At 34.3% G+C, this 144179-nt stretch overlaps 13 protein-coding genes and 1 long non-coding RNA gene across 36 annotated transcripts; 6 read left to right on the plus strand and 8 right to left on the minus strand.

The window, feature by feature from the left end:
- Positions 1–12152: 12152 nt before the first annotated feature.
- LOC133698389 (uncharacterized) lies at positions 12153–13784 on the minus strand. Its single transcript, XM_062121293.1, has 2 exons — positions 13647–13784; positions 12153–13337 (listed from the first exon to the last, which is right to left on the minus strand). The coding sequence occupies exon 2, from the start codon at positions 13303–13305 to the stop codon at positions 12367–12369; it is 939 nt and encodes a 312-aa protein (XP_061977277.1). The 5' UTR covers positions 13306–13337; positions 13647–13784; the 3' UTR covers positions 12153–12366.
- A 2142-nt stretch (positions 13785–15926) lies between these two features.
- LOC133681179 (uncharacterized) lies at positions 15927–20947 on the minus strand. Of its 4 annotated transcripts, none has more exons than XM_062104342.1 (3): positions 20735–20947; positions 19455–20206; positions 15927–17187 (listed from the first exon to the last, which is right to left on the minus strand). In XM_062104342.1, exons 2-3 carry the CDS (start codon positions 19497–19499, stop codon positions 16156–16158), a joined length of 1077 nt encoding a protein of 358 aa, XP_061960326.1. In that variant the 5' UTR covers positions 19500–20206; positions 20735–20947; the 3' UTR covers positions 15927–16155. The 4 variants fall into 4 exon arrangements, with proteins under 4 accessions (XP_061960326.1, XP_061960325.1, XP_061960327.1 ...); XM_062104341.1 differs by having other exon boundaries at positions 19455–20220; XM_062104343.1 differs by lacking the exon at positions 19455–20206.
- Positions 20948–25514: 4567 nt separating this feature from the next.
- Positions 25515–29289, minus strand: LOC133701068 (glycine-rich protein 5-like). The gene is made up of 2 exons (XM_062124852.1): positions 28733–29289; positions 25515–25764 (listed from the first exon to the last, which is right to left on the minus strand). The coding sequence occupies exons 1-2, from the start codon at positions 29179–29181 to the stop codon at positions 25530–25532; spliced, it is 684 nt and encodes a 227-aa protein (XP_061980836.1). The 5' UTR covers positions 29182–29289; the 3' UTR covers positions 25515–25529.
- A 1699-nt stretch (positions 29290–30988) lies between these two features.
- Positions 30989–31896, minus strand: LOC133701059 (glycine-rich protein 23-like). Its single transcript, XM_062124840.1, has one exon. The coding sequence runs from the start codon at positions 31592–31594 to the stop codon at positions 31142–31144; it is 453 nt and encodes a 150-aa protein (XP_061980824.1). The 5' UTR covers positions 31595–31896; the 3' UTR covers positions 30989–31141.
- A 23008-nt stretch (positions 31897–54904) lies between these two features.
- On the minus strand, positions 54905–58694 carry LOC133690736 (uncharacterized). 3 transcript variants are annotated; one of them, XR_009841498.1, is made up of 3 exons: positions 58292–58694; positions 55266–56467; positions 54905–55189 (listed from the first exon to the last, which is right to left on the minus strand). XR_009841498.1 is itself a non-coding variant. In XM_062111014.1 (3 exons), exon 3 carries the CDS (start codon positions 56370–56372, stop codon positions 55377–55379), a length of 996 nt encoding a protein of 331 aa, XP_061966998.1. In that variant the 5' UTR covers positions 56373–56467; positions 56652–56819; positions 58292–58694; the 3' UTR covers positions 54905–55376. The 3 variants fall into 3 exon arrangements, 2 of the variants coding, with proteins under 2 accessions (XP_061966998.1, XP_061966988.1); XM_062111014.1 differs by adding an exon at positions 56652–56819 and having other exon boundaries at positions 54905–56467; XM_062111004.1 differs by having other exon boundaries at positions 54905–56467.
- Positions 58695–61739: 3045 nt separating this feature from the next.
- Positions 61740–64795, plus strand: LOC133688806 (protein IQ-DOMAIN 11). The gene is made up of 7 exons (XM_062108423.1): positions 61740–61902; positions 62051–62520; positions 62651–62769; positions 62851–63207; positions 63330–63548; positions 63747–63878; positions 63981–64795. The coding sequence occupies exons 3-7, from the start codon at positions 62695–62697 to the stop codon at positions 64590–64592; spliced, it is 1395 nt and encodes a 464-aa protein (XP_061964407.1). The 5' UTR covers positions 61740–61902; positions 62051–62520; positions 62651–62694; the 3' UTR covers positions 64593–64795.
- An 11032-nt stretch (positions 64796–75827) lies between these two features.
- Positions 75828–84096, minus strand: LOC133681183 (uncharacterized). 15 transcript variants are annotated; one of them, XR_009836439.1, is made up of 6 exons: positions 84000–84088; positions 83298–83456; positions 81426–81574; positions 80603–80677; positions 79424–79623; positions 75828–77799 (listed from the first exon to the last, which is right to left on the minus strand). It is a non-coding gene; the product is annotated as an uncharacterized LOC133681183 (long non-coding RNA). The 15 variants fall into 15 exon arrangements; XR_009836442.1 differs by lacking the exon at positions 80603–80677; XR_009836437.1 differs by having other exon boundaries at positions 79424–80677.
- LOC133681182 (cytokinin dehydrogenase 6-like) lies at positions 76708–79249 on the plus strand. The gene is made up of 5 exons (XM_062104348.1): positions 76708–77326; positions 77680–77807; positions 77925–78185; positions 78300–78562; positions 78649–79249. Exons 1-5 carry the CDS (start codon positions 76708–76710, stop codon positions 78968–78970), a joined length of 1593 nt encoding a protein of 530 aa, XP_061960332.1. The 3' UTR covers positions 78971–79249.
- A 3913-nt stretch (positions 84097–88009) lies between the features above and the next one.
- On the plus strand, positions 88010–91960 carry LOC133668744 (glycerol-3-phosphate dehydrogenase [NAD(+)] At3g07690, cytosolic-like). 2 transcript variants are annotated; one of them, XM_062088766.1, is made up of 5 exons: positions 88012–89575; positions 89679–89900; positions 90361–90608; positions 91313–91452; positions 91596–91960. In XM_062088766.1, the coding sequence occupies exons 1-5, from the start codon at positions 88936–88938 to the stop codon at positions 91720–91722; spliced, it is 1377 nt and encodes a 458-aa protein (XP_061944750.1). In that variant the 5' UTR covers positions 88012–88935; the 3' UTR covers positions 91723–91960. The 2 variants fall into 2 exon arrangements, with proteins under 2 accessions (XP_061944827.1, XP_061944750.1); XM_062088843.1 differs by lacking the exon at positions 91596–91960 and having other exon boundaries at positions 88010–89575; positions 91279–91451.
- A 1978-nt stretch (positions 91961–93938) lies between these two features.
- On the plus strand, positions 93939–96039 carry LOC133699079 (uncharacterized). The gene is made up of 3 exons (XM_062122218.1): positions 93939–94261; positions 94353–94649; positions 95717–96039. Exons 1-3 carry the CDS (start codon positions 94038–94040, stop codon positions 95784–95786), a joined length of 591 nt encoding a protein of 196 aa, XP_061978202.1. The 5' UTR covers positions 93939–94037; the 3' UTR covers positions 95787–96039.
- Positions 96040–101976: 5937 nt separating this feature from the next.
- Positions 101977–109220, plus strand: LOC133702092 (calcium-transporting ATPase 4, plasma membrane-type-like). Its single transcript, XM_062126298.1, has 7 exons — positions 101977–102546; positions 105226–105280; positions 105364–107306; positions 107388–107546; positions 107647–107818; positions 108133–108431; positions 108514–109220. Exons 1-7 carry the CDS (start codon positions 102373–102375, stop codon positions 108826–108828), a joined length of 3117 nt encoding a protein of 1038 aa, XP_061982282.1. The 5' UTR covers positions 101977–102372; the 3' UTR covers positions 108829–109220.
- Positions 109221–109373: 153 nt separating this feature from the next.
- Positions 109374–110432, minus strand: LOC133682658 (pentatricopeptide repeat-containing protein At1g07740, mitochondrial-like). Its single transcript, XM_062106106.1, is given in 2 exon segments — positions 109374–109424; positions 109427–110432. Coding segments are annotated over 2 exon segments (843 nt in total). The 5' UTR covers positions 110219–110432.
- Positions 110433–114049: 3617 nt separating this feature from the next.
- On the plus strand, positions 114050–115375 carry LOC133682660 (aspartic proteinase CDR1-like). The gene has a single exon (XM_062106121.1). The coding sequence runs from the start codon at positions 114050–114052 to the stop codon at positions 115373–115375; it is 1326 nt and encodes a 441-aa protein (XP_061962105.1).
- Positions 115376–126291: 10916 nt separating this feature from the next.
- Positions 126292–130760, minus strand: LOC133681186 (zinc finger CCCH domain-containing protein 22-like). Of its 3 annotated transcripts, none has more exons than XM_062104353.1 (10): positions 130440–130760; positions 128850–130068; positions 128603–128761; positions 128314–128499; positions 128128–128222; positions 127792–128040; positions 127557–127710; positions 127155–127379; positions 126965–127054; positions 126292–126835 (listed from the first exon to the last, which is right to left on the minus strand). In XM_062104353.1, the coding sequence occupies exons 2-9, from the start codon at positions 129839–129841 to the stop codon at positions 126982–126984; spliced, it is 2133 nt and encodes a 710-aa protein (XP_061960337.1). In that variant the 5' UTR covers positions 129842–130068; positions 130440–130760; the 3' UTR covers positions 126292–126835; positions 126965–126981. The 3 variants fall into 3 exon arrangements, with proteins under 3 accessions (XP_061960337.1, XP_061960338.1, XP_061960339.1); XM_062104354.1 differs by having other exon boundaries at positions 128850–130151; XM_062104355.1 differs by having other exon boundaries at positions 128320–128499; positions 130440–130759.
- Between the last annotated feature and the right edge of the window lie 13419 nt (positions 130761–144179).

The raw sequence follows: 144179 nt of genomic DNA on the forward strand, positions 1-144179 counted from the left end.
GAAAAGCTAATATTGAAAAGTTGTGTTTGGCTAGAGAATTGTGGCAGCATCAACAAGAGGAGAAATATTAGTTAGGAGCAGCCATGTTTAGACAGACTATTCTTAAGGAAAGGAAAATTGAAGAAATAGCAATGAGATGTCATTACCAAGTCATGACAAAATGATTTTCAGTCGAAATTTAAATTTCAAGAATTGTGAGACTTTCAAAGTTAAAGGGGAGTGTTTGAATTAATTTTAAAGTCTCTTGAATTATCCTAAATTAGTATAAATATGTGTTCAAAGTATTGTAAATCTAAGTCCAAGTTTAAAGAGAAAGTAATATTTATACGAATGAGATTATCTTCCGCAATACTTCCCCTTTTCTATTTCAAATATTTCTAACCACTTCTTAGTTAGGGCTAGAAATCGTGAACCACTACACGGGATTGTTTGGTGTTCTTCAATAGCTAAGCTTGACAAAAACAAGAACAGGCTCCCTTATGGAAACAGCAGTTGCATTTACTAATCTCAATCTCTTTAATTTTCAGAACTTGAGAAAATCCAATAATATATATGTAATAAGTACCTAATGATTTAGCATTTAATATTAACTTCAAACAGTAAGGAAAATGCAGAACTTACAACAAGAATTATTACGGTCGGTACTCATCAGATCAGTGTTTTCTAATATGATCACCACCACCATCATAATCTAATCCATCCAACAGCTCTGTATAATCTGTCTCCTTCACCATCATTTCTTTCATATCAAGTTCTCTGTTAGTTACAAAATATTGCCATTCATAAAGAAGCCACACCTGTTCTTGCAGAAAATGCTCCTTGTCCGAGTGATTCTTCTGCCAGTGAACCACATTCTGTGGATCTTCAAGCCAGCTCTCGTTCACTCTTAAATTCGAAACTGAATCACGCAAATTCGGGAGCTGTTCGTATCTCATAAAAACCTTCCCTCCTGATCTAAACCCTTCCATCTTTGAACTCATAATCACCATTCTTCTCAGTGTTTTTGGCCGGTGATCTAACATTCTCCAATAAAAGTAGGTGACTGGGAAACCTTGGATGGCAGCAAAAGTGCTTTTGCTGAAATCATGAAACAGCATAGCTCCTTTGATAGTTGATAACAATCCAACCTCATACGCCGTGCACGTATAAGTATGATAATCATCACCCTCCCAATCAACCTTCATCTTGGTGAAGTTTTGACAACAAGGTTGTGCAGTTGGAGAAGGGAAACGACAGAGCTTAATTTTGAGAGATTCCAGATTTGCAAACACCTTCATTATAGCAGGGATTGCAGGTAATGGAATATGATGGTGCCGTTTTGAGCATGGAAGTGAATGACCCTTCTCACCAGTACTCGAGAATCTCAGGGTGAGATTAACAGTTTTGGAGACAAAGGAAGACCAAGTCTTGCTGACAGCTGAGCATCGAATGAGGGTTTTGGGGTCATCTTCCATTTTTGAAAAGATTTTGATGGTCAATTCATCAGGTAACTTCTGAAATTTGTCTGCTAATCTTGCTGATCTCCTCAACGGGAAAAGTTGATTTTGGCTTTGTTGGGTTGATTTGGATCTCTTCATTTTTATTTTTTCCTTGAAGATGCAGATGCAGAAATTGTAGTTGGTAGGGCTTAAGTTTGACAACATTTAGATTCCTGTGAGAGGAAATTTATGGAAATGTTGACCTGTAGGAAGTTTAGTTGCCATCTGGGGAGAACGAGGATTTTATAACCACTAGTCGTTATCCTGCGCATTTGCTCTCAGTATAATTTTCTCTCCTTTTCAATTCTTTATTTCTATAAAGATTTTGGACTACAAACGCAAAATTAAATTTGTAATATGCTATTGTGGAGTGAACACATGTTCTAAATCAATAAATAATGTTATTTTTTAAAAACAAATCTAATTTAATTTGAAATTTGAGTCAAATTAAGTTTTGACTCGTTCATTTATATAATAAATATATAGGGTAAACTGATCAAGTTTAACCAAGTCATGATAAGTTTAATAACTACTATGGATGATAACTTTAATAAAAATCTTAGATAATATGTAAAACAAACCTAAAAGAGCAAGAAAAAGAACACATGCATCATGAAGTAATTTAAAAATCATTTACCATTGTAATCAAATTAATAATAATTTTAAAGATGTAGTAATTGAAAGATCTCACAATTTAATATTTGATGTTTTCAATTATTATTATTTTTTTAAAAGGACAGGAAAATATTTCATGTGACACAAATTGAGCAATTAATGGGAAATAACTAAATCAAGTGAAAACACACACGCAAAAAAAAAAAATCCCTTGAATTAATAGAATGAAAAAGAAAAGGAGAACACACCCATAATTTGGGACTATGGCTCTTACCTTTGCCAATTCTCCATAAAACTAAAATCGGTCTCTTGGTTTAATTAGCAATCATATACCCACCTCGCAAAGAAAGAGAGAACATACCTATAATTTGGAGATAGTTTTATTTTCTTAATTGAATAATTGGTATGTAAAAACAGTTTATATAAGCGACTTTTTGTTTCCCATCTTCATTCTTCAGTGAAGGATTATATCCCTTTATGGGTTGTGGCTACTGATATTTGTTTGGGAGGAAAAAACACACTGGATTTAGGGTTATGCCTCTTGATAGAATTATGACTCCTGACATGTGTTTGCGTTTAGGGTTATGACTCTTGACATGTGGTTGCGTTTAGGGCTATGACTCTTTTACTTTTTATGTACTTCTCTTTTAACTAAGTTATAAAAGCCCTATAATTACTCAAACTTCCAAGGGATTCTTAATTAATATATTTTATAGATAGCAAGCGCACCGTGCCTGCTTGTCCCTGAGGCTCACATTCTCATGGTAGTCTTGGATATGAAAAATTCAGGGCTCCCAATTCTCTTGATTTGATCAGATTCGACAAAGAAATTTGTTTAATTCTAAAACATATAGAATTCCAATTTTTTACCGAGTTATTGCAGACAAAGAAAAATGAATTAACTTAAATGCATTTCATTTTCTTTTAATTCTAAAACATATAGAAAGGGTATCGTTGAGCTTGCTTACGAGTTATCCAAGATTTGATCCCTCCCGAACAATCTTAAAAACACATCTCTCATATCGGTATTCAAGATTAGATCCCTCCTCGGACCATCTTAAACATGCATCTCTCATATTGGTTTAGTGTATTTATAAAAATTTAATAAATTCTTTTTATATGTTTTTTTTTATAATCATTGAAATTACATTAAAAAAGCTATAAAATCAATAACCAAAGCAATATACAGGGACAGGACCAAACAAAGAAAAAAGGGAATAGACTTAGAGAAACATAGGAAGAGAATATGGAAAAAAAAGGAGAGAAATTAGTGCTGGTTTGCTAAAATAGAAACATATAGACTAGAAAAGAAGAAGCAAAACTGAAAATGACTAACTAAGATTTCTTATTATACCATAATTTAATGTCAATAGCAAATCTTAAAAGGTTATCTTCTATATAAGTAAAATTTGAATTCAAAACATGCAATCAAATAGCAGCTCGATAAACGATAATGAAGAAACAATCAAACAAACTTATAGTTTTTTCCTCAAAAATAATATTATTCCTCAACAATTAAATATCTCAAGTGGTACCGCCAGAGATTAGTCTCCAGGATATAACTCTAAGACTTGAATTCAAAACGTCAAGGAATGGAACAAGCATCTCCTTAACAGCCTTCGAACTCATGAATATATAAGTAGTAACTTAAATTTTGCCCTTATTTTTTGGCACTCTAAAACTTACTTTCTTTATTATTGAATTAAAGTTTTATCAAGGATGTTATACGTTGAAGGAGGAAACAACAGCGACAGTCAACTAATGCATAGTTGCATCTTCAAAATCCATTGCCATCGATGTAGCCCTAATCGCATGATCATTTGATAGAGAACTAGAATGTGTCAGATGGTGAGAGTAAAAAACTCCAAACTCTAGTAATCAAAGAACATGATGTTATGAGAGGTTTGCACTCGTGAAATCCCTTCACAATTCTACACTAAGGAGACATGTCATACTCGAACATGACATCATCTCTAAGATATGGGAGTGACAAACGAGATAAACCTTATGTTAGATAGATGATGCATTGCACGCTTCTCTAAATTGAAGTTCAAACCATGGAGTAACTCATGGCCAATTATTACAAATCTCAAATTTCAGCAGTTCTGAATAATGATTAAGGGTTCACGACTAATCTTCAAATCAATAAGGAAAACATAGCAACCATGTATGAGTACTAAAATACAACAGTAAAAGAAAACTGCTGAATATGTCTGCAGAGCTTTTCTGAACTTCGAGGCGGTGCACCATCTAATGCCTAATCAAAACTCACCAGACTTATTGGTACATGGAGCTCTTCATCTGCCATTTCCACTCTGCAGAGAATTAAAACATATGTTACAATGTTTGCCATAACCGTAGTTCTTAAATAGACAAGGATAATTATACCATCACCGTCCACAACTCAATAACCATAATTGTACTGTAAAATAATTACAATTTTTACCATCTCATCATCATCATTTTCTCTAACTTGATAGCAGAAGACCAAAACCGCATATGCAACGTATGGAGTTTTTTTATAAAAAAAAACTATAGCATAGGGTCCAAATTTTTTGGGAAAAATAGAACAATAAAAAATTTATTTTAAACAATAAAACAGTTCATTGAGCTGCAATATTGTCATTGATTTCAAACTAAATTTTATTGGTTACGGCACTATTAGTTTAATTTGGTCATGTCAATGATATTACCGTAATTCAATGAATTGTGCTATTTTTATAAATAAGTTTTTTACAATACAATGTCCCTTAGAAAATGTGGGCACCGTGCTAGTTTCTAATAAAAAAAGTCCAACATATGCATCTTGTAACAAGAACGATGACACTATACCCTACTAGTCTAGCATTGCGAGGTAGAAAAACGTACAGGAAATCCAAATTTCAATATAATATGATGTAAACATAATTTAATATTGTGAGTGTCAAGTTAAAGAAAGGAAGGTATATTCTGAACTAAACCGAATCGAATCTCAATCGATTGAAAAGTAACTAAATTAAAAATAAACATTTATAACTTGGTTTTAATGCAAACAAGTTGACATCAATATCAATAAATTAAGACCAGATAAAATGCCAAAAACATGAGAAATTAAAAAACTTGATATGCAAGAGGCCAACTAATAATCAAAAGAAAGAGTTACTATGCTAGCATCATTAACCACCTAACAAGTCTTTTCACATCCCTCCCCATCACAATAGTATCTACATGTTCGATTTCTAACTTTATCGGCACATCCCGCCTATAATATTCAGTCCATGATGCTATCAAAATACAAACAAGCAATAAGCTCTCTTGGACCGAGCGCTTAGGACAATGTTTGTTACGACAAGGGCTATGAAGAAAAGAAACCAAATTGTCGGGGTTCTCAAGCTAGCTTATTTTCATACGAGAACTCGAAAATTAACATAAGAATTTAATTATATTCTCCTCAAAGGAAACAACAATTCTCAGGCTAGCCTGTTTCTATGTGTTGAAGGTTGATTTCTAGAGAGGTCATGGCTGGTTATTAGCTAGAACTGGGTGTCGTTGATGATGATTTTATTATTTCATGGCTTGTTTCGAGGAATTGAAGGTTGATTTCTAGAGAGGCCATGGCTGGTTCCAGCAAGTGGTAAGGAGCGGTCTGGTTCTACACCATATCATTCATCCTCTTCCATTTTATTTTTGGTAAATCAGATTAGGACTAAGGAGGGGATGATGTTTCAAGATGTTAGTAGCATGGACTGAAGATCTCATTTGGTATGGAAAAGAAGATGAAATTAAGATGGAAAGAAATAGTAATAATATAAATCAGAAACGAGATAGGAGTTTGGTTTTATGGAAGTATCCCTTGGAAATATAGCTTGGTAGTTTGGTTTTGTGGAGACAAAGCTGCATCCTTTGGTTGTTGTTACTGTTTTGTGGTTTCTTGGTCTTGTTTTCCTTCTTATTTTGATAAATTTGCTAAACTTGAGTTTATGCAGATTTGTATTTTGACCTTTCGGCCATCTTTTGGCGATTTAATGCAATACTTTAGTTATCAAAAAAAAAAAAAAACAGCAATTGCATTTTTTAATTTCAATCTCTTTCATTTTCCTAACTTGAAACAAATCCAAGCATAAGATGTAATAACTACCTAAAATTCATTATCCGAACTAAAACATGTAAGAGTAACTTCAAACAGTAAAGAGAATCCAGAACTTACAGAAGAATTATTACTGTTGATACTGAAATCTGAGCTTTCCAGTGCCATTGTCACCACCAGAAGCAGCAGCATCCAATCCATCCAACACCTCCATCAAATCTTCCTTCTTTAAATTCAGGTCTTTCAATGTAAATTTTCTGTTGGCTAGTATAAATTGCCAGTGATAAACAAGCCACACCTGTTCCTGAAGCAAATGCTCCTTGTCAGTGTGCTTCTTGTGCCAATAAACCACGTTCTGTGGATCTTCGAGCCAGCTCTCGTTCACTCTTGAATTCGAAACCGAATCACGCAATTTTGAGAGTTGTTCGTATGTTATAAAAACCTTCCCTCCGGACCTAAACCCTTCCATCTTAGCACTCATAATCACAACCCTTCTCAATGATTTTGGGCGGTGATCTAACATTGTCCAATAGAAGTCCATTACCGAAGAACTTAGGAGGGTAGCGAATTTTTTTTCTTCGCTCAAACGATGAGACAGCTTAGCCCCTTCTATAGTTGATAACAGTCCAACATCAAATGCCATGCATGTATCAGCTTGAGAATCATCACCTGTCCACACAACGTTCATCTTGGTGATGTTTTGACAACAAGGTGGTTGTGGAGTCCGAGAAGGGCAACGACAGAGCTTAATTTCGATAGATTCCAGATTTGAAAACGCATTCATGATAGCAGGGATTGCAGATGATGAAATATGGTTGTGTAGTTTTGAGCTTGGAAAAAAACGACTCCTTTCAGGTGTACAGGAAAATATGAAGGAGAGATGGACGGTCTTGAAGACAAAGGATGCCCACTTCTTGCTAACAGCTGAGCAGCGAATGAGGGTTTTGGGGTCATCTTCCAATTTTGAAAAGATTTTGGTGGTCAGTTCATCAGGTAATTTCTGAAATTTGTCTGTCAATCTTGTTGATCTCCTCAACGTCAACTCTTGATTGTGGCTTTGTTGGGCTGTTATGAATCTCTTCATTTTCTTTTCTCTTGTTTAAGATGCAGTTGAGAGAGATTGTAGTAGGTAGGGTTTAAGTTTGACAAGAATTGGGCTCCTATGGGAGGGAAATTATATGGGAATGGTGAACAGCACGAGGTTTCAGTTGCCATTTATGGTGGACGAGGATTTAATAGCCACAGCAATTTTATTGGTTCACTTCTTTAAAAAGATTTTTTCCTTTATCACTGAATAAAACTTCTATTAAAAGATTTGTTTTCATTTGAATGAATCCAAGTTATCCAAACAGATTTCATAACCTACATAAAGACTGATTAAAGAAAAATTATTGCGTGAACAAGACACACCATGACTTTTATACCTATCACTCTCATTACCAGAAAATTAGGAAATAAAAAAAATATTGATGGAAAATATTCAATCAGTAATTGTTGATGGAAAAAAGCAACAATATATTTTCATGATAATTTCCAATAAAAACAACAAAAAAATCAATAAAAAAATGTCAACAATTTCATTAATAAATTGACACATCAATAATGCTGACTAAAATTCCATTGAAAAATCTAAATGATTTAACCTTCTCTTTCAAAACAACAGCCGCTCTCTTCCAATTAATTAGCAAATCTAACCACATCATTCACAAATCCAGCCACTCAACTTGGCGGCATCAATCTATAAATGTCAGTAGTGTTAGCTTTCCTCTCTTGGTTCTATTTTTTGTGAGCCTTCACTACACCAAGTAAACAAACCTATCATATTTTTAACTCATTTATATTTTAGGTTATTTTGTTAAGATTTTTTTGTGGTATTTGTAATTGACTTGTATATTCAAGTGTTTTATAGCTTTTTTCTAGATAATTTTATTGATTTATATGTTAGGTTTTGTTTGGGATTTGGGGCGAAATGGTTTTGTTTGGGATTTGGGGCGAAATTGAATTTGATTTTGTAACTTAGTTGTGTTATAATTGAAGAGATTATGAGTATTTAATTAATGGATATCAATTATATTTTGTCAATTTTATTATTAAGTTGAGAATTTAGAGAAAACTAATTTTTATAGAATTGATACTAATGAGAAATAAATAACTCGTAGTTGCCTTTAGTCAATTCTAACTCATATATTATTATAGTATATTACATAATATAGGCTTGTACATATTTAGGAAAGGTTTATTATTTTTTTATTGTAATCCCTACATTAACTATTGTACGTCGTCCACCATGTATAAATAGAAAAGGTTGGTTAACTAATAGGTTAAGTTTCCTATTATTCTTAACTTGGTATCAAATCCCTTACACTTTAAAACTCTCTTTCCTTCTCTCAATGGACTCTTCTTTTTAGCCACCAATGCATACTTCTTCTTCTCCCTCTGCTTTGGTTCCCTTGTTGCTGCCATGAATCTTCAGACTATTTCTTCTCCTTCTTTCTGCACTTTCTCCTGCTGATGTTGTGCATTCTTCCCCTGCTGCTACCATGAATCTTGCCACTATAGATGCATCAATTGTTTCCCTATCCAATACTCATCAAGTTATTTCTTTGAAACTTACAAACATAAATTATCTTTATTGGTAAATGCAGATGAAACCATATATCCTTGGACAAGGTGTTTTCCACTTTGTTGATGGCTCTTTATCATGTCCTCCTCCTCGTGTGGTTGTTGTTGATAGTGTTTCTTTTCAGATTAATAACTCTTTTTGGAAACAACAAGACCAACTTATTCTGAGTGCACTACTTTCTTCTTTTTTAATGGATGTACTACATTGTTGTCGATTGCCAAACCTTGCATTGTGTTTGGCGTACTCTTAAGCAGGCCCTCTTTTCTACGTTTAATTCTCATAATATGCAACTTCATGGTTCTTTTCAAGATCTTTAATAGGTGATGATTCGATCACTATATTTATGCGAAAAGCAAAGGCATTATTTGATGAATTAATTGTTGTTGGCCAACCAATTTCACTAAAGGACTTCAATTTGTATGTGTTTCATGATTTTCGGGGTGAGTTCAAAGACTTGATAACAAGCTTCGTGACTAAGGCAGAACCTTTTTCAATGTAGATCTTCATGGTCATCTCTTAACTCATGAGTTTCTTCACAAGACCTCCCTTTAATCCATGGGTTTTGTCGTCGTTACTCCTTTACTGTCCACACCAATTCCCCCCCCCCTCCCCCTCAACTCATGTTAACCAACGTTATACTTCTAGTTTGTATAACAACAATTACAATTTCAATCGTGGTAAAAGATGCTTTCGTAGAGGTTGGTGTAACAATTTTAACAACAGTAATAGCCCTTATAACAGATCTGATTTTTGAAGTTTTAATAGGTCTTCAAACAATGATTGGAGACAGGAAAATTAGCAACAAAACCAAAGGAATCATAGCTCTTCATAGTGGTCTAATGTCAGGTACCAATTGTGCCAAACCTTAGGTCACTCAGTCCCTCAATGTGCTCAGCTTCAAAGCCATGGACAATAGCCTAGTGTCAATCTTGCATTCAACAATATTTCCTACACTGATGAATATTTTTCTTGAATGCTGATGGAATATTTCGTCTGTGTTTTTTAATTTTCTAGTGGTATCCTAGTTATAATATCCAACCCGACCTATTGGGTCAACCTAGTGATCTACTGATTCAGAGCGATGATAATGGAAAAGTTCAATTTTTTTAACTAAAATGACTTTGTTTTTTGGCTTTTTTAAGAAAAAATTAATCGAAGTTTAGTTGGATCCATTGACTCACGAGCTGGCCCTCGAGTCAGGTATTGTAATTATGCTACCACTTTGTGAATGTGAGCTCATCCTTAATAATTTCTCCATTTCTTTCTTTGCTTTTTGTAGAATAATAATTTCTCTATTTCAAGTGTGTAAAATTGGTTCAAATCTGAAATGTGTATGCTTTACCGTTCCTAAAATATCATATATATATATATATATATGTGTGTGTGTGTGTGTGTGTGTGTGTGTGTGTGTGTGGAGAAATTATTGATATATTTGGAGACAAAAAAAATATTATAATATAACTCTTTAATTATTATTATTATTTTCTTATTGGACAAGGATAAATAGAAGAGATTAATCTTACTAATCTTAACAAAGTTACCTATTAAACCAACCTCTACACATCTTATTCCAATGTTAAATCAAATATTAAATTCAAAGTTCTAAGACGAGTCAGAGCAAAACTTGTTCTGTTGTTCATGAACCTGAGCATATCCTGGTACTTCTATATTGGCTTGACCAGATGCTGAAGGTTGGCTGCTTCCAGTAGTTTTCTTGCTTGGCAACTTCTCAGTGACAACAAAATTTTGCGCCAATCCCATTAACTGTAATTTCTGAATGTTTCCTGTTGAAGTTTTTGGCAACTCAGCCATGAATTCCACCCTCATGGGAACCATAAAATGGAGAAGAGTTTTCCTTCAGTGAGCGATAATCTCAGATTCGTTAACATCATTTGTTTCGCCATTGAAATTCTTTTTCACTGAGTTGAATGCACAAGGACTTTCACCCCGTATAGGACTTCAAAATTAATTCCATCTTAGATTTACCTTAGCGCTCATAATCACCAAACTTGTCAATGTCTCAGGCATATTTTCTAACATTAGCGTATAAACCTCCAACAAAGAACGACTACGAGCACTTCTTTTACCAGGTTTTCCTCGGTTCGTTTCAAGAGACAATGAAGCACCGTTTGTTAACAATCCAATCTCCAATGTCATCAACAAAGAACCTGCATAACTGTTAACATCAGAATACACCATCATTGTCTTCAATCTGTAGGTATGATCATTAGAAGTTAGCTGAGGCAGACCTTAACTCCAAGAGATTTAAGGTTTGTAAAACCTTCATAAGATATTGGAATGAAGAATCTGGAGGGGAGAGTATCAAGTTTGGAGACAAGAGACGCCCACTTGTTGCAAACATAGGAACAGTGAATCAGGGTTTCGGTAGCATCTTGAAACTTTGAAAAAGATTGCGAGGACTAATTCATCTGGGAGTTTCTGGAATTTGGCAGTAAGTCTTGAAGTCCTTCTTAACGTGATTATGGGGTTCTGGGGACTATACGCGTCTTCCCATTTCTTGAAGATGCAAATTGCAGAGAAGCAGAGATCTTTTCTTGTGTGACGGAATGTGTCACAAAGGATTGGAGTTTAACAGCAATGGCAATTTTATAAGACACGTTAAGCATTACAGCCCAAATCCCTGATTTTATAAAGATGAGACAAGACTGCTCCCTGCGGACCTGCGGTTAGTTCAAAGTCAAGCTATCCTATTAGCTGACAGCCCTGGCTAACAAGTATAAATCCCACATCTCGTTCCGTTCTTAGAGATCATCTAGCGACTTGCACCAGCATGGAATTTTAGGGAACAGCTAATATTTGATAAAGGAAGCTCAAACATAATCTTATAGGCAAAAAAGTGCCATCTTCCCCTGCTTTTGCTGCAATAGTGAGGCAGTAAAACACGGTGTTGCCGAAGCAGTGGCAAGTGATAATTTATCATGTTTTAGCCTTTGGCAACCAAGATGGTTTATAAGCAGTAAGCAGATTGCTCTAGCATCAGACTAAACTCATCGACTCTTCCTTTATCTGCACCTAGACGGATTATTGCTAATCTTTTAGCCCTCACACAGAATTTTGAGCTTGCTCTCGGTCAGTTTTCCCCTACCGAGACCAGTAAGTTTGCATATCAGTTACACTGTATAGGTATTCAGATTCCGATGCAAATCGACTTGGAAGCAGATTGTGAATCCAATGCTCCACAGGATTAGTATTTCTTCTTCCAATCTGTAAAATTCGTTCGTATATGTATACATATATCGGTGGTTTAGTTCAATGAGATGCTGAATTCTCTATCAAAGTTGAATACCATTCACATCGGAAGTTACAATCTTCCACACCCTTACAATTTATTACACTTCAATCAATGAACTAAATAAAAAAACATGCTTGTAATGTTATTAAGGAAACAACTATTTCATAACACGGTCCATTACACTTTCATCATCAGACTAAATTCAAACACAGTTGTAACAATTAAAGATACACCATTTAACTAAAGCAGTATTTTCTAACTTTAGGCAGTAAAGCAAACCCTATAACTTACCATTATACTCTCGAACTACTGTCAGAAGAAATCTGCATTTTCATGGTTTTTCATCAACATCCTCATCAAAAGCACGCAGCAACTCATCCACATCTGTCTTCTTTACAATTGATTGCTTCATGTTGCATCTCTCTCCTTCCCATTTATGAATAAGCCACAACTTCTCTCCAAGCCGATAATTATTCTCCTCATGCTTCTTAAGCCAACATATAAGATTCTGCGGATTCTTCAGCCAGCTCTCGTTCAGTCTCTCATTCAGTCTCGTACTTGAATTCAAAGTACGAAACTTGGCCAACTGTCCAGATTCCATAAACACATTCCCACCTGATCTATACAACTCCTTATGTTTTGGTATATATCGTTCTAATCCATAACCCAGTAACCCAGCACTCAAAATCACCACACTTTTCAACGATTTAGGCCGATAACATAATATTACAAGAAAAAAGGACAACATCAGAGGATTCTTGACATTTAGAATATCCAATGCTTCTGATTCAGGTAATAACATCCCCTCATCATCACTTGACAACAACCCAACCTCAAATGCCATGCACACTTGAGTGTGCATTTCATCGTTCATATCCATTGCCTTCAGCTGGAACTTGAAGCCATGGGTGCGAGCTATTCCAGAATACCAAGGGACTAGTGAAGGGCAAAGGCAGAGCTCGATTTTGAGAGAGATCGTATTAGCAAACACTTTCATGAGGGCAGGAATTGCTGATTGTGGAATGTGATAATGTGATTTCCAGCATGGGAGATAATCGCCTGCTGTGCCCGGATACGAGAATCTAAGGGAGACTGAGTCAACTTTGGAGACAAGGAATTGCAAATGCTTGCAAACTGCCGAGCAACAAATAAGGGTTTTAGGGTCTCCTGTTTTTTTCAGGATGGATACAATCAATTCATCAGGTAATTGAATGAATCTGCATGATACATCCGAAATACAGCCTTTCTTGGTCAATTTGGACACCGACATTTTCTTCGAAAGATGGGATTCAAAGGTTTCAACTGAAATTAAACAGGATTAAGTTTTAGTCAAAAACTAAATACGGTTAGTATGGCTTCAATAGCCTCAAAAAAAAAAAGTAAAGAGTTTTTCCAAACATAAACAAATTAATTGAACAATAATGACTAACTATTACATTGATTATCTAAGATTTATACTTATCAACAATCTATAAGTTTCTGAGTTACTTTTAAAATTAAGAGCAAGAATAGATACACTTGACCCCACCAACCAACAAAAAAAAAAGAAAGATTCAGATGTAGTAAACAATATTGAAACCCTAACTTGAGATAGAAAATGCAAACCCTAACCTGTGATTAGTAATCTGTGAGCTCTGAGATTAGGGTTTGGATGGGAGAGATCAGAGCATCGGTAAGTTTCGAGCAGGGTGACGACAGAACCAAACAGACAGAACACAATCTCGTTTGCTTTGCTTACATGGAATGGAAGTCAATCCACACCTACTCACTGCCTTAAAAACATGTTAGAAAACACGTGGCAAGCACCCGTTTCACTTGGTTATAGAGTTAAATACAATTTAGTCCCTCTAATTTAACAAAACTAATTAACTATTCTTTATAACCCTGGATTTTTCGATTTATTTTAATTTAGTTCTTCCACCAAATGTATGTTTTATGACCGCATTTGAGTTATAATTCCAGAGCTATTTTTTACAAATAACCACCTTTTAGGCCACTCATCAACTCGAGATTTAATCTAAATTAAATTTTAAATTAAACTAAGTAGAAGTTAGCATGGTATAACCCAATTAAAATCTAGTTTAATTTTTTAAAAAAAATTCCCCAAATAACATTTTGATTTCTTAATAAAATATTAAAACATCAGTGTTTTGAATTGGTTTTCAAATCACTTTAAATTGGGTTAACTTGTCCAACCTGCTAGGCTGGATTTACTAACATTATAAATATTTTCTTAACAAAAATATGCATATTTAGTAGAAAAATATTGAAAACATGTTTTTTAAAAAAAAAAAAGAAGGGAGAAACAGTACAAGTTAAAAGTTGAGAAGAAGTGTGAAGTAGAAAATTTGAACTTGTGATCAAAACAAAAATTTGACCCGATTTTGTATCAACTTTTTTATTTTAAGTTTAAAAGGTAATTATAATCAAACATATTTATGACTTTTCTTAAATTAAAAAGTTCAAATAAAAACAATAGTATCTTTAATTTGTAAAAATCGTTCATGTAAATTTTGCACATAAACCTGTGTACAGATAGTCTTGGTTTAGTTAAATGAGAAACTGGGTCCTTTATTCATGTTGGAAGTCCCTATCTTTCACCCCTTTCCAATTCAATGACAGCTTTGTCATTTTCTGTAAGAGACTCAAAGATGCGACAAGGCCCCTCTCCATTCCATTGTTATAACACCCAACTTGGTCTCTTATCCTATCCAAAGCCGGGGTCATGAGTTTTAATAGGTTGTTCAAATAATAGTATTTTGATAAAAAAAAAAAAAAAATAGTTGGACATAAAACCCGACCATGGCTAGGTTTTGGGTCACCGAGTTCACTTGCTAGGCCGAACTGGGTTTTATAATTATACTCCATTTTATTCAAATTATGCATCTACCCATGCCTAATGACGATGTAGGAAAAGGCTTTTCAAATCTGCTATTCTTGCGAGTTTGGGATTTCAAGCATTTCCCGACTATCAACAGAGATAGTTGATAGACAAAACATTCTTAGAAAAAACAAATGAATGCCACACATGCAAAAAACGTCACAGAAGGGTGCTTGGTTGACTTCTCTTCAGAATCCTAATCAATTGATTAACCATCTGCAACCCGCTTGAGCTTGATAACGCATATCATGGGGGGGGGGGGGTGGTGGGGTGGTGGGTAAACAAAGCATAGCTAACTGAAGTAGTAAAAAAAACACTATCAGAAACATCAGCCATAACATCACAATAAACTAAAGATCAGAATAGTCACCATTGCTTATCCAACCACCATAGATCATTGCTGAATTTGAGCTTGTTCTTGGCAATTTTATCTTTGCCGAGATCAGCATGTATGATTATCAACTATGCATATTCCGCCGCAAATCAGGATGGAAGCAGATTATGAATGCAATGCTAAATAGGAATAGTTTTTTCACTCTTAATCAGTAAAAACCGTTCATATAATTGTGGCACACAATACCTGTGTATATTGTTGGTTTAGTTCAATGAGAAACTGAGTTCTCAATCAAAGTTGCATGCTATTCACGTCGAAAGTTACCACTTTTGCGTCTTTTCAAGTTATTACACTTCCATCCTTGAACTAAATAAAAAAAAAATGCTTGTATTGCAATTAAGGAAACAATAATTTCATAAAACATTCCATAGTTCAATGAGAGACTGAGTTCTCAATCAAAGTTGCATGCTATTCACGTCAAAAGTTACTACTTTCACGCCTTTTCAAGTTATTACACTTCCATCCTTAAACTAAATAAAAAAACATGCTTGTATTGCAATTAAGGAAACAATTATTTCATAACACATTCCATTGTTCAATGAGAAACTGAGTTCTCAATCAAAGTCTCATGTCTACTTTCACGCCTTTTCAAGTTATAACATTTCCATCCTTGAACTAAATAAAAAAACATGTTTGTATTGCAATTAAGGAAACAACAATTTCATAACACATTATATAGTTCAATGAGAAACTGAGTTCTCAATCAAAGTCTCACGTCGAAAGTTACTACTTCCGCGCCTTTTCAAGTTATTAAATTTCCATCCTTGAACTAAATAAAATAAAATAAAAAACACGCTTGTAACAGTTAAAAGATTACCATTTAACTCAAGCATTATTTTCTAACTTTAGGGAGTAAAGCAAGCCCTCGAACTTACCATAGTACTCATGTTACTACATCGGAAGAAATCTTCATTTTCATTGTTTTCATCAATGTCCTCATCGAAAGCACGCAGCAACTCCTCCACGTCGCTCTTCTTTACAATTGACTCATTCATGTTGCATCTCTCCCCTTCCCATTTATGAATAAGCCACAACTTCTCTGCAAGCTGATGCTTATTTTCCTCATGATTCTCAAGCCAACAAACCAAATTCTGTGGATCCTTGAGCCAGCTCTCATCCACTCTTGTCGTCGAACTCAAAGCACGAAACCTGGCGACCTGTTCAGATTCCATAAACACATTCCCTTCAGATCTACACCCCTCCTTATCTTCTGATCTATACTGTGCCTTACCTTCTGACCCATAACTCTCAGAACTCAAAATCACCATGCTTCTCAGCGTTTTAGGCCGATGGCATAATATTACAAGAAAAAAGGACAACATCAGAGAGCTCTTGCCGTTTCCAATATACATCATGTTTGATTCAGGGAAAGAAATCTCCCCATCAGCACTTAACAACGACCCAATGTCAAAGGCTGTACACATACGAGTGTGCATTTTATCATTCATGTCCACAGACTTCAGCAGGAACTTGAAGCTACGCCTGCGAGATACTCCATAATAACAAGGGAGTAGTGAAGGGCAAAGGCAGAGCTTAATTTCAAGAGCTTTCAGATTAACAAACACTTTCATGAGGGCAGGGATTGTTGATTGCAGAATGTGGTAATGTGATTTCCAGCATGGGAGATACTGACCAGCCTCGCCCGGATACGAGAATCTAAGGAAGATTGTGTCAACTTTGGTGACAAGGCATTGCAAGCGCTTGCAAACTGACAAGCAACAAATAAGGGTTTTGGCATCTTTAGTTCTTGTCAGGATGGTTACAATCAATTCATCCGGTAATTGAAAGAATCTGTCTGAGACATCTGAAACACAGTCTTTCTTGGTCAATTTGGATAGAGACATTTCTTTCCAAAATATGGGATTCAAAGGTTTCTCCTGAAATTAAAGAGGATGCAGTTTTAGTAAAAGTTAAATATGGTTGGCAAGGCATCAATAATCTCACCTGCAAAACAAATAATAATCTTACAAGGATTTTCCGAAAAACAATGAATTAAGCAATGATGACCGACTACAACATTAATTGTTTCAAGATTTTTTCTCATAAAGATTATAAGTTTCTGAATTACTTTTCACACAAAGATCAAGACTAGATACACTTGACTTCACCAATCAACAAAAAAAAATGAAAGATTCAGCTGTAGGAAAAAAAGATTGAAACCCTAGTTTGAATTGAAAATGCAAAACCTAACCAGAGATTGAGAATGACAGAATTAAAAAGGTGCTGCCTTCACCTCCAAGTATAATACCTAGATCTCACTCTTCTCGGGTTCCTCAAGTATCAATTTAGAGTTGAACTCAAACTCAAACGATTGAGTGATCAATCTTTGTGCTCTGAAATTAGGGTTTTTGAGGGAAGAGATCAAAGCATTGGTAAGTTCAAAGCAGAATGAGGACAGAACCAAATAGAAAAAAGAAATGAAATTGCTCATATGGAAGTTAATCTACACCTACTACCTGCCATAAAAACATGCAAGAACACACATGTGACAAGCACACGTATCATTTGGTTATACAGTTAAATATAATTAGTCTCTAATTTAGCAAAACTATTAATTATTCTTTATTGTCCCTAGATTTTTCAAATTATTATAATCTAGTTCTTCCATCAATTTCATGTTTTATTACTCAAAGTTTGTTTTCAACTAATTTTTGACTTTGAGTCTTGATTCAAAAGTTATTTTTCACAAATAACTTATGACAGTAATGAGTTTATGTTACAAACAGGTTTGTTAAAAAAAATACTTGAAACAACTTTTTTGAAGAGGAAAGATAGTACAAGTTAGAATCAATAAGTTACAAGTTGAAAATTTGATTAATACAAAATCTTTATTCAATTTTGTAACAACCTTTTGATTCAAATCAAAAGTTATTATTAACCAAACATATTTATAGCTTTTCTTTGAGTCAAAAAGTTAAAAGAAAAAAAAACAATCAATTTGCAAAAATCATGCATTTTCTCCTAAAAAGACTAACACGCTCGCTTATCAGTTATGCTATTCAGCTGTGCAGATTTAGAAGCAAGTAGATATGGAACAGAACGTAATGCCCAACAGGATTGAGATCTTCTACTCTTTACTTTGTAAAAATCATTCCTGTAAATCTAGCACATAATCCTGTGTGAATACACTGGTTTAGATCACTGAGAAACCAGGTGCTTTATTCATGTTGGAAGTCACTATCTTTCACCCCTTTTCAATTTAATGACAAACATCACAGTTTTGTAATTCACTGTCAGAGACTCAAAGATGTGACAAGGCTCCTCTCCATTTAATTAAAAGATGTTCTAAATGAGAGTTAAGGCTTTCAAGTCTGTTGTTTGAGCCAATTTGGAATTTTATGAAGTAGCGAATGATGATCAAGAAAGAAAATTGATAGAAAAAGAAAGAAGGAAGGAAAGCAACATGTCTGCAAAAGAGTCACAAAAGGGAGCTTGATTGACTTCTCTTGAGAATTCTACAATCAATTAATCAACTATCTGCACCCTGTTTCAGCTTGAGCATGATAACATGTATCAAGAGGGCAGGCAGAGCAATAAACAAAGCATAGCATAACTAATAGTATACAAGACACAATCAAAACCATCAGCCGTAACATCACAATACATTAAGAGGCCAGAATAATCAACAACGCTTATCTAACCACCATAAATTATTCCTGATTTTGAGCTTCCGCTTGTCAATTTTCCCCTACAGAGATCTGTAGGTTTGATAATCAGTTATGCTGTTCAGCTATGCATATTCTGAGGCAATCGATATGGAAGCAGATTGTGAATGTAATGCTCAATAGAATTAGTATTTTCTCCTTTAAATCTGTGAAAATCGTTCATATAATTGTGGCGCATGATACCTGTGTGTATATTGTTAGTTTAGTTCAATGAGATACTGAGTTCTCTGTCAAGGTTGCATGCTACTCACATCAGATGTTACTATCTTTCCCACCTTTTCAATTTATTACACCTGCATCCTTGAACTAAAAAAATCATGCTTATATGTTCAATTAAGGAAACAACAATTTCACAGCGCAGTCCATTACATTTCCATCCTCAAATTAAAATCATGCACATCTGTAACAATTCAAGATATACTATTTAACTAAAGAATTATTTTCTAACTTTAGACAGCAAAGCAAACCCTAGAACTTACCATTGTACCCAAATTACTACTGTCAGAAGAAATCTGCATTTTCATTGTTTCTCATCTTTGTCGTCCTCGTCAAAAGCCCCAGCAACTCCTCCACATCTCTCTCCTTTACAATCAATTTATTCACATTGCATCTCTCTCCTTTCCATTTATGAACAAGCCACAACTTCTCTCCAAGCTGATGCTTATTTTCCTCATGCTTCTTAAGCCAATAAGCCAGATTCTGCAGATTCTTAGGCCAGCTCTTGTTCACTCTTGTATTAAAAATCAAAAATAAAAGGCATGGCCAGCTGTTTAGAATCCACAAACACCTTCCCTTCTTCTGATCAATACCCCACCTTACCTTCTGAACTATGTCCCTGTATCCCAGCACTCAAAATCACTGCTCTACTCAGAGTTTTAGGCTGGTGACATAATATTACAACAAAAAAGGATAACATCAGAGAATTCTAAATCTTTTCCAGATAGAACCTGTTCCATTCATGGGATAACATCCCTTCATCATCACGTGACAAAGATCCAGCCTCAAAATCCATACACAAATGAGAGGATTTTATTGTCCATGCCCTCTTCCATCAGCTTGACTGTGAAAGCATGTCCATGATGCACTCCATAACAAGAAATTAGTGAAGGGAAAGGGCAAAGCTTAATTTTAAGAGATTTCATATTAGCAAACACTTTCATGAGGGCAGTGAATGCCGATTGTGGAACGTGGTAATGTGATTCACAGCATGGGAGATACTCACTGGCCTCACCTGAATACAAGAACCTAAGTAAGATAGTGTCAGCTTTGGAGACAAGTCATTGCAAGTGCTTGCAAACTGTGGGGCAACAAAGACAGGTTTTAAGGTCTCTTGTTTTTTCAGGACGATTACAATCATTTCATCAGGTAATTCAATGAATCTGCATGAGACATCTGAAATATAATCTTCCAGGTAAATTTGGATACCGAATTCTCTTTTGCGAAAGATAGAATTCAAAAGTTCCTCCTAAAATTAAAGAAAATACTATTTTAGTCAAAACTAAATACATGGCTACCATGTCTTCAATAACCTCTCCTTTAAAAAATATCACAAACTTAATGGCATTTTCCAAGCTCAAACAATAATGCCTGGCAACAACATTAATTGTCCAAGCTTTCTTCTCATCAAGAGTATACAAGTTTCTGAACTACTTACGAGCAGGACTAGACACACTTGACCTCTCCAATAAAAAAAATGAAACATTCAGTTCTAGTAAACAAGATTGAAACCCTAACAAGAGTTCAAAATGCGAACCCTAACCTGTGAGAATAACAGAATTGAAAATAAGCAGCCTCCACTTCCAAGTATGATACATCTCCTCTCCTATCCTCTCCGTTTCCTAGAGAAACAAGTATGAATTGGACTCAAACTCGAGAGATTGAGTATCCATCTGTAAGCTCTGAAATTAGGGTTGAGGGGAGAGATCAGAGCATCGGTAGGTTTGGAGCAGAGTGGAGAGGGAACCAAGCACACGTCACGTATTATTTGGTTTTAGTGTGCTATATATGTTAGTCCCTAAAGTTTAACAAATCTAATTTTAGTTAGTCCCTAACGTTTAACAAAACTAATTCGTTAGTCCCTAACTTTTAACAAAACGGATTAGTTAGTCCCTAACTTTTAACAAAACGGATTAGTTAGTCCTTATACCCCCACTGAAGTCTGAACTCTTACTATATTGTACTTATTATTTTAATACTTTTGCAGCTTAGTCCTTCTATTATTTTTGTTTTTTTTTTCAGTTATTAAAGACAGGACAATGGATTGTTATTAAACTTAACTCGTAAATCAACTTGTAATCTAATCTAAGTCGAATTTTGAAAAAATAAAATAAAAATTGATTTAATATAACATAATTAATTTGACAGATCAACTACAAATTAATGATATGTTATCTGTAAATTACATGCTAAATTTTGTTAATAAAAGAAGGATCTAATGAAAATACAATAGATTAATTATATTTTAAGTTTTAATTGATGATAAGAATTATTTCATATATTTATTGACTTTAAAAGTAAATAGATTTTCTAATAGAATCACAATTTATATAAAACACGTAACTTAAAATATCCAGCTAGTATTAATAATTCTATCATTAACATTTAATCACAATTACTGTTAAATTCTCTTGCTAGGATAAGAAAGTTTCGGCTAATTGCTTTTCAATTCCGATTCACATACATAGATGCAAATCGAGTTTTACTTTTGTTTTCTTTTTCTTTTTCTTTTTCTTTTTCCCTACATCTATGGCTAACTTTCAATTATTTTCACTTGATATAGTTAACATAAATTTATTTTTCAACTTTTTTGTAAAGTAACATTTTTAACATTATATAGTTAAATAAAATTATTTTTAACAAATCGATACATTGTGGTAAAAGCTGACTCGATAGTTAATTTAGATTATAATTCATGTCACAGATTAGAAAGGTTGACCTTCATATTTTTATTTAAAAAAAATATATTAAAATAATATTATTTTGGCTAATTTTTTTAAAAGATTAAAACAACATTGTTTTGATCAATTTTTTTTACAAAAAAAAATCAATGAATTAAAGGTCAGGTCACTATATCAGATTTAGATTAATCGGATCAATAAATCAATCTAAATTTTTAATCAACCAAACATTTTTTTTTCAAGTCTAGATCCCTATAAATGATTTGATGACTCGATAGAGCCCGATATCATCCACTAAAGGTGATCATTTTCAGTTCGATTTGGTTTTTATTAAAAAAAAAAAGTAACCAAATCGAATTTTTTTAAAAAAACCGAAACCGGTTCAAACCAACCGGTTTCGGCTCTGTTTTTTAGAACAAAAACCGGTTCAAACTAGTTTGGCTCGGTTTTTTTTTGTTTTTTCTGTTTGGCTCGGTTTTTTTCTGGTTTGGCTTAGTTTTTTCTAGTTTTTTTTTGTTTGGGTTTCGTTTTTTTGGTTTCAGACTTATAAAACTGAAACCGAACCGAACTGGTCGGGTTTTTTAAAATTCTAATCAATTTAATCGGTTATTTTTTATGGTTCGGCTTTTCAGTTTTTTTTTCTAGTTTTCTCAGTTTAATCGATTTTTCAGTTTTTTTGCTCATCCCTATCATCCACAATTGAGTTCCTATGCATGCTAGATTGTTACTAGCCATTTGACATTTTCGTAGTACATAAATACAATTGCTATAAAAATGTCAATTTTGTTTTCAATGTTAATCTAATTTAATTAAAGCTTAATTTTAACCTTTCAATTTTACTGACATTAATCGTATAAAGTCTCTAAAGAAGATTGGAAGACTAGAAGGGAACGAATTTCACTGAATCTCCTTTTTATGGTAAATATAAACCTTTTGTTTTTAATTTCATTCACTTACTTATTAATTATAATTATAATTAATAAATATCCAAACAAGGTACTAGGCTTCATTTTAAAATAGAAAAAAAGATATTATTTGATAAAAATATACCACAGATAATGTTCCAAAATTATTAAATCTAATAATGGTAGGATTTAAACCCTTTTTCTTATTTAGATGTACAAGAAATTAAGGATAAGGTTGAAGGGTTGGTCATGAAAATGAGATAACCATTACATTATATAAAGATAATGAGAAATGGAATTATTATATAGTCTAGAAAATTAGGATTAGTGGTTCAATTATAACTCCTTAATTATGTAATTGGATGAGCACCCATACATGTTCCTTTATATATCTCCAATTATGCAAATTAATTAAAACCTCAAATTAAGAATTAGTCTCCAAATTTCAATCATATATATCTCTGTCAAAAATCGACTTATTGAAACCGGTTGATTTGTCTGGTCGAGATGTTAAAAGAAAAATTAACTTAGAGTTGATTTAGTTTAATCTAGTAAAAATCCAATTAAGATTTGATTTAATCATTTTTAATTTTATTTTTTATACAAAACAACATTGTTTAATTTCGCTAGACCTATATTAGTTTGCGTAATCAAAATTTAGTATTTATTTAATTTAATTTAATTAGAATAAGACAGAAGTACATTTTGAGTACTTAATTGTCTTAACATTAACAAAAAAGAAAAACTAAAAGGCCTTAGGGTTTTACTGTAGCATGTGAGGAGATTCATTATCGATTTAATCAAATTACTCTTTTACCCTTCATTTCTATTAACAATTGCCTTGGCACTAAGGGCAAAACCGTATTTTTCATGGGATCCAATTGTCATTTGAAAAATACTCGGGTTAAGATTGTTGTTTTGTGTATTTTATATACAGTAAAAGTACTATATTGTCCCTGAAGACTCAAAAAAATTGGTCTTCGATCCAAGGTATTTTGCGTCTTGACATGTTTATTTTGCACATTTTATGTATACTAAAATTTCTCTTTTGCCCTTTGACTTCGATAAATTAAAGGCTGCTTTGAGAGAGTATTTTCGTATTTGCATCATGGTTTTTTTCTTAATATTTGTATGCCTTTAGGGCCTTTTTGCATTATTATATATTAATAAATCGATAAAGTAGGCCTAGGCGTGCCACACAAGCATAGACGCGTAGTCGCCCCTCGTGTCATTCTAGTGGAGCGTAGGGGCACGTACTATGGTACTAACCTGACACGGAAGGTGGCAACACATATTTTAGGGTGGCGCGTGTTGTCATCTGAGCGACGGCTCGGTGACGATTAGTCTATTTCCTCCTCCCCTTCTTTTCTCTCTCTCATGCCTTGACATACGTGCAAAGCTTTGAAAAATTCAATTGTGTCCTCCAATTTGTATTTGTTTTGGGTTTGATACTCATTCTTTTGATTTCTATTTTTGTTAGATTTGATGCTTCTTTAAGTTTGTTTTGTTTTTAATTTCGCCCCTAATCATTTAATCTAATTAGATTTTTTTTATCCAATCTGGTCCTCATTCTTTTTATTGTTATTTTTTTATTATGTCCTTGGGAGTTTGATTTAATTTTGTTTGGTTCCCAATTTTGGTCCTCATTTTTTATTGCTTTTTTTTTTATCATTTTCTTCATTTATTTTGTTTTTTTAATTTATTCCCTAATTAGTTTCTTTTAATTATTTGTGTGCATTGTTTAGTCCTCATTGTTTTAATTTTAGTTATTTTTTATTTTTTATGGTTTGAAATTTTTCTTTGTTTTTTCATGTTTTCCTTTTACAGAGTAATTTCAGTTTCATAACCTAGTTCACCATGTTCAACGATGAACCCGGTTTAAATTCAATCTTTTTTAGTCTTTTTTTAATTATTTTTTTTTGTTTTTATAATTTGACATTGAATTGTTGGACGACCTTGAGCTTCTTGATTTGTTTTTCTTTTTTTTTTTGTTGGGTTATCCATGCCTTATATCTCAGATCGAAAATTAGTTGAGTTAACTTGAGATGACTTGGTTTTTTTAAAAATTATATTTTTTTAATTTTATCATTTGTCAATGAATTATTGATCCTTGAATGTGTTTTATTAAATATTGTTTAAAAACAAATACATGCATGATGGGTTATCCAGAGTATAAGGTGGTAAAGTTAACCTGAGTTAACTTGTATTTTCTTACTAATTGTTTTTTATTTAACTTTGGTATTTTTTGCTAAATGCTTTTTTTGGAGGTCTGATTTTTTTTCCTTGATTTTTTATGGGTTTTTTTTTAATTTTATCGTTTTGCATGGAATAATTTGCCCTTGAGCTTTGTTATTTTTTCTTTTTTTTTTGTTTTGTTATTACGATAACGAATTGGTAAAGTTAATCTGGGCTAACTCGGATTTTTTTTGAAGTTTTATTTGTTGAACTTTGTTTTGTTTGCTAGCTAGGTGTTTCTTTTGATTTTTTTTTATCTCAATCTTATATTGCGGATTGTGAGTTTATCAAGACTAAGTTGACTCAGGTTTATTTTTTCGATATTATACTTTTAGATTTTTGATATTAAATTATTAAATCTTGAATTTTATGATCTTTTTCATTTTTTTTCTACGAGTTGTTTTAGTTTTATATCATGAATTATATTTTAATAAATTTAAGTTGAGTTGTCTTGAATCATCGTCGGTAGAATATTATTTTTTGCTTTAAGAAAATTTAAAGAGAGGAGTATCACGAGTCACTTTCTAATATGGTCTATTACAGCTATAACAAGCAGTGGTAATTTAATTTGGAATAAAAACATCTTCGTTTTCAAGGAAATCCACCTCCAAGGCCACCACCAGCGCCGCCAGAAAAACCCACCAGCCCCACCAGCACCTCCTCCCAATCCACCTCCAGCCCCACCACCAGCACCCCCACCAAATCCACCTCCACCACCAAGCCCGCCACCTCCTCCAGCCCCACCACCAAACCTAGGGCGACAAAACAAAGTTTTCTCGTCCTCAAAAGAACCCTTTCCAGTACTTACAAGTTTCCTAGCACTGGTGGAGCAAACTATAGCGCTGAAAAGCAAAAACAGAAGCAATTTAGGAGCCATCTTGCCAAGTTCTGACAGCAAGCTACTCCAAGATGACACTTTGGTGATCAAAAGTGGAGGGTTGAAGGAAGGTTCAGAGAGATGTAAGTGCAAGTGACGGTGGAGTGTCTTAAATTTTGCTCATCTTCTCATCTACCAACCGTGTTGAGACAGTTAAGACATACAACTGCCCCATTTGAATAAAAAGCTAAACCCTACCCTACTCATATGGGTTCCTGACCAATCCAAGTGGGTGTTCACTTTTCCTTTTTCTTTTTATTCTTATTCTTTCATATGCAAATTATTTGCAATAAAAAAAATATAATTTGAACTCCTTAAAAAGATATCGACTTGGTTTGATTTTTAAATAATTTGGTTCACTCCTTGTATCAGATCAATATTAAAAATAATTAACTTGGATTAATACTATAATTTAATATTTATTTATACACTTTCACGAAGATTAGGTTTGGAAGCTATGACCTGCAGGTCTACTTTATGCATGGATGTCGAAAGTATATTTGATATTCATAATGAAAGCAGAAAATTCTCCTTAATTAAGACCTTTCTCCATGAGCTCATCTCAATCCAAGAGATCTCATGTCCTGATCAGTAGTTGTCTCTCTCTACATGATAAAGTTCCAATCTGATATACTATGCAGCAGGGCAAGGCAAGCTTGTGAAGAAACGATCAGACAGAAACAACCTCGGGAGGCCAAAAATACTCTGTCACGCTCAGAATCTTAATCTGTGCTCAAAACAAAATCATACTCTCTCCCTGAAGATACTATGCAGTGTTTTGATTATGTTTTAAAGTGAAGTGTTTTTCTTTTCTTTTTTGAACTTTAATATATATATATTAAGGCATCCTTGTTCCGTTTACTGTCATAAATCTAGGGGTGTTCATAGAATTTCAACTGAACCGGTTCGGTCAAAATCGGTTTACTTTTATTAAAACCAGAAAACCTAATACCTGTATCGGGGAAACAAAAACCATAAATAAACATATATTTCAAGTTTTCTAACATTCAAAACCAAGCATAAAAACGAAAATTAAACCCACATTTCAACTAGCTGAAACAAGTATATATTTGCAATATGAACAAGGATTCTTTCGGAAACATGACAGAAAGGAAGAAAAAATAATTATTAAGTTATTCTTATTTAAAACAGTAATAATATAGAGTGAGAATAACTTCATTTTTATTTCCATCACTATACAAAAGAAGAGTAAAAGAGACAATTGAAAGTGAAAGAGTAAAAACAGTACAGATAATATATATATTTGCTCCAAGTAAACTAAAGTCATGTTCAGTGGCAGGGATGACTTAGAGAATCTCAGTACTTTTGAAATAAAAAGAAGCACAATAACTTCTTGTGGTTGCAATTTTGCAGCAAAAGTACAAGGAACACCCTTGTAAATAACAAAAGAGACGGGAAAAAAGGCCCTGAATTCATGTGTAGCATAGACAAAAGTGAGGAAGAAAACACCCTGTTATGATTGTTAGGTGCAGTTGCTATGGCATTCACGTCACCCTTGTGAGGAAGAGGGAGAGGGGTGTGAGAGAGTTTAAGAGAGAGGATAGTGGTTAGAGACAGGGAGGGGAGGGCAGCTGCGGAAGGAAAGAAATTAGTGTAAAATAGGGTTCTAGAGAAAAATTAGCTTTCTATACGGCCGGGGTTTTGGTTTAGGGTTCAGTTTGGTTCGGTTTAATTGATTTTAAAATTTTAAAACTAAAATTAAATTGGGCTGACTTTTTTTTTTTGTTTTCTAATTAGTTAATTCAGTTTCTTTTCTCGATTTGATTTTTTTGATTATTTTTTTATTTTTTTAGTTTAATTGGTTTTTTAAGTTTTTTTTTAACAGCCCTACCTTAATCAAGACCAATTTGTAGCATTATCATATCATTTAGATAGTGTTTAAAAACATTTGTAGCATTATCATATCATTTAGATAGTGTTTAAAAACACGGCTTAAACGTTGTTAGGCAAAATTTTAAATTTTTTTGTTTAAAATTTTTTTTTTATTTTTGAATCATTTTGATATATTAATTTCAAAAATAAAAAATATTATTTTAATATATTTTTAAATAAAAAAACACTTTAAAAAATAACACTTATTATTTTACCATTCCAAATCAAAGACCAATCCATAGCTTCACCAGCTCGTACCAAAACATACATTCACAGGAAATTATTTTCATGCATCATTTCCTAAATTATTGTGACACCTGGTTTAATAATTGATTCAAAAAAGAGTTTGATTAACTAGGTTAGTGCATCAAATTCTTACAGATTATCAGGTCAATTATTTAGTATAGTTGTCACACTTGGTTTAATAATTGATTTTAAATAACTATATCACCAGATCAACTGGCGAATGATTATGTCAATTATTATTTTTTAAATAATAATATTTTATTTTATTTTTTTAAAAAAATCTTGTACATGATCCATTCAGAAATGATAAGGTAAAGGATTAACATGATAAAATTAATTGGTTTTTATTATGTCAATATTATCTTTCATTTAATTTAAAATTCGGCATGAATCATATACGAGATCACAGATTTTCCAAGTCAATCCTGCTAATTGTATCGGATTTAACATCTATATTCATTAATATGCAGTTTATCTTTGCGTTTAGATTTTGAAAAAAAAAAAGAAAAAAGAAAAAAGAAAAAAGATCAAGGATTAAAGCTGAAGGTAGAAATACTTCATATATAAGCGACAGAACATAACAGAGATACATCTTGAGTGGTTGTCTTGACATATGGTACCGCCTCCAAACCCACATAAGTAACAATAGTAAATTATTTGGAACAGCAACATCTTAATTCTTTTAAGGAAATCCGCCACCAAACCCGCCACCAGCGCCGCCGCCAAACCCGCCACCAGCTCCACCACCAAGTCCACCACCACCACCTCCTCCGAATCCTCCTCCACCTCCAGCTCCACCTCCAAGGCCACCACCAGCACCAGCACCAGCACCACCTCCAAACCCACCACCAGCACCGCCACCCACTCCTCCCCCTCCACCACCTCCAAATCCACCACCCCCACCAGCACCTCCTCCCAATCCACCTCCAGCCCCCCCACCAGCACCCCCACCAAATCCAGCTCCACCACCTAGCCCACCTCCAGCTCCACCACCAAACCCACCGCCTCCTCCAGCTCCACCACCAAACCCAGGGCGGTGAAACAAATTTTTCTCGTCCTCAAATGAACCCTTTTCAGTACCTACAAGTTTCCTAGCACTGGTGGAGCAAACCAGAGCACTAAAAAGCAAAACAAGAAGCAATTTAGAAGCCATCTTGCCAAGTTCTGATAGCAAGCTACTCCAAGATGATACTCTGATGATCAAAAGTGGAGGGTTTTATAGAGATGTACGTGAAGAGTACAGTTGAGAGTCTTAAATTTTGCTCATCTTCTCATCTAATAACCGCGTCGAGAGAGTTAATACACACAGCTGTCCCTTTTGAAAAAGAAAACCTGAACCATGACCATTCCCACTGGATGTTTGCTTGTCCTATTGACTTCTCGTCCAGAATTATTTGCATGCACTTAATTTGTTCTACTTTCTGCATGGATTCAACTGTCTCTTTAATTTAGGGTTCTAGACTTCTAGTAGCCTCCATTACTAACATCTTTTTGTCAACTGATCTATGCCCACCACTAAATTTAAGATAATCTTCATTTATTGAAGAACTTGTGAGACTATAATGGTGAATTTGTATAGGCAAATTCAAGTTATATATGTATTTATTAAGTACACAATCAGAATATAATCAGGACCAGCAGTGGTAGTGTAGCACTCACGCCATTACTTCTTTAAATACAAGGATGATATTGCATTGTAATTTATTCCATCCACATATCAAATTCAAGGCAAGATTATTTATCTTATTATTCCCTTGGCTCTAACTTGCCATCCAAAAAAGTAAATGCTACGGTGTTGGATATTGCATGGCACTATCAGTTATCTTTTCAAGCCAAAGCTAATTAATTGTTCAAGTACTATCTAAACCAACAAGAAGCCATGGTCTGCAGGATCTCAATCCAGCCATCGTTTCATTGAGCTTTCGCTTGATCGATTTGCTTGCCGTCTTAAATAGATTATTGTCATAATGGATTTACATTCTGTCATTTTTATTTTCCCTCTTGGAAGATACAATCACAGAATTGATTATATTCTTATCATGACGGTTCAGGGGAGTGTTGAAAAGGGTTCCCCCCCCCCCCCCCCCTAATGGTTAGGGTATCTTGAACCATATTCGCACACCGAAACTAAATTCATCTCTGGCTAAGCCTTAAGCAGGCCATCCAAATTCAAACCGATATTGCATTTAGAAAAGAAAATTGGGATTCTTTTTTTTATAGCATGGAATAGCTGGCCAGCTAAAACCATGAGCCTGTTTTCGGCTAGATGGCAGTAGGAATTCATAGTTAATTTCCAAATATTGGAATGGGAGACAGCGACCGAATATTCTCTTGCCATGGTATATATATGGAAACATCCCGATAGGGGCCTGTTAAAGATGAATCCTAATAATGTAGCTTTCCTTTTCTTGCAATTAATTGAATCACGAGTGATTTTTCTTATTTTTTATGGATGAGAATTTTTATTAATTGAAAAATGAATTGGGTACCATAATTATCTTACTAGGGACAAGATTTGACTTGACCTAACTTAAAGCTCGAGTCAGTGATTTGCCAAATCAACATGTAAGTTACCAGATTAACTTAGATCTATCTCAAAACGATGTAATTATTCTGGATAAAAAAAAAAACTAAAACAATATCTTAAGATTTAGCCAGGTCAGCTTAATCAATCCAAACCTAGTCAGATCATTTGGGTTCATTTGGTTCAATTATTAGTTTGGTTCACTGATAAACTTAACCAGGTCTCGAGTTGATGAGTTTTAATTAAATTGACCCTCTAGACCGGATTAAATTTGATAACAATGCGCTGTTTGCAGAAGTGGATGGTCCTACTGATGGTACACCTAAAAAAATAGTCCGTTTAGACCACAACCTAAACGGAATGAAAGAAGAAAAAAATGGCACAATGAGATCACACCAACAATAAAGCAGTAGAAGCTAAAAAAATACAGCACAAATACTGAAACCAGATATAAATAATCGACAGTTGTGCTTTACACAAGCAGCAGAAGAGAAGTACAGCTTAAGATATTGTCTTAACATATGCTCCATTAAAGCTATGATTAAGTAGTAGCAATAGATAATACATTTGGAATAAATATGATCGTTTTTTAAGGCCATCCACCTCCAAGTCCTCCACCAGCACCACCACCGAACCCACCACCAGCTCCACCACCTCCTCCTCCTCCAAATCCTCCTCCACCTCCACCTCCAAGGCCACCACCAGCTCCAAACCCGCCACCAAAACCGCTACCGGCACCCCCACCAATTCCTCCTCCTCCACCACCTCCAAATCCGCCGCCGCCTCCTAATCCACCTCCTCCTAATCCACCTCCAGCCCCACCACCAGCACCCCCACCAAATCCAGTTCCATCACCTAATCCTCCTCCACCTCCTAACCCACCTCCACCTCCACCACCGCCGCCTAGGCCTCCACCAAACTTGGGGCCGTGAAAAAAAGTTTTCTCGTCCTCAAAAGAACCCTTTCCATCTACAAGTTTCCTAGCACTGGTGGAGCAAACTAGAGCACTAAAAAGCAAAAACAGAAGCAATTTAGAAGCCATCTTGCCAAGTTCTGACAGCAAGCTACTCCAAGATGACACTTTGGTGATCAAAAGTGGAGGGTTGAAGGAAGGTTTATAGAGGTGTAATTAAGTGCAAGTGACGGTGGAGTGTCTTAAATTTTGCTCATCTTCTCATCTACCAACCGTGTCAAGACAGTTAAGACATACAAGATGGCACTAATTTGGTGATCAAAAGTGGAGGGTTGAAGGAGAGTTTTATAGAGATGAACTTGCAGAGTATATATGGTTGAGAGTCTTAAATTTTGATCATCTTCTTACCAAAATCCCGTGTTGAGACAGTTGTTAAGGCATACGCTGTCGCGTTTGAAAAAGAAACCCTTAACCCTGCCCTCCTCGTCCTGACCAATCCAAGTGGGTGTTTAATTACTTTGCCTTTTCTATTGACTTTAAACATCCAGAATTATTTGCATGCATTTTTGTTCTACTTTCAACTGCATCTTTAATTTAGGGTTCTAGTGCCTAGTTACCTCCATAGATTCGCCTCTACATATAGCGACCTGAACCTAATGATCCGGATAGAATTTCATGTTGGACGGAAAAGATATTCACCTCGTGAATCCAATTGATCCAATCAGGTTTTTATATAGTGATGTGATTAACTGATACAAGTGATATTGCTATGGAGCCTACTGGAATAGAATCCAGTGTTTAGGCAAGGTTGTTACGTAAGGAGAATAAGGAATGTGATCATAGTAAAAACAGTGTGGGCAATATTGGCAATAGCCACTCATCATGCATTCATCATGTTTTTCAATAAATTCCCTCTCTGTTACAGCTGTGCCATATAAATATACAGCATTCCTTCCAGCGCGTTTCCCTTAACTAATTAATCCTTTATTCTAGCATGAGAACACACACAGGTCATGTGCTTACCGTTAGTTATTTGCAACGGTGCAATTATAACATCTACCCGCCTCTCTTTGGCTCAATTTGTGCATGTAACAGGTATTCCCCCTTCGAAAACAACCTTGTCCTCAACGGAGAATTCAGGGAACCTATATTGAATTTCATTAGCATACTTCTAGGTGGCGTCAGACGGGGCAAGACCCTTCCAGTGGATCAGGATTTGGGTGGTGGCCTGGTTACACCTCTTCACCATTCGTCTGACGTCCAAGATCGCCTGTGGGGTTATCATGTGAGCTGAAGGAGTAGTAGGCAATGTTGACTGCACTACCCTATTCCCGATGTGCTTCTTTAACTGGGACACATGGAAAACCAGGTGGATGGAAATAGTAGGTGGTAACAACTTGTAGGCCACAGAACCAACCTTTTTCAAAATCGAATAGGGTCCATAGAATTTTGAAGCTAGTTTATGAGAAACTCTGTGTGCCATGGATTTCTGACGATAGGGTTGTAGTTTGAGGTAAACTAATTTCCCTGGATTAAACTGCTTGTCACTGCATTTGCGTTTGCGGTTGGCTAGTTGTACCATTCTATACTGAGCCTGGAGCAAGTTGTCTTTGATTTTTGCGAGCGTTTCTTCCCTCTGTGTGAGCAACTGATCTCAGCCTCCATTGTGGAATGTTTAGGAAAATAAGGAATGTGTAGAGGAGGAGAAAACCATATAATATCTCGTAAGGAGTAGATTTAATGGCTGTGTGATAATTGGTGTTGTACCACCATTCAGCAAGAGGCACTCATTTAGACCATTGGTTAGGATTGCCACCAGTCATGCAGCCTAAGTAATTTTCTAAGCACCTGTTCACCACTTTAGTTTAGTTGTCTGATTGGGGGTGGTAGGCTATCGAATGATGTAGGTTTACTCCTTGATGTTGGAATCAAGATCGTCAAAAACGCTTTTTTGACACGACACGAAATATACAATATAAACTCGGATCGTAAAATCGTAAAATCACAAGAAAAATATTTTAACTAATTATATATTGACAATTTCAGTCAAGTAATAAATAATAATATAACACAGTTAAAATAAAAGTGAAATAAACAATACAAATGTCTAAACACCTTAAAATACATAATTCAAATAAAAATTCATATATGGTTTAAATAACTTAAAAATACGAAAAGAAAAAAAATAAAATTGAACAACTATGTTTTATTTATAGAGTTTCAGAATATTTTCTAGAGGACAGGTCTTGAAACACACTGCAGACAACTAGTGAGATGATACAACATTCTAAGGTATATCACCAACTTTAAAAAAAAAAATTAATAGAGACCAATACAATGAACCCGTGACAACAAGAACAAAAATATACAAAATGACATCAATTTAATCTCATGCCACCTCACCTTCCACCTTTTTTATGCTAGTAACAAGTCCTAGAAATAATGTCCAAATATCCCACCAAGTAAGACATGTATTTCGAGTTCTCTCTGAGTCTTTGTCGTTTCTCTTTGTAGTTAACAAATGGTTAGTTTAAAACACAATATTTCTCTCTATATAAGTATTCATATCTCTTATTTTACTCCTTTGATTCCTCACCATCTACCTCTGTCTTCTCATGGTTTCGATCCTCTGATCATGCCTTCCCAGCCTAAAATACAGTATAAGGCTTTCCCATACCCAAGATCCTCTAATGCTCGTGTTAGTCTGCTAAGATTGAAAATTTGAGATTTAGGCAACGGGGAAAGGGGAGACTGGGGAGTGGGGACTATGTAGTGGAGTGTCAGGGGACTCGAACAGGGAGGCAGTAAATTTTTTAACTTTTGCTGGTTAAAACTCGAAATTAGTCAAACGCGGTTAAAATCGGTAAAATCAGAACTCGAAATCGGCTAAACTCGTAAAATCGATCCGATTTTACCGAGTTTAACCGATTTCAAGTTTTAACCTGATTTGACACGTTATATACATGTTGACTTGTAAAATCATAAGATTTTAAGAGTCAACTCGCGATTTTAACAACCTTGGTTGGAATAATTGTTGCCAAAAATGACTTAAGAAAACTGGGTCTCTGTCACTGATAATAGTAGCGGGAAGGCCATGCAGTTTATAGACGTTGTCCATAAAAACTCTAGCCATAGAAGAAGCTGAATACGGATGAATAAGAGCCATAAAATGTGCATACTTGCTAAACCTATCTACAACCACCAAGATGACTTCCTTACCTTCTGATTTAGGAAGGCCCTCAATGAAATCCATGCTGATATCAATAAACGGGGTTAGAAGAATAGGTAGAGGCTGCAGTAGCCCTAGGGTCAGCACATTTTTATTTTTGTTTTGCTGACACATACTACATTCCTGAACAAATTGCTTAATGTGTTTCTGCTGCTTCTTCCAGTAGAAAAGACTGCCTACCTTTTGAGCTGTTACCACCACCCCTGAATGATCCCTTATGGATGTGTCGTGGTATAAGGCTATCAACTTGTTATGCAGTTCAGGATTCTATCCTACCACAATTTTGCCCTTTCTGTTCAAATGATTGTTGACCCACGTATAGTGAGGGTGAGAGCTAGGGTCTTTCAACAAGTCATATATAATGGTCTTGATACTAGCATCAGTCTTCCAGGTCATCCTGATTTCATCCATGATAGGAGTGGAAATTGAAGTCATAACCATGGTGCTTAATTGGCCATTAGGAATCCTTGACAGAGCGTCCGCGGTTATATTATCTTTCCCTTTCCTATACTTAATTTCATAGTCAAACCCAAGTAATTTAGTAAGCCAGAGGTGTTGAGAAGGACAGGTTATCTTTTGATCCAGCAAATGCTTGAGGCTAACGTGATCAGTTCTTATGCGAAAGTGTCTTCCCCAAAGGTAATGTTTCCACTTAGCCACTGCCTGTAGAATTGCAAACATCTCCCTCTCATAAGTAGATAGAACTTGTTGCCTAGGGCCTAGAGCCTTGCTGAGGAAGGCTATAGGGTGTCCTTCCTGCATCAACACAACCCCCACTCCAGTTCCTGAAGCGTCGGTTTCAATGACAAACAACTTGGTCATGTCAGGTAAGGCCAAAACTGGAGAATTTATCATGGCTTGTTTTAGATTTTCAAAAGCAACCGTAGCCTGTTCATTCCACCTGTAAGAATCCTTCCTAAGGAGCTGAGTTAAAGGTTTGCAGATGGCCTTATAACCCTTGGAGAACTGCCTGTAATAACTCGTGAGCCCCAAGAAACCCCTCAGTTGTTTGATGTTTCTAGGCAATGGCCAATTTACTATGGCCTGAATCTTGAGTGGATTGGTGGCTACCCCAGACTTTGTGATCACGTGGCTCAGATACTCCACTTGAGAGCTACCAAAAACACACTTACTTCTCTTAGCAAGGAGACTCTGACTTCTGAGAATATCAAACACTATCTGCAATTGTTCCACATGTGTTTCCAGTGTAGGGCTGTATACCAAGATGTCGTCAATGAAGACGAGAATGAATTTTCATAAATGTCTTCTGAAAATGTCGTTCATTAAGCTTTGGAAGGTAGCTAGTGCATTGGTTAAGCCAAATGGCATGACCAAAAACTCATAATGGCCATTATGGGTTCTGAAGGTTGTCTTGCGTATATCTTCAGCAAGCATCCTTATTTGATGATAACCAACTTGTAGACCAACCTTTAAAAATATAGTCGCCCTTCCCAATTCTTCCAGCAGTTCTTCTACGATAGGGATAGGGAACTTGTCTTTGATCGTCATCTTGTTAAAAGCCTTGTAATCCACACACAACTGCCAAGTATCATCTTTCTTTTTCACTAAAACCACTGGTGAAGTAAATGGACTAGTGTTGTGTTGTATAATGCCAGAATCCAGCATTTCTATTACTATTTTCTCCACTACATCTGTTTGTAAGCCAGTGTGGCGATAAGGCTGGAGATTGATTGGTTGTGATCCTTTATTTAAAGGAATAACATGGTCGTGTGTTCTAAGAGGAGGGAGCTCCGTCAGTTCCTTAAAATGTCCTGGTAGGAATTCAATAATTTATCTATAGGTGAATTAGTCCCAACACTAGGTTACAGGGTAATGGTCATTGAGCTGATGAGATGATCACTGTCTTCTACTACTCTGAGGCTGCGGAGATTGACCTCCATGAGCTGAGTTGGATTGTTAAGCAAACTATTGAATTGTTCGAAGCTAATAGTCTAAAGCTTAACTGGAGTATTTCCTTGCAGCAATATATCTTGCCCTTGCCATACAAAAGACATCCATAAGTCATTGTAATTGGATAGGATGTTACCCAACGTAGCCAACCATTGTACTCTCAACACCATGTCACAGTTGTTTAGTTCCACTACAAACACATCTGTAAAGAACTTGACTCCTTGTATTTTTCAGAGAAAATTCTTGCACACATGGGTACAAGTCATCTGATCACCATTTACTGCTTCTACTACTAATGGCCTAATTAGAGTGAGAGTGCAGCTCAGTTTCTTGGCCACCTGAGTGTTGATAAAATCGTGTGTGCTTCCTGAGTCAATCATGATAAAGAGTGGAGACTTGTCAACCTTACCATTCACTCATAGGGTCTGAAAACCTGAAGTACCCTCCAAGGCACTGATGGATATTTGAGGTGTGAAGGTTTGAGGGTCAATCTCACTGGCTTCCTGGACCTCTTCTTCTGCAACATCCTCATCGTCCAAAATATATAAGGAATACACCCTTTTATTTCTGCATCGATGTCCTGGTATGAATTTTTCATCACACCAAAAACAAAGTCATTTCGCCCTCCTCTCATCTAGCTCCTTATTCCTAATGGTCCTTATAGGTCTGTAAGGTGTTTTAACAGGATAGTTATTAGGGGTTGGAGTCTTCTAGTGGTAGGGAATCGGTTTTGCAGTGTTGTTATTGTGGAAGAGAGTGGTTTTAGTGGTGTTTTGGGCAAGGAAAGGCTTCTGAAGGTTGATACTAGTAGTTTGGTAGGTGTTCTTTGAGTAGGAATGATGGGGTTACCTGTGACTGATGGTATTTTCCTGTAGTCTAGCTAGGTTGTAAGCTTGGTATTAGGTTTTTGGTTCAAACATTTTGACCATGTTCTTAACCTCAACTTTTAACCCCACAAGGAAAAATACCAGAGCCTGTCTCTCTGTCATCTTTACCCTGTTCCACAATATATCGAATTCTTGTATATAAGTTTCTAAGTCAGCCCTTTGTTTAAGATCCTTCAGTTCCTCTTGAGGGTCATTCTTACCTCCAAAACGACAGCACAACGCCTCAATATATTCACTCCATAAGACCTCAGGACGGTGCCTAACAAAATTCTGATGCTAATATAAAGCTCTACCATCCATGTAATATGATACTTGTTTGAGTTTTTCATAATCATTCATTTCTATGATTTCAAAGTACTGATTACATCTGAATAGCCATTGATAGACATCATCTCCATTGAAACTAGAAAAGTCACATCTAGGCTTGTATACCTGTTAAGGATGTTGATCTGCTTCCCTGGTCCAACAATTCCTGGTAACTCCATTGGAGCAACCTGGCTGCTCATGGTTAGAAATTGGTTCACCCCTTCCCAAGCTCAGCTTCTGCAGAAAAGAGCTTTGCTGGAACGTTAAGCCACTGATCAAGTCTTTGATCTCCCCAAACTTAACCTCATGACCATCCATTTTCTAACCATACACTTCCAATAACTTGGTTACTTGCTCATATTTTAATGCATGCTCCTTGTTGGCAGACTCAAGAGACTCCTCCAAGCGCCTTAATTAGATCCTGTGCTCTGGTGTCTGGAGCCATGGCTGGTGTTCAAGGTTCGCAAGCTCTGATACTAGTTGATACAATTGATATTGCTATGGAGCCTACTGGAATAGAATCTAGTGTTTAGGCAAGGTTGTTACGTAAGGAGAATAAGGAATGTAATAGTGAAAACAGTGTGGGCAATGGCAATAGCCATTCATCATGTTTTTCAATAAATTCCCTCTTTGTTACAGCTGTGCCATATATATACAACATTCCTTCCAGAGTGTTTCCCTTAACTAATTAATCCTTTATTCTAGCATGAGAGCACACACAAGTCGTGTGCTTGTAGTTAGTTATTTGCAACAGTGTGAATAATTGAAACGAAGCGTTTTAACAACGATTATAACAATTTAAATCTACCTGCCTCTCTTTGGCTCAATTTGTGCATGTAACAGTAACCTGATCATACATGATTTTGACCGCCTATTCAAGTCAATTTCAAGAATTTTTTTATAAAAAAAATTATATTAAATTAACTCGATAATTTAGGCTTAATGATTTAGGTTTTTTTTCAAGTCAATACTTGGCGCAAGTTTGACAACTATACTTTACATATATAGAAGAAGGATATATCCAATCCCTTCCTCTTAAACCTTCTCCTCTCATCCATCCTTCTCTTAATCCCTCCTAACAAACAAGGTGTCAAGAGATCAGCTGATGCTCATAAAAATATACAGCCTAGCAACCAGCTGATATTACCACATATATAGGTTTCCCATGTAGGATGTCTTTGATCCTTCAATTGATATAGAATCTTAGATGGTACAACTTAATAACATTACACTTCAGGATATAAGCATTAATTCCCATCTACAAGGTGGAATTAGGAGTGATCATCCGCAACAATATTATAAGAGAAGTCATCTTATATGCTACCAAATGGTTAAATAGCAAAGGTGAAAGAGGATCACTGTCACAGGGTTAAAATCCATCAGGGTATAGACTGACAAAAAGCATTGCTGGACAGTAGCTACAGGGTGGCAGCCTGCATGACAGTACCGAAAATCAGCAGCATGCGTGTGCAGCAGCACGCAACAGCTAGCACAACAGTAAGCTGACGAGAGTTGGGGCTTGGGCGAGGATTGTCCAAGGCTTGACGAAACAGTGCTGGGATGACACAATGAGATAGTGGGGAATTCGGCAACACTGGCAAATTCGACAGCGTCGAGGAATTCGGCAGCAGGGGCTGACGATAACTTGGACAGCGGACGGTCCAAGGCATGCGAGGCAGTTACGCTGGCAGCAGCATGTGTGCTGGCAGTGGGCAGTTGGCTTGTGGGAGAACATGCCAATGCAGTTGTGGCAGTTTTGGGAGCAGTTATCAGTAGTTTGCGGCAGTTTCTTATGTGGGGAAGAAGTTGGCAGAACATGGGATAATGGGTGCTCCAGCTGTGCAGGGAGTTAGAGGCAGTTTATACTTGTAACTTCCATTATCTTGTAAATAGATAGGCTGTAAATGTGTAGCATGCAGAACGGATTGGGCATAGCACACAAGGACTTTGTGTAATCCTTTAATTGAGTTAATGAAAAGGTTGGGACTTATTCCTGTAATTTGCTGTGTTTTGTATTTTGTTCATATTCCTTTGTGTTATTCCGCTTGCTTGTGACATTGAAAGAATGTGGGGATCTTTTGGGTTTGTGTGACAAACTAGTCGTAGGCAAAACACGAGAGAATCAGTGAGGGAAAGGCTGAGTCTAGCGGGACTAGACTGCCGCGCGAGGTCTGTTGCGAGAGCGAAAAATTGACCCCATGACAAGTGGTATCAGAGTGCGACTACGTTCTTGGAAGGACAATGAGACAGTTCTGTGGCAGATCGAAGGATTGGTTTGTCGAAGCCATTGTTGGGATAATTTGTGAAATTGGTGGCTTGAAGTCTTATGCCGGCAGGTATGGAGACTATTCGGGAAAGGTTACTCCGTCTAGAGGGCTTGATGGGGGATATTCCTGAGCATGAGGATCGTTCAGTTTAGGAGCGACTTGAATTGGCTATGGATATCGCTGAAAAGGCTACTGCACAGTATGTTGAACTCGCGGCAGAATCAGGTCGCAAATGGCAGGTTGTCGAGGAAGAGATTTATGTCTTGAAGAAGGCAGTCGCAAACGCTGCTGTAGGCGTTGGCTCTTCTAAGCCGAAAGTTCCAGAACCAAAAACCTTTGCTGGAGCGAGGAGTTCGAAGGATCTTGAGAACTTTTTGTGGGATATGGAGCACTACTTTATTGTGGCCAAGATCGGTGTGGACGGTCAAGTGGACATCGCGGTGATGTATCTATCGGGTGATGCGAAGTTGTGGTGGCGAACAAGGACCAAGGAGGACTTGAATGCTGGTAAGCCGAAGGTAGAGACATGAGAGAGTCTGAACGAGAGTTGAAGGAGCAGTTTCTGCCCAACAATACCTCCTGGATTGCGAGAGACGACTTGAAAAAGTTGTGGCAAGACAGGTCGGTAAGGGATTATGTTAAGAAATTCAGCTTTTTAATTCTTGATGTTAATAACATGTCCGAGGAGGATAAAATGTTCAACTTTCTATCGGGACTTCAGCCGTGGGCACAATTGGAGTTGAGGAGGTGGAAGATTTCGGACTTGTCATCCGCCATTGCTGCTACTGATGGATTGGCAGACTTTAGAGCAGAGTCCAGCAAAGGGGTTACTGGAGTTTCTGGGGTTTCGTCGAGGCCTAGAGATATGGGTGAGATGAAAAGGAAGAAGAGATTCGGTGGGGAAGAACCTCGACAGGCTGCTGGTGTGGGAAGATAAGATGTGAATGCCAAGGGAAAAGGTATGAATCCGAATCTATGCTGTTTTATATGTGAGGGTAATCACTTTACTAGGGAATGCCCGAGGAGGGAGACACTCAACGCTATTGTTGTGGAAGATGGCGATGAGGACACGACATACGCGAATCTCATGCGTGTGCTTAATGGCTGAGATGAGTTTCAATCATGTTGGGACCAGCCTGGAGGAGGTAGGCAAGGGCTGGGCGAGTTTGCCTGTGATGGGGCAGATTCGAAGTCTGTTTTGTGCACTTCGGCAGTGGACAACGGGGTGATGGAAGCAAGACAGTATGCTGGGTGTCTTGGCTAATGGATAAGCTAGGAAATAGTGTGTGGTTTGGGAGTCTGGATGTCTTGACGATGGGCTGATCAGGATGACAGATTCGACAGCTGATATAGTGAGTTCAGTTGAGGAGCCAGAATCGTCGATGAGGATGGTTTGGTGCACTGCTTTGGTGGGGAGGGGGCATTTCTGTGCATCTTGACGATGGATGAATTAGGGTGACGAAGACAGATTGCCTAGCTGTTGTTGGAAAACATTGTTTTGATTTTTGGTGGACGAAACATGTGACAGGGGCTGAAACAGTGTGGTGTTGTTGCGTCAACAAAATTTTGTGGGGCTGATGAAGTGTCTTGGGTATGACAGTAGCCTATGGAAAGCAGGTCAGATGGATTTTGATGTTGGGTACTATGTGTTGTATGCTTGAGCAGGTTTGGTTGGGAACTTGACGAAAGAACTTCGACGCAAAAATTGGTTGATCACCGAATGTGTTGTCTCATTGAATTCTTACAGGTTTTGCATAATGGACAGTTAAGGTATTGTGTGTCCGTATGGGAGTTCACATGATGCTTGAAGTGGTTTCGTATGGTGGTGTTGGTCATGAGGAAAGGAATGGAAGCCTTGGGTGCTGGAGGAAACATCTAAACTTCATGAAAACAGGCTTGCGATGGACGAATTAGCATGTGGGATTGCTAACGAATGAGGATAGCTAGTGTGTGACTTGGGGAAGTTGCATACAAATTCTGGAGGAGCATGGCAGAATGTGATATGGGGGTGTTACAGCATTGTTGGTGTCCAGACAAGATTGAGGACATTGATCTCGTAAGCTTTGGGCAGGACTCGAAGTTTGGTTTAACCTATGGGATACAAACTGGAACCGAGAGAAGACTTGAGCACAGCTTGGGTGTTGGTAGGAGCTAACGAAGGGGATGTTAGCTTGGCATCACAGAATCGGTGGACGACATTCTGGATGAGAATATGGGTGAAGCCGAGAGGTTGTGTGTGGACAATCTTGAACTGTGAACAGTGGTGCAAACTTGGGGCAGAGGTGCTTCAGACTTGGTTCAACGAGGACGTCGACTTCTTTTGGTGGGGGAGGTTTGTCACAGGGTTAAAATCCATCAGGGTATAGGCTGATGAAAAGCATTGTTGGACAATAGCTATGGGGTGGCAGCCTGCATGACAGTAGGGAAAATCGACAGCATGCGTGTGCGGCAGCACGCAACAGCTAGCACAACAGTGAGCTGACGAGAGTTGGGGCTTAGGCGAGGATTGTCCAAGGCTTGACGAAACAGTGCTGGGATGACACAATGAGATAGTGGGGAATTCGGCAACACTAGCGAATTCGGCAGCATCGAGGAATTCGGCAGCAGAGGCTGACGATAACTTGGACAGCGGACGGTCCAAGGCATGCGAGGTAGTTACGCTGGCAGCATGTGTGCTGGCAGTGGGCAGTTGGCTTGTGGGAGAACTTGCCAATGCAGTTGCTGCAATTTTGGGAGCAGTTATCGGCAGTTTCTTATGTGGGGAAGAAGTTGGCAGAACATGGGATAATGGGTGCTCCAGCTGTGCAGGGAGTTAGAGGCAGTTTATACTTATAACTTCCATTATCTTGTAAATAGATAGGCTGTAAATGTGTAGCATGCAGAACGGATTGGGCATAGCACACAAGAAGGACTTTGTGTAATCTTTTAATTGAGTTAATGAAAAGGTTGGGACTTATTCCTGTAATCTGTTGTGTTTTTTATTCTATTCATATTCCTTTGTGTTATTCTGCTTGCTTATGACGTTGAAAGAGTGTTGGGATCTCTTGGGTTGTGCGACAAACTAGTCGTAGGCAAAACACGAGAGAATCGGTGAGGGAAAGGCTGAGTCTAGCGGGACTAGACTGCCGCGCAAGGTCTGTTGCGAGAGCAAAAAATTGACCCTGTGACAATCACCATGTTTTAAGGTCTGTCAAGGTCTTTGCTTTGTTGTCCTTCTTTCTGTTGACTTTCAGGGCTTGCTTCTGTTCCTCTTGTAAAACATCTTCTTCTTCTTTGGACTCTGGTTCATCATAACCATAGTGTACAGTCTCCAAACACTCTTGTGAACTAAGGAATGCCTTTAATCTAATGCACCAACTATCATAGTTGTCTTTGGTCAGCTTCGGGATGAGTGTTTGTGTACTTTCTGTAGTCATTTTGCTCTTTAAATGCCTATATCACCTTCTGGAAATTGAATTTGGCAAAACGGACACTGTAGATCGATCCGGAATGGTCGAAATAGTAGGGAACCGGTCTGACTTTGTATAAATCGGGTCAGAAAATGGGTGAACCGGTTAAAAAACCAATTATGTACGACGGGCGGTTCGCTGGGTTGAACCGGGAATATTCTGTGGAATATTCTATCGGCTCGGCTTGCGGCTCGGCTTGAAAATGGAATATTCTATGGAATATTCTTCGGCGCGGCTGGAGGCGCGGCTTACGGCTCGGCTGGGCTCGGCGTAAACGGCTCCAATATTGCGCGCGTGGACGGAACTCGTCTTCAACCTCTAGCGCGCGTGACTGCGCGTGGGCAAACAGGTCAGAATCTTCAGGTGGCGCGTGTAGGTTACCTCCGTCTCCGATCAAGCTGATTCTTGCGCCAGTGAGTTCATATGGATGAGATCTACACGGTGGAATGATCAAAACTTGTTTTGGAAAACTTTGAAAATTCGGCTATCTCCCAAAACACTTATGTTTTCTGACGAACGGGGCTCTGATACCAATTGTTGGTGGGAGGAACAACTGGTGGTGGCTTTGAAACACTCAGAGGGGATAAAACACAAGGTTTTATTACAAGAACAAGAAGCTTACAATTAATTAACACAAAAGCTTAACAATACACACCCTCTCTATTCTCTCCACACAAAATAACATAAGCTTAGCTAGCTATTTATACACGAATTCAAAACAAGATAATTCAACCTTCAAGTGTGAAGGCGGTTGTGGATGGTGGTGTGAAGGCGGCTGGCGGCATGCAGCTGGTGGCTGGCGGGTGGTCGGTGGAGGCTGGTGGTTGCCTTCCTTGACCATCTAGATTGAGTTTAATATTCAACAAATCTCCCCTTTAAACTCAATCGAGGGATGTCATGCCAAGTATGAACTTCATTCTGATAAATGTTTCCCTCTTCAATGGCTTTGTATTTTTGCACTTCTTCTTTTGCATTCTTCTTTGTCTTATAGACCCATTTGACACCTATTGCTTTCTTGCTTTCTGGTGGATAAGTCAGCTTCCAGGTATCATTCTTCTCAATGGCATGTATTTCTTCATCCATTGCTTTAATCCATTTCTCTTCTGTGACAGCTTCATTGAAGCTTAATGGGTCACTATCTGCAAAGAAACAAAACAAATTTGTATTTTCCATTACTTGAGTGGCATCGTACAGCTCTTCAAGATTTCTCATCCTTCTTGGTTCTTCTGATGAGGATGCTGATGGTGGTGTTGATGATGATGCTCCTGGTGTGTTCCTCCTGTTGAATACAGGGAATCTGTGTACCGGACTTTGTGGTTCAGCTGCTGGCACAATCGATTCTTCGACAAGTACTGTTGGTACTTCTTCATCTTCAAGGATCAAATCAATGTTGATCCATTTGACTGCTTCTTTATCATCATTCCATTCCTAAGATTTATCTTCTTCAAAGATAACATCTCTACTCATAATCACCTTTTTCGTGATGGGATTATACAGCTTGTATCCCATCCTTCTTTCACCATATCCGACAAAGATGCATTTCTCGCTTTTATCATCGAGCTTTCTCCTTCTTGCATCTGGGATCTTTGCATATGCCACACAACCAAAAACTCGTAGATGAGTAACACTTGGTTTGTGACAACTCCATGCTTCTTCTGGAATGACTCCTTGCAAACTTCTGGTTGGGCAGCGATTCAGTAGATACACTGCACATGATACAGCTTCAGCCCAGTATTGCTTGGGCAACTTCTTTGCTTTGAGCAGACTTCTTGCCATGTCAAGAATCGTGTGATTCTTCCTTTCAGCTACACCATTCAGCTGTGGTGTATAAGCTAGTATTGTCTGATGTCTGATGCCTTGTTATGTACAATAGGCTTCAAAGTCATTTGCTGTATATTCTCCACCTTGATCAGATCTCACTGTTCTGATCATGTAGCCACTTTGCTTCTCCACAATTGCTTTAAAATCTTTAAAACAATTGAATACTTATGACTTCCTCTTCAAAAAGTATATCCACGTCTTTCTACTAAAATCATCAATAAAAGGGAGGAAGTACCTATTTTGTCCAGTCGACATAGGCGTTATTGGGCCACACACATCTGTGTGTACTAACTCCAGTGGCCTCTTTGCTTTCCAGTTGACTTCTTTGGCAAAACTGGATCTGTGATGTTTGCTGAGGACACAACTTTCACAGACTTCATCTGGATGATCAATGTGGGGCAAACCTTTGACCATCTTCTTACTTGCTAGCATCTTCAGACTTGTGAAATTCAGATGTCCAAGCCTCAGGTGCCAGAGCCATTCTTCACTGTTGGTGATGGCACTCAAACACCTTGCTGCATCATACTGGATGTTCAAAGGAAACATCCTATTCTTGGACATTTTCACATAGGCCATTAATCTCCAATTGTTGTCTCTAATTGTCAGATGACAATTCTTCGAGTAAAAAGTATAACCTCTCTCCATAAGTTGACCTAAGCTGATCAGGTTCTGTTTTATGGCTGGGACATAATAAACATTGGTGATGTAGCTGGAATCGTCGTTCTTCAACTTGATTGGGATGCTGCCTTTACCTTTGAATGGAACCTTTGAGGTATCTCCAAAAGTAACTAGACCTTACTTGGTCTCATCTAGATCCCAAATAACTCTCGATAGCCACACATGTGATTGCTGGCTCCAGTATCTAGATACCACATATTTTCCTGTTTCTCGCCAAGTTCTTGTTGGACAAGAAATGCAGCTTCTTCTCTGTCATCCTTCTCTGCATAGTTGGCTTGCTCGCGTATCTCCAACGGAGCTTTCCTTCTGCATTCAGTGCTATAGTGCCCAAATTGATTGCAACTATAACATTGGATATTCCTCTTGTCACGGTTATTGTAACCGCCTCCTCTTCCTCTAAGAGTGAATGCTTGTTGTCCTCTACCTCCTCTGGTGGTGTTTCTACCACCTCTTCCTCTAAAGCTTGTATTCCAAGAACCTCTTCCTTGGAATCTCTGGAATCCTCCTCTGGATTGTTGACTTCCTGCTTGAGTGGTATATCCACTTGTTGAAGTCTCCCCTTGCTCATATCTATCCTTGAGAGACAGCTTTGCTTGTAAGGCATGCTCGATGGCCTTATCTCCATTTTGCTTTACAATCTTCTGCTCATGAGCTTGCAAAGAACTCATAAGTTCATCCACTGTCAACTTGTCCACTTCTTTGGACTCTTCAATGGCGACAACAACAAAATCAAATTTTGGATCTAGGGATCTCAAAATTTTCTCAGTAATTCGAGAATCTATAATGGCTTCTCCATTTCTCCTCATCTGATTGACTATCACCATAATCCTTGTGTGATAATCAGAAATAGATTCTGAGGACTTCATCTGCAATAATTCAAATTCACCTCGCAAAGATTGAAGACGAATCTTCTTGATTCTGTCAGCACCTTTGTATTTTTGTTGGAGAGCCTCCCATATATCATGTGATGTTTCAGCGGAAGCTATGATCTCAAATGTATCTTCATCAAGACCTTGGTAGATGATGGTCTTTGCTTTGTTGTCCTTCTTTCTGTTGACTTTCAGAGCTTGCTTTTGTGCCTCTTGTAAAGCATCTTCTTCTTCTTTGGACTCTGGTTCATCATAACCATAGTGTACAATCTCCAAACACTCTTGTGAACTAAGGAATGCCTTTAATCTAATGCACCAACTATCATAGTTGTCTTTGGTCAGCTTCGGGATGAGTGTTTGTGTACTTTCTGTAGTCATTTTGCTCTTTAAATGCCTATATCACCTTCTGGAAATTGAATTTGCCAAAACGGACACTGTAGATCGATCCAGAATGGTAGAAATAGTAGGGAATCGGTCTGACTTTGTATAAATCGGGTCAGAAAATGGGTGAACCGGTCAAAAAACCAATTCTGTACGGCGAGCGGTTCGCTGGGTTGAACCGGGAATATTCTGTGGAATATTCTATCGGCTCGGCTGCGGCTAGAAAGCGGCTCGGCTTGAAAAGGGAATATTCTATGGAATATTCTTCGGCGCGGCTGGAGGCGCGGCTTACGGCTCGGCTGGGCTCGGCGTAAACGGCTCCAATATGGCGCGCGTGGACGGAACTCGTCTTCAACCTCTAGCGCGCGTGACTGCGCGTGGGCAAACATGTCAGAATCTTCAGGTGGCGCGTGTAGGCTACCTCCGTCTCCGATCAAGCTGATTCTTGCGCCAGTGAGTTCGTATGGATGAGATCTACATGGTGGAATGATCAAAACTTGTTTTGGACAACTTTGAAAATTCGGCTATCTCCCAAAACACTTCTGTTTTCTGACGAACGGGGCTCTGATACCAATTGTTGGTGGGAGAAACCACTAGTGGTGGCTTTGAAACACTCAGAGGAGATAAAACACAAGGTTTTATTACAAGAACAAGAAGCTTACAATTAATTAACACAAAAGCTTAACAATACACACCCTCTCTTTCTCTCTAGTGTTTCTCTCTATTCTCTCCACACAAAATAACATAAGCTTAGCTAGCTATTTATACACGAATTCAAAACAAGATAATTCAACCTTCAAGTGTGAAGGCGGCTATGGACGGTGGTGTGAAGGCGGCTGGCGGCATGCAGCTGGTGGCTGGCGGCTGGTCGGTGGCGGCTGGTGGTTGCCTTCCTTAACTATCTAGATTGAGTTTAATATTCAACAGAATTGGCAGTGATCCGATAGACCTCTCGGATATCTTATTAACGACAAAGTTTGGAACTGGATATGGCAAGGTGATGTTGCGAAAGCTGTAATTTCACATTGCTTTTCTCCAATTGAGGTTTCTGTTGAGACTTCATCTTTATCCTGTACGATGTAGGTTGAGAGACTGGCCATGGAATATGATATAGATTCAGGGAGTGGATAATGAGTAGAGTCTATTTCACCAATTTTGATTTTGAAATCAGCTCCATTGAGATGCATCTTGATTACTGTATTTAAAATTTCCACGTTCTTGGTGCCAACTAACCTGCCAAAGCCATGTAGCATTTTGCCAATGCATTCCATTTTCCACCCAACAATTGATATCCAAGCCAATCTGTCAATGGCATAATCAACTGTATTCCAAGGTCTAATTTCATCAACGAAGTTAATCAACCATGCCGATTCACTCTCCAGTGCTTGTTTCATCTCGCCATATATATTCTTCAAATATGATCAGTACTTGAGATGCACCAAGGAACCAGACTAGTTTTCAGCCAAGTTTATTCCCACCAAAGAGCTTTTGTAAAAGTTTATTTTCAAACCCGAGATAAGCTCATTATTTTCAAACCCGAGATAAGCTCAAACCATCTTAGAATTCTCTTTGCATGAATTAAAGAATTGAAATCATTTGGAATGAATATCAAAGTATCATCCGCGTACTGCAAATGGGTTATAAAATCTCCAGGATTAAACTGATCAATACCCCTGGAGTAATCTAAAGCTGAAGCTCTGTGGAAAAGCACAAATAATCAATCCCTCTGTTGCAATATCAAATAGCAAAGGTGAAAGAGGGTCGCCCTGTTTTAAGCCTCTTTGAACCCCGAATTCTCTACTGGGAGAACCATCCCTTCCGGTATCTAACCAGTTTTAAAAAAACTCTAAAAAATTGTTGGATCTTAAGGGGAAAATTGTTGTCTGTGATCACGGAAGTAGTGCAAGAGTGGAAAAAGGGTTGGTTGTTAAGAAAGCTGGAGGTGTTGATTCTTGCTAATGGAATTTCTAACGGTGAAGGTTTAGTTTACGATGCTCATTTAATTCCTGCTTGGACTGATGGTATTTGTCTAACTAAATTGATTCAGGTACACTGAATTCAACCTTCTTTCTAGCACTTTAATGGAACGCCTTCATGTAAGTGGTGTCGCAACCTTGCTTAAATCTGCACACCCATATTGGAGTCCGGCAGCCATTAGATCTGCAATGATGATCACTGCCAATACAGTCGGGTTATGAATACCTAGTGGATACTCGAAATCTAATCAAGTTTGGTTCAGGTATCTAAGATTCGTACGTGATCGAGTTCGGATCTGTCATGGATAGTAATTTTGAGTAGATATTTGAATATGGATAGTACTGACCAGGTGATAATAAATTTGTACACATTTATCTAAAATTACAATATCTAAAGTTCTTGTAATTTGAACACACCACTAGCTCCATCACCTGGTCCATCATCATCACCTAGCTCCTTCCATTCTTCATGCACCTCTAGCTCCACCATTAAGCCTGCCACCAGAACCACCTCCGAACCCACCATTAAGCCGACCACCAGAACCACAACATATTCCTCCACCTCTACCACCTCCAAATCAACACCCACCAGCCCCTCCACTCAATCTATCTCAAGCCTCGCCAACAGCACCCTCACCAGCTCCAACACCAACAATTTCTCCAGAACTAGCTCTAGCCCCACCACAAAAACCTTTACTAGCTCCAACACTAAACCCACAACCTCTTCCAGCACCATCTAAGTTAAAGGGGCCAAATAAGTTATTCTAAAACCTCAAAAGAACCCTTTTAAGTTGCAAGAAGTTTCCTAGAAATGGTGAAGCAAACTACAATATAACATTTGGGTGATTAAAACTTGATGGTCGCAAGAGGGTTTTATGAGGGGAATATGTTTGAGTATCTTACATATTGCTTCTCGTCTTTTCATCTAAAAACCCTATTGAGAAAGTGATTACACTTAGCTACCCCTAATGAAAAGAAACCTTTGGTATTTACTTTTCGACGTTCCTACTGACTTCTTCCATATTACTTTACCTTTTTATTTATTTTATTAATTTCTTGAAGTATAATTTACAACTAGGTCTGAGACTATAATGTAGTGTTTATCATGGCAATTTTTATTATTTACATTAAAATATAATTTTGATCATTATTTGAAAGAAATTTCAGCAGAGAAAGACTAGACTACTATAGTTACTGAAATATCAAACAAATTGCTAAATATTACTTCTAATTACACTAAAACTTCATAAATAAGATCATAAAAATATATTCATAGATGTTGATATTAGCTGACAAAGATAACTAAGCCATGTTATATACTATCGAGTATCGAATAACAAGCCTTCTATCTATTTTTATTTAATTATAGAGAATTTGTGAAATTGGGAGTCAAGATTTCACCATGACTATAATTTTAGAGAGACTCGAAAGCCTTTAAAATCACTTGTGTAGTTGAATAACAAGCAATGAAAACTGCCTTCACATTGTATGGTTTGGTGTATTGATGATTCTTAATTTATTGACCACAACTTTTGTATTTATCATCGCTTTCGTTGTTCCCCTAGTAGACATGGAAAATATTCATGAACTTGTTTCAGGATCTCTTACTAAAGGCGATATAGATAAGTAATGGCCACTGGCTAGCCCATATGCAGAGAAGATTGAGATTCTTTTTCCTATAGCAAGGACCAGCTGTTGGTATGGAGTATGACAGATAGTCATAGAAATACTCCCTTTCCTGGCTCGGTATGGAAAAACCCTGGAAAAGATCATTCTGATGTCGATAAAGGTGTTGTCCTGAGAATGAGAGAGAAGTATTATATTGAAGAGTGAGTCTGAGAAAGATGGTGTGCATCTTCCGGAAGCCTAGTATTTGGAGGCATAATAGCAGCGTGTGAGGGTTCTGAGGACTTGTTGGATTTTTCAGTATCAAAGATACCTTCAGATACTTTCATTTTTTCTCTCCAAGATTTTCTTCGTGAGAAGGATGGCGGGTAGGATCTTAAATAATTTGCCATCAGGTATCTTAGTCTTGCATTGAAAGAGGTTGAACTGAACACACTATAAGAGTTTTGTGTTTTCCTTTTACGATGAAATAAAACTACAGTGGCCTCAAACACTTCGTAGCATAGTGATTTTGAGTGCTAAGAAGGAGTCCAGTTCATGTGGGAAGCTATTGTTGGAAGAAAGATATGTGTTGTATTTGATCAAAAACAGTAATGCAAAGTTAAAAATCTAAAAACAAGAAAAAAATTAAGAAGAATATATATTTTTATTAAATGTTTTTCTTTTAGCTTTATTAGTTCTTTTTTTTATGCTTCTTAATAATGTTAAATCATAATTTTTTTATAAATATAAAATTCTAAACAATTAAAAAATTAAACTAATATAAAAAAAAAATTAATTTGAATAGGAATTATATGTTAGGATACTGGCATGCAAACCCGACAAGATAAAAGGCAAAGAATAGGATAAAATAAGAAATCAGACACACAAGAATTTACGTGGTTCACCCAATTTGGCTACGCCCACGGGCAAGTATAGAAGGATTTCTTCGTGAGAAGGATGGCGGGTAGGATCTTAAATAATTTGCCATCAGGTATCTTAGTCTTGCATTGAAAGAGGTTGAACTGAACACACTATAAGAGTTTTGTGTTTTCCTTTTACGATGAAATAAAACTACAGTGGCCTCAAACACTTCGTAGCATAGTGATTTTGAGTGCTAAGAAGGAGTCCAGTTCATGTGGGAAGCTATTGTTGGAAGAAAGATATGTGTTGTATTTGATCAAAAACAGTAATGCAAAGTTAAAAATCTAAAAACAAGAAAAAAATTAAGAAGAATATATATTTTTATTAAATGTTTTTCTTTTAGCTTTATTAGTTCTTTTTTTTATGCTTCTTAATAATGTTAAATCATAATTTTTTTATAAATATAAAATTCTAAACAATTAAAAAATTAAACTAATATAAAAAAAAAAATTAATTTGAATAGGAATTATATGTTAGGATACTGGCATGCAAACCCGACAAGATAAAAGGCAAAGAATAGGATAAAATAAGAAATCAGACACACAAGAATTTACGTGGTTCACCCAATTTGGCTACGCCCACGGGCAAGTATAGAAGGATTTTACTAAGTAATGTGGGAATTACAACCTTTCTCTACTAATAGGAGAACAACTGAAATCTCTCTATTACTAAGAGAAAACACCTCACTTACTATCTCACAAATACCTCACAATTTTGTGGGATTACTCTCCTTTATTTTCTTTTCTTGCTCTCTTGTTTCTCTTTTTTTTTGGTGTGATTTATATGGCAAGGAGGACTGTCTATTTATAGGCAAGCATCCTTGCCTTTGTCTTGTAAAAGACAAGAGCAAGGCAAGTGGCATAAATTTGATGCCTATAATTTTAACTAAAGTGTAAAGGATGGCTTCACTTTCTCCTATCATTGTTAACTTGGTTCGCTTAATATTATATTATGTCAAATCATCCAATTAACTGTTTTTGAACTAATCAATCGATTCATATAATTTAACTAATCAATTAATTCTTTTATTTTTAAAAAAAATTAGAAATTAAGTTTAATTTTTAACCGTTATTAGTAGGAAATGAACAATTGAACAAGCTTATAAGTTTGATTTTTTATTACGAGAAACCATGAACAAGATTTTTCTAAAACCCCGTATTCGCCATTCCTCTGTTGCAAGAACTTGCATTCCCTCGTCTCCAAAATCGACATTGTCGCCCTTAGATCCTTATGTCAAAACGAGGGTGGTGGTGATGACGATGAAGATAGTCTCTTGTGCTTGCAGTCTCATCACCACGTTACACCACCAGCATTCCCTGCCCTCATGAAGGTGTTCGCAAATCTCAAGTTTCTTGAAATCAAGCTCTGCTCTTTCCCTTCTTCCTCGAGTTTGCATGTGTCCAGGCTGAACTGCATGATTGGTGATGGTGATAGTATCCAATGTGAATTAATCTTCGCTGTTAAAACTGCGGTATTGTCAAGCACAAGGAGAAGTAGAGATATACCTCTGAAATCCGACATGAAGTTCGATCCATCCTTTGTTGAAACAACGATGTTCTTGTTAAAGAAAATGGTGCCGCATTGGCCTAAAACGTTAAAGAAAGTGGTGTTTTTAAGTGCAAATATGCAGGGGTCTGGATCAAGAGGTAGTGTTTTTATAGGAAACAAAGAGCTGGGTAATTTTATTGATTTGATTTCGACTTCGATGGTTTACGAGAGTTGGCTTAACTGGCTTAATTAATAATCCTAGGAATGTAACTTATTGGATTAAGGACCTAAGGAATGATGAGCATTCCATGCTTAGAGAAAATATTTGGATTCTTTATGGCTTAGCATTCCCATGGGAGAAGGGCAGATTGACGACTACCGATATAGTTGTGAGGGAAAGTGTTGTGAAGGAATTATTGGGTGCTTTTGAATGAGGATGATAGTGGTGCATGGGTAATTTTATTTTTTCTATTTAGTTTAAAAATTCCTAGCTTGTATTTCTGCTGACTAATTGAAGAGAAATATTTCCTAATAAGATTTTGAATTATGATTTTTATGTGGTGATGTAGAATTCTGTGTTGGTAGAATTTTGTGTGGCCTTCTTGTATTGTTTCCTTCCGCACCAATTAAGGGATTATATCTTGACATTTTTCAGTTAGAAAGTCATTTATAGATTTTGTAGTGTTCATGCTTTGCACCGAGGGTTTTGAATCTGTTGTTTCAGCTGGTTCCGGAGCAATTTCAAACAAGTAGATTACAAAAACTTCCTCTACATTGAGTATTTTCTTTTACTTGGTAAAAAGCACCTTGATCAGCTCCAGAATCCTGATACTGTTGGAATGTCATCTTTGAATGTCAGTTTGTCTGAAACTGAAAACCCTGAACACTGAATCTGTCATCTTTAACTGAGTATTCAAGCTGTCATTGCCGTCCTAACTCGGAACTGAAAGAGACCCCAATCTGTATTGTTAATCTAAGGCCAACCAGAAGACTCTAAATTGAAAACTTGAAGAACGACAGAGACTTTGTGTAGAACAAGAAGAGCTGCAGAGTTTGCGAAGAAAAAAAAAAGGCCAGAAATTCTTCAGAAGGACTTCAGAGCGCATTTTGTGTCAAAATTGAGAGCTACTGAGTGTAATTTTTACTTTAGATGGCTGCTGGGTGTTCTTGAGCAAATCTAGGGGTGTTAGTTTTAGCTTAGAGAAGCTATAATTGCCATTCCTTAAACCAGCCAGACATGAAAGTACTTTTCCAGATCACATTTTGCAGTAAAAGAAGGGGAAGATTATATTCAGATGATTATACTCCATGTTATAGGTGGATAGCACTCCTATGTGATCATTATGTGCCAGTTTACCTCCCTTTCTGCTTGCTTCTTTCCTGACCTTCGACCAGCTGTTTGCTGTAAACTTCTCTATGAAATTGTCTGCAAAGTTCTATGTTCATACGTTTTAGTTCTCCCACAGTTTTTCAGGGTTATCTACAGGTTCCTTGGAGCAACCAAGACAAGTACTTGACCATTTGCTCAAGTTGAAGCTAAAAATGTGATGATACATTTGGTTTCGGTTACAACACATTACCAAAATACACAAGTTATGTCATGTCCTGAGAGTCCAGCATTACCTCATCTGGCTTCACAATTCTGAAATGTACCAAAAGTACTTTCAACAGTAGAGATAATCGAATCACCTGACTTGAACAATCAGATGTCAGTACAGAATTAACCACCCAAAAGGGGAATTGTTTGGGCAGGTTCACATTCAATTTATGATACTGCACAAGATACAATCCAGAGGCCTAAATACACCATTGATGACGAATTCCTAAAAAATAAATAAATCTGTATGTAGATTTTCTGAAGAAATTGCATGTATGAACTTTTGAACACCCAGTAGGATTGTTTCTTTCTTTATTTGTCAGGGTGTAGTGTGAACTGCACAAAAGAAGCATATCTTTGTGAGTCAAAGAAATAAACAGAAATCTAAAAGCTTGATGGCATCTGCAAAAACCTGCTCGCTTTGATGCTGTGAATTTCTGTCATCTTCAGAAATATGAGTTGGCAGCACAGGCATCTGTTTCCCAGGCAAAAGGAAAAAGAAAGAATATTCTACAAACATTGGCTATTCAAAAGCAAAACTAACCCTCCTCTTAGTTCTTCCTCCACTCCAGGAATGACCTGTTTTTAAACCATCCCCTTGAAACCTTGTGCTTTCGTAGCCAGTTATATGTTGGTGAGCACCTTCCCTCTGCCAGGAACCCTCATTCCGGGTTTCCCAACCACCACCATGTTTTCTGAAATCCAAACCTTTTGTATTTTTACCATAATTATCCCACTGTTTCCAACCCTGTGAATTGCTGCCGTTGTCTTCCCATTTTCTATCTTTAGAAGCTCCACTACCCTGAAAAAATCCGTTTCCCGAAGATTTGCAGTCAGTATTCCATTTCCTTGATTCATGCTGGTTATAGCCCCGAGAACTATCCCTCAAATTGCCCCACCCTTTGTCATTTGCAGGGTCAACTCCTTGACGGCTATGCTGCCAAGGGTTACTGTTGTTATTCCAATCATTTGACTGATCAACATGGTTTCCACTATGATTCCATCCCCATGATTTATTACCACAGACACCCCATGTCTTGCCCATCACAGCTTCAGATTCCTGAGACAAGCCACGCTCCCAGGGGTTATCAACTTTATTTAAATTACTGGATTTGTTGATATCAGAATCCCATTGGTTCCAGCTCTTCGCTTTATCAATCAAAGACAAGCTGCTTTGCATATTGTTATTACTTTCCCAAGGATTTTTAACATCATCTGTATTCTCATAACACCCATTTGAAGGAATGGAGACAAAGTTCCTTCTTTTTTTGTTTTTACGCCCTACCTTGCCACCTGTATCTCCCTCATCAGGGACAAAGAGATCTTGTTCCAAGTCCTTGATGACTTCAGGATCAATGTAGGCATTCCACTTTATTTCATCAATAAATAAATTTGGATCAGGTGGAGAGATGCCACAAGAGACACCATTAATCTCTGCCCAGAAGCGTTTTTTAGCATTATGAAATGCCTCTTCACCTGCTGAGTCATCCCAATTGAGTATGTTACCATGGCAATACATATACTTCTTAGCATCTACAACCTTCCGCCACGGTACTGATCCAATCAAAGAGCAGAACTTCTTTTCCCATGAAGGAATACCATCATCAACTAAACCTTCAAAAGGTTAAAAGATAAATTAATTAACATACCTTAAAAGAGTATATAACATAAAGGGGAAAGGAATTTATTACCAAAACAGAAAAAACCATCCAAGCATTATCTCATACACAGCCTATAATTTAAAAATCTTGTATGCACCACATAACATGAAGAAAAAATAATTCGAAAATCCCCATACCTATGAAACCACAAAAGAGCTGCTAGTGCAGAGTTCTGAATTCACTGAGAGTGGTGATTCACAGTCCCACTCAACCAATGAAGTAAAGGACTGAAGCTAGGATAAGAAATTCCATCGAGGCTTTGTCCAAAGTAGAGAAAAGTCATGTATAATTGCCAGCACTAAAGCCTAGCAATTTACAAGAAGGGATAAATGGGAGATGAAAATAAGCTCAAATTCAAATGCATAGAATAATGCTAATCTTTTCAAAGCATGTTGCTCTATTCTTATCTCCAAATTTCTCATTATATGCAAAATACCAATAAATTAGTCAAAAGGATCCTCTAAGTATGGACTTCCAAAAATCAGATAGTAAATAAAAGCTGTTTTGCTTAATCAATTTCCACCATTAATTACACTATTAGTGTTGGACCTGACCAAAGTCCAAAACTCCACCAATTTTAGCAACTTAGAGATGGGTGGGCCAAAACTCAACAGAATGAGGATGCGATCTGCCCTTGCTCAAGAAGACCGGTGTAATATCATGTAATTTCTTGTTTAATATGTTAGCTAGCATAATAGCAAATCAACCCAAGAGATTTCCTTTTACGTTTGTCAGTTCTAGCTACAAAATCTTCACCCTCCAAAACAATGTATTCTTCATACAAACAGCTAAGCACATGTGTAAACGTAGCCACATAAGCAATGAACATAGAAAGAGTAAAATATTTGCTTCAAGAATAATTAACTGCTCTCAGCTTCTAAGAATAAATTCCTAACAAGCAACATCTGTATATGTACTAAACCTGATCAAAAGGAAAAAAGAAAGAAATCTTAATTGCTACTATTAAAAGGAAAGGGAAAATCATGGCCAACGAAGAACAGCTAAGAAATCCAAGTATAAACTGAGCTAGTATTCTCCCAAAAGCTACCACGTGTAACTCTCACCATCACGAATCATGAATACACTTTAACAACTATGCATTAGGACGAAAACACATTGAAATTGATATAGTTTTGGTAATGTGATAAATGCCTCTTTGATATATATCACTTTCCATGTTAAGTAATAGTAACTAACAAGCATAGCGAGCATATCCAAACCTAATCCTATTGCTTTCTTGTTGTCATGTTCTTGTTCTTATCTACCTTACCTCGAATGAAAAACCCTATTTTGAAACTACACCAACTATACCATCTCTGCATTTAAAAAACTCTTAACATGCAGCATTCACTAAAGATATGAATGTCCAATCTCTCCTACCATTTTCTAAGCTACCAAACAGGACATGAAGATTCATTTTTTTAACTAATATTAAACAACTTGCCAATCAAAGTTTCGTTTTCTCTTAGCATGCAACACTAAAAATTATCAAAATTTCCATCCTTTAACCACCATTTTCTCAGCTACCAAACATAACACCAAGAAAGCAACAATTTTTTAACTCCCAACTAGAAAAACAAAAACCAACTAAACAAATCAACCAAACAAACATAAACAGATTCTAACAAAAACCCATCATGAAAAATAAAGATTCCAACAATCCCACATAAGTTCCATAACCCAATTCAAATTTAATTGCAAAAACTAAATATATGCAAAAAAAAAAAAAAAACCAAAAACCAATACATACATAATCACATATCGAAACAATACTTACTTGAGTGAGGAGGAGATTCAGGGTAGTCATAAGAATACGTTGTTGATGTTTTGTTAAAGAATCTACGTGATGGACGATTTCTCCAATTTCCCATTACACTAAACAAATCAAACAACCTCCAAAAAAATCAAGATTCTGTCTTTTCACTCTCTCATTATTCGACAAAGATAATTACTTTAACAGTGAAATAAATTATGTAAAAAAGTGTGGAAATTTGTTGGTTTTGCTTGAAGGAGAAGAAAGAGGAGGGGGTAATGGAAGAGAGAAGGTTGGATTTCGTGTAAAGGTAAGTAACGAGAAGACACAGGGGCATAAGAGATTGCTTTGGTTCTGGTCGTAGGAAGAGTTTTTGCTTTATAAAGGTGGGGTTGGGAAGATCCCTTGCAAAAACAAGAAATTTGTGAGACTTTTTTTTTATTATTCAATTATCCATGTTTAAAAACAGCTATAAATTATAATTTTTTTCAAATACAAATTTTTACCATAATTTAAGATGAAAAACAATTTTAAACAATAAAAATAAAATAATTTTTAAAATTATAATTAATCTAAAAACATCTTTAACCATTCCACATTACAAAACAAAACCAGACTCGAGCTGGGCTTTTTTTTTAATTGAGTAGAAATTTGGGGGTTTTGACAATTTTATATAAAAAGAGTCAAGATATTGAGAATATAAAGGTGAAATTTAACAAATCACCATTTTATTAAAAAGGGCACAACATTCTTTTTTATTTCCTTCTTCTGATAAACAGGTTAAAGGCTCTTTCACACGTGAGGGAGCGTGTCTTCGCGAGAAGAGATCACCACCAACCAGGCCCTCAACGAAAGGTGTTTTCAAAGGTAGAAAGCTCACAGGCCTGAAACAGAGTTATTGGGCCTTAAGGGAGTCTGGGCCTAGAATTGAGTTGGATCCTAGGAAAGATAGCATGTCCATTAAAGCCTGTGAATTCTGAACCAGCAAAATCAAGAACAAAGTAACTTAAAGTGCCTGTTTGAGAAGATAATTTTTCTGGTTAATACACTAATTTATTTTGATGGAGATACTTTACTTAAAAACTTATCAAAAATATTATTTACTATTAAAAATATGTTACATAAAGATTAATTTTACTAGTTAATTTGCAACCTAGTTGGGCAAGGTCAACTTCAAGGAACCTCTTTTTAAAATATAAAATGATATTTGTTCTAGAAAAACATGATTAATCCAATGATTCGTGAGTTAACCAAATAATTCAATGATCTTGATCCTAAACCAGGTTACACCCTAAAATGAGTTTGAAAACCATGAACGATCTTTGGTTCAAATTTGCTATGATTTTTTTTTCTCTGACATTGAAGTATTTAATTTTTTTTCTTCTCATGAAAAAACAATTCTTAAACATTACTAGAAGGGAATCTAACTCAAATAAACTATGTGGATAACATAGCATATGTTTTTATGAATTAAGAGGACATGTCTAAATCCAAAAAAAAAATATAATCACGCGATAACTAGGTTAACATCTTAAAAATATTCTTGGGTCAATTTTGTTATTTTACCTATATTTTTTTCGATTCTATGTTTTAATTCAAATTTTTTTTAAAAAAAAAAAACAAAACCAGTTCAAACCGATCGGTTTCGATTTGGTTTTTTAGAATAAAAACCGGTTCAAATTAGTTTAACTCGGTTTTTTTTATTTGGCTCGATTTTTTTCTGATATGGCTTGGTTTTTTTCCGGTTTAGCTCGATTTGTTTTTTGGTTTTTTTTGTTTGGGTTCGGTTCGGTTTTTTTGGTTTCAGGCTTATAAAACCAAAACTGAATTGAACCGGTCGGTTTTTTCAAAATTTTAGTCGGTTTTTTTTTACAGTTTGGTTTTTTCAGTTATTTCTTTTCTGTTTTTCTCGGTTTAATCGGTTTTGTGATTTTTTTACTCACCCCTAGCTTGTCAAATGAAATCTGAAAAAATAAAAATAAAGATCAATGTAAACTCAAAAGAGGGGTAGAATGTTACTAACCAATGAGGTAACATATTGGAAGAAGAAGGTTTTACCAAACCCGTTTTAAATATTTTATTGGAGAAGTAAATGTACTAGAAAAGTAAGAGATGGTAGTGGGAAACATGTACTGATCCTCGGTTGCCATTTGCAGACTGATAGAACATGCCAGGCAAGCACTGATTTCCAAAGACTGTTGATTCTCTCTGAAAGTAACATGAAAATGCACCCTTTTCTAAAACCAAAAATAAGAACATATATAGCTGTATGAGCACTCGATCCTTTGGGTTACATTTTGGATACTAACAAGAACTTCTCTTATTGAATTCCGGTTCCAAGTTCAGTTGGATGTCAACAGGGAGGTAGGTTAATGTTTCGAGATAAAAGAGATAATATATTTAATGTTTTAAGATAGAAGAGATAATATATTCAGTAGAAATGAAAACATAAAATAAATATGTTTTTAAAATAGTTTTAAGGTGAATTTCTGTATTTTAAAAACAAGAAATACATGGAAATATATTCTTTTTATTTTTATTATTTTTTATTTTTTCTTTCTCGAAATAGCAACTTATCTTTAATCCTAGCTCCATGGCTAGAAATCATTAGTCAAAAACCACTCAATTTGAGGCATTGCTATCATGAGCTCCAAAGGACCAATGAATTATATGCCTTGAATAATCAAAGGCCTTGTGTTAAACATGCCAGCGTCTTACCAATGGCTTTGATCATTCATCTATTTCCCATAGCTTTTTTGACTCCCATTCTTGTAATGATGCAAGTCTATTGACTTACCCTGTTTGTCACTATGGAATTTCTGGGTCGGACTCTAAGATTGAGTGTCTAATTTCTGGGCTGGAATTTCCTCTTCAATCATATTTTTGCTCGAGGAGTCAAGTTATCGCCGAGTTTTTTTTACTCATTAACAAGTGAGAAGATCCCTACATGATTTGAAAATTCTAATCGAAGTTAAGGTATGTTCATAAACTCCAAGCTTTTGTTCTGATCTTTGTAATTCCACTAGCCATTCAGTCACAATGTAGTTGAAACAGGAAGAAACCAGTGAGACAGTGATTGCATTAACATTATCACCAGCACCATTTTAAGCCCATTAATTCCAACTTGCTGGGCAGACCAAAACCTAGACAGAGGAGTTAAGGTCATGCAGGTGGTTTTAAGAGAGTGATAGAGAGGGGCAACTGATGCTCCATAAAGGAAGGAGAATTTTCCTTCATTTTTTTTTATTTTATTCCCAAAAGTTGAGTAAAATTATGACATCTCCTCTCCTCCAGGGGCCCTTACACAGCTGTCTTTCCATCTTACAAGCTAAGTGTGTTTTGGTTTCATCTGCACATTCCCACTCAGCTTTTGCACATTGGTACCATCCCCACTTTGCTCAATAATAGTCCCCTCACTCTCGTATGTCTGAGCAGAAGTGTGCTCATGTGCAGGACACTGCCCATTCAACAGTCTCTCCTTGTTTTGTTGTCATTTTAGGAGTAGCCACATTCTTCTGTTTCACAAGGACTTTGTGATGATGACCTTGGAAGCAATAAAAGACATGCCATGAAGGGTGGAGAGCAGTAACCTGGAAAAACTGAGGGCTCAATTCTTCGCTTTGGGAAAAATATAGGTACTTTATGGATTCACTAAAAAGTTCTACATTAAATACTCCGTTTGTTTTTTGTTGCGCGGTAGTTTTTATATATATATATATATTCACAAGAGGTAACGAGGGTATTTCAATAATTTCAACCCCAACAAACATGTGTACATGTCAGGTCTATCAGAGTTGAGAAATATGAAAGTTGGAAACAAGATGGTAGGTCCCATGAGTCTTGAGAAGGATGTTTATATGAGGTATTTTCCATGAAAGTAAGATGGATGGCTCCAAGTTTTTTTCTTTTTTCTTTTCTCCCCTCTGCACAGTTCTTGCTTAAAGGCCCACAACTTTATACAGATGAAACTCATCATGGAAAAGATGAATGATTGCATAGAAATACAAAACATACCAGCAAGAATGCCACCAACTAGGGAATTAACAAACTTTTTTGGTGTTTGTGATCTCAGTCTATTTTCATTGGTCTCTTAGTGACTTTACTATCACATTTCTTGGTGTTTGTGTTTTGAGAATTCAAGGAAAATCATCCCTTCTCAGTTTCTTAACTGTGATCCAAGCCCTCAAGACTTGATCTTTATTTGAAGTAGCTTTTCTTGTTTGACTCACCAAATACCTGGATTTCAGGAGATGGTAAGCAATTGACCTACTTTACAACATCGAAAATCTTCATGAAATTTAGCATTTTCTAGTTAGTTTAAGATTTGTATGCAAGTTGAATAAAAAAAAGTAATATACAAGTGCTTTGCTGAGAACTTTTCAGATCATTGAGGATCTCACAATATTGTGTGAAGTTGTGGTGCTTCAATGGCTAAGAAGAGAAGCTGGTTCTATCGAGTGAGAAGGTTATTTACTTCTGACACACAGTCAAGACAAGAAAAGGTAGGTAGTTTTTCTCCTTTGTAACATCTCTCGATGTCTGTTAAAATGCATGACTTGATGTATTATGTGTGTTATCATCAGGAAAGGAGAAGAAAATGGATGTTTTTTGGAAAGTTTAAGGTCAAGAATAGATTGGCCTCCATTGCAGCACCATCATCACCACTAAGAGAAGAAGCAGAGAAGGAGCAGAGCAAGCATGCTCTAAGTGTTGCTCTTGCCACTGCTGCTGCTGCTGAGGCAGCTGTTGTAGCTGCTCAGGCTGCGGCCGAGGTGGTTTTGCTCACTGGTGTTCCTCATTCTATCAATGAATATGAGAAAGAAACCGACCATTTAGCCTTCGAAGTTCAAGGTGATGCCCCTCATTCCACTCATCAACGTGAGAGGGGGATCAAAGAACTGGCTGCCATCAAAATTCAAGCTACCTTTAGGGGTTACCTTGTGAGTCTGTTCAAGCTATTCTCTCCATTTGACATCAAAGTCCCTTTTATATTAGCTCAGTCAATTGATTATTGAAAGCTTTTCATAGAACATGCAACAACCTCAACTGTTCTTTTCGGCAGGCAAGGAAAGCTTTGCGGGCGCTGAAGGGGATAGTGAAGCTTCAAGCAATTATCCGAGGGCGGAACGTGAGACGCCAAGCCATGACTACTCTAAAATGCTTGCAGTCCATTGTAAATATCCAGTCACAAGTCTGTGCAAAAAGGATCCAAATGGTGGAAGGTGCTTGGACCTGTAGTGAAAATAAACAGTTAGAAAATTTGAGTGACAAGATAATAAAGGTAGGTATAGAGGATCTTTGTTGTCATCTCAGCAACCCAATCAACACAAAACATCTTAGTATCTTAAGTCTGTACTGTCACCACTTCAACTCTATCTGGGCCCAAATTAACAACCCTAACTCCATGTTGAAGCTATCAGGTCTGTGCCATGATATCTGAATAATGGAAGGATTTCTTTTTTTTTTTTTATGTTTTCAGATGGATATGAATAGTGAAAGAAGATGGGATAGCAGCCTTCTGACAAAGGAAGAGGCAGTTGCCTCGTTTCTAAGCAAGAAAGAGGCCGCGATTAAGAGAGAACGGATAAGAGAATACTGGTTCAACCGCCGGGTAAGCTTCTCTATCATGCCACGTTCACTCTTTAGATAGCTTTTCATTGAGCAGTATTTTCTCAGAATGGATGACAAAAAAAAAACAAAAAAAAAAATTCAGAATTCAGCTGAATCGGAGCGAAGCAAGCCAAGTGGAAGGTGGAGGTACTGGTTAGATCAATGGGTGGATACTCAACTTGTTAAGAGTAAAGAGCTTGAAGATTTGGACTCAGTTTTAACCTCAAATCCAAAGCCTGGAGTGGAATATAGAGGAAAGCAGATTAAACTGAGAGGTTTGCAGAGACTGTATCACCTTGACAGTGTAGATTCTCCCATTTCAGCTCCAAGAAAATCCTTCCATAGAAAGCAATGCTCGTTGGGAGAAGACAATTCCTTTTCTAGATCTCCTGTGGTTCCAACTTACATGGCAGCAACTGAATCTGCCAAGGCAAAAACAAGATCAATGAGCTCACCAAAGCTAAGGCCAGGGAGTTTTGATGCTTACTCTGACAGCTATTCTCCATGTAAGAATAAGCTTTCTCTGATATCATCTACAACTACTGAAGTGCCGAGCAGTGCTAGGTACGGAAGGCCTAGTGCTTATCAGCAAAGGTCTCCAAGCTTGAAGGGCCTTCCGGGTCCGATAAAATGTAACCGGCCAACGTCGAAAGATCTTAGCTTTGATTCAGATTGCTCATTAAAGACTTGGGATAAACAAAGTTCCTTTAGATGACTTCAGACTTGAGTGGTTAAGTGCAAGTAGTTTTGAGTGCAGATGTAAACACATACAACTTGAATGGATATATGTGTGTCTCATTCAATTTGTTCTCCTAAAGCAATTAACTGTTCATGAAGCTATATGGCTGGTGTATAGCTTCAACATCTAGGATTCTTCTTCAGAAAGAACAAATGGCCTGGTAGACTCGATTCTGTTCATGCCCTTCCTGCTGATCAGCACTCTGAAATATGCAGCAATCTGAATTTTTCTTCTCTTGGAGGCATATAAACTGGAGGATTTAACCTGTAAATAATATATCTCTGTCCATGAAAACTTTCCAAGCACATACATACCATCTATTTCAATCTGATGAGCCACGACACATAAAACAAAAAAAAAAAAAACAGTCCTGATTCATTTTTTACATTTAAATTACTGTTTCGAGACAAAAAAAAATAAAGACGATGAAGAAAAAAAAAAAAAACATGTTTTCTTTAACTCATGTTTTAAAATGGCACAAATTAATTTCAAGATTTTCTTAGCAATATATTTATTTTAAGTTTTTGTTTCTATTTTCCTACCAAATATGTTTTTGTTTTTATTTGTTCTTTCTATTTATAAATATATTAGTTTGGATGTAGATAAATTATATAAGAATTAATAAGAAAGTATTTAAATTTTGTATGAAAACGAATTTAAAAAAACCCTGGTTAATACCTGCATGGCCAAGATTATGATAAAAAATAAAAAAGAATCAGGTGAAAACTGACATGAAGATATATATATATATATATATAGGCAAAAAAAAAAAAAAAAACCTTGCTTGGACTTGAAGATGATTTTGAGCCATTATGAAACTCTTGAGAATATGGGCCTTTTATTTGACCAGAAAGAAGTAAGCTTGGGCTTATACCATACATAGTTTCAACTTTCAACAGGTATGGCTTGATAGCTTCTAAATCCAAATATTGAAGAAAAGAGGGCTGGTGGATGATTTTATTGCTTGCAAAAGTAAAATACTGACATTTTAAATTTATTAAAATAAAAAATTGTTTTCCTTAATTTCTTTTTTAAATAAAATCCTACATATATGTGCTGCAAGAACACATATATTAGGTATATTCATTGACTATGGTGTAAAGATTTATCTCATGACTCCATAAAATTTAACTAACTACTTCGTAATTATGCAATTCATTAATTATTATAACCTTAAAAGAAAAAAAAAATATTATTTAATTCATAAGATTCTGAATTGTCAAGCAGATTTACTCACTATACCTTCTAAATTCATCAATGAACAGTATAATTTTGATTAAAAAAGAGTGCATTTTATAGAGAGGAAAAAAGTAATATTTATTTCATAAATTCTTAAAATTACTACAAATTATTAAGTACTCCTGCTGAATATTTCATGAATTTTATCTTAAAATTACTACAAATTATTATTTTTTTCTTAGTTTTATAATGATGTTAGTGTTTTCATATAGAAGTGCTGGCCCAAATCTCTTTTTTATCATCGGATCGAGAAGGAAATGTAAGTGACAAGCACATACAACTCAATTATTGATCATAAATTGAAATCCACTCCCTAGAAACTAAAATTTTGGTCACTTTCTCGTAATTATATCCTGACAGCCCTCATTTCAACTTGTATCATAAAGGCATTACGCCGTTGAACAAGAATAGTGTGCTCATAAGCAATAACAGCTAGCTCATAGCCCGGGGACGCCTTCGTGGCTCTCAATGATTGATCAATGACTGTTCTTCAAAGCCCGTGATGTAACCTGTAAGAAGGTTTCCACAGAGTGGGATTCCAGGAACGAAAGTGAAAGACAAAGAAAATCATTTTGGTGCAAAAGTTTGATCAATTAATGCTTCTATGGGCAAAGAATCAAGTTAGAAATTTGTCAATTTCTTGCCTGGCCCGGCCTGACTCTTCATCTGCCAGCCCAGGTGTGCATGGAATATTGGATAAAAGCTCTTAAGGTCCTTTCCATTTTAGCAATTCAAGCCACAGCTAGTGAAGGGGATGCGTCAATCACCCTTTTCATGTACCTCTTCTCTTCTCTATTTTATTTGGGAATTTATTGGGTCTTTAGTAAGCAATATGATTGCTGGAAAGATAGTTTATGCCACTAATATGTAGTTCCTCTTCACTGACATTCATGTGGAGCCAAAGAGAGGTATCTATCAAGTTTATGGCGCCTCGCAAGAACCACAAGAGTGTCAACTAAGTCATCTCCTTGACGGGGAGAGGTGTACAAGAATTCTAGCTATGAATTTGTTCCTTCTCTACGACTCCTTTTGCTCTCTCTTCTAGTGTTGTGAACTATTTGGGGATTTGGACACTTCAAAGTCTTATGATATCAAACTTTTTTTTTTATTATTATTATTAACATGGGTGTTTTGGTTAGTTTACGCACACCTCGATTAATCTCACGGGTTCTAAAATTAACGATCATGTAAACTTACAGTAGCCTTGAGGGGACTTGAACTCGTGACTATTAGAAAACAAATTCAATACCTGACTAGTTGAGCTACTCCTCAAAATTTATAACATCAAACTTTAAAACTAAAATGATTGGAAATGTCAAGAAAATTCAGAAACCCAAAGAATTTGTGAAGGGCATTAATGCTTCCACTTGTGAAAGCGAAGGTCTCCACCATAGTTGTTATATTCAAGATGACCTTGATTTGCAGCATTATATATGCAATGGTCTTGGACCTAAACCAATGTTCATGGCAGGCAGCACATGGATTCCCAAAACAAGTACATATCTTGTGTTTATGGCACATATAACTTGTAAAACACAAAATTGACTCGAGAGTGAGAGAAAAAGAGAGATAATTGATGGCTTCAAAGGGAGTTTGAAGCGGGCAGAATACTTTCAAAAGTCATTCAAACAAACAAACATATATATATATATATATATATATCAAACAGGTTCAAATTAAAGAGAAGATTTCTTTTTCTCGGTAGTGTTCAGTGTTGAGGACAATATTCAATTTGAGACTTGTGGGAATCATTCTCTTTTACACTTGGCTCTTAAGAGAATGACACGTTTTAATTTAATTTGGTCTAAGAAAAAGACATTCAAAGTTTGAAAATTGAAATAGTTTGGTCTTATAATGTTGTATTGGACCCAATGTTCCATGAGTTAGTCAAGAAGGTGTGTTTATGTCAAGTCCATATCAACTTGATTGTCTAGATTTTTATGTTTTTGGTGCTCTATTTATTTATTATAATGTTTTTATATCAAGCTGAGTAGTGATTAATTACTGGAAGCAATAAATCCCTAAAGTCTAACCTTTAAATGAATGATATATTTTCTCTTTTTTATTATTAACCATAATCATAATGCAGTAGGTAAGAAAAAACTATGCATCAAGAAACTGTTCCAGTTAAGATTTTCTTTTTTCACTTCTGATAAGTCAAATAATTAATTTCACTAAGGGAATTTGGCACCGCTTCTACTGTTATTTTTACATACTTTTCAAAAGTACTCTTGTCTTAGTAAAGCATTAAATTATTGTTTTTAATGTTTTTTTATAGTTTTAATATGGTAATGTTAAAATAAAAATAAAAATAAAAAAATTATTTTAATATATTTTCAAATAAAAAATTATTTAAAAAAAATAGTATATTACAATTTCAATCACCACATGACACACACGACAAGACGACGACTAAGAAAAGCTAACAAGGAGAAAGTGAAACATGAAACACAATCAAATTGACCCAAGAAACATAAACAAATAATAATTAAGAATTGCTTCCCAATGATGTAATTGTAATCTTTGAAAAACTTTTTTTATATATAATTCTGTTTTTTATATCACAGTTGTCAATTTCATAGCTGCAATAATTGAAATATCCTGTACCACTTCAAATAAAAGAATAATAATTAAAAAAAAAATTCAAGCTCGCTTGTCTTGAATATCTCGGTCCAATATCACATGTTCCACCCATTCTATTTTTGGACCGAAACAAAAAACAAAAGCAAAATCAAAATCTTGTTGGTTTTTCATTTTAATTAAATTTTTTTCTAAATATCCTTGACTTGGACACACAATACTAAAAGTGCATTTAAAAATAAGAATCTTGAATTTTCAAAAAATAAAATAAAATAAAATAAACTTTGCTTAACAGGCTAACTTATGATTTTTAAAAATAGAAGGACTGACCTGAAAATCATAAAAGAATACAATAACTAAATTATAATTTACTTCTTTTTATAGCTTTTCTCTTTCCTTTCATCCTAACTATGGATTATGAATACAATAACTAATATATATATATAGACACACACACATATATGAAACATGAAGCATTAGGAGGTACGTTCTACGTGAAATTGTAAGGATTTCTAATTTTATTTTAGCTAGATAATGATTTTCGAATCTTACATATTAGCCTTCAATAAAATTATTTTTTAGAGAAATTTGGCTGGTGCTGAACATGTTAATTTCTCTTAAGCATTTGGGAATTTTGTAAATTTTATCTATATACATAAAAGTGACAATCACAAAGGTATATAAAAAGTTTTTCTTAATTATTATTAATTTGGGTGTCCGGACCAACTTGTGTGCACCTCGACTAATCCCACGAGTTATGAAATTAATGATCATGTAAGCGTTCAGTGGCCCTGAGAGAACTCGAACTCGTAACCATTAGAGAGCAAACCCAAGACTTGACCAGCTAAACTACCCCTTAGATATATAATAAGTTTGATATATCAAATGGTTGCTGCTATTATTAATTTTACTTTGTAGCTAGGTAATGAAAAGCTTTTATATATGTGTGTGTGTGTGTGTGGGGGGTCTTTTAAGTTCACAAAAACAACTAAGACCTTAATTTTAAGAGCCTATTTGAAAGTGTGGTAAATATTATTTTCACTTGAAAATTGATAAATTAAAGTTTAACAAGCCTAAAAGATCTTTGAATACCTAAAATCTCATAGTTTCAAGCAATATGCTGGGGCTCAGCTCCAATAAGCTCAGTTTTAGAGAAGTGTCTAACCTTTATAGGTTCAACCTTGAGGAAAGCCCAAGCCCCATTGGCTTAGCTTAGGGAAGAGCCTAATGTCATAGGCTTAGCCTTGGAGAAGAGTTCAGCATTTGAGAGTTCTCTATATACCATAAAGAATCTTTTACTAACCCGATACATTTTGGTTCATATTTTTCTTACACTCTTAGATGTATAAAAATTCTCTAAGAACATATTATCTTTTCATCAATATTAATATTATGTAAGGAATAGTATATAAAAGTCATCTCATTAATATTTATGTAAAATATATTTATTTTCTATTAATACATATGTCAGAGATATTTTCTTTTATTAATGCTTGTATAAGGGATATTTATCTTTCATTAATACTATCAGGATAAAATTACACTCTAACTCCTTCTCTTCATAAAGAACAAGACTTATAAGCTATAAATAAGTTATGAATCCTTAAAGCTACAGGTTCACAATTTATATTCTCAACTACATACATATTTTCAAAGGATCTCTCTCTAAAATATTATTACACTCTCTTTATAAAAAGATATTTACTTAAGTATCGGAAGGTCTCTAAATCTATCAAAAAGAACATTTTCATAAGTACTAGCGTCCGGTCACCTTGACTTATTAGGCATCGGTCACCTTAATTAGAAATAATAAAAAACAATGATAGAATGAAGAGATTAACCAATTATCCAAGATATAAGTTTTGCTGATCATAAGCTACTTGAGTTTTTTAGGATATTATAAAAAACACATCAAGATATTTTTTTAATTTTTTGTTATTGGCACATTAAAAAAATAAAAAAAAAATATTAAAAATATTATTTTTAATTTTTAATTTTAAAAAAAAAACAATTAAACCATAATACTAAACAATGCCAAAATATATTTACGAATTAACCATTATATGCCTTTGGCTAATAAAATAATTTGTTTTTGAGGTACTATATATTGACAAGTGTTTTGTGCGCGGGCGCCAACTTTTAACATTCTCACGAGTCATGATAGGAGGATTTGTTTTAGGTGGGACAATATATAGCAACGTGTTACTAATTGACATAAATTTTATATTTTCGAGTTAATTTTTAAAATATCATATAATGGTAGAGTCAATTTTTATATTATAAGATTGCATTTCTTTATTTATATTTTCAAGTCAAATTTGAAAACATCATAGTCGATTTTTGTATCGTCGAGTCAATTTATATTAGTGAGATTAGAGATTTCTTTAACCCAACAGCCGCTAGGCAGTCAGAAATGATCATATATAACTGATGTGTTCTTCATCATTTATGAGTTAAATGTGCACCAAAAGGTAAATTAAGTAGGTCAGAGAATCGACTAAGTTAGGTGTTGCGGACGTAGACATGGAGCTTCTTTATAAGATAATGTTGGTGTTGACTATTGCCATGTACTATGCTTGTCATTATAAAACCTTTAGAAGAAGAAGAAGAAGAAGAAAAGAAGTTGATTTCGTGGTGAAGATCAAAGAACAGAGAAATCATTTCTAGCATTAACATTGACATTTCACTGTTGTTGGGATACTAATATCTTTTTTGTTTTGATCCTTGAGATTTTTTAGGGTATTTTTAATTTATTTTAATTTAATTTTTATGGTATTATTCAGGTCTCGTAGCTCGAATTACGAGTTTTATGTGTTAGTTATGTTAGGATAAAATCTTAATCTATAATTTAATATTAATTGATTATGCAAATTAAAAGATTTTATTTATTGATAATAACATCTCCCTCTTGAAGGGTACATGCATGCATCTTGAAAAAATCCTATTTAATCTTCTAGCAAAGCTCAAGTTCGACTCATCTATGTCTCTGAACACCCCTAATATTAATAAAGAGCTTATTTTGCTATGTTTGGTTACTGTCTATTAATTGAAGAAACAAGAACAATAGAAAAAAAGACAAAAATATAAATATTTAATTGTAACAACTTTAAAATAAATTTTTATATTAAAAAAAAGATATAAAATGAAATATATCAAATTTGTGCCCACTATTTCCATCTTTCCTATCCTAAAACAGTAAATAAACAGTACTATTTATATACTTTTTAAAGCACTCTTATTCTATGTGCCAAATAAAAAAGCACCCTTCATAGATCCCCGAGTATAATTGCTTTGATTCTCTGACGACATTAATTATGAATCTGCTTTTAATTTATAATTAGGCTAGAGAAGAAAAATCCAATTTATTATCAGAAAAGGTAGGTGAAATGATAGACACACCCCGCAGGGCATAAGCAGGTTTTTTCTTTTAATTTCTCTCTGTAATATGTTAGCATAAAGCTATGCATACACACACATGCACACCCGTCACAAGGAAATCTAGACACGAAAGGCATACACACAGAGAACCCTAGCTAGCTGTCTTTATATATGTTATTTTTTCACACGAACATCATTGCTTGTGAACAAATTAAAGCAAAATGAAGGGAAAAGTTGGCCTAGCAAATTAAAAAATCAACAGGCTGAGTAAGTCTATGTTCTCTTCTTGTGCTGGACAGTTCATCTCTTCACTTGTACAAACCAAAAGGCCTTACTATAATGAACTTTGCCTAACTTTTGAGAGGAAGAAATACACTAAAATATACAAGAAAAGGAGTTGCAAAGATTGATACACAGAGCATTGATCATCATGTTAAAAGGTGTTACTTAGGTTTCTTCATTGATGGGTCGTTTTACCTTTTTCTTTTTGTATATACCACAAAAGTTAATTTGTTATGCCCCGGAAACATGTTGGCATGGTACTTCATTCTTTGTCTTAATTTGTTTCCTTTAAACCTGCATCACCTAGTAAGATATTCATATATATATATATATATAGAAGCTCAACTAATTGTATAGAGATAAAGTTCCAATTTAATTACTTTCAGTTTCAACAATTAGGATATATATATATCTCTCGGCCACTGTATTTATGGATGACAATATTGGATATATGAGTTTCTGTTATAGCGACACTATATCAATAGCGACACCATATAAATTAATATAGATATCTCAAGTTATGCTGGGGTCGGATTTTAGATATATTTTCATAATATTTATATTTTATCCATTATTTATTAGGTAAGGAAATTATATAAAAAAATCACTCTCTTTAAATCGGTGGTATTGATCGAGTTTAGATTAAATTATGACACATAGATAAGATTTCTACATTAAAAAATCTAGATATTCATTACCCAAGTATTATTTATTATTTAAAATCAAATCAAAGAGTAATGTGGGTGTATAATACAAATATATGTATAATTCAAGTTAAGTTTTGGGTGAGTTTTACAATATTAATATTATATTCATCGGGTAAAATATCTATATAAAAAAAACCACTTATTTAATTTGTTTTGAGATGATATTTATCTTGCCGACGTTAAATCATATGATCCCAAGCATATCATATATATGCCAACCACATTTATGTATGCCAAAAAACTTTAATCAAGATATTCCTATATATATTATAGACGATTTTGCAAACACAGTGGCAAGTCATTCTGAAGGTGATGCATGAAACATGCATTGTCTACACACATAAACAACAATGTTACGTCTGAGAATCTTGTAGTCAGATCGACAGTCAGTAAGCTTGTCATTCATGAATATATCGTATAGATCTGGAGGAAAAAGGAAACGAAACAAATTTCTTGAGTTTTGGCTTTTACCTTGTGGATAGATTTATTTTTTTTGGTTTCTAATCATAGTTTTTAACCTAGCTAGCTAGCTAGCTAGCTAGCTAATACGAGTGGATTAGCTAGGTTGAAAGTGCTAAAGGCCATAAACGACAAATCAAGAGATCACAGGTTTTTTAATGGTAACCTCATATGATGAGAGGAGAGACAAGGAAACATTGATTAAAGCGGAATAAAATCTCGAAGAAAAACATGATAAGTATGATTAATTTACAACCTCTTAGTTTTATATGAAATTCGTGCCCTACCATCCCCTCCGATGAAGTGCTTTTCTTCTTTCTTGAGTCTCATATGGCATGATTTGTATTATCATAAGGATAAGGTGAGCCCTAAGGTGGTAATATTCCACCCATCACGTCCGGCCTAGTGGCGATTCCCCCACATGTCGAGTTATTATTAGCCCCTCGCCGAGCCAACCAAATCGCTTAGCTATAGTGACGTGGCATGCTTGGTGATTTGATTAGTGATTTTACATTAGCATGATCTTAGAAAGTGACATGGGAGCCACTCCAGCCGTCCTCTTGATTCTTGGATGACAATTGTTGCGAGTGAAATTCAACAATTCTTGACTTGTAAAGAGGTTCTTGCTCTGCAAAAACGAAGCATCAATGGACATGAAGGCCCCTTGATACGTGTTTATGGCCTTCGAGGTGGCTCGAGTAATCATTATTAACCTATGTTAATTATGCTTTGTTTTCTTTATTATAAATGCTCGGTCTCCTTCTAGAATATTTATTATTGCATGTAATCAAAGATTAGGTTTTTCACCACAAATTAATTAATTATAAAAAGAACAATACATGTCACACAACACATTCACACCGGCTATACTTTCACACCATATCGATCCCACAACTAGAGGTACGTGTTCGAGTGCAATTTCTACTCCAACAAAAAAAGACATCACATTATTATAATCCCTCAAAAGAAGACTCGAGTGAGTCCGGTAGTGTATTGTTTTTCAAAATTTATTTTTAATATTAGTACGTTAAAACAGTTTAAAATCATAAAAGAATTAATTTAAAATTTTAAAAATATTTTTTAAAATACAAAAACAAACACATATACAGTCGCTTCAACGCTAGAGACAATGCTTGCTTGTTTAGTTCGAAGATGTTGTCAAAATCCACCTCAAGGAAGCTGAAGTTAAAGGCGAGTCGGTAGTTGGATTTGTCAATGCAGTCTTTTTCATGTTGTTTTCCTTCTCGTATCGTTGTGTTATGTCATTTTCTTCCTATTAAAGTTTGAACTGATCAAGTTCTATTCACTTTACCTAAACAACTTCTAGCAGTAAAAAGTACTAACCCCACCATTCCAGAATACATATACAAATACATTGTACGCATGGCCCTCTTTACCAATAAAAGTCTGATCGTTTCTACTGTATTCATCTTTTTTTTAAAAAAAAAAAAACCCTGAAATAATCCGAATTAACCTGATAAAGTATACTAGATTATATATATATATATATATATAACTCGAGGTGTCTAGATCAGTTTACGTGTACCATGACTAGTCTTCGGAGCTACTAAACATCTTGCAAGTCTAGTAGACATGTAAGGTACCACGGGAATAACAGACATGTACAGAAAATCAAACCTGGATACTAAAAAAAGGAACAAGTCCTGTCATAACCCAGTAGATATATCTACTGGATTTTATAACTATGATTGATGTGCACTAAATTATTTCCTATATAGGCACAAAAATGTTAATAGTTGGTATATGTTAACATTGAATGATGGAAAATTATTACACTAGTTGGATTTGTGTAAGTAAAAAAAAATTGTTTATTTGAAGTGTATATAGAAGTATGATAATGATTGTTTTTTTAAAGTATTTTTTGTTTAAAAATATATTAAATTAATTTTATTTTTTATTTTTTTAAAAATATTTTTAATATTAGAATATTAAAATGATTGAAAATATAAAAAAATTATTAATTTAAAAAAACTAAATAATTTAAACTTTTTAAAAATTATTTTTAAAATACAAAAATAAACATCGAGTTCAAATACAAGGACTGATGCCCATAAGCTTGGCACATCCATAGCACGTTGTTCTAAGCACAAAGTACACGAAGATTGTATTCAGATCTGGGGTTGCAATTATCAAGATGCTGATTCCTTTCAGTTTTCATGAGAGTTGATTAGCCTAGGCTGTCCAAACCAGCTTGAAAAACATAGTCCATTGCTCAAATCTGAGTGTTTTTCCTTTCAGACTGAGTCCGGATATAAATAGTAGAGGTTATTTTTTAAAATATTTTTAGTTTGAAAATATATTAAAATAATTTTTTTTATTTTTTAAAATTTATTTTTAACATTAATAAATTAAAATGTTATAAAAACATATAAAAAATTATTTAAAACAAAAAAAACTAAATAATGTTTTTTGAAAACCATTGCCGAGGCGGCAAAGACAAACAGGCTTATATATAAAGAGAAGTGAAAGATGCTTCCCTCTGGAAGTGCAAATCTCTAACAAGGTGCTGTGATGCAACTTGTTTGCAAGAAAGTGAAAAAGGCAATAATTGAACTACTGTAATTTAATTGCACTTGCAAACAAATAAACAAGAGAATCCTTCAGACTTGTCACTTTGCTGGGAACTAAGGCTTCAAAACAACAAACAATAGAGAGGTAGCAGAGGAGTCTTTCAGTGCTTTCCCTCAAGCTGTCATCCCCATCTACAGTACTCTTCTTCTTACATCTTCACACTGGCACACATGGATTAGCACTTCACGTGTCTTATGGACCCATAAAAAACCCCACCTGATCGTCCCTCCCTTTCAAATAAATCAAAGGGAGGCCCCATAGTGCCTCTCATCTGATCTCAAAGCAGATACGCGATGCTTACATTCCGACAGCCATATATATGAGAAAAACATAATCTATAATAATTCATGTATGGGAGACAAAGGTATGGGCATACCTGTCATCAGAGGCGGAGGGATACACAAACCGGCGAAGCCATTGAGTATCTCATTTTTCTAAATATAGACAAAGTTCCCTTTAACATGGTAAGAGAGATAAATTTCGAGGCATGTTTGTCTTTGGTGGAAAAGGTGAGATTGTGGTTGCAACTGTTGGGAAAAGGTGCAAAGATTTGTGAAATCTTTCTTTCCTGTGCCTTTTTTTCTTCAACTTGGCATCTGTGTTTGATGGCTTCTGTTATAAATCAAAGAGCACAAAAAGAAGAACCAAAAGAAAGTCATAACAAGTAGGCAGTCTTCATACGGATTCTTAAAACTGAATATTGGTTGACTCAGCCACCCAAAATCTTCACCTTTAAATTCCCCCCCCAACCCTTGGCTCCTCCATACCACTTCTTTTGCTCTTTTTGCATACAAACGTGAAAGAAAACCAGCTTAATCACCTTTCTTTCCTCAACTTTCCAACTGAAAAAATAAATGAGATATCTACCTGTGAGTATCCTCAAGCAAACCAATATGCTTTTCGTAAGAAGCTTCTTGATTTTGTTCCTGAGCTGCATGACCATAACAATAAACCTTTGTTTTTCCAGCAACCCTTCTTCGTTGAGAACCCTCTCCGTTGACGGGCATTTCAGCTTTGATGAAGTTCACCATGCAGCCAAAGACTTCGGCAATAGGTTTCAGCTACTACCTTTGGCAGTACTATATCCAAAGTCAGTTTCTGATATTGCCACTACGATAAGGCATATTTGGCAGATGGGTCCTGATTCAGAGCTGACAGTTGCAGCTAGAGGCCACAGCCACTCACTCCAGGGTCAGGCACAAGCCCACCAAGGAGTTGTAATCAATATGGAATCACTCCAGGTTCATAAAATGCATGTTTACAGTGGAAACTATCCATATGTGGATGCCCCTGGCGGTGAGTTGTGGATAGATATCCTGCGTGAATGCCTCAAGTATGGGTTAGCACCAAAATCATGGACAGACTACTTACATTTAACTGTTGGCGGTACTTTGTCTAATGCTGGGGTTAGTGGGCAGGCGTTTCGGCATGGCCCTCAGATCAGTAATGTCAATCAGCTGGAAGTTGTTACAGGTTCGTTCGAGTAAAATTAGTAAAATAGCGAAAAAAAGATTTTTGTTTTGTTTTTTTTAAAAAAAAAAAAGGAGAAGGGAGAAAACGAAAATACAGTAGGCAACACACATGAATGATTTGCATCTAGGCAAATGGGACCGGGGTCAAATGAAGTATTCATGGCATTGTCCTTGCTATGCATGCTGTGCCTAGACCTTGCTCCCACCAAAGATATTTTGACCATTGCCAATAATTTGATGTTCAAGTACAAAAATTAGAGTGCACGACCACACACAAATATGCAAACATGGCATGAAAAAAATATCATGTGCATCTCACAAATCCTTCTGTAAAATAACTGAAACTCCGTGCAGGAAAGGGAGAAGTATTAAATTGCTCAGAGAAGCAGAATAGTGACCTATTTCACGGCGTTCTTGGAGGACTTGGTCAGTTTGGCATCATAACACGGGCAAGAATATCCTTGGAACCAGCACCTGATATGGTAAAATTATAGCCATTGGGTCCACGTAGAAGTTTTACTAAATCAAAGCAAGATAATGAAATAATGCCTCTAGCAGTAAGTTTCGTTTCTCACATCACAATTTCATATTTTGAATAGGTGAAATGGATTAGAGTTCTCTACTCGGACTTCGCGACATTTGCCACAGACCAAGAGCGTTTAATAGGTGCAGAAAGCACATTCGACTACATTGAAGGATTTGTGATCATTAACAGGACTTCTCTCCTGAATAACTGGAGGTCATCTTTCGATCCTCAAGACCCAGTTCAAGCTAGCCAGTTTCAATCGGATGGAAGAACTCTATACTGCTTAGAATTGGCCAAATACTTCAACCGAGACAGGATAGATGCACTAAATGAGGTGAGCCACATGGTTCATTATCTTCTGGTTTTCATATATCAGTAAACTAATTAGGAAATCATAAACTAATTAATAAAATGGCATTTACTCACAGATCCATTTTTTCTCATGCAGGAAGTTGGGAATTTGTTGTCTCAACTAAGTTACATGGCATCAACACTTTTCCTAACAGAAGTTTCATACTTGGAATTCTTGGATAGAGTTCATGTGTCTGAGGTCAAGCTACGGTCCAAGGGCTTGTGGGAAGTTCCGCATCCATGGCTGAATCTTCTTATCCCCAAAAGCAAAATAAACGATTTTGCGGATGAAGTCTTTGGCAACATCCTAACAGACACGAGCAACGGTCCAATCCTTATCTACCCAGTTAACAAATCAAAGTAACAGTTTGACAAAAAGAATTAATTTCAATTTTGTGATTTCTCCAAGTTTTGTTGACTGATTGACTTACTGATTCTGATTTCAGATGGGACAACAGAACTTCTGCTGTTCTTCCAGAGGAAGATATTTTCTACTTAGTGGCTTTCCTTAACTCTGCAATGCCCTCGTCCATGGGAACTGATGGCTTAGAACATATCTTGACTCAGAATAAAAGAATTCTAGAATTTTGTGAAACAGCACGCCTTGGGATGAAGCAATATCTGCCCCACTACAATACACAGGGAGAATGGAGAGCCCACTTTGGCCCACGATGGGAAGTTTTTGCCCGGAGAAAATCTACTTACGACCCCCTGGCAATACTTGCTCCTGGCCAGAGAATATTTCAAAAGGGAATATCTTTCTCATGACACTAGCCATATACGAATCTTAAAAGGAAAAAAGCCCTTGTGGCATGTGAGGGGGATGCCTTAACCCGAGTAAATAGATAACTATCATGGTCTCCTGTCTTCTCATATACAGCAAGTGTAACTAGAAGGGTGCAGGGGCTAGTTGAATTTTTTTTCCATCAAACAAGCCAAACATTTCCAATATGAACTATTATTTATAGTAAAAGGCACTGAAAACAGTAGCCGTAGACGAAATGTACATAGTAATCATTTTTCAATTAAGTGTCGGTTATTCCTACAGTGAATCTAATTCTAAAGACAACAGTGATATCTTTTCTTGCAAGAAGAGTTAGCTGATGTATGACAAAAGAAGAGCCAGGTCCCATTGCTCCAAATGTTTAAAGCAAAGAGAACCAATAAGAGAGTAAAAGGACTATAAACAGTAGATAGTATAGTGGTCTATCATGGACATACCTCAGACGTCTCAACCCACTTTTGCAGCATTCAGTCTACACCAACGACAGAATGCCATATAGCAGTGTGAAACTGTTCTACAGCCATTGCCGTCTTAGGTGCAATACTGCAATCCAGGGGCAAAAGATCCAAGCAGGGTGTGTAGCGAGAGAGAAAAGCAGAAACACCTGAACAAGTCAAGTTTCTTTTTTGGGATCGTTCTGGAGAGAACAATCACAAATAAATATCATTAAACAGGATCCTCCACATGATTATTCAGCCACTATTCAGCCATAAACTTGACTCATTGGCAGCCAAGCACAAAAAAAATATTTGTTTTCAGAAGAGTGCATTATACAAGGTTGATCCGTAATGAACCGTGATAACAATTTGAAAAACAAAAAGAAAACAATTATCATAAATAACATCAGAAAATGCTAAGTGTTTACTGTTAGTGCTGTCCAATAGACCTGTCTCATACACGCAGGTAAAGGATTCTCAATACATATCTTGCCAAGGATGTGGGATTTAAACCTAATATACTTATCCTTTAGTTCCCTAAAACTGAGCGAGGTTTGTACTTTAATGGTCCTACAAATCATTTGCCATGATTCTCTAATCCTTGCTTTCTCAATGAATGTTAGTGTGGTGAATCTTCCCCATTTTCATTTTATATTCAACCAACGTCAGCCACAGAGAAAAGATCTAATGAGAAAAGCAAACTCAAAAGGGAGCAACATGCTGTTTACAGATTCTAACATATCAACATGTCAGACTATTAGGCAATAACTCTCAATGGTTCATGCAGTTCATTCTCTGCGTAATCACTGTACTTGCATATTCAAGCAAAAAGTTGCTAGGCAGACATGGACATCTCCATAATTTTATAGGTCCAGAATGCCTGCTTTTGTTTTTCAAAAGCACTCAACCAACCGATGACACTAGTAAAATTACAGTAGCTACAGAATAAAGTGAATCTCTAATTTTCCATTGAACACTAAAGACCTTTAATATAGAATACTTGCACTATAAGGAGCCAACCTTTAATACGGCATGCATGTGACGGGAGTTGACATATCAAATAAACTATTTAAATCTTTCATGCTGCAAGCAATTTACATTACCACTTAACTAGAAGTTACAGATTTAAGATTCTATAAGAAAATTACAAATTGTCAACAATAAAATGCCAAGACATACCATAGATAGAATACAGTTTCTTTGCTAGGAGACATTGCAACTTCAAATCAAGCATTTCATATGTGAAAACTTGACCTACACGGTGCCCATTACTATGCAACAGTTATTCATACTAACAATCCAGAAAACAAAAAACAAACAAGTTGTTCAACTTCTCTCTGAACTCAAGACCTGAAATCAAGTAGTAAAGACTGCCCAGTGAAAGAGATAACATTAGCCAGTGGTCAATGGAATATGTATAGCCACCGTGCTGAGCTTTTTTTATTTTCTAAATTTAGGGCTGTGTTTGGTCCCAAATCCAATAATGACATTATGGTACAGTACCACTAACTATACATCTAAGTTCCTGTTTTATTGGTTATTCCAATAAGTTTCTGTTGGAAATTGCACAGAAAACCAATACCTTCGGATGTATTCATCTTGTTAACATTGAAATGCTAATTAAGCACCTATAAGCACAAATATTTGGTAACTGAGTAGCAAGCACACCGAGTTTTTTTGTTTCCATAAAATTCTATTGGAACAGTGAAAACAGATTCATAGAAAATTACAAAAAGGATAATCTTTCACCATGAAAATACAACACCTGGGCACTACTGAGTACTAGTATTTTTCTTCAAAAAAAAAAATACACACAGCATGTCATGTTTCCCAGTTCTTTTCTTCATATTACAATAAAATCTAAAGTTTGAAATACTGTATATATTCTTCCATGTTCCATCTAAGATGGTGGCTCCTGACAATCTACTACTAATTAAAAGCATATCATTCAACATCATTTCTTGAATTTTTTAATTCATAAAGCATATATTTAGAGCTGTACCTGGCTTGTAAGAGGTTGCATTATTCAATTTCAAATCACTTTGACAGAGCACCTATCCAAAGTAGCAGTTACTGCCAAATTTTCTTATGACCTTCCAAGTCCACAGAAAAGTTTTGGTGGCGATATAAACATCAACATTTGTCCACCAACTGCAAAAGGACAAGTTCTGTTTTTGCTTATCCTGGAATAAGAAAAATGGCACAAGTAGAACTTATGCATTCCCTTAAATAAATAGTATCTACAGGAGCTACAGTTCAACAGCTCATCAACAATAGAATATGAAAATGTAAAACATCAGTAAAATTGTCAATTGAGGAGGGAAATACATAGAAATTAAAACTTAAACAAGTTTTCAGCAATTCAATCCACAGAACTAAAATTTGAAACCTTAGCAAGGCTACTGAGAATTTGAAAGTGAAGATCTATAAGAATACGCATATGAAATGAATGGGATAGAGGAATGAAAAAGATAGTCATCTGATATAGCTATTAAATTGCTGAAAATGTTACCAAGATATGCACTTAATACAAGCATATGAATAAAGAAAACACGTCATAATGTCTTCTATAAATCTGAAAAGATACATAAAAAACAACATCTGTAAGCTAGCATCATTTTAACATGTAGACTTCATCAAGGAAACACCAAGCATAACACATCTCAATGTGCAGATTAAACGGCTCAACCACAGAACAACAATAGCATAAATGACAAAATTATGTGATGTGACCTAGAATCAACTAGCATAAGCCAAACTTAGGCCACCACTACTCATCTAAGCTCAAACACAAACTGCTTTCAAGAATATTCATTGTTGAGTTCTATTCCTTAGGGGTAAGAGTTGAATCATTCCACATTTACATGTTTCTATGCTAACAAGAAAATATGCTGAGATATTCTGAATTTTCTTTTAAAAAAGAGTAATATATTAAAAATGATAAAACCAAAAAGCCTAATCTGTTGAGATCTTTACTGTAGGGAGAGAGTGAAGAATATTACTTAATACATTGATTTAAGTGCCTTGTGATAAACCAAGCACAAAACAAGTTCCATATCAGTGTAAAGAATATAAATGTTGACAAGCGTGACTTTAGACAAATGCATGTTGCAAGAATTGGCAAGGTTTATATCTTTAAGGTGCAAAATAAATTAGGCAATACTGGATGCTTCAGTCTAATACAGGTTAAGACCCAATGTTTTCCCTGTAAATCCAACATAAATTTGGGTTTATGTAGATCACTATACAACTTCAGAAGAAGAGAATGCCTCTCATTTTAGTTCTATAAGTTCTTTTGCACTAAGAAAAAACTGTTTCATATTATGAAAGCTAACTATTTTAAAAGCCTGAAAAAAGTCTTCTGATTGATGAAGTTTCCAGTGCAAGGGAAAACCATTTTCCAAAGTGTCATTGGTTTAATTCCAGAACCAAACACAAATGTTCTCTAACTGGGCCCTGATATGGCAGGATCAAGCAACTGTGGAGAGCTCAACTTGTCCCAGTTGCATTTTTGGAAAACTTGTCCAATCAACTTCAAATGTCAAGCCAGCTTATCAGAGAAAGATAAATAAACCCAACCAAGAACATATCTGCGGTGCAACCAGACCTGGACAAATGGAAAGTAAGCTCTCTCGTAGATATCAGCCATGGACAAGACATGACCTAATTTGTCCAATTTCAAAGAATGATAAACTTTGGTGGTCGAGTAGAATCAAGCTAAAAGCAGGGAGGACGGGGTGATCCAAACCATTAAAAATAAAGTTCTACAATGCAATCACAATGCTGCCTCTTGTGATACCAAGACGCACACTACAGCTTTGCTAAAAAAAAACGGTGCCAACCACTTACAAAGCATTAAAGATGTTCTAATTACCTTTGAAGTTAAGCCAATAAACCCCTAGCATTCTGCTTCTTGTCTCCCTTCATTGTTTCTGTTAACCAAGACTCAACTTAACTAGCAAATCCCAATTAATCATTGAAAAAACAAGATTCTTCCTCTTCCTCTTATAATAGAATGATCTGCTTTGAGAATCTGAAACCCAAATTCCATTGACGCTTAATAAGAGCTCTCTATTGTTCCCCACTAAGCCATTTGACAATTTGAAGTGCAATACTTAATCAAAGGTAAATCAATTTTACTTGACCAATATCATCCAAGAAATACAGAGGACCATTCAACATATGGGACAGCCGAATCGAAACATAGTCCTAACTCTTAAAAAACTTAGTAGCAAAGACAATTTTTATCAAGATAACAAGGATTGGCATCTGCTAAGAAATTTAACAAGAACAACCAACAACACCCTCCTAAACAGGCTACAACACCCATATTATAGCTCATATTCGCAAAAACAAACATCTCAATCTCCAGAAAAACAAACCCCAAGAAGCTCTTTTAAATGCATACAGCATGGGAAAAGACATAATGCCCGAAGAAAATAAACTCAAAACAACAACCCTCAACATATTTGTTTCCCTGCATTGTCCTGTCCTACATTACATCAATTCTTGCACAAAAAGCAGCACAACATGATCAATTTAAAAAAAAAAACCCAGAAAAAAAACAAGAACTAACATGAAGAAGGACCTGTGATCAGATGTTGAGCTAAATGCAATTCCATTGGTCTCTTTCTCTGCAACCCATCTTTCATTTCACAAAACCAACTCTGTTCACAGTTACGGCTCGTCACAGCTAACTAGAATATAAGTTTGACAAAGGTGGTCGGTGGAGCCCAGTTACTGTCTTGGGTAACATTGGACTGGGCCTTCGATTGAGATTTTGTCCTGGTTTTTTTTTAGTTATAATTTTTTTATTGAGACCCATCTAGCTTTTTTTGTATTTTGGAGGACAAGCCCATTAAACGCTTAAAAGAATTATTTTCATATATTTAAAAATATTTATTTATTTTTATTTCTTCTATATAAAATATATTTATATCTATTTTATATTATCTTTTTATTATAAAACATTAACGGAAACGCAATCATAGTCTTCATGGTTGGTGTGTCTCACTTTTGTTATAGTCATGGTGTAACATCTCGTATCTTTTCAATACAATTACATCTATTTTTTATTATCTTATACATAAAAATTTTAGGTAAATAATATATATATATATAAGGAGGAAATACCAACAAACTTTTAATAATTTTATTACACAATTTATTATATCTCTTATTAAAAATTTTATTCACATTATCTATTTATAAGTTTTTTTAAAAAAATATAAATATTTTTTCGATATAATACTTGGTAGCTCAATGACTTTATGAAATAGATGTCCTTAAAGAAACTTACATAGTAAATAAAATTAAAAATCAAATCATATTAAATATTTTCACCATTCTAGTTACTAACATTTAACAATTATATCATCAAAACCAACTTCATAAGTTTTTTTTTTTAAGAATGTTAATCTTATATTAATTTCCAACACCTTACGTTTTTTATTATTTCTCCGATAAATTTTTTTCTCATCATTTTATTTATTACATTATCATCCTTCCATCATAATAAATATTTTATTTGTAATCTAATTTAACTTGTCACTTGATTTATTCCTTACAACTTTAAAATTATCTGGCCTCCATCAAACACTTTGATACAATATCCCTTTTCACATCTAAGTTATACCATAACTATTTTCACTTCATGAATATATTCAATTTATATTAATATTATTATTTCACAATTCAAGGAATTTACCCCATAATCCATTTCCTAAACACTTATAAATTATATGACCTTTAATAAATATTGTAACTCATTGCTTAAACATGTCTAATTCACATAGTTATTTAATTAATGTCAGCTTTTTATTTCCCTAACATTTATTTTATATATAATACATTGTACTTTAGTCTATATAGCATCCTTGTTATGTTAAGAAATTTTCTCGATTTATTATTCATTCCTTTTATTTATGTCCATTTATATTATTTATAATTTATCAAATAACATTCCATTACTTTTATACATATAAGACATGCTCAAATCATCTTTATTTTCCATTAAACTTTATCGGTATAGCTAATTAAATACTCACTCATTAACCTATCAACACATCTAAACTCATATACACCTTGCTCCATTACATGTTATTGTTAATACCAAATACATGATCTAATACACGACACGATATTGTGAGATATCTAGAAATTTATTTAATATCAAATACAATCAGCTTTATACACAATTATCATTTGCTATTATCTCTTCTATATATATTTACCACATCAATTACTAAATTGATAATTTTTTATTTTACATTTAACCTTACAAATCAGTACAATTATCACAATTTAAAGACATGTCAATACCCTATCTAGCCCAAACTAGGCATTTATTCTGTTACTAAATTAACTGGTTTTTAAAATTGCTCATTTATCATGACACTAGTTCTATTAACTAGAGTAACTCGATTGCCCATTAACTAAGACATTAGTCTCATTGATCACTGCAACTAGTTTCTCTGATTGCCCATTAATCAGTGCACTAGTCCATTAATCATGGTAACTAGTTTCTCTAATAGCCATTAATTAGGACACTAGTCTTCTTAATTATGGTAACTAGTTTCACACATATTAATACAAAAATAAAAACATACCACATTTAACGTATTTTTTCATTACTTGACATAATGAATTTGATGAATAAGGTGTTAAAGTGTCAAGCATCTTTTCCACAATAATAACTACTCATATGTTGATTATCTCACATGTCAATTATTTTAAAGTTCTCGTCATATATATTTGTCCCAACATTAATTTTCATCGTAATGATCCAATACAAATTACACATGATTTTTATTGTTTCTATTAGTAATAGATCATGCATCAAATCCTATCAATGCGGTCAATAATAACTCTTGCATAGCAATTTTGTTGTTGCAGTCAAAAGTAATACGTATAAGGGTTTTCTGTCCTTGCAGTCAAAAGTAATATAAAAAAGGTTTTTTCTCCATTGCAGCAAATCACATCTTATAATGTACTATACATTATCGCTTATATGATTAACTACAAATTACATATCAATTTCTACCTTCAAGGTATACACCTTCCATCAATAATAACAACAATAATACAATGTATAGTTTAATTACCATTGCAGTTTTAATAATTATAAAACCATGTATAAATAATTAAAAAGGCAATGAAAGGTCATTCCTTACCTTAACTCCTGTTATCCAAGCTCTTAGTAAGTCGAGTTTCGCTTTGATCGCTTCTCCTTCAAGTCCCAAGCAATAATCATAACGTTCATATCATTACTTTAAAATTTATTTGTAGAAATTTCTATATCATACATAAAAAATTCAAGTAATTATTGTTTTCTCTACTTTCACTTCAAACATCAATTTTCCTTTATATTCCACAAGTCATATTTATGTTATTTATTTAAATCCTCACTAAAGTTTTCACATCATTGTAATTTCCAATTCAATGGTCATTACATTACAAACAATTATTTAACAATTAATATGAAATTTGCCACACCTCCATGATTTCATATTTACTATTAACACACATCAACTATTTTTATTTGAACAAATTTAACAACTTAGCCCCACAAAGTCAATTTAACATAAAATGCTCATTCATTCCCAAATTGTATTTTTCATTTCTCTATTTTATCTACTAATTTTATTTATTTCTCTTTCAAGTTTCTACCAATTATTTTAAACACAAAAATAACACCAATTTAAACAAGAAATCACCATGATTATTGATTATTGTTATTTAATTATTCAACATGATAAATTCAATACCAACACAAAATACATATATTTTCATTCCTACAATCATTTTCACAACATAAATTCCATGTTATCACCCATTTTTATCCACAATTTACTCATTTCTTACATATTACTCCCTCTTTTTATATATAATCCTTGTATGCCTCAAATTGATTTAATTTCTTAAAAATTCTTCTATGGTAAACTTCATTCTTTCTCCTTTCATTAATTTTTATTTCGATACTCTTCGTCAAGGTTCAAACCGACCGGTTTTGGTTTGGTTCGGTTTTTTAGAACAAAAACCGGTTCAACTGGTTTGACTCGATTTTTTCCGGTTTGACTTGATTTTGGCTCGGTTTTTTCAATTTGACTCGATTTTTTATCCGGTTTTTTTGGTTCAGTTCTGTTTGTTTTTTCGGTTTCAGGCTTAAAAAACCAAAACCGAACCGAACCAGTCAATTTTTTTAAAATTTAATCGATTTAATCAATTTTTTTTCACGGTTTAGTTTTTTCAGTTATTTTTTTTCCGATTCTCTCAGTTCTTCAGTTTTTTTTAAAACTCCTATTCACTATAACTTAATACCACAACAAATTTTATCTTAAATCATCATCCATACATTTATACATATCAATCATATCCAAATAACAATAATTACACCATGATTTATTTAAAATTCCTCCACCATATTACATCCATTATGAACTACTACAACCTAATTTATTCAATTACGAGTGAAATCATATTTTCCTCAAATTTTCACCAAATCCTAACTCAAAAATTTCTCAACTCTAAAAATTACTTAAATCCTACTGAAACTTGTATAAATGAGTTCTAGCCTCCGGTCAATAATTTGAGCTTCAAAATGTAATAAGTCGATATTTTCCCAAATTTCTTTCTTCTTCCTTCTCTTTCCTTGCTTTTTTGTCTCCACCATTTTTGAGAAAGTAGCACATTTGTGAAAAGGGGGACATTTTCCCCAAAATTTCACCAAGAATCCTGGCTCAAAAAGCAGCTTTCTTTCCTATCCACTTCGAATTTTACGTCAGTTTCTTCCTCTACGTGTTCTCCTTTTTTGTAAGAAAAACCAAAGACACGAGGAACTTTGTGTGAATACAGAGGGCCAAATTCGGTGTTTCCGTGTTTTTTCTTTCTTTCTTTTTTTTTGTCGGAGGAAGCTGACAAACAAAGGTTGTTTCGCTTTTCCTTCTTCTTTCGAGTTTACCTGCTTTTTGCTCACGTTTGACTGGGTTTGGTTTTGATTAGCTGGCCAAAGTTCAAGACTTTGTTTTCAAAGTTGGGATCTTTTTAGCATTTCTTCGTTATATCTCATGTCGGTTTTCTTGATAGATGTTGCTTATGCCATAAAAATCTCGTGTGGCGAAAACCATTTTGCATCTTCTTCTGTCGTGTTATAGATGGCCAGTGGGGGCCAGAAAGAATTGTCTTGATTTAGCCAACAAAGCCCACCTATAAAATTGTGGTTGTTAGGGTTATTAGCTGATTTGAGCTTTTATGGTTGCTTGAGGGAATAGGGATGGAACCCATTTATCAATTAAAATTAGATTGTTTCAAAATCCATTGAAAATTTAGTTTCTTCAGAATCAGTGAATTAAAGACTAGAATTTTGCATTTGAAGCTGAGGATATATCACCAAGAAAGGTTTATGTGGTGGTATAAGTACTAGTTGTTGTATTCTTTCTTTTATTGGTTTATTGAAGTTCTTGAAGCTTATAGTAATTGAAGGAGAGGGGGGAATAGTTGAAAATACAGAAGAAATGAATCACGTTGTGGATTCAAATGGGCCGGTTCAAAACTTAAATGGGGTTTTGGAAGAGAAGCTTGATGAGCTTCGTGCTCTGATAGGCAAAGCAGAAGGTGATCCGTTGAGGATTGTTGGCATTGGGGCTGGTGCTTGGGGTAGTGTGTTTACTGCCTTATTGCAAGAGAGTTATGGTCATCTGAGAGATAAGGTTCTGATAAGGATATGGAGGAGGCCTGGTAGATCGGTTGACAGGGCCACGGCTGAGCATTTATTTGAAGTTATCAATTCGAGGGAAGATGTGTTAAGGAGACTAATTAGACGTTGTGCTTATTTAAAGTATGTTGAGGCAAGATTAGGTGATAGGATTTTACATGCAGATGTGATTTTAAAAGATGGATTTTGCTTGAATATGATAGACACCCCACTTTGCCCATTGAAGGTTGTGACCAATTTACAGGAGGCTGTTTGGGATGCTGATATTGTTATTAATGGATTGCCATCAACTGAAACCTGTGAAGTATTCGAGGAAATTAGTAGGTATTGGAAGGAGAGGATTACAATGCCAATTATCATCTCTTTGGCAAAAGGTGTAGAGGCTGAGTTGGAGCCAGAGCCACGCATAATAACCCCCACCCAAATGATCAACCGTGCAAGTAAGATTACTTCTCTTAGTTTTTTCTCCTAGTAATCATGCGATAGTTCTTTATTTAATGCCAACCTTTCACACATCATAATTGTTGACAATGTGCCTTGCAGCTGGAGTTCCGATGGAAAACATTCTCTATCTCGGAGGACCTAATATTGCGTCAGAGATTTACAATAAGGAATATGCTAATGCTCGGATTTGTGGAGCAGAAAAGTGGAGGAAACCGTTGGCAAAATTTTTGAGGCAGCCACACTTTGTAGTGTGGGATAATGGTGATCTCGTTACTCATGAAGTTATGGGTGGTTTAAAAAATGTCTATGCAATTGGAGCTGGTAAGCCTTAATTTCATTAACTCTTAATTCCGATATTGTAACACTATTAGATGATATTATTCATATCTCAAGTAGTTGATGCTTGAGCTCCATGCTCAACAATTAAGTCATGATTGGCATCAAGGATCTGTATGTTCTCAATGACACATAATTTATCATGCCAGAAAGTACGTTTATATCAGCTTTCTGGTGTACATTGCTTCATGCAACTTGAAGTTTCCATGTGAAATGAATCTAAATCACCAATGAATTTAGACATTTTTCATGTGGTAATGGTTTTTGTCACAGAAAATTAACTCAAGAACTTGACTGTTTTATCATTGTAATTATTGAGCCAGGCATGGTGTTTAGATCCACCATTCGTGTTATCTTAAAGCATTAGTTTGTTTATATGCACCTACTTCCTCTTTGATTTTGAGTCTTCAATCTGAAAATTTAACTCTTGATTTTGATTCTATAGGAATGGTAGCAGCTCTGACCAATGAGAGTGCAACCAGTAAATCAGTGTACTTTGCCCACTGCACATCAGAGATGATATTTATTACACATTTGTTGACCGAAGAACCAGAAAAACTTGCTGGCCCCTTGTTAGCCGACACTTATGTAACCTTACTGAAAGGTCGCAATGCATGGTATGGTCAAAAGTTGGCCAAGGGGGAGCTGAGTCTTGAAATGGGAGACAGCATCAAGGGCAAAGGAATGATTCAGGTAATCTTTGCTACTCATAGACATGGTCAATGAAGATTCTCAATGAAGATTCTCAAGCTTATTGGACTTGCATCATATTAGAAGTTGTCTGCAACAGAATTTTTTCTGAGAAAACTTAACTGGTCAATTATTTTTTATCACCATTTTAAAGATCTATGTGTTTTTTATATTTACTGGATAGCATGCTCCAGTAGGTGCAAGTTCAGAACCGCCAATTTGATTGAAATCTATGCATGATATAGTCATCCAATACATAATATGAGAGGATTATAATAGATGCTTCTTAACTTGCATTTACAAATTTGTGGTTTGTAGGGGAGGGAGAATATCTGAGTGATGATACCTCCATTACTCAGAGACTGTTGACCCATTACAAATTGAATTTGAAAACTATCATCAGTTTTACTACAAATTGAATTTGAAAACTATCATCAGTTTTAAACAATTACTCGGAGTTACAAATAACTCTGTGGCTTCAGTGCTTGTGATCATAAAAAATATGCCCTCGTACAAAACCAACTGGTTCGCTTGAGATGTTTATTGCTTTTGCTAGTCATTTCTCCTCATCAGCAATGTTGTCCGCAGTCGATTTTGTCCTTTCAGCAGTGTATTCTTTGGTTTTAACCTTGCACAACCAGATCCACCTTTTATATTTCTTACTTTCTTGTAGATCAGCGTGTTAAGCCCACCCTTTTGATTTGCAGGGTGTTTCAGCAGTGAAAGCATTTTACGAGCTGCTAAGTCAGTCCTCCATAAGCCTCCTCCATCCTGACAAAAACAAACCTGTAGCTCCAGTTGAGCTTTGCCCCATATTGAAGATGCTATACAGAATACTTATGACAAGGTATGTGATGCTTTGTTCTATAATCGTACACGGTTCGTCTTCACACTTGCACTTGGAATTGCAGTGCTTGGATGCTCACCATTTGTCTGGATCCATGTGTTTCATTATGCATTCTGATACTTTTCATGTGCTTGAACATTCAGGGAGTTCACAGTGCAGGCCATTCTTCAAGCATTAAGGGATGAAACAATGAACGACCCAAGAGATCGCATCGAGATTGCGCAAACCCATGTTTTCTACAGACCAGCACTCCTTGGTCAGAAACCTTGACAGCTTGTGCTGCCTCCTCTCGTATGCTTTTTTGTCACTCCTCAGTAGATGTAAAAGTAACAAGTTAGATTCCACTAGCTAGTTCCTGAGCTTAGTAGATAAATTCTTAGGATGAGAAGGTTGTGATCTGTGTATTAGAGTTGTTAACTTCTGTAATGTTGTATCAATTCCGTCATTTTGTTTAATTCTGACTTCATTGATGACAATGAACAAAGACTTGTTGCATTTTATTTCTCAAGACTCTGTGAGATGCTTGTTTGACTAAGAATTCTGTCATCATGAAAAAAAAAATCTTTTAAGTAAATCATATCTTGCTAAATTACATGGCTTCTAGACTGATTGGATGCATTTGAAATTATCATAGTGATGGTTTTTTTTAATATAGATATTAAAAATAAAAAAAATCTAAAAAAAATATTTTAATATATTTTCAAGTAAAAATTATTTTGTATCATAATACTAAACTGCAAGTATTTTGAGGTGAGTAAATTAAAAGAATTATTTGAAATATATGTAAAAATTAATTTGAAATTAATTGAATAAAAAATAAATAAATTTTATTATATATATATATATATATATATTAACAATATCTAAATGATGTGGGGTAATCACTTTTCCTTCACACCGAATTACAACAGTAATGTACAGTGCTTTTTTCTCTTCTTCTTCTTCTTCTTTTTTTTTTTTTATATTTTTTCATTTTTTTCGAACTTTCCCTTCTTTTTTTTGTTTTTTTCTTTTTTTTTTTCCATTTAATTTTTTTAAAATTATCTTTGTTGATTTTACTTTTTAAATATTGAGCTGGTTAAAAATTTCGCTTTGTAATTTTTTTCCTTTAAAATATTCTAGATTGCTATGGTATTTTTCCACGTAGTTTTTCAATTTTATTTTTTATTTTTCAAAACTATATTTGTCAATTTTTTTATATTGAGCTGATTGAGAATTTAGTTTTGTAATTTTTTTCTTTACAACATTGTTAATTACTACAATGTTTCTCTGCATGATTTTTTTTTTTTTTTTATGATTTTTTCTGAAATTATCTTTTTTAATTTTAATTTTTAATATTGAGCTGATTAAAAATTACAGTTACAATATATGAGGAAAACACTGTAACTTTCCTTGCAAATTACTGTGGATTGCTATAGTGTTTTTTTCCATATGATTTTTTTCTGTTTTGTTATATTTTTTCCTAAAATTATCTTTGTTAATTTTATTTTTTAAATATTAAACTGGTTAAGAATTATAATTACAATAAAGTTAAATCATATAGGGAAATCGTTGCAGTTTTTCTCACAAAACACTATGGATTGCTACAATATTTCTCTAAATAGTTTTTTATTTTATTTTATTGAGGAAAACACTGTAGTTTTCCTCACAAAACATTGTCAATTGCTGCAATGTTTTTTCTTAAGGGTTTTTTTCCTTCCAAATTTATCTTTGTTGGTTTTTTTTAATATTAAGTTAGTAGAGAATTTAGCTTTGTAATTTTTTTTACCTTTTATTAACAGAAAAGCTAAATCATGTGGCGAAAAGCACTATATCTTTCATCCCAAAACACTGTGGATTGCTATAAATTATTTTGTTCAGTCTCTAAGTTTTGATCACCAACACAACTTTTTTTTTTCCATCATGAAATATTGGTTCCATCATACATTTAGTTTCTATAACTTATCCAACACTGGTTTACAATTATAACATTATTAAATATATTTGTTTTATAAACCAACGACAACGCGCAAGCATGCATTTCATATATATATATATATATATATATATATATATATATATATATATATATATATAAAATTCAACCTCACTAGGAATTAAAAACCCATTAAACCAAAGCTTGTCAAAATATATTTAATCAATTAAAATTAAACTTATCTGATTTTAACAAATTTAAAAATAAAACTAAACCGGTTGGTTTAGTTTTTTTATTTAATTCAAGTAAATTTAAAATTAGAAAAAAATAAAATTAGATCATAGTTAATTTTTTAAAAAAAAAATTAGATCATCTCCATGTAATATAAGTTTTTTTGAATTGAAATATCCATGTAACACTTATTTTCCATGGGAAAGATCATTACCAGTATTGACTATTTAGCAATCTAAGAAGGAATTTTGACACTCATAAAAAAAAAGAAAGATAAAAGAGTTTTAATCTATTAGGAATTGCTAGGGCTTGTTAGGGTTTTAGATGAATTTATCGATATGGGTCCAAAGATCCATTCGATGATTGAAAGCCCACTGATATTAGGCATGCAGGGTCATTAGGTTTAGGCCTGGATTCTTCAGCCACTGGCCGAGGCTTGATGAGCATAAACAAGAAAAGGAGATCCAAACAGCAGTTTCTAAGATCAAGTAGAGATAGACAGAAACCGAGAGAGAATCAGAAGATGTCTTTGGTTGACTACGCTTCTTCCTCGGACGAGGATGCTACAGACAACATAGAAGAAGAAGAAAAACAAAAGGATCAAGAGGAACAAGAACCAAAACCTCAAAACGAACCACAAGTTGCAAAGCCACAAAACAAACTGTAAGTCTTTAAATTTCAGACAAAAGAAGACATTTTGAATCATGGGTTTTTCACTTCATGATTTAAAGTCTTACCTTTATTTTTGTTTCAGGTCATCTGGGTTGTCATTGCCGAGGCCACAAGTAGCAGGGCCAAGTCTTCTTCCTTCGATATCGAAGCTTCCAGATGCTTCAATGCTATTGAATACGCCAACAGTTGGGTTAGATGGAAGTGGAAGTGATCATGCGTTGCGAGTATCAGCAGCAATGGCAGAGAATGCGTCGCGAAAGAGAGAATTAAATGTGGGGTCTTCGCGGAGTGGGAAAGTGGCAAGAGGGAATTTGGTTGCTAACAAGAATGTTCCAGATACTGGTGGGGGTTTGTTAGTTCCTCCTCAGCTTAAAGGAAGGTGAGATTTTGAGTTATTTTTATGGACTCTCTGGTATAAATCTTATATAAGATTTGCCCATTTGCTGCTTTCTGTTAGTTAATAGTGGAACTTAAAATAATTGGTTTTGCTTCGTGTTTTAATGGTTGAATTAGAGTATGAATCATTGTTAGTTGGAGACATTTTAAGGTTTTAAGGTTATTTATGGAGGTGGGATTAAGGTTGTTGGATGAAATTTAAGCTGTGGAAAGATGTAGTATGTGGAAGTTGAGCTAGAGTTATGAGTTTAACCAATGTGGTTGGTTGTTTTACTATATTTGCACTTGAGGTAGAACCTAATAGTACTTAGAAGGCAGCGTTTGCAAGAGCAGCTGATTGATATATGTTCCCAACTCACTTGAGCATTTGGCTGTAAGATTAGGAAACAGCAGCCTCGTATATGACCTTTGATGTAGAGAGTAATGTGCCATTAATGTGTGCTACCATATTATGGAATCGCTCTGTCCTGGAATTGAAACTACTGGACCGTTGGCTGTTTGACTTAATTTTTTTTTTTTGTTTTTTTTTTATGGAGGTATGACATTTGAGCTTACTATTTAGTGCATAGACGAATATGATTCTGTGTGATTTTGCCTTCTTGTCCTTGAAAAAGACTGGGAATTCAGATGTTAGCATTTTGTATACATTCCTTTGCAATTTGGTTTTGTATAGTAATGTGACCATGTCTCATGCATGCACGTGCACACAAAAAGCTGCATTATACATATCCTTTGCAATTTGGTTTTGTATAGTAACGCAACCATGTCTCATGCATGTATGTGCACACAAAAAGCTGCATCTAGAGGTGTAGATATACTTGATTCATCAATTTCCTTTAGAAAATTTTAGGCTATTAATTTTCCTTGTAAACCTGATTTTGAGGCTTCTTAAGCTTTATCTTGTCTTTTTGCAACTGACATGGCTTGCTCAGTCCTTTGTTATTTATTGACAATTTTCTTTACTTTATAGACACCAATTTTGATCATATCATAAGCGAAAGAAAAGGAAAATAAAATTGCTGTTGATGATTTGAATTGTGTTTTTTCCAGGAGTAATGTTGTGACAGAAGATATTGGGAAGCTGTTTGTAAGAAGACATGCAGAACCCTCTTCTCACTAAAATGCTTCCAGATCAGTGATGGTATCATTACATGTAACTGTGTATAATGGCACAAACATCTTTGTTAGTATCCTGAGATCTTGACTTGTATAAATGCAAAACATTTTGTAGGACATGCTTGCAATTCATGACTTTCCTAACCTTGTTCATTGACAATCTGATAGCTATGATTGGGATTTTTGTAGAATGGACATCATTTGGCCTCTAGATATTCCATTGAAAGTTAAATGAATTTCATTTTCATTTTTGTTTATTTTGTCTGTTGCACACCGCTTGCATAGTTGTGTGAACAAGGGAATTTGTTGTAGGCATTGTGCTTCATGTGGCAAGAACCTGAGAACTTATTGTTCTATCTTAGTGTGTTCAGAGTGGATTTATTGCTTGCATTCTGCATCTTATGATAATGAACTTCTGCTGTTATGTTTTCCTGGACCTTTTTTAAAAGTAAGCAGATGATCACGTATTGGCATGTATTCTTAGATGCGATTTATGACATTTTAATTTCCACTTCTTTTTTTTTGTTTTTTGCTTTTTAGAATCGCATTTATGTGTATTGTTTGGAGCATTGCTTTGGTTCACCAACGTACTAGATAATTTGCACTCTATATGCATATCTTGGCTATAACAAGATCTTTTACAACAGCTCATGGAGGCTGGAGCTTGTGCCAGAGCTAATGATCACAATTGAGACTTTGGGATTTTTTTTCATGCTCATTCTAGGTAGGGATGAGTCTACTATTTGATTTGATTTTCATCTATATTATTATTATTATTATTATTATTATTAATATTTTTTTTGGGGGGTGGGGGAGGTCATATTTTTAAAATCCTACAAAGAGTATGCTGATTTTCAAGCATTTTTTTTTTGTTTAAAATTCACTGCCTATCAGAACCTCATGTCAGGAAGTTTCTCCTGAGGTTTAAACACAGTGATATATAAATTTGAGCTTCACTAAACATTCAGATCATGAGATGATCATTGGAATGGCCTTTAGAAGGCAATCACTCAAGACATTTAAAAGTACATGCTTGGAACATGTTTTAATGCTTGCCTCTTTAATTGGTTTGGTTATTGCTCTTTGTGTGAGTACGTCAATGGGTTTATATTTTCTATCAATTATCAAACTTCAATTTTTAGTAATGCAAGGTTCTTTTTGGGCATGACCTTGTGCAGTGTGTTTGTTTTTAGGGAATGGCTAGCCTGTTTACCAATGTTTTAGCCATTGATTGTGTTGGAAATTCACTTTCTTTGGTACTTGCATACATTCTTTTGGTTTGGTCTCATGGCTGAAACACAGGTGCTCATACTAGCCACTCCCTTGTTTTTGTTTGCTTTTCTTTGTTCTTTTTATCAATGGCTGCCATTATTAACTTTCCTCATCTCTTGGATGCTAAATTTTTCATTCACAATATAATCAAGAATCTGCTCTCCCTGAGCCCTAATTCTACTTTGAATGCACTCCCCCCCATTCACTGGTAAGATGATGCCCAAACTGCTTGCTATCCTAGGCTGTCCTATATTAGTTGAATGAATGATGTTATCTATTTCTCTCCATGTTTTTATTTCACAAAATCAAAATTGTTCCGTTTTTTATACATCTTGTACAGATCTTATTGTTGATATCATGATAAATGTTATTAAAACTCGGTCGGAAGAGATTTGTCGATCTTGAGAAGATTTTGTGCAACTGGATCTTAGTATGTTAAATTTTCAACAAACATTAATCCCTTAACTTGTTTTTTCCAAGGAGGGTAATGTTCAGTGATGCAGATGCCATTAGGTTATAGAAGATGCATGGATTGTGTGGATATTGATTAGACTTTGACCTAGATAATAAGAACAGCATCCTACATCTGAATATGTATCAAATTAAGTGACTTGTGATATATGAATTTGAGTTTCATTATATATACTTTATGATTATGAGATTATAATTATTGGAAACCATAGTTGTTAATATCGTCCTAGTTTGGTATGCTCGATATTTTTTGTATCATTTGAAAAAGAAATAAATATTCATCTATTTAATATCACTTAAAATCACATTTTATATCTTCTGAGATGATTAGAAATGGTTGAAATGCTTGAGGTGTTTTCCCAGCTATTTTCATGTTTGCATGAACTTTTATATGTGTTCTTTGGTCAAGTAATTAAATGCTCTAACAGTCTGAATACATAAAAAATAAATATATTTATTTATTATCAATTTTTATACTATATTAATCTGACTCTTTGGGATATTATTATTTTTTTTCATCAAAAGGGAATGTATATTAATTCTAAGATTCACTAGGGATGTATGAAAATAATTAACTCAATGGATGATAGTGTTTGTGTTGTTTTTAAAAATATTTTTTACTTGTAAATATATTAAAATAATATATTTTTATATTTTTTTTAAATTTATTTTGCTATCAATATATTAAAACGATATAATATATATATATATATATATATATATATATATATATATATATATATATATATATATATATATTTTTAAAAAGCACAAAAACCTAAAAGTGCTTTGTGAAACACTATAGCTTATCGGGAGAAACATTGTTCATTCAAGCATTGCACATTGTTGGTGTTGCTTCTCTTCTTCTTCTTTCTTTATCTTTCAATTTTTTTTCTTCTTATTTGGTTCCTTAACATTGCTTTTATTTGTGATTGGTTTTGATGATTTATTTTTCATGTCTACATGTGGGGATCATGAGGTGTTAGAGAAATGTTATGTTGCTTGGTTGATACATGATTTTGTAAAATAAAATTTAATTTTATTGATTTAAAAAAACTAAAATTTTCAGGATCAAATTTAAGATTTAGAAAAATATTTAGTCCCTTTTGTTTTTTGATAATATCATGGACTAATTTGTACAGTTAAAGTGTGTATTTTTTTTTCTCCAGTAACTCAACATTTTTTTTTTAATTTGATTTATTCATATTGATTTTATTTGAGATTTGAATTTGTAGTTTGTTTTATTTTCTGGGATATGGGTTCTCATAATGTCTTGAAAAAATTTCGGCACTTGATTAATGTTTATTTTGACAAAATAAAATATAATTATGCTGATGTAAAACAATTGAGTTTTAAAATTGATTTGATAACTCCGTAACTTAAAAATTTAAATCAGATGAAACCAAACTAATTTTTATAATTACGTGGATAAACATAGTTTTAAAATCTTGTACGATTTAAATAAGATTTAAAAAAAAAAGAAAAGACAAAACCCCAAGTGACCTGTAAAAAAACCCTTTTATAACCTATTGATTATTTATATTTTAATAATTAAAAAAAATAAAAATTAACCTGATCAAAATCTAATAATCGCGTTCAACTCCATGATCCCCTGCACTGGTTTAAAATCTATGCTTATCCGTGGATAAAATGTCCCCTGTGTCTACCTCCTCCAATGCAAGCGGACACAATTGTCATTCCCAATAGAACACGTAAGAATATCTTTTTTTTTTTTTGGTAATTTAATTTGGTAATTTAAAATATTCAGATTAGTTTATGTGTATTATAACTAATTCTTGAGTTCATTGAACATCCTGTAAGTCCAATAAATATATAAGACATCACAAAAATAACAAATATACACAATAAAACTTGAATCCCAGTAAAAAGAAAATCCCTTCCATCACTGTGGCACCATCTTAAGTTCACGTTAGAATATCTTTGACTGTTCGTTTGGTGAGCAGCTGGGCTCCATCTTGTTAGACACTGCATAAGAGTTAGTAGCATGATTAATGACCTGTTTTTTTTTAAAAAAAATATTTTAAAATAATATATATTTTTTATAATTTATTTTTAATATCATAATATCAAAATAATATAAAAAAATAATTAATTTAAAAAAACAATTTCAAAATTTCATGCACCCTGACACACACTTAATTGTAAAACTCAGTTCAAGAACTCATCTAATACAAGGAAGCCAAGTCACAAGAAAAATTAATTCTATTTCTTAAAAGAAATTAAAAAAAATATTGTTTTGAAAAAATAAACAGATTAAGGATGAAGTCTTTTTAATAAGTTAGACTCGGATGGAACTAGATTTTACAACAGCGCCACGGGTTATCATGAAATTTCAAATGCAACATTGCCTCAGGTACAATTAATGTTGTTTCTTGGAACAAAACACGTTTTGATTCAACGGTGGCTAGGAGTTTGTGCTGGCGGATCTTGACCACAGGTGGCGGGGGGTTCATTAGCTGGATCCAAAAGAGCCACCGGTCGTCTTCTTCTTCTTCTTCTTCTTTAATCGTGGGGAACCCTTTCAAACACTGAAAATGCTATGATCCAAAGCAGACAAGCTTGAAATTGTTAATATCTTGTCTTAAACAAAATGTAGTGGGTGATGATTTCTTTCGATTATGCTTTCAAGAGCTTTAGTGATGCTCTTGACGTTGTCAATTGCCACCTTTTTTGACAGCCTCCGGCATCCTAACCCAAGATTGTCTGGAGTAGTGCTTCTGCTCTTCATGCTACGAAATGGGCAAATCGTTCTAGGCAAAATGTCCTCCTATACACAAGATTCAATAAAATTGCTCATCATCCCTCTAATTTGTATATTTGATGAAAGTAAACCTTTTTTAAAACAAATTTAGTTGAATAACTCTTCTATTTTTAAATATGAACCCTTCATTCCATACTTTTTTTAAAAAAATGCAAGGAAACAAAAGGAAAAATTACAAAAAATAAAGATAAAAAAAATGAGGATAAATAGACCAAGTTTAAAATGATAAAAAAAATATCAAGTATAAAAAGAAAAAATATATAAAAAAATTTGTTTTCTAAAACAAATAAAAATTATAATTTTGCCACTACTATGGTACTGCTATAGTAGAAAAAATAAATAAAATTTACAATTATGTCATTTATATAGAAAAGTACTATTTCCTCATAATTTTTTTTTTATATAAATTTACCACTGCTACGCTAGTGCTACAGTGAAAAAATTAACAAAATTTATAACCATGTTTTTTATATATCAAAACACCATTTTCTTTCTTTTAGTATATGTATAATTATGCTTTTCAAAGAATATAATTTGAGTAGTAAGAAATCAAGATCACCTATATAAAAAAAAGTCCTAATTTCAAAACAAAAAAATACCTAGGAAAAATTGAATTCTAAAATCCCTATATTATATTCTTGGAAATTCCATGAGTATATATACACATAAAAAATGTTTTCTTAATTTTTAACCTCTTGTAAATGCAAGAAGAACATAATTTATGCATACATTTCATAGCTCTAGTTTCCTCTCCATCCTCTTGACAAACTCCACAAACTTTTTAATTTCCATGGAACACCAACCTCTACAATCCTATAAAATCAAACGTGTAAATTAACTTAGATGAAAGTTTAAAAATATGATTCATAAAGGGCTTTTAGAATTTTCATAGTAACTTTTTCTTTGAAAATTAGAATTTTTTATGTGGGTTATATTGATTTCTTATTAGTCATAATTAACCCTTTTTTATCCAATGATCATATAACATATTAATTAATTAATAGGACCAAGCTGTAACTTATAATATGCCATTGGCTATCATTTATGTTATTAATTCCAACTCGAGCGTTTCTCGTTTATATTTATATAATTATTCCTTCTTGATTTATATTAACTTTTTTCTTTATATCCAATTACTTTTAATAAGATTAAGTTCATCTACGTGACATTCCAATTTAAGATATACCATCCATTGATATCAAAAAAATATAAACTTTATTAATATAGCGGTCACCGGAGATTTACATAGTCGTTAATTTCAGAATCTGTAAAATTAATTAAGATGCACGTAAGGTGACCTGAATATCTACATTAATAAAAATAAAAAAAAAATTGCAAACCTTTGTAAAAATCCTGTGCATGTACCGCACTTCTTGTTTTAGTCAACTAACTCCTTTAATTATCGATTCCAGTTTCTCTTTTGGTATAACCTTATTTTTCTCCATATTTGTCTCTGTCAACATAAACTTTATGATCACGTGTTACACCTTTAATTACCCCCATGGAATTTATCTCAATATTGATATAAAAATGGTCATTAATTTCCATTTCGGGGTTTTTTTTTCAATATCAAATTTCAATTTCCTATATGTTGAATTCTTTCCTTGTATAAATAGAAACCAAGTCCATTTTGACAGTTATTCTTCTAAACCTAGCTATAGGACTCGTATCGGTGGGTTTTCTTGGTGACCACCTTGTCTACAACTTCACCGACTCGACTCGAATCAGTAGAAATATGATTATTTTTTTTTAATATTGTTTTGAGATTTTTATAAAAAGAAAAAGTTGTGTTCGACCGACCAATGATTTTGAGCCTTAGATCGGTCGACCCTCGGGTAGGATACGGTAAGGAGGTAACTGTGCTTATAAATATTTGATTACAAATGTTCTCGCCACACTTTTTCCTCCTGTCTTGCTGTTTTTCCTGATTCCTGCGCGCCATTATCGGCTACGTTTGAATCTTTCCTCATCAAGAGTATTGCTAGCTCCATGTTATTGAAACCCTTTAATTTCTTGATACACCATTTTGTTCTCTTTTGATCTTCGGATTTGACAAGCTTTCTATATGGAGAAATACTTGAAAGAAAACTTCGTAGTTGATGCAAAGAGACCCTCTGACGAGGCTTTAAGAAGATGGAGATCTGCTGTTTCCGTCGTCAGGAATCCTCGCCGGAGGTTTCGAATGGTTGCTGATCTTGCCAAAAGAGCTGAAGCTGAAAAGAAACGTCAAAATCTCCAGGTCAGACTTTACAATGCCTGTTGGTCATGTTTCTTGTGATCTAGGTTCACACTTTCTCCCTTTCCTTTTATTTTTTTTCCAGAAAGTTTTTGAACAAATAATTAATGTAACTATCAGAAATTAAGTTGTTGATAAGAATTTTTTTATATATATAATATAAATGCATAAGTCCAGATGTTTTGGATAACCTTCTTAAGATCGAATCCAAGGAGAAGTAGGTGATCGAATTGTTGCATAAAAACTGATACGAGAATAACTCTTATCGTTGAGACAAGACATGGCAAAATTTTACCATATGTTACTACAAATTGTAAATAAATTATGGGTCCAATGTGGTTAGTTGATCGGAAAGAAATCAAATCTTGCATGCTGATTTTACCAAAAATCTTCGAGCAATTAATCACTTTGTAAAAAAATCCTAAAGAATCTTTCAAGAAATTTGTTTTGGCAGAAATTACCAAAATATTTTTTTGCTCAATTTTTACTGATTTCTACGAGGAAGCAATTTTCTCGTTATTAATTTTAACTAAACTCTCTTTCATGCTGCCCGCATTCTTATACGGGTAGAGATGTTTTAATTGTTTTCTTAGCAAATCGAAATATTCAAATCAGAAAAAAAAAAGAAGAAGTGAGAATCCCTTTATTTACACCTTTTGACTTCTGGAAAAGGTCATCTAAGTATTGATTTCGTGGGCCAAGACTCTTGATTTAGGTTGAGTGGTATATGTAAATTGGCTGTTCATGAAGAAGAAAAGGTGAGCCACTGCTGATATTTCTTTCTTTTCCTCTGATGGAAAGGTCTTACCAAAGGGGATAACCCCTTCTCTTAAGTCTTTGTATCCTGTTTGTTTTTGAGAAATTTGTTGACCTATTCATGCATTCAAAGCTGGAGTTTTTCTTGAATGGCAGTTTGAATTCCTTTTCTAAACTGGTTGCTAGTTGTTGAAAATTAAGCATTTCGTTTATTGGTTAATCACACACCATAGTTTTGCATGATTTTGTTGAAAACTTTAGCCGCAAAAGTTATAACAATGCCAAACACATACTAAGGCTTTAGATTTCCACAAGTTTCAGGTTCATATCCTTGGAGTGTAAGAACTATTGGGCCTCCATTTGAACCAAAAAAATTGTGAACTAGCATTTTGTTCAAATATGAGTTCAGCATTATTCAGACAAATCTTGCCTTGTGTTCAACTGGTCATGTAACAAAAAGTAATATGGATCTTAGGAAACTTCCCTGTAGCATCAGCATTCCTAAAGTCAACTGCTTGCTAAAGTTTCAAAGCTTTGAATGTCTCTTTCCTAAGCTAGTAACTTGTTTTAAATAGCCGGTAAGGAGGGCTTTCTTTTCCAAGAGTCTGCTAGCTAAAAGGTTTAGATACTTGAATGTTGCTTTCCTCTGTTGTTATGGTGTTTTCAATAGCTGATAAAGCAGGTAGGTATTCTTTTCAAAGACTCGAACGGTAACCAAAGAAATTTACAGCATTCTTAGCAACCCCGACGAACCATGCATGTCATTTGACTCGTTGAAATAAGGAACAATGCCGTGTTCTTTGATGGTGTCCCACGACGAGTACCTAATGGCTGCTCCCAGTTATTGACATGACAAGTCGTCTTAGGGAGGAAGACTAGGCAATATATTATCCGGAAACCTAGGTTAAGAATTATCAACTTGAGACCAGATAATTAATGTGAATGATATAGTTCTGGAACTTTCAAACGTGTACAACACACAGGTTGTATCTTAGTCAAAATATACATACCTAGAGAATTGAATATGATCCAACTTTTTAGAATTTTCATCATCTCTTTTCTTCCCATTATTGATATACTTTATGTACTTCAAACAATGAAGAGTGGAGTCATTTCTTGTCTTCACTTAACACTATATATAACCCACGAATCCATGACTAGCTTCTATTTGATAGAGCTAAAACTTATCCTCGAAAGACTGCCAGACCAATCGCATAGCTTGCTTTGATTGTGCTGATGTTACAGTGAGGATGAAAAGTACTTAATTTTCGAGTAGGACGTAGGTTTTATTTTGATCAGATTTGAAGTATGTTTAATTCAGTAATTTAAATACAAGTTCATCACACGTGTACATATTACCAGTGCATCAGTGTATGATTCTAAACTGAAAATTTGGGTTATAAATATTCCATACGAAGAACTACCAGCCAGAGTTTTTCGCTGAGACAAGGGTAACTAATCCGTCTAAAACATACAGAAGCAGAACTGGATGATATTGCTTCATAAATAATAACATCCATCCAGAAAAATACTGTTCGAGTGGTTAGTGAGACTGGTGGCCTAGGATTTAATGGCCAATTATTTGGTTTATCTAATCAATCATAAAGTTTTTGGGTGCTAAAGACTTTTTGAAAATTTTAGGTCCATCATGAGAAGTATGTGTCTGGGTTTCTTACAGAAATCATTGCCAGCTTTGAAGACACTCCATACCAACCACTTGACCATGTAGTAATGATGTTTAATCTTCTGCAAAAACTGCAATTTTATGTTTTTTTGTAGCCCAAGTAATATTATGTTCTTTTCTAGTATTGGTTGATCCTGGACTAGTAGTTAGATTTTTACCGCTGTAGAAGAGAGAGTGTTGGTAGAGTTTTCCCCTCCTTTTTTAACAGTTCCTAGAATTAACATACTCTCATGTTTGGCCAGGAAAAGATACGGATAGCTCTTTATGTGAAAAAGGCAGCATTGCACTTCATCGCGGGTACGATTGTTACTAGATTCAGTAAAAAAAAAATTTATTTCAATTCTGTCTTTTTCTGAATGATGAGGTTTTATTTGATACAGCTGCTAATCGAGTTGAGCACAAGCTCTCAGACAATGTCAGGCAAACTGGTTTCGGCATTGAGCCGGATGAACTCGCAGCCATCGTTCGGTCCCAAGATAACAAGGCTTTGGAATCTCATGGGGGGGTTGAAGGATTGGCCAGAGAAGTCTCTGTGTCTTTGAATGATGGGGTTGTCTCAAGTGACATATCTATTAGGCAAAATATATATGGCCCTAACAAATATGCTGAGAAACCTGCCAGATCTTTATGGATGTTTGTTTGGGATGCTTTGCATGATTTGACATTAATTATTCTCATGGCATGTGCTGTGGTCTCTGTTGGTGTTGGTATTGCAACTGAAGGTTGGCCAAATGGAATGTATGATGGGGTGGGAATAGTACTTTGCATTTTGCTAGTAGTGATGGTCACTGCAATAAGTGATTACAGGCAGTCCTTGCAATTTAAGGTCTTGGATAAGGAGAAGAAAAATGTTACTGTTCAGGTTACCAGAGAAGGTAGAAGACAGAAGGTTTCTATCTTTGATTTGGTGGTTGGAGATGTTGTTCATCTATCAATTGGAGATGTGGTTCCTGCAGATGGCATTCTTATATCAGGCCACAGCTTATCAGTCGACGAATCCAGCTTGTCAGGTGAGAGTGAGCCGGTGAACATAAATGAAAAGAAGCCCTTTCTTCTATCAGGAACCAAAATACAGGATGGGTCTGGTAAAATGCTGGTGACAGCGGTTGGTATGAGGACTGAATGGGGTAAGCTGATGGTTACTTTGAGCGAAGTCGGGGAAGATGAAACACCACTGCAAGTGAAGCTTAATGGGGTTGCAACTATTATTGGGAAAATTGGTTTGGCTTTTGCTGTCATGACATTTTTGGTTCTGATGGCACGGTTTCTAGTGGCCAAGGCACACAACCATGAGATCACAAAATGGTCAAGTAGGGATGCTCTGCAGCTTCTAAATTTCTTTGCCATTGCGGTCACCATAATTGTTGTCGCCGTTCCTGAAGGGCTTCCATTAGCAGTTACACTTAGTCTTGCATTTGCAATGAAGCAATTAATGAAAGATAGAGCACTAGTGAGGCATCTCTCTGCATGTGAAACAATGGGTTCTGCTTGTTGCATTTGCACAGATAAAACCGGAACATTGACTACAAATCATATGGTGGTGAACAAAATATGGATCTGTGAGAAAACAAAATCAATACAAACTAATGACAATAAAGATCTGTTGATGTCCTCTGTCTCTGAAGATGTGCATGGAATCCTTTTGCAATCTATATTTCAGAACACAGGATCAGAGGTGACCAAGGGAAAAGATGGAAAGACTAACATTTTGGGGACGCCGACAGAGACAGCAATAGTAGAGTTTGGATTGCTTTTGGGAGGTGATTTTAAAACTCATCATATCGAATCTGAGATAGTGAAAGTCGAGCCCTTCAATTCAGAAAAGAAGAAGATGTCTGTGCTTGTTTCTCTTCCTGACAACAGTAGATTTCGAGCATTCTGCAAAGGTGCATCAGAAATAATTTTGAAAATGTGTGACAAGATTTTAACTGCTGATGGCAAATCTGTGCCACTATCTGAAAATCAAAGACAGAACATCACAGATGTCATAAATGGTTTTGCCTGTGAAGCCCTACGAACTCTATGCTTCGCTTTCAAGGATATAGAGAAGACTTCTGATGCAGATAGTATACCTGACAACAACTATACACTAATTGCTGTTGTTGGAATCAAGGATCCTGTACGCCCTGGGGTGAAGGAAGCTGTTAAGACTTGCTTAGCTGCTGGAATCACCGTGCGGATGGTCACTGGTGACAATATCAACACTGCAAAAGCCATAGCTAAGGAATGTGGCATCTTGACAGATACTGGCCTGGCAATTGAAGGGCCAGATTTCCGCACTAAGAGTCCTCAGGAGTTGGAGGAAATAATACCAAAACTTCAGGTCTTGCAACTTCTTCGAAACTTGAATAAGTTATTCTTAATCAAGTGGAAAAGTTCCTAAAATGTTTAAATGGCAATGCAGGTTATGGCGCGATCATCGCCTTTAGACAAGCATAAATTAGTTACTCAATTGAGGAATGTATTTAAGGAAGTTGTGGCAGTGACTGGAGATGGTACTAATGATGCTCCAGCCTTGGCAGAGGCAGATATTGGGCTTGCTATGGGTATAGCAGGAACAGAGGTTTGTTGATGTCCTGGTCCTCCTGGATACACTTCCTCATTGTCTGTTTTTGGTAATCCCAGTAGGCAGTGGCTCAGCATTTTTCTCCTCTTTCCTGCAGGTAGCAAAAGAAAGTGCCGATGTTATCGTGATGGATGACAACTTTAAAACCATAGTGAATGTTGCAAGATGGGGTCGAGCAGTTTATATCAACATCCAGAAGTTTGTTCAGTTCCAGTTAACGGTCAATGTTGTTGCCCTGATGATCAATTTTATTTCTGCATGCATCTCTGGTTAGTTCCTTTGCATCACTAACCTGCTAAGTTCTAAATGTTAATCTTTTATTGATCTTTCTTTCAAGGCCTTAGGGACCAATGCTTGGGGCAATAGTTGATTCATAAATTTGCAGTAAAAAGGATGCAGCTTTGAGAATCTAGAGCAGTCAATTCATGGAAAATTTTGAAGGATAAGAATGTCCTAAATTCTCCTTTTCAGGACCCTCTTTTCGCAGAACTTTAACTGGATAATATCCTGATACTGACTTTCTTCTGGAGCTTGATATCTGCACTTCAAAATACATGACTAAAATTGGTTAAATAATTTGCAGGAAATGCGCCATTGACCACTGTTCAGCTGCTTTGGGTGAACTTAATCATGGACACTCTTGGTGCATTAGCATTGGCTACAGAACCACCTCATGATGGACTGATGAAAAGACCTCCAATCGGAAGGAATGTAAGCATAATCACCAAGACCATGTGGAGGAATATCATTGGACAAAGCATCTATCAAATAATTGTCCTTGTCATCCTCCAATTTGATGGGAAACATCTCCTGAAGCTTTCGGGTTCAGATGCTACTAAAATCCTGAATACATTCATATTCAATACCTTTGTTCTCTGCCAGGTATCATACTTTGATCTTCAACTGCCTTAGCATCACAACATCTCATAGAAATTTCGTTGCTAAATATCCAATATATGTTTAGGTGTTCAACGAAATAAACAGCCGAGATATGGAGAAGATAAATGTCTTCAAAGGCATCTTTAGTAGCTGGATTTTCTTGGCTGTCATGTTCTCCACGGTGGTTTTCCAGATTGTGATAGTTGAATTCTTGGGCACATTTGCTAATACTGTTCCCTTAAGCTGGGAATTATGGCTGGCCAGTATCTTAATTGGAGCTGCAAGTTTAGTCATTGCTGTCATCCTGAAGTGCATTCCTGTTGAAACTAAGAAAGATGACAACACTTCCAAGCATCACGATGGTTATGAGCCTCTTCCTAGCGGTCCTGATTTGGCGTAGAGTGTTTGACTTGTGAAGGGTCTAAAGCAAAATACCGTAGGCAACATGCATTGAAAGCAGCAGCCAAAATCAAGCTGTATTTACTGTTGATGTGGCTTGCCCTTATTTGCAGGTGGAGCTGAAACAAATATTTCCTTCTATTACTTGAAAGTAAGGTCTTGTAAATGAGCGACAAGCACCAAACTAACATCTTCCCGATACCTCAATCTTTGTTGCGTTGCAGTTTGCTTGGATTGTCTGCAGAATTTATGGGAGATAAGGCAAGAAATTGTACTTTTGGAGTGGGAAACTTACGATTTGTTTGCAAATACTTGATATTCTTTATGGCAAGTGTCAATTCATGAAATTTTATAGACATGATAAAATAATAAATCTGCAATGCTGAAACTGAAGGATTTGAACCCCCTTTTTTTTTTTTTTTTTAAGAATGCTAGAATCATTTTACTTTCTGAACTCCTTATGGTCAATTGAGAAAGAAAGTATGGAGCAGACGGTAAACTGCAAATGGGGAAGGAAAATAACAATTTATTGACTGTAGTATCAGGTTACATAACTTGCATTTCAAACAAAACTTTATAGGCCTCTGCTGCCCTGCCCTGCCCTCCTTACAAAGATAATTGATCAATATATTGTAAGTAACATCATCCTTCTTCAAATGCCTCTTCTTCATTTCATGAACCAAAGATTTTGCTTCCTCAATCTTCCCTCTCTTCACAAGATCGGACATCAAAACACCAAAATTCACAACTGCAGGTTTACACCCTCTGTATTCCATATCAAACACCATCTTTTTAGCCTCATCATGCTCGCCTATCAAGCACAAGCCTTCCATTAACAAAGCATATGTTACCGCATTTGGACGCTTCCCTCTCTTAATCATATCCTCTAACAATGCCTTATCCAACTCCCCATTTCCACACAAATACCCAATAAGACTATTAAACGTCGCAACACTGGGTTCCACTTTCGTCTCAAGCATTTCTTCAAACACCTTGCAAGCTTGCTCCCACTCACCGTTCTCAAACTGCCTTCTGATCATTACATTAAAGGCGACCGAATTTAAACGAAACCCCAATTTACAAGCCTTATCAAACAATTCATTGGCCACAAGAAACCGATCATTATCAACATGAACATTAAGTAGACTATTCAAAGACTGACGCGTACGGACACGGTTAAAGCAAGTCCTTCTATGAAAAAGCTCAACAGCCTTATCAACCAGATGGGCTTTCCCATAATGTTGAAACAAAGCAATGAAAAGGGTTTCTTGACAATGAACAGTATTATCTTGCACATAACCAAGAACTTCCTCAACCGCTTCAAAATCCTGACAACGTGCAAGCTTGTATATGAGAGCAGAGTCTGAAGGGTAGTCAGGTTTAAACCCCATTAGGAGATACTCATTATATCCAGTATACTCGGGTAAATTTTTTTTGAAAGAATTGAATATAATTATAGATTTAAATCCAATCCAATTATTTCTATGAACACCATTCAATTGATGTGTTATTGAGTCAAATTAATCATTTTTTCTTAAAATAATAGTGTTTTATTTTATTTGATGTTGATTTGATTAGATTTAGACTTGGAATTGACCAACCTGATTTCATTGATCAGATTTTGTCTTTTTCAAGGGAGAGCTCAACCCAGGTTTAACTCTTTATCCTGAATTTTCCGAATCAAATTGTTATACCAAATTAGGTTTCACAACTATAATTATTAGTTGGGATTGATTTCATTGTCTTTTCATCAAACTTCTAGGCATTGGGTCAATTTTATTTTATTTTATTTTAATTATTTTCCTCTCAGTCTAGCAGGTGAATCTAATAAATATATATTAAAGAACCAGTTTGGCAGACAAATACCTAAATATTATCTATAAATAATTGAAGTTGGTAATGCGAAAACAAAAGGAGGACATGAATTAAATCAATGTAGTATTATTGTTTATGACTCAATGATTAAGTAGCATTTGGTATTGTGATTTCAGTTGCTTTGTAAAATGTTTTATATATAAAAATATATTAAAATAATATATTTTTTTGAAAAAAATTTATTTTTATACCAACACATCAAAACGATTTAAAAATATAAAAAATTAATTTTAACAAAAACAAATTATAATTTTTACTAAACGGTGTTAGAATTGTGTTTCCAAACCCTACCTAAATACATTTCATATTTATGCAATAGTTTCTTATAAAGAACAAACCTAGCAATTTTTTTCTATTACTGATACTCTAAACAAAAAATAAAATAGTGAGAAGGTTTTCATACAAATTAGAACAAAATTTTTCAATTGAAATAATAAATTTATGATTGTTTCGTATCACTTGCAATTTTTTTTTTAGTTTAATAAGCTTTTCTCCAAAAAAAAATTAATAATTCAAGGCACAAATAAATTTTACTTAGCATAGATAGGTTATAATAATAATAAAAAATAGTATTAGATATATTGCTTCCTATCACTTACTATTTCACAGTTAAATCATAATTTTAAAACTTAATCCGAGATAAAACATATATCATGAGTTGGGAGGGTCTACCCTAAAATTATTTTTTTAAAATAATTAAAACTATATTGTTTTGATAAAAAAAATTTAATAAAAGTCAATGAATTGATGACCAAGTCAACCTAAGTTTTTAACCGGGTCATTTGTATTTTTTTCATTTTCTATTTATTTTTCAACCTATATCAGTCCAGATCCCGGATCACATAAGTTTCGGATTAACTTGCTAGACTGGTCTAGATTTTAAAACTACTACAATTGAAATATCCATCACTCATTATAGGTATTAAGTTGCATCTAAATTAAGCCATTAAATTAGTTATCATATCAGATTAATGTTGAAATAATTTGAGTGATTTAAAAAAGTAACTATCATCGTAGTATAACTTGAACATATTTTAAAACGCATGGCCAAAACACTATAAAGTTTAATATGCACACAAACACAAAAGATTATTCGTAAAATTACACTTTTATCCTTTGAAAAACAAATTATTTATCTTGATTTTAACTGTAGTTTCTTCTTTTCCAAAGGCCAATTAGCCATTAAAGATTTGTAAATGATTATTTTCATCTTTTTTATGAACAATAAAAAACACTTATTTACCCCCATAATAAAATAAAAAAATGAGTAGTTGACTGACTAAGGGTATTTATATCTTTACATTTTCTACAAAATTATGCATTGACTTTTATGCCCTAAAAAAAAAAAGAGGCAATAGTTCAAGGGTGATTTTGTCTTTTCACATAGGTTTTTTTGTTAATACAAAAAATATGGAGGGAGTTTTGGACTTTTTGCTCTTAATAATTAATTTTTTAATAAAAAAGATGTAGGAATGTGGACAACACGAGTTGACCTATAGGGAGCCGTATGTGCTTTTTAGACAACGCGTACGACATCTCCCGGTAGCCAAATTTGTTGTTTCATCATTAAAAGCACTACCGCTCCCTTTTCCTCTTGGTGCGATACTTGATGATGGTTGATGAGTGATTTATTATTGGCGGTGGTTCTTTTTTTTTTCCTTCCTTCTTTTCTTTCTTTTGCTGAAAAAGTTCGTGCATGTCCTCTTTTCTTTTTCTTTTTCAAGTTTGGTCATTACGTTTCTGATTGCTTATTTTAGTTCTTGACTCTTTTAGAAAAGTTCTTAATGTTTTCAATTTAGTCTATACATTATTTTTTTCAGTTCAGTCTTTATTCTCTTGATTTTTTATTTTTTTTTCTTAGCTCTTCTGTTAGAGTTTTGTTATTTTCAATTTCATCATTTAATTAAAGTTTATGTTGTTTTATTTTTTCAGTTTAGTCCTCATTCTTTTGATTTTTTTTCCTTTTGTTAAATTTTTTTACTTTTAAATGTAACCCTCCAATTTAATTTTTTATGCCCTCTAATTTATTTTTATTTTTATTTTTACCCTTATTCTTTTAATTACATTTTTTTTGTATGATGGATTTTTTCCCCGGTTTTATCTTTAAGTATTTGATTTATTGGGGATTGGACTTTATGGTTTTTTCATTTGTTGTACTCCCGATCTAGTGACACAAGTCATGTGTTTTAAGAGTTGATATGGGTAAGGATTTTATCATATTGACGTATTCTAAAAAAAAATTAATTTTGTTGTTATCATTAATTTCTTTTCTATTAATTTATCTTGATCTCATGATTTAGGCTATGGGTTTTGTAGTCTTTTTTAGATAGAGGTTTGTTTTTTTTTAAAAAAATGTTTTATTTTGTATTTAGTTTTTGAAGAAATGTTTTTATTTTTGCATAGATAAGCTTTATTTTTAAAAAAATTATTTTAAAATAATATTTCTAATATGTCCGACTTCGTGTAGTATTTTTTTCTTTTATTTTATTCACTAAGTTTCATATGTGTTTCTATTTCTATTATATTTTATTTATTTTAATAAATAAATTTAATAGACACAAACATGTTCTGATCTCATAACCTAGGGCACGGGTTTTGCAAACCTTTTTTTAATTGAATTAAAAAAAATGTTATGTTTTGTATTTAATTTTTGAAAAAATGTTTTTTGTTTTTATACAGATAAGCTTTATTTTATATATAAAAAATATTTATTTTAAAATAATATTTATGATGTGTCCACATTGTATAGTATTTGTTTTTATACTCAATTTTTCTTGTTTTTCTTTTTGTTATTGTTAACAATGTTTTATTTATTTATTTATGTGATTATCAATTTATTTGATTAGATATATATATATATATATAATTTTCAACTTACACTTTAAAAAAATTTTATAACAAAAAAACATATCAAAACATTCTATCTACTAGATTTTTTTTCTTTAAAAAAAAGTTACAATCCGCGGCGGATACGAGCGAGTGAGATATATAGTGATGTATCAAGTTGCACCAAACGGATAATCTTGCAGTTTTTGCAGCAGCTCTTTTTAGTTAAAACATTAATGGGCATTGAAAGCCAGTATCTGGTCTCCAGATTCACCTTCAATGATATAATAATTAACAACAATCCAAAATTAAGGTAGCAACAAGTAAATGTTGGCAACCCTTTATCTCTAGTGATGCCATACAAGATTGATTTGCAAAATATATATTTATAGTCTCCTACTTGTCATAATTTTCCATCAGAATCCATCTTGAATCTCTATCTAGTCTGTAAAATGTCCCTAAAATTTTCCTTCATTTTTCTCTTCTTTCTCTCATCCATGATGCTGGGTTGCATTGCAACAATGCAACTTGATGGCTTAACCATGGAGCTCATCCACAAAGACTCCCCACAATCCCCTCTTTACCCTGGTAATCTTCCTCCTGGTGAGCAGATTCTACAGCCAGCTGCTTGCCCTTTTGCTGGGTTGCACCACCAAACCAGCATGATGTCAACAAATAAAGCTGTCATGAACAGGATGATGAGTCCTCTCACTTCCTATGGTGACCCCTTTTTGTTCTTGGCACAAGTTGGTGTTGGCTCCTTCCAAGAAAAATCTCATCGTACACATTTCAAAACCTACTACTTTCAAATAGACACTGGTAATGAGCTCTCTTGGATTCAATGTGAAGGTTGCCAAAATAAAGGCAACATGTGCTTCCCTCATAAGGATCCTCCATACCCCAGTTCTCAATCCAAATCTTACAAGCCTGTATCTTGCAATCAACACTCCTTCTGCGAGCCAAACCAATGCAAAGAAGGCTTATGTGCCTATAATGTAACCTATGGTCCAGGTTCCTACACCAGCGGGAATCTTGCTAATGAAACTTTCACTTTCTATTCTAACCATGGCAAACACACAGCTCTCAAGAGCATTAGTTTTGGATGCAGCACCGATAGTAGAAACATGATATATGCTTTCTTGCTTGACAAAAATCCGGTGAGTGGGGTTTTGGGTATGGGATGGGGTCCTCGATCTTTTCTAGCACAATTAGGCTCAATCAGTCATGGAAAGTTCTCATATTGCATCACAGCAAACAACACACACAATACCTATTTAAGGTTTGGCAAACATGTTGTGAAATCAAAAAATTTACAAACTACAAAAATAATGCAAGTCAAGCCCTCTGCAGCTTATCATGTGAATTTGCTAGGCATAAGTGTTAATGGGGTGAAGCTCAACATCACCAAAACCGATCTTGCTGTGAGAAAAGACGGTAGCGGAGGATGCATCATAGATGCTGGTACCCTGGCCACATTACTTGTCAAACCTATTTTTGATACACTACACACAGCTTTGGCAAATCATTTGTCGAGCAATCAAAACCTGAAGAGATGGGTCATTCACAAGTTGCACAAGGATCTTTGCTATGAACAATTATCGGATGCCGGCCGCAAGAACCTTCCGGTTGTCACATTCCATTTGGAGAATGCTGACCTTGAAGTTAAACCTGAAGCCATCTTCTTGTTCCGTGAGTTCGAGGGAAAAAATGTTTTCTGCTTGTCAATGCTTTCTGATGATTCTAAGACCATAATTGGTGCTTATCAGCAAATGAAGCAAAAGTTTGTGTACGATACTAAAGCTCGAGTGCTGAGTTTTGGTCCAGAGGATTGTGAGAAAAATGGCTGAGATTGTAATTTCCTTTGTTTCTCTATCTGGGTAATGATCCCTACCAGTAGAAATAAAAGTGTATGCTAATGGTGATGGTCCTTATAGCAATGAAGTCTTTTTTTTTTCCCTTTTCGGTTCATCTTTACATCAGTGAAGTACTGAAGCATCTATCAATCGAGACTAAAATTCTTCACTTGTGATCTTAAAGGTACACTTTTATCTTGTGTATTTAGAGAATTTAATAAACTGGTCTGTGTGCTTGATGTAACTACTTCATTAGAAAAAAAGATTTGAACCATGGTTCCTACACAAGTGGGATTTCAACCATTTATCATTGTTTGTCAAACACCTTTACTGTATCAGAGCTGGGTTTTTTTTTTCGATCCTCACCATGGTTGATTCGTCTTTTTTATCTCCTACTCTTCCGCTCAACACAATGGTGCATATGTCCTCCAATTACATGTTGTGGAGAAACCAGTTTGTTCCTCTATTCTAATGCGAACTGGGCTGAATGTCCTAATACAGGTCATTCTAATACCAGCTATGCTATCTTTTTCTAAGCCAGTTTAATCTCTTGGTCCTCAAAGAAAACAAAGCATTGTATCTCATTCAAGCGTGGAAGCAGAAAATCGCCACTGTTGATATTGCTTGGATTATTCAATTGCTTTGAGACCTTCTTGTTACACTCTCAGAGCCACCTAAAATTCTTTGCCACGATCAAAGTGCAATTCTTATGGCACTCAATCCGGTTACTCGTCCTCAGTCAAAACATATTGCGATGAACTACCACTTGTTCGTAAATTTGTTGCTAATTGCACTTTGAAAGTTAATTCTTTTCCTTCACATCTGCAGCTTGTTGCTTCGCTGACAAAAAACATCACCAAACCCCAGTTTTTTCTATTTTAAGTGTATTTGGTATTGCGGTAGCTGTTGTGGTTGTAATTTTAAAAAAATTGTTTTATAAAAAGTACGTTTAGTTAAGGTTGGTTTGAAAAAATATGTGTTTGGTTAAAACTGTGTTTCAAATTGAGGTTTAAGAAAAAGTAGTTTAATGTGTTTGGTTAAAAATATTTTTGAAATTAAGGTTATAAAATAATTTTTTAAAAAATATAGTAATATTGATGGTTTTAAATTTAAATATTGTAAAATTAATTACTCTTATTACATCATGAAAAAAATAATACTTTATATAAAATATTTTTTATTATTCCATTAAACTATTTATAATTTCATTACGTCCAAAATTCATCTGATAAAAACTACAGTTTTCATAACTTTTTGAGCGTGTAATAAAATTAGATAAAATATTATCAGATATAAAATTGATATTACTGTGCGCGTAAATTTAATTCACTCTATACTAGTTTTTTTTTTTTAATATTGTTCACATCGCGAATGAATTTAATTCTCTAAACTAGTTTTTTTTTAAAAAAAAATTAATACAATTAACACACTAAAAAAAAAGCGAACAGTGCAAGTGAATGACAGTGTTCACGTGAACAGTGCAATTCACTCATGAACAGCAGTGAATTGCACTGTCCGCACGTTTCTACAGTGCATGCAAAGTAGGTTTTCGTTGCTTTTTCTTTCTAGCGTTTTAAACGCAAAAAACATGTAGACCCCATGCACAATAAAATAAGTTTTATTATTACCAAATGGCTGCAGACTGCGTTTTAAATAAAACACAGCCTCAGCCACGTAGACAAACAGCCTTTAAAGCAAGCTCAATGTTATCCGTTCTGCCATGCTCAACTTGCAGGGGGTGACAAGGAAAGAATCGAATGGTTCTCCATAATATACACTGCATTAAGTTCTCTGTTACCATAATTATATCCGCTTGTATAGCTGTTGGGATATTTTCATTATTTGTATTTAATCCATCCTATTATATAGGATTACATGGCTGTAATTATTATGTGTATAATGAGAAGTTATCCCCTCCATATTGTAAGAAGGATTTCAGCCATTTACCATTGTTTGCAAATTGACTACACATCACTGAAATAAAATTGCTTCATGTTGAGGTAAGAAAATACTTTTCTTGTATTATGCATTCTGAGTTTTCAACACAAAAATTAATCAGACGGATGTAGATGTAGATAATTTTAGAAGATTTGTTTTTAAGATTATTTAAGAAAAGTTAATCTCAAATATTTAATTAACATATGAACTAGTTTGAAGATAGTTTTTTCCTTAAAAAAATTTATATACAACATAAATTTAAAGCATAAGAACCATTGAGCAAATTCATGCAAATGTTCCATAAAGAGACCGGCCGCAAACACTGTATTCAATATTGTAATAACTCAAAAGGTAATATGATTGCCTCCTATCACTAGGAGAGTAGTAAATTATAATATCTCCATTAAAAAATATTAGTGAACCATCATATTTTGTGTTTAGAAATGGAATAATAATTATTTTTTAAAGTATTTTTTATATAGAAATATATTAAAAAAAATTTATTTTATTTTTTAAAAATTAATTGTGATATCATTACATCAAATTGATCTTAAAATACCAAAAAATATTAATTTGAAACAAATAAAAAAAATTTAATTTTTTTTTAAAATATCTTTGAAACATAAAAACAATCATGCTATAAATTCCCCATCAAATCAAACAATATTATTCATTACTAGTGTTTTTTTTTAATCGTGATTGGAGAATCCTTAATCATACAATTTCCAGAAAAACATCATTGGAACACTGCAATAGCATAAGCTAATGCGTCACGCTCCTTTCCACCATTAAAAATTGAACCTCAAGCAATGGTGAGATCTAGAATGAAAATATTTTTACTGGAATTAGTTTACTCCAATATATATATTAATCTTTAAGGACCAAACATCAAAAAGAAATTAAACTCAAATTGTTGTCCAGACCCCTCGAAGATTATCAAAAAAAAAAAAAGCAACTAAGTTTTCATCAATGCTTTATGAAATTACAAGTCTCTGATAATTTGCTGTTAATCATCATTCTAAGAGCATGTCACATGCATTCATATCTCTTACAATCACAGGGATCAATGCTATAATTTTTTTTTTCGAAAATGAAATGCTTTGCTATGGAACATTGGAACCTTAAAGCTCCTAAATGTTAAAGCATGGAATTAGTGAAGGATTTTCCCGTTATGGTGCAATCTAAAAAACAAACGGACACTTGGAATTGTAAAAGCCCTACAAGCATGAAATGCAAAATATAACCCTAGCTAGTCGTTTCTGAGAGTCAAATTGAACAACAACATTAATGATTCGATCAGGAAAGCTTGCAGGTGTAAGAACTGAGTTCCAATACAAGAAACGAAAGCTTGCAGGAATTGTTCAAAAAGTTGAGTTTCCCGTAAAGCTTACAAACTTCAAGGCTTAGAATATTGTTGCATGCATGCAATATACGATGTTAAGTGTCCTGTACTCGAGCAATTCAGCACCAGTCATGGTGCGTTAAGTTGTGTCAAGACGAGAGAAGACATTCACACTGCCTTCAATAACATCCGCCATGTCCTTAGAAGAGTACTCTTAGAAGTAGACTAGCTAGAGATCAGTTCCAAATGGAGTGTTCTAACTTTTGTCATGTTTCTGGGAGAGAAAGAAGTAGAATTCGAAGAGTACTCAGAATCCCTCTACACTGCTTTGAGGAACATTTATCCTATCCTTGCAGGATTACAGAAGCAGGCTAGCGTTTTAGCCAGTGAGGTTAATCTTGATGCCGAAACCGAAGGGAGTGATCCCCCTATCATCATGTTTATAAAAGAGAAATGGGTCCGTCTCCAATTTTTAATCTTTCCAATAAACGAAGTCTAAATCTCTCTGGGCCGCCTGCATTTGGATTCAACATGGTTATAGATAACAATTATAGGCCTAGGTACTCGCTTGGGCTGCCTTTTGTAGGAGGTCCAGTTCTGTATAATATTAGGTTTTTGTGCTTGGTTTTCTTAGGTTAACATGAAAAAATAAAGATATATTTGATTAAAGAGATTGAGATAAAAAAGGATAATATAAATATATTTTCAGGAGAATCTTGGAATTTGAAAATAAAGTACATGGAGATAAGTTCTCTTTGGTTTTTTCTGTCTCAAGTAGTAATCAAACATTACCTAACATATACATTAATTAAGAAACTATTTCATGTTCAATAAATATAATATAACATAACCCTATGGAGTATGTTTAATCTTTTTAATATAATTCAGCTCAATTATCAAATTTAATATGATACAAGTAACAAGCATTAAAAAGCTCTGTCAAACCACAGCATGAAACACCCTCTAGAGAGTTGAATCGCATATAGTAACAAATACAAGAGAACAAAAAACAGCTTAGTATGCTTCTACTTGATGACATTGTTCGTATAGTCTAATATTACGGCTGCTGCTGCTGCCTGACTAGCAGATGGGATAGACTTGGGATTGCTTGGGCGACTGATGAAGAGATAGCATGAGATAAGGGTTCATACTTCATATTATAAGTTATGCATGACAGGTACTCCTGAGCTACATATGATTACTTAATTCATATTATATAAAAAAAAACAAAATGAAATTTTGTTATTGATAAACAAGTTTCTTTTTGCAGCAGACAATGACAGGGCACCGCCCCCTGGTAATAGAGAGGGGGGAAAAAAAGCAATCTCAATCATTCAGGTGATTGAAAATCTTGCTGATCAAGAATTGGATTTGGACCTAAATTCCAAAACCAGGCACTGAAAAAAGCCTTTTTTGCTGTTTGTTGACATGACTGCATGTGATTCATGCATGGTAAAATTGCTAAAACTGGATTAACTACCACTAAAATTTTAGTAATCTACACACTTCTTGCGGGAAAAATCGAAAGCTATATTTCCATTTAGCATAATATGGTAATGATTGTGGCAAAAATCAAAAGCTAATTTGGTATTTAGAAGTGCATTAAAGATTGTTTTTTTAAAAAAAATTATAACAAAAAAAATTAAAAAATTTTAAAAATACATAATCTCAATATCAAAAAAAAAACCTAACTACTTTCAAGATGCATCGCTGCTTAAGTATATATGATTAAGTTGTTGTGCATACTGGACCGAAAGCAAACACAAATAAAACACAAACAAGCAGATTTACGTGGTTCCCCAAAACCGGGTACGTCCACGGAGGCAACATATTGTATATTATTGGAGGAATGATACAAACACTCTACTCAACCCAGTACAGTCCCACAAAACCCAGTGTTTCACTCTTACACTCGGTATTTCTCTCAACTCTGCACTCTTTCACTCTCACAGTTGCATTATTTTCTTCTGCACACTTGCACACATCTCTTCACTTGCACACACTCACTAATCACTAATTGTCTCTATTTATAGGAGGAAGGAGAGTAAAAAGGAGAGCCTTGAAACATGCCACTAATTGTGGCACTAACCACTAATGGTGCTTCCACTAAGCATAGTGGTGGGGTATTGTTATTATCAAAAAAATCTAGACAAATCTCCACGTAAGTTTATATATAAAAAAAATTAATTGATAAGTTAATTTAAACTATGATTTTTTTTAGAAAAATAAAAAACAATATCATTTTTAATAAAATAAAAAGCTAGTTCAAAATAAAACTCAAAACTCGGCTCAAATTATATTATATAATTATAGTTTTTACTATATTTGATACTATGACTTCTTTCACATATGGACAAAATCAACCACCATGAACATTGATATGATCTATGAAGATTTATTTGTATTATTTCCTGTAATAAACTTGTTCATTTTTTTCTCGCGTGCTAAGGACTAAGTTCAAGAAAAATCAAGGAGCAAAATTCAACAAAACTTTCGAAAATGTCTCATAAGAAGACAAAAGGCCGCAAACAAACTCTAAAGTCTGAGAAAGAATATAATGGCCTCCCATCATGATTTGTAAACTACAATATCTCCATTAAACAAATGGCAGTGGGCATCATCTTATATATATAATACTGATGCATCAAGTCTCCATCAATTTGACCAAGATTATATGATTCTGACGTTTTAGTATTTCTAATCAATGATTAGGGAAACCCTAATCACATAATTTCGCCATGACAAAACCAAGTGCGTGCTAGCGGAGCAGCCTCCATCATGCAATGAACATCAAATAGAGCAAAACGAGCTGGGTTTTGACCAGTTTTTTCGTGGGCCAAAATCTTTCTATGATTGGATTTGAGTCTGACTCAGTCTCTGGGCTTCCAAGCTCATGCACACCAATTTCTTGTCATTTATACATGTAACTACTCTGAAAATACAAGAAGCATAAAGAACCGGACCCTCCTACCAGAAAACCAGACAAGGAAAAACAAAAAACGTAGCTCATTGCGGTGCCTCCTCATGTCTACCAAAAGATCGTGCGATAAATTCTTAAAAATAGAAGAAATAGGACTAATTGTTTACGCATGTAAAATTGGTTGGCTGTTAGACAATCCCTCTATCATGTATAGTGTTCTTGCTGCTATTATTACTAATAATCATAATTGTTATGTTCGATATAGGATCTAACTTGAAAAAGGTCATGGCTTGTCGGGTTAATTTACAAGTCTTAACCCAAATTAATTTTTTTTTTTTATCATAACTTGTTGTTTTGTTCTTTTTTTAAAAAACAACTCCTAATATAAACCTGACCAAAAAATAATGAGTCAATTGAGTTTAATTAAATTAATATTTTTTCTAGTTTAAATCATGTCTCCATCCATAATTTTCTTTATCAACTTGATGAATCAATTTTATGTTAATAACTAACCTACAAAAATGATGGTCATTAAGTTAATATTATATTTTTTTTTAATGAAAATAGCATTGTTTTATTTTTTTATTTTTTTTTATTAACGTGGGTGTCCGGGTCAGCTTGTACGCACCTCGACCTATAGAATTAATCGAGGTGTGCACAAGTTGGGCCGAACATCCACGTTTAACTAAAAAAAAAGTTGCCTCTCCAGGAACAAAATAACCCTTCCTTTGAGAAATTCAACTATTATAGCCATTTCTTTAGGGTGATTTCGACTTTGAAAGTCATGAGCCCCATTCACGAAAGCCTACGGAATGATTATTATTATTTTTTTATTCTTGATATTGGCTGAGAAGGTATGGCCAAAACAATTTAATGATAGATTAAGATACTAGAGCAACTAAGTTAATATTTTTTTTTATTTTAAATAAGGTTTTGAATAACAAATTTTCTAAATTAATTTGCTTACAAGTAAAAAAAGAAGAAAAAAACACTACATGATCCATTTTGATTCATGAAAAGCCGAAATCAGATCCCTGCCATGATCAAGAACATTAGAACAGCAAGCCGGCTTCCCTTCATCCATGAAGCCGGCTTCCCTTCATCCCGGCTTTGTTACAGAATTCGAGTTAAAGAAGAGAGAAAAACACACGTGCTAAGAGATGACAATACCAATAACCAAACACGACACATTGAACACAAACTCCAAAAGATTCCTGCAACAACAACAGTACACTTTTGTCATACGTGTGGGCTTTTAATTATATCATATCTTCTTCTCTACTTTTATTATATCTATGTCTGTCCCTGTTTTTCTATCTATGTGTCCTTTCCTCTTATCAAGATAGAGATAATTTGTTTTTATATTTTTAAAATATTTTTTAAAAAAATTAAATTAATTTTTTTAATGTTTTTATATATACTAATATTAAGAATAGTTTTATAAAAATAAAAAAAAAATATTATTTTAATATATTTCTAAATAAAAAATAATTTAAAAAACAATCACTAATATTTTTCCAATATATCTAAGGCCCCGTGAGTAAAATAGAAAGAGAAAAGGGTAAGAAAAGAAGCAGAACTTTGTACTTCTGTTTCTTAACATTAAAAGGTATTTTCCAACCAGTTTTTAAACGTTATTGTAATTTTCTTTTATTGCATCGGTTTTGTTTAAAAGGGTATTCCGCATTCAAACCCATGTTTCACCAAAGTTCATCAGTGGGGTGAATTAACATCTAAAATTACGTTGTTTTAAAAATATAATTTAAAAAAAAAATGAATTGGAATTTGATAAGATGATGGGTTTACTTGTTGAATTGATTGAATCACACAATCAATTTCTACTTAGTTTAATTTAAAACAAAATTGAAACAGTATTTTTCAAATATTTGAAATATTTTTTTTAAAAAATAATTGTTTTTTTATGTTCTTTTTATCATTTTGATATGTTGATATAAAAATAATTTTTTTAAAAAATAAAAATATATTATTTTAATATATTTTCAAGTAAATAAACACACTAAAAAACAACCAGTTCTGCGCTTTCAAACACCCTCTAAAAAAAAGTGGTATTTATTGGTTTAAGGGCTCACCACCTTTCCTCTTCATCTTTCATGGTAAGCTGCTCTAAATGTTGTTCAGAATAAGCTATATATTCTAAAATTTAAGGAGACAGAAGGAGGATATTGTTTTCATCTCAACAACAGAGATAGAAGACACGGAGCTTCTCTAATCATAACTAAACATTATTTTTTATCATCTTAATTCACTTGATTAGCCAAGTTTAAATACTAATTTAAATATCAGAGTATTTTTTATTTTACAAAAAAACTTATTTTTATAGGAATAATTCAGTCTCAAAATTCAATTAAAAAAAGTTTATTTTCATGTAGAGTTTTTCTATGACTTCATCAATATCTTTTTTAGTTTCATAGTCGTGGAAACCTTTATGTTAGTCTTCAAGCTTTGAAACTATGTTACATCTTTTCAATTTTTTAGAATCAAATCATTCAAGTTCATATTAAAGATTTTATGGGAATCTCATTTCTCAAGATTTATTTTAAGATTTAAACCCCAATTAAGGATGAACACACTTTTCACTTCTCGCGGCCTCATATGGGATCGAGAATCTCATGACTAAAATGAATACATACCCTAGCCACCGTACCCTTCCACAAACACAAGAGGAGTGACAAACAAAGTTATTAACTTGGCCTCGTCCAAGAGTTGATTTAAGATCTAAGTTGTAAGTTGTAGGTTGGACGAGATAAGTTAAGTTAATCTTAGTTAATTTATTTTTATTTTTAAGCTAAAACAATATTATTTTAAAAAACATTTAAAAGTCAATTCAAGTTTTGATTTAATGATTGTTTTAAAGTGCGCTAGCTTTTACTTTTGGATGCATTTCACTTGAAAAATAATCAAATTAATATATTTTCAATGTTTTCTGATAATTTTGATGTGCTAATGTGTAAAACAAAAGAAAATCTGAAAAAATAATAATTTTGATGTATTTTCTAGCAAAAAAACCCTTTTTAAAAGTACTATGCACCACAATATCAAATACAGTCTTAGTCGATGAAGTTACATATTAACTCACTAGGTAGCCCAAATCAATTCGAAGTTGACTTTTTTAAAACTTGATCTTGATCAAGAGCTGCGGTTGTCAGATTTTAAATAAAACCAACTAGATTTTTATAATTTTAGATAGTTTTGACGTGCTAATATCAAAAATAAAATTGTAAAAAATAATAAAAATATTATTTTATATACTTTTAAATAAAAAATATTTTAAAAAACAATCGCTACCACAGTCTCAAATCCTACCCAGCCAGCCATGTTTTATAACGACGGTGTCGAAGTGTGACTGTGTAACAGTACAAGCAAGGAAATAGAGATGCATCACGTGTCATGGTGAAAGTGGGGGTAGTGGTTGGTGATGGATAGGACCCACAGACACCCTGGCACAATCAGATACAAAATAAAAGCAGAAGAGCACCCACATGCATCGTCAGCATCCCATGTGATGCTATCCCCTCTGGCCCCTTTTTGTCTCTCTTTCCTTCCTCTCCATCAATGGCAAGAATTAAAGGCAGACCCCACTCTCAGAAATATTTGAAAGTATTAATTTATTTGTGGTAACCAAGTGACAAACAATAATTCCTCCCATAACAAGACAAAAGGACATCAGAAAGAGGGAGAGAGACCCTTTTTCAATATTTTAAACCCACTTTTTTCCTTTTCTTTCTCTCTTTATGATCATGATTTTATTTATTTGCCTTCTTTCTCATGATCTGAAGGGTTTTGACACCGTGTATAAAGATGTGCTATAAATATGCATTACAGCCACAAAGAATACGTAACTGGTTGAATTTAGAATTTTATGAAAATTACTTCCCATCAATTTCATGAGTCTGGGCTCAATCAACCCGCGGCATAAGGTAGTATGATTGCAGTGGAAAAAGGAGAGATTTTTAGAAACCACACGAAAGACAATATGTGGCCGGAGAATAAAACAAAAGGGTGCGCGACAAACTGGAATTTCGAGAGAAGGTTTTTTTTCCCATCACATTTAAGATCTTCGTTCTAAGAAATTGTCATACGGTTCGGGCACAGACGAAAAAAATGCTCGAAAGACTGATGCAAACAACATTTGACAGTAAGTGAAGATGGATTTGTTTGCTCCTAACAGCTTGCAGAAAGGCAACAAGTAACTTCTTTGGAAGGACTGTGTTTTCTTGGTTCTTAAAATTACTTTCCGAACAGCTAATTGCATGTTAACCGAGACAAATCCCAGGAATAAATATTGAATCCACTGTGAGTTGGTGTCTTGAATATTGCTTGCAGCCAACATCTTCTCCCAAATGTTACATCCACGAGCTCTAGACCAAGTTTCCATGGGATCCACTTTGTCAAATCATTAGATCTCTCAATATTAAGACTTTTTTTTAATTATTTTTCTAGTTAATTATAAATTTTAATTATTTTCTTGTTTGAATCAGTTTTTGACTTATTTAAAACAGTTATGAGCTAAACATCATATTTTTTTTAATATATATAAAAATATAAGAGATTTTCTCTAATTCTATATAGTATTGATGACAACTTCAGAGCCTAGAAAGCCTAATTTTTCATCTTAGCCATACGCTTAAATTCAAAATGAAGAGAGAGTTGACAAGTGTGAGCTTGTTGGTGATGGAAATTGCACAACTGTTGCTGCGGAAGGGGAACAGTGTCAGTCCCTATTTTCTTCCACGTAGATATTGATAGATAAGTAGTATACAGATTCTCTGATCTCTGGGGTTCAGCTTCTGCTGTACAAAGATTTTGATTATACCCTAAAAACAACACAAACTAACACTAAATATGAGCTTTCTTTGTTTCTTCTAGGGTAGAGACAGGAGTGGTGAAAAAAAGGGAAAGGGAAAGAAATTACAGTTCCATGAAATTACAACTTACAACTACACATTGTGTGATTCTTCCTTCTTTTTTCTTTGCTTTCTTTACCTGTGGTCCAACTTCAACTACTGATGAAATGAAATGAGTGATGAAAATGGTACAACAACGAAAGGAATGGCTGACCCGCTTCCTTCTCTCCCTTTCACGTATGCAATTTGTATGGTAGTAAGTAGTATAGTATTAATGGTGATGATGGTGGCAAGATATGGTGAAGGTCGCTAGTAGTGGTGGTGGTGATGTTTCAATCTCTACATAATATTTGATGTGAGTTCTTGTTTGGTTACACTTCTCAATCTTCCTGTAAATTTACAAGAAAAAAGCCAAAGCAGGACCAACCAAACCCCATTAAAAATACAAATCATAACTTGTATGCATATGAAGTTAGCAAAATAAACGTGTAAAGGAATCCAAAGTTTCAATAATTTACCTATAGGCACAGAAAAGCTAAATTCCAACAGGGCAGGTAGGTCCATCTGTGTTGGCATACATCCCTATTGCTCCATGCCCAGATGAAAACCTAGAGGAAAAAAGAATCAAATCATGTCAACAAGCTTGTCACATTGTCTTCAATATTTTTTTAACAAATCATGTATACATGTAGGCATTTTCATTGTTACCTAGGCATTTGGCAATTGAAGGACTTGAAGGATGCCATTTCTAGTGAAGAATTAGGAGAGATTAGACTTGTAGTGACCAAACTATTGTTAGCAGAAGATGAAGCCGGGATGTTAGCATCCCTTTCATGGGAGAGGTCAGGAACTCCATGGATGAAGGCAGAGTAGTAGTCCCCGGAGCCTTTGGTAGGAGATGCAAAGGGACTATCAGGGAGGTTGTGCTCCAAACTGTGTCATCAATGATAAGATTCATTATACAAACTCTAACTAAATTGGAATGTTTCAAGAACTTCAAACCATTGACCAAAACAGATATTAGACGCAAATCTTGTGCAAAAATATGGTGGTTACTATTCTAGGTCGCCTTACTGTTTATAGCTAAATGCAAAAAGATTGGCGTATTACCTTTCTTGTAAATCGCTGTCTTCACCATGGGAGCTCTCTTTACCACTGCCATTCTCTTCACTGCTAGTACATTCTTTCCCAGAATTAGCATTTGATATCTGTTTTTCAGTTGGGGCAGTCACTGAAATGGCTGGCATTGGGCTAGAACAATTCTCTGCAACAAAACAACCCAGAGCCAGGTTGTAAAGCTCAATTTTTTTACATGTACAGAAAGGACTAATAAAGAGAGGTATACCTTGTGGAACTTCCGTGTTGCTGTGGAGTGGAGGAAAGGCAAGAGATTGATTGAAAATATTTGGAGAGTGAGTTGGAGAGGGGACAGGGCTGCCAGTGGAAAGAGCCCTATGATGATGTTTCTTGACATCAAGAAGCTGCAAACTCATCAATCTTCTACTTTGAAGCTCAAGGGCTTGCTGCAAATCAGCTTGCTCCTCTAGCTTCCTCCTCCACAACATGTCTTGTGTGTTGTAAAACATTCTTGCACCTGAATAAAGAGAATAATACAAAGACTGAAGAACAATGTCTAAAGTGCAAAACAGACATCGACTGTTGGATTGTTTGCATTGCTTACCAAGTTGGAGATCAAATGGATCTCTTGAATCAAGGCCAGTAGGAGTACCACATGGTGAGAATTCACCCCTCTCAACTTGTTGCTGCTGTTGCTTCCTGCAAGCAACAGAATCATACAAGTAAGAACTCCAAAGCATATCTTAAGCTTATAGAAATTTTAAGCTAAGTATATAGTGAGATAGAATGCCTGTACTTGTCTGGGACTTTGCCTTTCTCTTTGTAAGGCTTAACAAGCACCCTTGCATCACAAACAAAATGAGGGTTCCCTTTGGCCAATATTATCTTCACGGTCTCTGGGTACACGAAGGTAACAAATCCAAACATCCTCTTCTGCTGATAAGGAATCCTCACATCTTGCACTGGCCCATAAATACTTCAAAAAACAAAACCAAAATGATTAAGCAAGGAAGCTTTCTGATATGTTCATCTTGCAGAAAACCAAAAAAAGCAAAATAAACCAGGTTGAGAAACTGAACCTGAAGTAATTTGACACATCTTCCTCTCTAAAAGTGCTATCAGCAGGGAAAGTCAAGTAGATCTGCCTGGAAGCAGGATTAATCAAATCATTCCTATCAAGCCTAGATCTTGCAAATTTGTGCATGTCCTCCCCCATCATCAAAGCAGCAGCAGCAGCCCTTCAGAAGAAAGAAAAGGAGCTCACAAATCAATTAACAGTAAAAAAATTGACACAGATGTGTTTTTTTAAACAAACTCAATAAGTACCTCTGGCTATCATTTTGCTGTTGTTGAAGAAGAAAGTTCATGCTTTTCGGAGAGTAAGGAAAGGAAGCAGCAGAGCCACCCATGAGCTGAGAAGCAGCAGCTAACCTTTGCTGTTGAGCAGACTTGGATCTAAGCAACTCATGGCACTGGTCCATCATATCAATCTTGTTGTTACCATTAGGTGAACCCACAACAACACCTGCACCATCAGATTCTCCGAGCCCACCGTGAACAAACCTACAGTTACTTCCATTCTTACAGTACCCTCTAGCAAAGTAAAGGCAAGGTCTCCACCCAAAGCCTGAATTTGGATCCTCAGACCCCAAAACATCACTGACAGAACAGCTCCTTCTGTGCACAGACCCACCCCAGTAAGAAGGAAACATCATAGAATCACTAGCACCAGTTGGACTTGATAAAGCATCAAGTTGAGAGTAAAAAAGATCTGAGCTTTTTGGACCAAGGTGTGCTGAATTGTCATTCAAGAATGAAAGCTGGTCTTGGAGCTGAAACTCATCCATCAAATCAGACTCTCCTCCACCTCTTACTCCATTAGCATAGAAAGGAGCAGAAGCAGGATTGAGTGAACTACCATTAGGACTAATCAAGTCATCAGGGTTTGGAAGGTCACTCCAAGAAGAAGAAAAATTTGATGAAGGGTTTGGGATAGTAAGTGAAGGTGGGATGTTAAACCCAAGTCTTGAAGTTGAGGAAGATGAATTCTGTCTAGAGATGGTTATTGGGTTGCTTGAATATAGAGGCGAAGGGGGCGAAGGACTTTTAGAAGGGTTTGTTGGAGAGCAAAGTCCTAGTTCTTTCCTCGCTTTAAGGATCACTGAGTGAACAAGTGCTTCTGGTCCAAAAGCTAACCTAATCATTTCCTTTTCACCATGGTCCTGAATCAAAAGAAGACCCATGATTTTTGAAGCATTTTCTGGGTCTAGGTTTTGGATTCTCGAGAAAACTATTCTTGTTGCTTCATAACCATCCATGGTAGTAGCAGTAGCAGTAGCAGTGAATAGAGAGAGAGTTGGTACTATGTTTCACACCAAACCCTACCTCTCTTGCAAAACCTTGTTGTTGCAGTAGTAGTTGTTTTGTCTATGCTAATAGAGACTTGTTTTCTCCCTTCTCTCTCTCTTTTTCTTGCCTTGTGAGAGAGCAAGTTTTGTGTACTCTCTTCTACAAGTAAAACTTCTTTCTCAACCACAAACCCTACCTACCAACATCAAAGAAAGAGTATTAGTAGCAGCTAACACTAGCACTAGTAGTAGTATTAAAGCAGTTATCTTTCTCCCACTCCTGCAAAACCCAGGAAAAGGAAGGTAAAGAGAAGATAAGAAAGCTTTCAAAAGGAGAGTATTCTCGTGCGGTTGTTTAAAAGGAGGCTAACGATAACTGCACAAAGAAGAAAGAAACTAAGAAATACTCTTAGTAGTTGCCTTTGTTAAAAACAAAAGAAAAGAGAAACAAAACGAAAAAATCTTGCCGTTGAATTTCTCTATAACGCAAGCCAAGAATGCCAAAGAAACAGTAACAAAAGAAGAAGTGTGATAGTAACTCAGCTCTAGTCAAGACAGTAAAACTTACCCATGAAGAAAGCAAGGATCTTTTTTATATTTTCTCACTTTCGATGGGGTTTTTTCCTCTCTCAAACTTGCTACAAAAGCCAGACCACCGCCATCTTACGAGGCTGATTGGCAGGAGCTACTAGCAGCAACAGCAGCAGCAGAGAAACCATCAATTGATTCAGAGGAGGCAGCTGCTGCTTGGTGTTTTGGGTTCTGGGCTTATTAGTAGACAGTCAAAGCTATATTTCTTTATCGACACACTGTCTTATAGTAACTCTCTGCCTCTCTCCCTCTAAGCACTTGGACACTGTCTCCATCTCTCTCTCTCTCTCTCTCTCTCTCTCTCTCTTGAGGATTATAAAAACATGGACCCAAGAGAGTGCGGAGAGTGAGAGCGTGTGGGGAGTTGGGTCTTTTAGGTGTTTTGAGTGGATCCAGATCTGTGCTTCAAATAATGCACGTTCTTGCTCCAAACCCCTGACCTGACACACCATGGAACTCTTTTCTTTTTCAAGAAAATTTCTTAGGGTTTTCTTTAGTGCCCACTTGATCATGTAGACTGTGTATCATACGCGCTGATGATGAGTATCTTGTTCATTTTGTGGGACCCTTTTTGAGATGATCACCATGTGTGGTGATTGGAGAGTGTGACCACCATTGTTTCTGCCTTTATTGTCTTTTTGATTGATTCATAATATGTTTTTGTGTTATGGGTTGGTGTTCTTGGATAGTTAATGCCAAGTTGTCACCTTACCTGATAACCCAGTTCCATTGCGCGGAATAGGGCTAATTCAAATTATTTATATTAATTTATAAAAACTCATATGAATTTAAAAAATAAAATAAAAATTAAATTTCAACCCACTCACCCTCTCGGTATAATTTGAAGCTCCCATAGATTTTTAGGCATGAAGTTGATTCTATGGGCTAAATTGGATGGAAGAAGGTGTTTAGAAATGTAATAATAGTTATTTTTTTAAAATATTTTTTTATTTGAAAATATATTAAAACAATATTTTTTATATATATTTTAAAAATTATTTTTGACATCAGCATATTAAAATACTCTTTTAAAATAAAATAAAAAATTAATAATACTACTCAAATGCATCTTCTCATTTAATTATTTCTCTTCATAATTATAGGGAATTGATGTAATAAATTTATTTTTTTAAAGTTTTAGGATTAGTAGAACAAATTTATGAATTCATGACATCAATACGAATATGATAGTTATATTTTTAATATTTAATCTTAATAACATTTACTTTTGTGAAATTAAAAATAGAACAAAAAATATCCGTGAAGTCATGCATCCTACTTACCCTTCTCCTTTTTTTCCCCTTCTTCTTCTAAAATATTCGCTTCTTTTTCTTCATTCCCTGAACACATGATTTGAGGGGGTATTTGGCCATGCATGCCCCACAGGCATATGCTTTCTCCTCTTTTCATTTTTCCATGAGTGAGTCACCTTCTTGTTTCACTTAAATTATTGATATCATGATTGTGATAGTATATAGTGTATAAAAATAGAAGAGAGACAAGGGCCTCTAGAGTGGTTCTTTTCATCCTACCTTGGAGCTTGTTTTGTGGAAAGATTACCTTAGTAGCTGAATTTCTTTGAAGTTATTTATTCTGCTATTTTGGTAATGATTTGTAGGGTGCTTTTGCGAAAACCATCTTCAACACATGATAATAAAAATATTAATTTGATATTTTTTTCATGTAAAAACCGATAAAAACACGATTGAATCTCAAGAACAAACACCCCCATTAAAATATAATCAAAGAACAACTGATTCGCACCAAGTCTTGGCATATTTAAATTGATGATAGTAGCAATAATCGTGGAGTTTTAATCTCTTTCTAGCACCACTTAGCTATCACCAAATCAAAGCTAATTGTAACACACGTCTAGAATCCTTGCATTGCAACAATGTGTCGCATACTCTTCTTTCTTACTTAAAGCATGAGTGCAATCATTTGAGCATGCCAAGATTACTTTGAAAATATTCAATGTCATATCCAAGATATACAGCCTAAGCATCTAGGTGGTGGCTAAAAAGATATCCTAAATTATCGAATTTAAGTCTTGGTCATGGAAAATATATATTTGTAAAATTTTTACCCCATTTTTTCATATCAAGAAATTTTTATTAGGCTTTTCACACATATTAAATAGCGTATTAAATATGATGTCAACTCATATACTTTTTGCTGTGTTTATTATATTTTCGTTTTAAAAATATAATTAAATAAAAAATTCTTTGATTTTTTTTATAAAAGACATGTTCTGGAATATCTAAACGAAAAAATAAAGATTCTCTCTATGGGAGGGAGAGATTACATTATATATAGATAACTTGTGAAATTAGTCGTAATATATAAAAAATTTGCTGATAAAATACCACATTCCAAGAATGATAAGCCATTATTTATTCCCTTGGCACTTTTTAGAAAAAAATACATGTCAAAACCATCTTGCCAAGTAGTGTGAGGAAATTAATTAAGGATGAAATTATGCTTTAGTTTACATGTGAAAATATTTAGAGATAATAAACTTAGAATTTATAAAAACTTAAGCCACGTTTGTTTTTGCGTTTCAAAAACGTTTTTAAAAAAATTTAAAAGTTTTATATTTTAAATTAATATTTTTTGATATTTTTATATCTTTTTGATGCACTGATGTCAAAAATAAGTTTTAAAAAATAAAAAATATATAATTTTAATACAAAATAAAAAATATTTTAAAAAATAACCATACCCCTAAACACAGTCTTAACATATTTACTTTTACTGATCAAACTCTTCAAAATTCTTATAAAAATATTCCATATATATATATATCAAATGATAAGAAAAAACTCCTATGAAAATAAAGAATAAAGAATTATATTAATGGCAGAGAATAGGAGAAAGGTGATGGTATTTGAACAGAGGGCAGAGGCTCCTGCATAGCCCCTTTACCTCCTACATCACTTGTCGTTTTTAACATGTCCCCACAGAATAAATAAACGATACTACTGAATCTCTCAACCTTTTCCTTCTCTCATCAGTTTTTTGCTCTTTATAAATAACAGCGTTACAGCACGCAATCAACCAGCTCGTGACCAACCCTAGCTTGTTATTATTCACAGCAAAACCTTCATTATTACACCTTTTTTAATTTTTACTTGCCCTAATGATTTGTGAATAAAGATGAAAGAAATTAAATTATTTGGAAAGATACTGTTATTAAAACCGGCTAGCGGGTCGACCCGGCATCGAGGCACCAAAGCAAAACACCAAACAATGATCTGTCATTTGATCTTTTCCTAGATACAAGTGAAGGTTTCTGCACAACTGATGCTCATAAATGAAGTCATGATTATCATCGTTCTATGTCATGATTACCATTTTCTACTCAGAAAGATTTATCAACTTTAGCACGAGGAGTTTATATGACTGTTGATCGTTAAAAACCTACTTGAATCATAAACCCGACCACAAGATTTTGCCAACAACGTTGGCCCCTTGTCTAAAAACTTTGCTCCTTGGGGTAGTTGGATAAGGTTTCAATGATCAAAATTGTTCCTCTCTCACCATCATTACTAGGCCGTATGGCAAATCGAGAAATTAGGTAGTGTATCATTAAAAATATACAGCAAAAAAAATATATTTTTTTAATTGATGTTGCAATGTAAACATCATGGATGTTCGGATGTTCATTCCCACCTCTTTTTTTCTTCCTGTTCTCGCATTAAAGACTGTGAAGTAGGATCTATAGCTCACTTTTGCTTGTTGTTTTCTCACCAGGGTACAATGTAGATCAATCGTTCTGAGTGTGACATGCTTGCGATGAAAACTTATTACAAATGTATGGCAACAACATCTCTTATTTTTTTAAAAAAAAAAAATTAATATAGATGTTCGAGTCAGCTTGCGTGCACCACAATTAATTTCATGGTCCCTGAAGTTAACGACCATATAAGCTTCTAGTGGCCATTATATAAGCGATCAAGAACTCAAACCTGAAATCATAAAAAAAAAAAAATTTAATCTCAAATTTTTATCATTGACAACCATCATTTTATTTTACTTTGATGATAGTAATTGTTTATATCTTGATTGCCCATTGAAGAGGGCGAGGAAGATAGGTAGAGATTAAGGTGTGGGAATCCGCCAAACAGTTAATTCTGGCCTAATTCAGAAGAATTCAAAGATGAATTAAATATTTCATACTATAAATCCCATGACTTTTCAATTGCAATAACTTGCAAGCCTTGGTATTGAAGAAACTGTCATTGATAGATTTATTCCATCACATCATTTGTATATTAAATCAATAGTTAAATATAAAATATGCATTTGTACATGATTCTATCTAATAATATATATATATATATATATATATATATATATATATCCGTTTTATATAATTTTGTTCAAGACTAAATTTATCTAAAAAATTTCTAGTAACAATTTATGCAGGCGTGGAAATAAAGGTAAAAATAAATGTCAAAAAAATATCTCAATTTAAAAGTTTAAACTGTCATATAAGGTTTCAATATATGATTTATATTATTTTTAATACACTTCCTCAAGTAAAAAGCCCCTCGTATTTGAAACTTGTACAAACTCACACTATCTTGTACTTCATTTTTATCAAATAAATAAAAATGATGATATTCGAACTGGTAACCTCTTGGTAATCAAGACTCAAATATCATATTAAAGAATCATCTCAATCTTAAAGTTTAAACTATTAGGTGGGGTTTCAAGATATGATTTATATTATTCTTTAACAACGGGTGAATTTTTTTATAAAATTGTAAATATATTTTATATGTGTAACCCTTATAAAAGATAAAAAATAAAAATAAATTTTGATAAATAAAAAAAATTATCGTAGCTCGCCTCTAGATTCATGCACGCATATATTAATTAAAAAAGAGAAAAGTGTTTGGTAAGGAACATTCTAAGAAACTAATGTATGGTGGTGCACTATATTATAATATTAGAAAAATTGAGATTTCCACATTCAAAATTGTTGGAAAATGATGCTGTGGCATCACAGATTTCTGTTCTGATCAAGGGAAATTATCACATTTCTTTTGGAGAGTGCTGATTTTGCCGATACCCATTTTCACACCAATTCAACACTAAAAAGACACTGTTGACTGAAGTGTTGCTGTCACTTGTAGGGTTAAGCATCTAGCACACCTCCAAATGTTTTTAGATATCAAATTTGACGTTTTCTTGCAATGTCGCATTTTGACATTCAAATTGTCTCAGATTCTCCACGGCAACCCTCCTCGAAGGTTCTTGAATTCTCGTTTAGACATCCTACCTCGCTCGAGAGTCGAGAGGTTTTAACGTGAACAATGGATTGACAAATGACTAATGTATTGATGGTAACACGCAATCAACATGTTGCCTCCGACATTATTGTATCATTGAAGTACTCTTGTAATAATATTTATATAGCGTATTTCAATGTTCTTTAACTTAATTAATTGATAGCTTCAGGAATATCACACAACCCATTCCATGCGACAGGCTTACAATCCTACCCTACTCCGACAGGTTTGCCACCGTATCCTTGTTATAGGCTGGCACCCTTCTCCTTTAAATAATATAAATTATATTTTAAAATTTTCCTTAATAATTTAAATATTTAAATTAAATTAATTTTTTTAATATACTTTCTGCATCTTAATAACTAATCAATTATAAATTTAAATCTTATTATTTATTTTTATTTAATAAAAATTAAATATAAAATAATATAAATTTATGTTAGTTTTAAACTTAAAATATTTTTACATAACAACTAAAATTTTTAAATTAAATTGATTCTTCCGTAACCATCAACTCTCTCGTAATCAAAGGTTTATAAATATAGAGGATAACTTAAAGATAACTGGGAACAAAAATATCATACCCACACACAACCACATCTTTTCCTTCTATCCATCGTTACATTCTTACATATTGTCCCATGTGTTTTCCTTACTTGTGTATAAAACTTGTTTTTTTTTATTTGTAGGAATTCAAGCTAAAGATCAGTTGTAGAAAACTCAATATCCTTTCAACTAACTTCATTGGTCACCAAGAAAATTTTGTTAAAGGATCTTGTACGAGAAAAAAAGCTTTAAACTGGTTATATTTAATGGAAGATATGCATGGATGTGTAATGAGATGACAATTTATTCATGGACAAGTTTATTGGACTTTGGATTAAATAATGGAAGATAGTCATTTTTGTGATTTAGTTAGAATTTGAGTATGCTCCAGTAAAAAGAAGATATTAAATATAAAAATGGTAAACTATGTTTTAATGAGGCAGCAAGTACTTCTATACTTGGTTACGTTTATATCAGAAATCTGAATCTAAATCTAAATCAATTATCATACTTTAATTAATTGAAGACAGCACATGGTTAGTGATAGATCAGTCATGTCTAACAGCCTAAGGAGCTACCATGCTATCCTAAATTCATGGTGGGAGGTTGAGCAGCTAGCATATATTAATGCGTGCACATTTATCAAAAGTGTCTGTAAAATCTCAAGAAATTAGTTGGGTGGAACACATTTTTAAGTAGCTTAATTATAGTTTAATAGGAGGAGAAAATCAAACAAAATTATCTTAAAGGCTACGTACTCAATTTACCTGTCCCTAGGCCAATTAATTGTGCATTAAATAATTGCGTGTAATTTTTTTTACTGTGAAATCCAACCATCCCAGCAAGCAACGTATTAAGGAATGGTGGAGTCTAGAGAGATACATTATATATATATATATATATATATATATATATATATATATATATATATATATATATATATATAATAATTGAGTGATCCATCACTGGCCATACATTAACCCACCTTCTTATAAGAAAACCTTACTACCATTGTTGTATTTTAAAGAATTAACTTATAAATGGAGAATATGTCCCGCAAGTAAAGAAATACTTGTATTTTTCACGTCTGCACAGTACTATTATATGGATTTTCATATATAACATTGAAGTGAATATTTAATAAATGTTTGCGAGTGATATTGATACGACCATGTTAACAGAAAATTAATGACAAAACTCAAATTTCAGATATCGGATTGAATGAATCTTAACAAATCCGTTAAGAACTTAAATGAGATAATTATTAATTATGATTCAAATGAAGCTAACATCTCTCGGGAGTGACATTTCTGCATATATATATATATAGATTCACTTTCGTTCTGGAACGGGAAACTTTTTAATTATCGTACCAACCAACTATTAATTTGTGTCGTCAGTGACAACATTGTAAGAAAACAGTTTGGTGAAAAAAGGGGGCAAAGTGGTTGATTCTTCAAGCTCTTCCAGGTATCACTGTTTGACAACGAGGAGCAACGCATCCGCAACAAAAATATTTTTGTATTTTTACAGGCGAGAAACAAATACAATCACAGCAGCAATTGCAGTGCGTCGCGTTGGCGCAATGAACTGTCGTCAATAGTGTCTTTAGTCTTACGGTGATTATTCTCCTGTATTAGAATCTTGTGCTTAAAATATAGGCTACTGTTTGTAAATCCTATGCACCTTTAATAATACAGGCTTGAGACTACCAAACACCGAGACATTTTCCTCTGCAATTTGCACGCTTCTCTGCACGTGCCATGGCCTGATTTAACCATTGTCTTTTTTTCTTTTTCTCCTTCAATTTGCTTTCTATTTTCTTGTGCTAAAGGCCTAAAGTTGCCCCCTTTTTCTTTCATTCTAAAGAAAGGCTATTGCTTTTTTGGTTCTCCATTCCCCACTTGTGAGTGGGATGAGACTTTTGCACCTCCCTCCCTTTGTTTTTCTTTGTTTGTTTGTATGCTTTTGAGGCCACAAATTGTTAAGGCATGCAATCCAAAATTATATCGTGAATAAATGGAAAATAAAAAGAATGTGACCCCCTAAACCTTCCACTTTGAAGATATTTTTGCATGGCCAACATTGTGTGGAAATTTGAGATTCTAATGCATTGCGTAATGCCATAATGCATCTTGCCAATGCTCATGCACCCAGTTAAAATGTAAATACTTTTCCTTTTTAATAAATATTGGGTTTGAACCTGCTTTTTAATACATTCATAAATTGAAATATAAATAAATTTTTTGTGTTGTTAAACACATTAACACATTGGTATTCTTTCGTAAAAAAAAATAGCAAGTCTATATTTAAAGTTATGAATAAAAAATAAAATCATATCTCATTTTTGCTGATGTTTTTTTCAACTTATAACACAACACTGTAAACACAACACAACAAATCCGAATTCTAGATTTCAGTCCGAGGAATACATGTTTACTTTAATTAAACATATTCACAAATGTTAACCCTCTTTGTTAGCTAATGGGGTAGCAATTCTATCATAAAGTGATAGTACGATAAATTCATGGAATATGATCACATGTATATAATAGTTAGTTTAAGTTAATTGTTGTTGTGTGGAATTTAAAGATAGAAATTAAGATTCTTTGCTCGTATATGTGTGTTTGATAATGCAATAATATGTGTTATTGTAATTCTACATTCAAATTAAAAATAAACTGATTGGATTTCTCTAATTCTTTGTATTTTTATACCAGAATCATTAAAAAATATTTATAAAAACATAAAAAAATATATCAATGAATCAATGAATTGCCCTTATATTGATTAAGGAGATGCATATGCATATGCTTACACTAAATTAATATAAACAATATATTTTTAAAATAAAGAAAAACTTAATCTTAATTAATCAAAACATATGTTTTACATTAAAATTAAATTGAAGCTCATTAACACCTCATTAGTGAATGATAGAGAATAATATAAATCACATCTTGAAACCCACCTAACAATTTAAATTATTGAATTGAAATGATTATTTGATATGATATCAGAATCTTGATGACCAAGTAGTCATGAATTCAAATTTTATTATCTTCATTTATATAATAAAAATTAAGTATAAAGTAGTGTGAGTCTAAAAAAATTTTATTTAAAAAATATATTATAAAATGATATAAATTATATTATAAATCTCACCTAACCATTTATCTTATTAAATTAAAATGTTTTTTTAATCATACGAAGGAGGCCCACCTTCTCCTTTTCCCGAAAGCTATCAATGAATTTCCCCTATCAAAGGGTTACCATACTCACTCAAGGCCAAAAACATAACAAATTTTCAGATTAGGACCAGATACTGGGTGTGGAAACTCGAAAATAAAGGGACCCTCGGTTGAGAATTCGGGTCCCAATTCAGCACCTCATAAATTTCTGGAGACAAGAAAATAAAATAAAATATTTTTTTGGAACAATTAGCTGGCTTGCACCTGCCAAGGACTCTGGTGGATATATAAACTACATTCTTAGCATTGCCTTGAAATTTTCTTAAGTGAAATTTCAACGAAATCTATAAACTTAAGCTGGGTTCAAGAAATTGTTGCAAGCAATAACGCAACGTGTATTTTATGATGTTTGAAAATCGAGATTAACATCTATTTTCTCGTTAAATCAAATAGAATTTGATCTTTGATACTCATACTTCATGAAAGGGTTGCTACCCCATTAAATATGTTTAATTAAAGTAAGCATTTATTGCTCAACTAAAATTTAGAATTCGGATTTGCTTAGTATTGTTGTGGTGTATTAGTACCGGCTTTATTATAATAAACATACAAGTAATTGATTACAATTAGAAAGGATTTTGTTTTTTGTTGATTAGTATTATTGTGGTATCGATTATGGTTTTAAATGTTTTTAATTAAAATTAAAAGATCATTTTGTTGCAAAAAAATGTATGATCCACAATTATTATCTCAATTCTTGAAATCATTTTATTTGAATTTTAAAAATCTAACAATCATTAATGTTTTTCACATTTTTTTATAAATTAAAAATAATATTGTTGATATATAAAAGTTAGGCTTGTTTGCATGAAAACATTCCCTTTTTAAATATTGAATCTTAATTAAATATTGTGAAATTGTGATATACACAATTATATTCCTATAATTGAATCTTAATTAATCCATCATATTTGGACTTCTCTTGCTCTAGTTTATTTCACTTATGCCCTAGCTAGATATAATGCAACAATCACTCTTATATAAATATTGTGTCCAATCAACACTATGATAACATTCATTGCTTAAAATGATCCAATATGTTGCATAATGTAATATAATTCCATTAATGGAGCTTTGACATCAATAAATAACTTAAGATAAAATTATTAAATCTAACTTAACTCAAGTAAGATTTAAATCATAAATTAAATGTGTTAACTAAGATCGATCCAAAATAATATCATTTTATTTTTTATAAAATTAAAATACTAAATTATATCGAATCAACTCACTCAATTTAATTTAAAATCCATTCTAAACTAGATTTCAAGTTAATAATAATAATCGAATTGATCCTTAATATATAGCACTTGCAACATGCCTGGTAGCAGAGATTGTTTTTGACAATTGATGTGAAAAATTAAAATATTTTTTAATTGTTAAGATAGCATGAACATATAAAATAAGGTAGATAGAAACTAGGGGAGTGCTACCAGCACCTTCCCTTATCTATTATAGCAATTTGTTCATAAGCTATTTTCATTAAGAACTCCCAAACAAGGTTAAAATTTAAACACTCTTACCTAGCATTAAGGTGAGATGTCTATTCTTCCTACCATCAATGAACCGAGTACATTAATTAAAAGTTGGCAGAGCTATAGCACTCTGTAATCAGCTGGGCTTAGCAAATTAAAAGTTGGCAGAGCTATAGTTCAATCTATAGTAAAATGAATTTTGGATCACAATAAAATCACAGTCGTGCCCTTTGTTTCAAAAAAATTAAGTCTTTTGGGTGAGAGTATTGATATCTTTTTTATTTTTTTTTATAGTAAAAATATTTTGCTCCTAAAATCAATAAAATACAAACCTGTTGATTAAGAGTTTTCTTGATTTTTTATAAACTTCTTAACAGTAAAAATACGTTTCTATCCTTAGAGTAAATAAAAATGATTGTGCTACTGAATAAGAGTGTTTTGAGGTTTTTGAATTTTAATATACAATGCAATTACATCTTTAACCTTGGAAGAAACAAAACATAAGCTTAGTATTTAGAGGTATTTTATACTTTCATATGAGTATTTTGTGTAATTATCGGAGTTGTGGAGGGTATTTTCACATTTTCATATTCTTTTGAGTTTTTTAATGCTTAGAGAGCGTTTGTTTACGCGGCTGTTGCTGCGTTTTAATTAAAACGTAGTTTGCAGCCGTTTGGTAAAAAAAAAAATTAATTTACTGTACATGGATCCCACATATTTTTTTGCGTTCGAAACGCTGTTAATAAAAAGCGACGAAATCCTGCTTTTCAGGCACTGTGCATGTTAATTGCATTAACATGAACATCACAAGAAAATTGCACTGTTCACTTAAAAAATAATGAACAATGCAATTCACTTGCACTGTTCACGAGTGAATTACACTATTCACACAAGGTTTTTTTGTGTTAATTTTATTAACCTTTTTAAAAAAACTAATTTAGAGTGAATTAAATTTACTATTTGCACTGTGATGTGAACAATATTTGTTTCCCGAAAAACTAGTATAGAATGAATTAAATTCACTCGCACTGTTAATTGCATTTACATGAACATCACAAGAAAATTGCACTGTTCACTTAAAAAATAATGAACAATGCAATTCACTTGCACTGTTCACGAGTGAATTACACTATTCACACAAGGTTTTTTTTGTGTTAATTTTATTAACCTTTTTTAAAAAACTAATTTAGAGTGAATTAAATTTACTATTTGCACTGTGATGTGAACAATATTTGTTTCCCGAAAAACTAGTATAGAGTGAATTAAATTCACTCGCACTGTAATATCAATTTTATATCTGATAATATTTTATCTAATTTTATTATATGCTCAAAAAATTATGAAAACTGTAGTTTTTATCGGATGAATTTTATACGTAATGGAATTATAAATAGTTTAATGAAGTAATAAAAAATATTTTATATAAAGTATTATTTATTTCATGATATAATAGGAATAATTAATTTTACAATATTTAAATTTAAAACCATTAACATTAATATATATTTTTAAAAATTATTTTATAATCTCAATTTCAAAAGCATTCTTAACCAAACACATTAAACTACTTTTTCTTCAACCTCAATTTCAACCACAGTTTTAACCAAACGCCTATTTTTTCAAACCAATTTCAACTAAAAATACTTTTTATAAAATAATTTTTTTCAAACCACAACCACAACAGCTACCGCAATACCAAACACACTCTTAAAGTTGTTGGAGTGTGCTTAGCATGCCCAAGCACGTGATTGGTATCTACACCATTCAGGCGGTACGTGTTACACTATCTAGTAGACATAACTGACATTTCGTCATCTCCCTAGATGAGCCACAGTGTTCTTTTTCATTTGAAGTGACATATGATAGCTGATGGTGGTTGGTCATTGCTGGTCGTTGTTTGATTTTTTTCCTTCCGTTTTCTTTCTTGACAAGTATCATTGTCCATTTTGTTTCTTACTTTTTAATTTTAGCTTTCATTCTATTAATTTCAGTCATTATTTTTTTTTTATGGCGCGAGTTTCTTCAGTTAGTTTCGTTTGAATTTATCTTTTAAGTCATGTGTTTTTTAGGATATAGATTTATCTTTAATTTATTTAAATAAATAAATTTAGTAAATAAAATTAGATACACATCTCATTTTATGTTATGAAATATCTTAATCTTATTTGCACATACTTTTTAATTTATATTTTAATTTTTTTATATAAAAAAACATACGAAAGCAACCTTCGTACCCGATATTGTTTTGAATTTTTTTTTATAATCCACGACAATACGTGAGTTAAATGGATATTTTTGTTTAAGTACACCAATTTAACATGCTTTTATCAGGGGTAGTTGCAGTAGTTGACATTTCCTTATTTGGATTTTACATGATTCATAATTATTAAAATTATTAAATTTGATTAGTTTCAAGATTTGAGTAATTGGATGAGTTAAGTTTAGTTTACTAGAGTTAATTTTTTTAAAAAATTAAAAGTTAAAAAAATATTATTTTAATATCTTAAAAAAAATTAAACCAAGTTTTAATAGAATTTAATTTAAAACTAAGCCTGAGCTAAGTTCTAAAGGACAAATCACTAAGTTTACACGCTGGACTAATTTAATAACAGGTGCGTTTTGGTGGGCATGTATGGGTCACAAACTATCCATATGTTGAACGCTCATAGTGCCATTACCTCGTGCAATCCTCATTTTATGTGCAAAAAGCTGATTTAGCTGGCAAAGTCATTTAAAATTGTTTCAAGTTTTTGGAATTAAAAATGTCTGGTGTATAAAAAAAAACAAAAAAAAATTGAATAAAGAACCTAAAGTTTAACGATTTTTCAATAAAATCTTCGAACTAAGAAATTGCCTACAAGCAGTATTGTTATGAAACTCGGCCACACTTTCATACAAGAAGTTTGGGCGTGTGTGAGGTTCTCATGGAGCCCAGGAGAGACCTGTTTTTGTGTGACCGACGCATTAAAACCCTGTCTTGTATGAAATCTACATGTCTGTTTCTGTAGGGTAACAACTAACAAGATCCAAGCTTGCACATAACATCTCCACCTCTACGGACTTCAACTAATTCTACACACATTTATGTGGCTCAAAAGACAAATCTAAACAACACTTATGATGTTAAGAAATTAATGGAAAAAATCTA

This window comes from Populus nigra, chromosome 1 (assembly GCF_951802175.1).
Source record: "Populus nigra chromosome 1, ddPopNigr1.1, whole genome shotgun sequence".
NCBI lineage: Eukaryota > Viridiplantae > Streptophyta > Magnoliopsida > Malpighiales > Salicaceae > Populus > Populus nigra.

Bases quoted from the DNA above. Each gene is read 5' to 3' on its own strand.
- LOC133698389 (XM_062121293.1), bottom strand. From the start codon at position 13,305: ATGTCGGTGTCCAAATTGACCAAGAAAGGCTGTATTTCGGATGTATCA.
- LOC133681179 (XM_062104342.1), bottom strand. From the start codon at position 19,499: ATGAAAATGCAGATTTCTTCTGACAGTAGTAATTTGGGTACAATG. The intron at 17,188-19,454 runs GTAAGTTCTAGG...CTTTAATTTCAG, and splicing joins GTAGTAATTTGGGTACAATG to GAGAAACCTTTGAATCCCAT.
- LOC133701068 (XM_062124852.1), bottom strand. From the start codon at position 29,181: ATGGCTTCTAAATTGCTTCTTGTTTTGCTTTTTAGTGCTCTGGTTTGC. The intron at 25,765-28,732 runs GTTTGGTGGCGG...TTGTCGCCCTAG, and splicing joins GGCGGCGGCGCTGGTGGCGG to GTTTGGTGGTGGGGCTGGAG.
- LOC133701059 (XM_062124840.1), bottom strand. From the start codon at position 31,594: ATGGCTTCTAAATTGCTTCTGTTTTTGCTTTTTAGTGCTCTAGTTTGC.
- LOC133690736 (XM_062111004.1), bottom strand. From the start codon at position 58,385: ATGGGAAATTGGAGAAATCGTCCATCACGTAGATTCTTTAACAAAACA. The intron at 56,468-58,291 runs GTAAGTATTGTT...AACCTTTTGAAG, and splicing joins TGAATCTCCTCCTCACTCAA to GTTTAGTTGATGATGGTATT.
- LOC133688806 (XM_062108423.1), top strand. From the start codon at position 62,695: ATGGCTAAGAAGAGAAGCTGGTTCTATCGAGTGAGAAGGTTATTTACT. The intron at 63,549-63,746 runs GTAGGTATAGAG...TTATGTTTTCAG, and splicing joins TGAGTGACAAGATAATAAAG to ATGGATATGAATAGTGAAAG. The intron at 63,879-63,980 runs GTAAGCTTCTCT...AAAAAAATTCAG, and splicing joins AATACTGGTTCAACCGCCGG to AATTCAGCTGAATCGGAGCG.
- LOC133681182 (XM_062104348.1), top strand. From the start codon at position 76,708: ATGAGATATCTACCTGTGAGTATCCTCAAGCAAACCAATATGCTTTTC. The intron at 77,327-77,679 runs GTTCGTTCGAGT...AACTCCGTGCAG, and splicing joins TCAGCTGGAAGTTGTTACAG to GAAAGGGAGAAGTATTAAAT. The intron at 78,186-78,299 runs GTGAGCCACATG...TTTCTCATGCAG, and splicing joins GGATAGATGCACTAAATGAG to GAAGTTGGGAATTTGTTGTC.
- LOC133668744 (XM_062088766.1), top strand. From the start codon at position 88,936: ATGAATCACGTTGTGGATTCAAATGGGCCGGTTCAAAACTTAAATGGG. The intron at 89,576-89,678 runs GTAAGATTACTT...TGTGCCTTGCAG, and splicing joins CCAAATGATCAACCGTGCAA to CTGGAGTTCCGATGGAAAAC. The intron at 91,453-91,595 runs GTATGTGATGCT...TTGAACATTCAG, and splicing joins TACAGAATACTTATGACAAG to GGAGTTCACAGTGCAGGCCA.
- LOC133699079 (XM_062122218.1), top strand. From the start codon at position 94,038: ATGAGCATAAACAAGAAAAGGAGATCCAAACAGCAGTTTCTAAGATCA. The intron at 94,262-94,352 runs GTAAGTCTTTAA...TTTTTGTTTCAG, and splicing joins GCAAAGCCACAAAACAAACT to GTCATCTGGGTTGTCATTGC. The intron at 94,650-95,716 runs GTGAGATTTTGA...TGTTTTTTCCAG, and splicing joins CCTCCTCAGCTTAAAGGAAG to GAGTAATGTTGTGACAGAAG.
- LOC133702092 (XM_062126298.1), top strand. From the start codon at position 102,373: ATGGAGAAATACTTGAAAGAAAACTTCGTAGTTGATGCAAAGAGACCC. The intron at 105,281-105,363 runs GTACGATTGTTA...TATTTGATACAG, and splicing joins AGCATTGCACTTCATCGCGG to CTGCTAATCGAGTTGAGCAC. The intron at 107,547-107,646 runs GTTTGTTGATGT...TCTTTCCTGCAG, and splicing joins TGGGTATAGCAGGAACAGAG to GTAGCAAAAGAAAGTGCCGA.
- LOC133682660 (XM_062106121.1), top strand. From the start codon at position 114,050: ATGCAACTTGATGGCTTAACCATGGAGCTCATCCACAAAGACTCCCCA.
- LOC133681186 (XM_062104353.1), bottom strand. From the start codon at position 129,841: ATGGATGGTTATGAAGCAACAAGAATAGTTTTCTCGAGAATCCAAAAC. The intron at 128,223-128,313 runs GCATTCTATCTC...TGTTGCTTGCAG, and splicing joins AAAGTCCCAGACAAGTACAG to GAAGCAACAGCAGCAACAAG. The intron at 127,380-127,556 runs GTAATACGCCAA...TTGATGACACAG, and splicing joins GACAGCGATTTACAAGAAAG to TTTGGAGCACAACCTCCCTG.